The sequence below is a fragment of the Tamandua tetradactyla genome, chromosome 18 (assembly GCF_023851605.1).
Source record: "Tamandua tetradactyla isolate mTamTet1 chromosome 18, mTamTet1.pri, whole genome shotgun sequence".
In the NCBI taxonomy this organism is placed as follows: domain Eukaryota; kingdom Metazoa; phylum Chordata; class Mammalia; order Pilosa; family Myrmecophagidae; genus Tamandua; species Tamandua tetradactyla.
The window spans coordinates 51717172-51844136 of NC_135344.1; the positions used below are offsets into that span (position 1 = coordinate 51717172).

At 37.5% G+C, this 126965-nt stretch overlaps 2 protein-coding genes across 2 annotated transcripts; both read right to left on the reverse strand.

Annotated features, from left to right (window-relative positions):
- Positions 1-13848: 13848 nt before the first annotated feature.
- Positions 13849-72089, reverse strand: DSG2 (desmoglein 2). The gene is given in 16 exon segments (XM_077135716.1): positions 13849-17129; positions 17132-17327; positions 18933-19265; positions 20334-20455; positions 22488-22715; positions 26434-26661; positions 26953-27095; positions 29681-29946; positions 35772-35957; positions 36094-36231; positions 38211-38377; positions 39180-39324; positions 39453-39614; positions 42807-42941; positions 43804-43839; positions 72012-72089. Coding segments are annotated over 16 exon segments (3393 nt in total). The 5' UTR covers positions 72066-72089; the 3' UTR covers positions 13849-16275.
- A 12496-nt stretch (positions 72090-84585) lies between these two features.
- DSG3 (desmoglein 3) lies at positions 84586-119472 on the reverse strand. Its single transcript, XM_077135718.1, has 17 exons — positions 119335-119472; positions 116934-117131; positions 107542-107577; positions 106878-107009; positions 105709-105864; positions 105106-105250; positions 104286-104452; positions 103213-103341; positions 102764-102949; positions 100250-100521; positions 99487-99626; positions 98148-98375; positions 96262-96522; positions 91880-92019; positions 91510-91573; positions 89919-90166; positions 84586-87967 (listed from the first exon to the last, which is right to left on the reverse strand). The coding sequence occupies exons 2-17, from the start codon at positions 116979-116981 to the stop codon at positions 87365-87367; spliced, it is 2955 nt and encodes a 984-aa protein (XP_076991833.1). The 5' UTR covers positions 116982-117131; positions 119335-119472; the 3' UTR covers positions 84586-87364.
- Between the last annotated feature and the right edge of the window lie 7493 nt (positions 119473-126965).

Consider the following 126965-nt stretch of genomic DNA (forward strand, 5'->3'; position numbering starts at 1 on the left):
TGTGCTGGATCATCCATAGTCAGCTTGATTATGTTAGGAACTAGGATTTTGAGTCCCCTTATGTCTGTGACTCTGAGTTAGAGTTGATCAAAAGAGACACTTGCATGAGATTTGAGAGGAAGAAGTGAAGCTGTGGCCACGCTTCTTTGAGGCTCTTTGCACACCACATGGGCAGACAGATGAGCAGTGCCCAGAGGGTCCCAGCCTGTCCGGCCTCCATTCATCTTCGTGTCCAGCTCTTCTTTCAGATGAGTCCGGGTGACCCCAGCCCACCAGCGGACACCCGGCGGTGGGCCACAGGAGCAGCGTGCCCGTGGCCCCCACGACAGACTCCCCCCTGCTGTGCCACCTTAGCGGTGGGACAGTGCTGGGCTTCCCGGATTCCCCAGCAAGCTCTGATCAGTCCACCCAGCCAGGGCTTGCCTGGGCAGTGAGTTTTCTCTGACACTTACTTCTCCTTCCAGCTTTTTGCTTCTCCTGGTTCCTCTCTCAATTGAGTCGGGTTTAATTCCAGTGCTAAATCTCCACTTTCCTGAGTACAACCTGACTGATACATACCGCTACTCGAATGTCCACAAATGGGCCTTTGTTTATTTTCTACAACTGACATTTGGAGTCCCTATTGCTGCCAAAAGGGGTATGGGAAGCTATTTAAACTTGCCAATGGAAGGAAACTGTTTCTTTTGGTTTAAATAATCCTTTTGGGGTTAACTTAAGCTATTTTGTGTCTCTTTTTTGCCTCTTTTTTTCTTTTAGTGCGCCTGAGTGCAGGGGGATGGGCACCCATACTTGTGGTGGGACGGCTGTCACCAGCCACGGATCTCTTCTCTATGTAGCTGGGCTGTCCCCAGACCCTCAGCTGCTGTCCCTTGAGCTGTGGCTAAGCCCACTCGGTCCTTTGGGCCAATAGGCTGGTACCTGCCACCCGTGCAAACCCAAGGTTCCTGGCATTTGCCTGCAATGACAGCATTGTTACCCCAATCTCCGGCCTCCCTCTTCCTCTGACCCTCGGTCCTCTGCCCACTCGTCCTCTCTGCATCTCTTCGTCCCCCACCGGGGCTCCGGGCATCCTGAGCCACATGCTGGCGCTGTGGGGGAGGCAGGGTGCTGTCTCAGAACCCCTGAGGGGCTGTCTACAAGCTTCGGGGGAACCGTTGAGAGAGGAGAAAAAGGTTTTCTAGAAGTCTCCAGAAGGTTGAAGAGCAGATGTAACTGGAATGGAGCTGAGCACTGGGTGAGTGGGGATGTGAGGTAGAGATTTCTGAGGTGGAACACTTCCAGGTGAAGACAGAGACAAGGTTATGCACTGGGAGTGGGGAGTGGAAATGGAGAACATAGAAAAGTCTCATGATCAGTCTTACCCAACAAGTGTGCTCGGGAGAGGGGTCCAGGAGAGCAGCCAGAAAGTCCCAGGACTTGGGAAAAAGCCGAAGGAAGCTTAGGAGAGTGGAACAATTGTGAACTTTGTAAGCCAACCTCCTCCAGTTTAAGCCCTGGCTCTAAGGGCGAAGGCAGATCCTTTCTTCGAGGAAGATGCTCTCCCTGCCTTTGGGGAGATTTCTAAAATCCAGATAATATATGCATTTATTGTACTCATTCCCATTTTTGGCCTTTTTGTTTTCTTATTAAACCAAAGATACATCTTTTAGTTTATGGTAATTTAACCCAGGAATGTATTTTTTATTTCCATTCCATGAAAGTGCAAGACAGAGTTTGTGTTCCTTTTTTTTTTAAAATTTTTTATTAATTAAAAAAAAATTACAAGAAAGAAACACAAACATTCCCAACACATGCTTATTCCACTCTATACATATACTCAGCAATTCACAATATCATCATGATCATGATCATTTCCCAGAACATTAGCATCAATTCAGAAAAAGAAATAAAAAGACAACAGAAAAATAAAACGAAAACAGAAAAAAAAATTTTACATACCATAACCCTTACTCCTCCCCTTCATTGATCACTAGCATTTCAAACTAAATTTATTTTAACATTTGTTCCCCCTATTATTTATTTTTATTCCGTATGTTTTACTCGTCTGTCAACAAGGTAGATAAAAGGAGCATCAGACACAAGGTTTTCACAATCACACAGTCACATTGTGAAAGCTATATCATTATACAATCATCTTCAAGAAACATGGCTACTGGAACACAGCTCTACATTTTCAGGCAGTTCCCTCCAGCCTCTCCATTACATCTTGGATAACAAGGTGATATCTACTTAAAGCATAAGAATAACCTCCAGGACAACCTCTCGACTCTGTTTGGAATCTCTCAGCCACTGACACTTTGTCTCATTTCCCTCTGCCCCCTTTTGGTCGAGAAGGTTTTCTCAATCCCTTGACACTGGGTTTCAGTTCATTCTAGGGTTTTTCTCAATCCCTTGATTCCGAATCTCAGCTCATTCCAGGATTTCTGTCCCATGTTGCCAGGAAGGTCCACACCCCTGGGAGTCATGTCCCAGATAGACAGGGGGAGGGTGGTGAGATTGCTTGTTGTGTTGTCTGGAGAGAGAGGCCACATCTGAGCAACAAAAGAGGCTCTCTTGGGGGTGACTCTTAGGCCTAAATTTTAAGTAGACTTGACCTATCCTTTGTGGGGTTAAGTCTCATATGAACAAACCCCAAGACTGGGGGCTCAGCCCATAGCTTTGGTTGTCCACACTGCTAGTGAGAATATCAAGAATTCAACTTGGGGAAGTTGAATTTCTCTCCGTTCTCACCATTTCCCAAAGGGGACTCCAGCAGATGTCTTTAATGAGTGATCTTAAAAATGGAATCTGGAGAAGAGAAAGTTTCAAGTGAATTCATTAGACATGTCTGATAAATAAAAAACTAAGAAAAATCTTAAGAAAGATGATTTGATTCATCCGTTATGGAGGGTATAGGAAGTTATTAGCTTAAAACAGCATGAGAGATTCCAGTGAGGCTTAAGGAAGAACTTCCCAACACAGAAGCTGGGAATCCTGAGAGTGGATAACCAAGGAGGATAGTGCCCCCATCTCCTGCTTTGTTTGATCACGAAGCACCTCCTAATAGTAGGGCAAGCTGGCCTTCCAAGGCCTGTTTCAGCTGTAAATGTGTTTTCCTCACTTACTGCAAAGCACTACTGTTGTTTTCTCCACTAGTGAAAGTTAGCCCTGACAAATTTTTTTTTTGTTAACAGCTCTTTTGTAGACCTAAAAGCGTGTCACAGATGATCTTCATTGTTACGGGCTGGTGTGGGACTGAGAAAGGGCAGAGGCTGAGTCATAGTTCAAGGTCTCCCAAATATTCAGGGACTTAGCGAGCTGGAGGACCCTCCCCACTGCCCCAACCCTCTTCTCCAATCATCCTTGCCTTTCCAGAACCAGATGAATTTATAAACTAAGCAAACAAAGAAAACTTGGTTTGCTCTGAGTTAAAAAAAAAAAAGAACAACTTTGCCTGGCCTTTAAGTTCCCTGTGAGCCTGAGGACTGCATGTGCCTTGTAATAACTCTGATCTTTTGACTAAGGAAAGAATGCTAATCAGCCTGGCTTTGCTAAACTCCATTTGTTACCTGGTTGCTAAGTGATGGGCTTAAGAAGATTAGTTAACCATCGGTGTATGGAAATTTCTACCCCGTGCTTATGTTTGTAAGTAATGATGAAAAATAGTTGAGGGTATTTGAGGGGGGCGAAAAGCCAAACTCTTATGGTTCTTGAGTCTCTCCCCATGACCAAAAATCCAAAGATTGACTATTAGGTTTTCTGAGGTGCCATCACAATGTTTTCAGTGAAGACTTACTGTCTAGGGTGCAGAAAGCACGAGTTTGATAACCTGACCTTTCATTCTGCTAAGCTTCTCTGACCTTCCATTCCCTCCTCCATAAAATGAGGGTAATAGGATCTATTTTTAGGATTGTTGTAAGGATAAAATCAGAGTATGAGAGGTGCCTGGCATAGTGTCTAGCCATACAGGGTAACCACTAAATGTTGAATACTTTTGCTATTATTATTTTATCACCACCATTATCATGTGTCAGATTCTATCCATGACTTTCCTGTAGCTCCATTTCAAATTCTCATAGAAAGAAATTAATTGGACCAGTTATTTACCAGCATCCCATGTGGGCAGATCTCTGGACCAGCTTATCTCTTAGTGGTAGATAGTTGCACTTAGGTAAAGCACCCCTGTGCTACCTAATCAGCTGTGAGTTGTGTGTGTGTAGGGGGAGTATGTATCATACAGAACAGAAAGGAACCTTGGATGTGCTGGAATTTTAAGTGAGGTTTATAGAACCCATGGGCCCTTATAGGGTTCTTATTCAGGGATTTCTCTTAGATTACCAAACTGAGGGCTATGAAGTAGCATAAGAATCACCCAGAATTTAGTGGAAAACAGCTCTTAAAAATACTAGAAGGTAAAATCTGAGATGATGGTATGGTAGCCCATGACAAACTCTGGGGTCTGTCCTGTAGCTACTTGTAGAAGAGTGCTTTGAAAACGACTGCTTTTTTCTTTCTCTGCTTTCTATATATGTTAAATTATACAATGAAAAAAAGTTAAAACACACACACACACACACACACCACACACACTTACCCCTTGACCCAACAATTTCACTCTTAGATATTTGCCTAAGAGAAATGAGGACACATGGTCACAGAAAGATTGGAACATGAATGCTCACAGTAGTTTTATTTGTGATGACACAAAACTACAAACAGACCCAGTGTCCATTGGAAAGAGAATTTGCTATAAGAATAGAGTAGAATATTAATTGCCCACAAAAAGAAATGTGCCACTGCCCCACACAGCAAGGGCAAATCTCAAAAACATTATTCCGAGTCAGAGAAGCCTTTCACAAACAGCGTCTATGAATCCCTTCACACCAAGTTCTAAGAAACCCAAAATAAACAAAACAAGTTTGGAAATTTGTTGCTTCTGGAGGATGGGGGTGGGGCCTGGCCAAGAAGAGACATGAGGGAATTTTCTGGAGTGATGGTAATTTTGACATCTTGAAGGGCTTTGGGTTATGCAGGTGTATATATGTGTCAAAATTAGTAAATGCATACTTTCTAAGTATAAATAAATTCACAGGTCAAAGAAAAATCTTTTGTCAAATGCTGTATTCCCATTTTGTTTAGGGAAATATTTTTCCATAACCAAATCTTGTCTCTGTCGGTTCTGTGACTTTGTTGACACAACATTAAACATTTACTTTACAGCAAGGTAAAAGAACACATGGAAAAATCAATGAAAGTCAGAGAAAGAGTTGATATTTAACTTTCACAGCAGCCACAGTTATCTTCAACTGGCGCTCATCTTCTTTCAGTGTCACCCACTGCCAGACCAACCTCGGCGCCGCAGGCTGAGGCTTCTTTCCAAAACCTGATCACAGCGTGGTCCTGCTGATGGTTTCCATGGCTCTCTAGCGCATGAAGAGTGTAGTTCCACTGCCGTAGCCTGCTCTTCCCAGCCTTCGCTGGGTATCCCATGTCTCCTCTCATCCACATCACCTGCTGGGCCTACAAAAGTCCAACTCCCCAAACCCCGCCACAACTCACCCCTGGCTTCTGCTCCAATTGACCCTTCTGTCTCTCCACCTAATGCTCCATCTTTGTTAGAAGCTCACCTCTCTAAGGAAATCTCTAAGGAAATCTTCTAGATTATCCTTCACCCCAGACTTCACAGAGAATTTAACTCTCCCCAATAAGCTTTGATGCTCTCTTTCGGCCTTTGAGGCCTCATTCATTACAGATTGTCTTGGTCTCAGAGTGACCGGTTTGTAGCTTCCACCTCCACTCACCTGTGAGCTCTGGAGGTCCCTGGGTCTTACTCATTTTTGAATAAACTTAGTCACTAAACAGTGTACTGCCCATAGTGAGAACTCAACAAAAGTTTAACTGAATCTAGTTTTATAGAAAATGTCAACAGCTATTCTTAAAATTGCCCCCTCCGGCCTGAGTGTGCTGTGTCTCAGTCCATTGGTGAGTGTCATTTCCTCCGATAGAGCTGAAGATGAACCTTCAGAAAGATATTCTGTAGTTCACCACTAAGGAAAGGTGTAGGTTTCGCTAGACTTTTCGCTGGGCTTCCTTTACCAGGCAGTACTGAGCATGTCACGCTTTATTAAGGAGTGGCCTAGTTAGTATGGCTTTGTGAGCTTGCATTGCCTCTGAATTTATTGAATTAATTTCCCCCCCTAGCCTTGATACTGACTTTGCCTCTTTGACTGCGTGCATACTGCCATCTTGTGATCAGGGAGCATACAACATATACATAGTCTCCAATGCTCCTGACTCAACGTTTTTTTGACAGTGCCAGGTTTAGATAATGGTGTTTCAGCGAATTTATCTTAATTCCATTTTCCAGAGGATCACCAAGTGGAGAAACATGTGCGTTACTACTAGGGAAACATACCTACAGTTTACTGGTAAGCCAACAACTTGGGTTACATCCAGTAGGGGTATAATTAGAAACATGTGGCACCGAGGGCTCTTTTGGTTACAAGAATGGTGTTGTTAGGGGAAGCAACTGGGCTTTCTAGACAAACATGTTGCAGCTGCACTCTGACTGCCCAGGGGAGTTGCATGCCAGTGCTGATAGAGTCTGCAGACCCTTTGGGAAGCTGAGGTACAGTTCATTTTCAGGCAATCTAGAGGGCCCAGCCTCTCCAGAACATCAGATAGTTCCATCTCCCTACCTCATATTAGTGACAGACCCTTCCAATATAAAAAATTTAGAATGGCCATATCCCAAACACCCCTAAAAGAGGGATGGAAAGATCAAAGGTGATAGTGGAGTTATACAGAGAACATAGGATTTAATAAATGAGTATGGATACTGAATCATTAAATTGATATCTCTTTTAGCCTCCAGTTTCTTAGAGCAGCTAGAAATAAAAAATTAAAATTGTGGAATTGTAACCCATGTTGAACTCTGAAATCTGTTCTATAATTATGACCAGGTCATAAACAAACAGCTCAGTATCTCAGAATTCAGAAATAAGTTACAACTACTGATCATATGTGACTGCCTCAAGAACTTACAATCTAGGACCCTTTCCAAATTCTCCAATTCTCCAAATCGGTGCTGTGTTTTGAGATTTATAGCTTTTTTGTATGTATGTTATTTTCACAAAAAAAAAAAGAAGGAAAAAAAGTCGATTGTGATGATAAAAAAAATATTTAAGCCTCTAGCCTCCAATATTCTGGGGCAGCTAGAAGGAAAAACATGAGAGGCTCTTGTGGTAGCCCATGACAAACTCCGGGATCTGCCCTGAAACTACTTGTTGAAGAGTGCTTTGAAAACTATTGTTTTTTTATTTGTTTGCTTTGTATATATATTATACTATACAATAAAAAAGTAAAAAAAAAGAATAACAATTTCGACTCTGTTCGAAATCTCTCAGCCACTGAAACTTTTATTTTGTCTCATTTCTCTCTTCCTCCTTTTGGTCAAGAAGGCTTTCTCAATCCTTTGATGCAGGGTCCCAGCTCATCCGGGACCCATCTCCTATGTGCCAGGGAGATTTACCTTCCTAGGAGTCATGTCCCACGTAGTGGGGAGGGCAGAGAATTCACCTGCTGAGTTGGCTTAGAGAGACAGACCACATCTGAGCAACAAAAGAGGTTCTCTGGGGGTAACTCTTAGGATTAATTGTAGGTAGGCTTAGCCTATCCTGTGCAGGAATAAAGTTTCATAAGGGTGAACCCAAAGATCAAAGGCTCGACTTATTGATTTGGTTGTCCCCACTGCTTGTGCAAATATCAGAAATTCTCCAAATGGGGAAGTTGAGTATGTCCTCATTTCTCTCCAGTCCCCCAAGGGGACCTTGCAAATACTTCTTTATTCACTGCCCAAATTACTCTGGGATATATTGGCATCAAATTAGCCTGGACAAACCAACAAGATTTCACACCCTATACAAGATTCCATGTACTTATGTTGTTCAACTAAATGACCATACAAGTTAAATTAGGGAATGTACTACCCAAATTATAAATTTTGCACCAAATGAGCATCTCTCCCTTTGGTTTCACACAGAAGTTGGAGTTTTAAAACATGGATGATATCATCTTTTACCATGCATATATTTTGATCTACCCCAGTCCTATCCAGATCAGCTTCATTCATATCTCTAGTCGAAGTCTGATCGCTTTTTCAACTTTTTAAACAGTTCCTGTATAGGGTACCACTGACTTTTAGCTTCAGAGCTCTAACTCTGAGTCTCAGGTGTCACATAAATACCAAAGTTTCTGGGAATGACCAGGTCATAAACAAATAGCTCAGTATCTCAGAATTCAGAAAAAACAGTTACAACTGCTGATTATATGTGACTGCTTCAAGAGCTTACAATCTAGGACCCTTTACAATAGGCCCCAACCTGATAACCCATGTTCTCGAGTCCAGTTCACTGAGTTTTTATATTATAGTTAGTCCATATGATTGAGGCATGATAATATTTGTCATTTTGTTCCTGACATTTCATTCAACTTACTGGCCTTAAGTTTCATGCACCTAGGTGCATGCCTCATAATTTCTTTCCTTCTCGAAGCCGCTCAGTAGTCCATTGTATGTTTACATCATCGTTCCCCCTTCCATTCCTCAGTTGTTATACCTTAGGCCACCTCCATCCATTGTGAATAATAAACACTGCCAACGTAAACAGAAGTGTGCAAATGTCCATTTGTGTCCACACACTCGGTTCCTCCAGGTATATACTAAGCAATGGAATTTCAGGTTAATTTGCTGTTTTCTCTAGCACTTCCAAGTAAATGGTTAATTCCTCAATTTTTGCTCTTTCTTCTTTTTTAATATAGGCATTTAAGGCAATAATTTTCCCTCTTAACACTGCTTTTACTGTACCCCATAAATTTTTTTTCAGAGATCTATTATGTAATGGCCTAGAGTTGGTTGATAGTTTATACACGATTTTCATTTTTTTTTTTTTTACAGAATTGACCAAGGCTAATAACATTTCCAAGTTTGCAATGGTCTTAAAGTTGGTAGCACTTTTTAAAAATCATATAATTAAAATAATTTGATCAGATATTTATTCAGACACATTATTTACCCCTGTTTATTATTGAGTTAAATGTAATTCACTTCTGATATTCTTAGAACATATAAACTCATTTGGGAAAGGAAACTCTAGGGTCAGTGAGCTTAATGATACCTTGGTGTGGCAGTATTATTTTCTTAACACCCAGTTGCTACTTTCAGGGTTACTTTGGAAGTTGAATAATACTTAATGGGCACAGGTAATTGCTTCTTAGACTCTAAAGAGATTCATCAGATTTTATTTAAAAAATAGTGATATACATGGAAATATCCTGCTTGTTTTACATGTGTATGCTAGAATTCTCAATAAACGTTTCTATCAGACGCCCTTTCTCTCTATTCATGAGCTAAAAGAAAATAATGAACTTTATGACATATATTTCAAACAGTTTGTGCATGAGTGTGGTTAAAATAATAAACCGGAAAGATGGCAGCTTAGGGAGTTCTAAGATTTAGGCAGTTCTCTAGGGCAGCTAGTAAATAGCCAGGAATTATTTGGAACAACTGTTGAGTGTACTTTGGAGACCAAATACACATGGTATACCATCCAGGAAAGAGTGAATAAGCAAAATCGATAAATCACAGTGAAGAGCTCTAAATAAATCCTTCCACATTGTGGAGTCTGGTGCCCCTCCCACCCTGGCACAGCAAACTGAGTCAGGAATCACTCCCTGGTGGAACAGAAGCCTAATCTTCTAGGAGCAAGGAGAAGAGGGTAGCTCAATTAGGCACCAATTATGACTTTTTATTAATGAATTTGAACTGTTGGCATCCCATAAATTTTGATATGTTGTATTTTCCTTTTAATTTGTCACAAAATATTTACCGATTTTTCTTCTAACTTCTTCCTTGACCCACTGGTTGTTAAAGAGTGTATTGTTTAGCCTCCATATATTTGTGAATTTTCTGGTTCTCTATCTGATTCCCAACTTCATTGCATTATGATCTGAGAAAGTGTTTTGTATGATTTCAATCTTTTTAAATTTATTGAGACCTGCCTTGTGACGCGGCATATGGTCTATCCTTGGGAATGATCCATGAGCACTTGAGAAAAATGTGTATCCTGCTGCTGTGTAATGTTCTATAAATGTCTGTTAAGTCTAGTCATTTATTGTATTATTCAAATTCTCTGTTTCTTTATTGATCATCTGTGTAGATGTTCTATTCACTGATGAGAGTGGGGAATTGAAGTCTCCAACTACTATGGTAGAGGTGTCTATTTCTCCTTTCAGTGCTGTCAGTGTTTGCCTCATGTACTTTGGAGCACTCTTCTCGGTGCATAAATATTTGATTGTTATGTCTTCTTATTGAATTGGTCATTTTATTAATAGTGTCCTTCTTTGTCTCTTTTAATTGTTTTATGTTTGAAGTCTAACTTATTGGATATTAGTGTAGCTACTCCTGCTCTTTTCTGATTGTTCTTAGCATGAAATTTCTTTTCCCAACCCTTCACTTTCAACCTATTTTTGTCCCTGGGGCTAAAATGAGTCTCCTTCAGACAGCATATAGATGGGTCCTGTTTTTTAATCCATTCTGTTAGTCTGTGTCTTTTGACTGGGAGTTTAATCCAATAGCATTTAGTGTTATTACTGTAAAGGCAGTATTTTCTTCTACCATTTTGTCTTTTGGATTTTATATGTCATATCTAACTTTTTTCTCTTTTTATCTTTACTGATAGTCTTTATTTCACACTCTTCTCCAGACCTCTCTCTCCTGCATTTTCTCTTTTAGAACGTTAAATTCTTCTCTTTTAGAATGTTAAATATATCATACCACTGTCTTCTCACTTCCATGGTTTCTGCTGAGAAATCTACACATAGTCTTATTGGGCTTCCTTTGTATGGATGGATTGCTTTTCTCTTGCTTTCAAAATTCCCTCTTTGTCTTTGACATTTCACAGTCTGATTAGAAAGTGTCTTGGAGTATGCCTATTTGGATCTATTCTGTTTGGGGTACACTGCACTTCTGGATCTGTTATTTTACGTCTTTCATAAGAGATGTGAAATTTTCAATGATAATTTCCTTCATTAGTTTTTCTCCTCCTTTTCCTTTCCCTTCTCCTTCTGAAACATCCACAACATATATATTCATGCACTTCATGTTGCCATTCAACCGTCTGAGAACCTGCTCATATTTTTCCATTCTTTTCCCTGTATTTTCTTTTGTGTGTTGGTTTCAGATTTTCAGTCCTCTAGTTCGCTAATCCTTTCTTTTGCCTCTTCAAATCTATTGTTGTAGGTTTCCATTGTCTTTTTTTTCATTTCTTCTATTGTGCCTTTATTCCCATAAGTCCTGTGATTTGTTTTTTCAAACTTTCGAGCTCTTCTTTGTTTCTACAATGTCTTCTTTATATCCTCCTTCAATTGGTTGATTTGTTTTTGATGAGATTTTTCATGTCTCTGTGAACATCCAGAATTAGTTGTTTTCAATTCCTGTATGTTATTTGAAGTGTTGGTTTGTCCCTTTGATTGGGCCATATCTTCAATTTTCCTAGTATGATTCATTATTTTTTGCTGGTGTCTAGGCATTTGATTTCTTTAGTTTATTCTGGAGGTTGTTTTCACTCTTTTACCTAGGATTTTCTTGCTGGATGGCTTTGTTCTCTATCTGTTCTTTGCCATTTAGTTCAACTTATTCTAGACCTCTAGCACAGGTTCTGTTTAACTGATTGGAATTTTTCAGTTTTGTTTTTCTGTTTCTTGCTCTGCCTATATGGAGCTTTTTTTCTTCTTTTTCTCTTTTAGGAAAGTTTCCTCAGATATTACAGATCCCAGACAGATTTCTCCTGACCTGACAGGCCCACATCTCAGGAGGAAAGAGTTGCCAGCATCAGTTTTCCCTGAATGTGAGACCCAGCAGGTTGTCAGATTTTCACAGCCTCTAGACTGTGCTTTTCCTACCCTGTCCAGCATGTGATGCTTGTCTGCCTGTAACTTCCCACCAGCATAAAGTGATGTGGTGCCTTTAACTTCTTCCTGCCAGGGGTGGTTGAGAGAGAGGTGAGGTTGTAGGAAAGCTTTAATTGTTTCAGTTTCCCAGTCCCTGGGGTCTGAATTCCCTGATGGAGGGATTCCATTTGAGCTGGGCCTCACCTTTCTCTTGGGGAAGATACACTCTTTAGGGGATTAACTCCTTTCACTTGGCTAGTTACTTTGTCTCTAAAACAAGCTTAATTTCATCCTTGCCTGCGCCTGAGAGCCCTTACAGTTCTACCTAAGGAGCTGTTAAGGAGCAGAAAAAAAAGCGCGCACACAAACACAAGTCTTTTCAAAGCCTTGTTTCTTGGGTTTGTTAATCTGGAGCTTAAGCTTGTTCTTGGCTCTGTGTATCCTGGCTCTGAACCCCTTTTCTTGGGGTTCAGCAGTTTTCCAGTATTTTGTGCTGTCCAACAAAAAAAAAACCTTTTTTCTCCCCAACAGCCCTGCCCCTCTCTGCCAGGGCAAAACTCCCAGTATCTTTATTGCTTATTCCAGGTTTATCTGTACTGGGGCTGTATTTTCAGTAGTCAGAATATTTAAATTAATTCTGCAATTGGAGCTTGGTTGAGCTAAGGCCTTGCTGCTAATAAAGTCTGTCTCGGGAAAATATCCTGCATGCCCACTGGGGTGTGAAATATCCTGCATGCCACTCTGCAGCTTGGGGGACTTACAGTTCTGTGTGGGGTCTCAGCCGTTCCACCTGGTCCAGACTGATGTACGTCATGTGTCCAGTCACTGATGTTCCTCCAGCAGTTGTTCTGTACAGTTTCTGGCTCTTTACTAGCTGCTCTGGAGGATTGAAAAATAATTTTTTTAAAAAGACCTGATTATGGTGCAGGTCACACTGAACACTGAAATGTGACTGGTGTGATGACATAATTGTTAAAGTTGTGTATGGGGTAGTGTTCAGTTAGGAAGAAAGAAGATTAAGTATGTTTTAAACATAGAGAATTAAATGTGAAGATTTGGCAGCAAAAATATTGGAAATGCTGGAGAAGCTAAAAAAAAGAACTATCATTACCAACATATCAACAGCTGTGGGACAATGCTACCACCCTGGGGCTAGGAGAGCAGGAGAAAGAGGCAGTCTTATCCAGAGCCCATGAGCCTGCACCTGCCACTGACTCTACTGGAATATCCATCACCAAGCAGGACACACAGGAGACCACACTCTTTCTGACCTGACCACGGGGGCTGCGAGAATTGTACTACTCACCACAGCTGCTGAACAGGTACCCAAGAGCTACACACCCACTCATGCTGCTGCCTAGGGCAGAATGGCTCAGCGTTTACCCACCTTCTTTGCATGCAAGTATCTCCCACTGGCAGGGGAGAAGGGTGGGTGTGGGTTCGAGCACCAACACGTAATATTGGTCAAATAGACCATTTAGAGAGTAATGATCTAAATAATAGAGCTGTTTATTTCACTCAAGCATCTTTGGTATTGTGATTTGAATAGGCTTTTCCTGAACACACAACTTTATTTTTTCAGAAACCACATAATAGCAATGATCGGTGATCTAGAATCAAGAAAAGTGAGAAAAGCCATAGAAGAGCAGGAATTTGACACAAAGTCCATGCATTAAGTTCATTTTCATTACTCTAGAGAAAATTCATTTGACTCGTTTAGAATTTCTTTTCACCATTTAATAAAATAATTACGCTACAACTGGTTATCTGGTTTTCCAAACCATAGCAAATTAGAAGTAGTGGTGATGTCATAAATTGAGGTGTGTATTATGAAAACAGCAAGAAGTGATAAAGGCAGTGAATTTGGGGCCTGTTAAAATGAAATATAACTTAGCTTTATATTAGCAATAAAAAGATATGGGGAAGGGTCACTCTTATGGTCTTTTTATTGAAATTTTTTATCATGATATACATACAAATATAATCTCTCAAGGAACAGATGTAAAAACTACTACAAATCACCCTTGAGGGCACAAAGAACACCATTTATTACATGATTCTGTTATATACAAGAGATAGGCTGGATTTTTCAAGCCTGCCTAAGGAGGAAGTTTAAGACCAAATTTTCTTTCTTCTGAGTACATCTGGATATTTACATGTCACACAGCAGGGATATTCCTGTTGTATATATGGTAAAAAGTAACTGCAAAATATACATTAAAACTAACAAACATATGAAAAACCCCAACCCAATAATTACTACATTGAGTAAAAATTTTTAGACCAAGGAAGAAGCAATGACTCATCTTGGCCACAGACATACGGTGTCTAAAAATATTTGTCCTTTGCAGATACACAGATAGTGGGGGCATATTGTATAAATCCTGTGCACAACACAATTCAAGTTAACAATATTTTTAAAAACATGCTTAAAAAGTTAAAATTTCAAGTTTTATTTCCTTAGCAAAACATCTTAAAAGTCAAGAAATTAAATAGTTTTAAAAATTATGAAATTAATTTTGTTGTGGGAAATATTTATATAACTTATTGCTGACATGCACATATATGTTGAAACACGGTATTATATTTCTAGGAGTAACAAAAATATATTCTAACTAGAAGCCAAAAATCTCAAATAATTTTTAAAAAAGGCAAGGATGTTGTGCAAAATCAGATTATTTGAGATTTTTATAGTATTTAGCACTAGAAGTAAATCACGACTAGCCAGTCAATGACTTTGAGACATAAGAATAAAATCATGATTTCAAACTTGGAATTCTGTAAATTACAGAGTCTTTTGATATTTTTGGTAACTATAGATTAAGGAGGGTATAAAATTCAGTTTAGTTCCACAAATACTTATTTGGCACCTGTTGGGTAGGCTCTGAAGAATTAAGAGTTGTGAATAAAATAAGCATGGTTCCTGCAGCAGTAGAAAAGTACAGTCTGGCGGTTAATTTAGCTGCACTAAAACGTAGCAGTTTAAAAGATAATGAAACCTGAGGGTTTTTTTCATTGTATATTATTACTATAAAGAGTAAAACTATTTTACATTGTGAATTTTGCCTTACACTATTCAACTGAATTTGAAGTATTCATTATTTTCATGACTACTGAGAGACAAGAGGGGATAATGCTATATATATATATATATATATATATATATATATACACACACACACACATATATATTTAAATAAATATATATATATATATGTTTTATTTATTTCTTTATTCGGAGCTTGAAACCATGATTTTATACACTAAATACAGCATTTATTGTGATCTGGTAATAATATAAAGGCAGTAAAAACAATATGAGCAAATGTTGTAGAACTATATTCCTAACAAAGGACACCTAAAAAATTTATGCCTTTTCAACAACTCATTTTACTGATCATTTCTAACTGGAAACACTTTGTACCAGAGTATTATTATCTCATTTTAGCATGATCTGACCCAGCTGTTTTAAAAGAATATTTTTCTTTTTATCTCTCACAAAAGTGAAAGCTTTAAAATATAGACAATATTATTTTTTTATCTTGTATATTGATTTACCTTAGTTTTAACCAGATCAGTTTCATCACACCTTTAATTGGTATTTGGTCTTTTTCAGTTTTTTTTTTAACACTTGATGTATGGACTTAGGCTAACCCTCAGAGCTGGAGAACTAGATCTGAGTCTCAGGTGTCACACAAATACTTAAAATTTCAGAGAACTACCAGGTTATATAAAGAGCAAAGCATATAATGCTATCTTTAAGACCGTGTACATGCACACAAACATGTGCACACACGCAGTCCCATGTGCAGAAAAAAATGTGTATATCTTACCATGTCAGTGTTTCAAAACTCAATCACCCTCAGATTAAAGGGTGACATTCTTAATGGAAACAAAACTAACATGACTGGTAGCTCAGATTCAACGGATGGACAGAGGTATCATTGGATAATGGGTCATTGCTAATTGGCTCAGTGCAGTGTACTACAGAATACAGACCAACAATGTTAAATGCTCATATGGCATGCCGAGAAGTCCAATCACTTTTGTGGGCTGGTCTTTTTGATGGTTGACCAACTGGACACTCTGTGCTAATTTGTACACTCTTGGAAGCCAGGTTACTCTATTTAACTTGCTTTACAGAATAGTGTTTGGCCAGACCTCACTAAAGATGCTGAGGAAACAGCATCAGTAAATCATGGAGAATTTCTCAAACACAATTCTGGAAGCAAAGGCAATGTGGTCCTTCGCATATTGGTGACTGAAAAATTCTAAGCTCAGTTTGCCTGTCTGTATGTCTGAAAGGCTCATGAAAAGCCTGGTATCTTGAAAACACACAAGCAGCAATTCCTAGTTCAACTGTGGCCCAGACTGTGGCTGGCCGATGTTAGCAGAATGCTGGATAGTGCTATGCTGGGTGATTCTGGTGGAAGATGTGGTTATGGCAGAATTTGACCCACCAGAGGCTTCTAAACTGAAATTTGGTAAAGGGCCAGGGACTCCAGCTCCTGAAACAATGGTCTTCCCAGCCGCCACAGAGGTTTCGGCAGGAATTTGGTAACCAGACTGCAGAGTGGAAGCAGGGGTTAGCACTCTGTCTGTCACTGTCACATTCTGTCCTACTGCTACACTGGGCATGGCCAGCCTGGGCTACACTCCCAAGCTGGGGGCAAGGACACGCTCTCTCTCCGTCACCATGACATAATGTGTATCTGGCAGGTGCTGAGCGCCTCTGAGAAGATGAGCTGTGCCCCCGGAAGACTGCGTTACTCTTCCAGTAACCACGTTACTTTCATCGGCATAATGCTCATCTACCAAAGCAGAAGCTGGCGCGTATACCCGCTCTGTCACGATAAGGCCCTGGGGCTGTCTAGGACCCAGGACCATAGTGCTTGGTGGTCTGGTGGGGCCTGTGGCATAGGATGTTTCTGTCACTATATAATTACCAGGAACCAATGGGTCAGGCAGAGGCATAGCTATGCTTTGATCCTGCCTGGAAGATACAGACCGTTCAGTGATTACTTCCTGAGTTAATTTCTCCATATTTACTTCATGCAAGGGTTTTGAAAGTTGAAAGCTATTGCCAGAGGAGTAAGTGTTTTCTGAATTATCCAAAGTTTGCTCACGGATTGAATGTGAACCTGTGTTCATACTTGTGTCTGTGACAGGTTTTTGCCACTGCTCAATTCCTATATTCATATCTATTTTTGATTCAAGCAAACTTCAGCCAGTGTCTTGAATTTAATTCCCAAATCATCTAAGAAGCAGTCTTCTAGCTCCCCTTCAATAAAACTGCAGCAGCCAATGGAACCATGTAGAGATTCAGTTTCTTCCTGAGAATAAACCAGAAGGCAATCTTTTGCTGTGTGACTATCATCGTCTTCAGTGTAAGTGGCCACTTTCTAAAATGGAAATGGAAACAAAAGACAAACGATTAGTGTCACAACTTCATTTACAAACAAGGCTCTATATTCCTGCTGCAAACACATAACCTGAATACAATCATGAGAAAACATCCAAGAAATACACTTTGAGAGTCATATGGCCTGATATTGATATCATGAAAGACAAAGAGAGGCAATGGACACAGTTTCAGATTAAAGAAGACTAAAGTGTCATGACAACTAAATGGAATGCAGGATCCTGGATTGGAAATTCTGGACAGGGGAAAAAAAATTTTTGTAAAAGACATTAGTGGAATGACTGGCTAAGTTGAAATACAAACTTCATCAATGTTAAATTTCTGAATTTCTCTATTGTACTGCAGCAATGTGAGAGAACTTGTATATAAGTGTTTATGAGTGAGAGAGAGAGGAAGAGAGAATGGGAAAGCAAACAGCCAATGTGGCGAATGTTAATTCGTTTATCTGGGAAAAGGGTATACAAAATTTCTACTAATTTTGCAAATTCTCTGATAATTTAGAAATGGTTTCCAATCTAAAAGTTAGCACCCGCACACCTGATATACACACACAACAAAAACTGACTCCAGCAGCCGGATAAGAGAGGAAAAACAATCAAAATGAAACAATCAGGGCACTGGCATAAGGCTTGGCAGTGAGGCAGAAAAAGCTTGATTAAAGGCTCTCCTTGACTCTGACCTTACCAAGGTCATATGTGGAAGGTGGGTGTGGAAGATGGCTGCATGAAAGCAGAGTGCGGGGTAGAAGAGGGCGGAAAACGGGATGCAAATAGTGGCATGCTAGTAATCTGCAATTATTTAGAAGATTAGAGATAGAAATAAATCAGCTTCCTCAATGAAAAAGCCACCCCCTCGCTCCTCTCACTGCCCTTCATGTCCCAACCCTCCAAGTCTGCCCATTTCCATGTGGGGACACACAGGCCTTGTTCCTCAGAAAGGAACCCCGCGGCCCTACGTCCAGGCATAAGCTTTGTGACAGGGTCTAATCACCTTTCCTGCAAATTTCCCCATAATCTTCTGTGAACTGTCTCAAGAGTGAAGATGAAATTTAAACGGACATAGCTGATTGGTCTGTCAGCTAGCATGTTCTGGGACTTTCCCTTCCGGGCCCCGCCCACCTTCGGACCCTGACACGGGGCCTGGCCATGTGACTCGTTTTGGCCAATGAAATGTGAGTGCACAAGGCAGTGCTTTAGCGGCCGGCGCCTGCCTCTGCCACTGCCAAGGCTCTCTGCCCTGTGCTGCCCAGGAAGCAGCGCCCCAGGTACGCGCTGTTCTCTCCGAGGGCTTCTTGGTATGAAGCGAACACGGAACAGAATGGAGCAGAGTGGACTGGCAAAAACATGAAGGTAACTGAGAATTAAGCCTTTGTGAATATTTGGTTTTGGGTCTTCTGCTATCACCGCATAATTTAGCGAACACTGCTTCAGGGGGTCAAATCTCTTTTTTTTCATTATCTTCATTTCTATCATCTACAAGCATTATCTTAAAAAAATAAAGTCCCACGTAGATCCAAGGCAATGATAACCCTGATATACTACATTCACAAACAATTTTTTTTTCATATGTGAAATTCAATTCTTACATTGATGAAATAGCTTCTTAAGAATTCCTCGCTCACTGCTGCAGCAGCTGCTCGAGCTCCGGCCATGTCTCTGGTGGCCCCTGTGGCTCTGGTGGCCCTTAGGGTTTCAATACCTATGAGGGCTCCTGCTGTCCCTGTAACCTGATTCGCCTCAGGCACAAGGCTTCTGTGTTCATCCCATATGCCATCCACCTCAGACATCTCATGCTGCCCTTTGGTAAAGAAAGCAGAGCCACTTCCTTTCATGGTGGTTTCTGTGGTTATCAGACCTCCTATTCCATTTCCTACAGCTGGATTCTCGCCGTGAGCCCCTACCAGAAGTGACGGCGCCACCTATGAGAGCAAAATACAATTGAAAACTGAGTCAGCAGGATGGCGCTTCAGTACGCTTTGAAGAAGGACATGAACTAAGTGGGCTTAGGAAGGGAATGGGCTACTTCCACAAGAGCAAACCAGGAAGACTATTTTGGGTTGGATTACTTCTATTTGATTCTTATGAAGCTCTCCACCCTAACTTCCTGTTTCATAGCTGATTTTAACCCAAAGGGAAAAACCCCAACACTCAAATAATGGTTTCAGCTCATCCACTCAATTAATACTAATGGCATTTCCATTTTCTTCTCAGATCTAATACATTCTTCTATGGACATAGAACTCTTATTTTTAGGTGGATTTAGGCTACCTAAAATAAAGATAATGTTTCCAAGCCTCCCCTTCACTTTTCTCCTATCTGCAGGCTGGAGCGTGGGGATGGTGCTGGAGCACAAGGAAAGCACGGGAATAATGCTCATCCATGGGGGAACGCTGAGAAAGGGGGAACTTAAGACCGTGATTAGAGAAATCATCATGTTGGTCCTGGATTGCCCATGTTTGTGTTTAAGTCACTGTTATTCTGAGTTCTCAGATGCTAAATTCACATCCTATTAGAAATGGCGCTCACAGTGATGACAGACCCAGGTGCGGGTTGCTGCTGGGAAGATAATGAGATATGGCTGTTGTATGGGTAGGTAGGAGGAGATTTTGCAACATTCTTCAAATGTCATAGTCTTCCAGTCTTATGTGTGGAGGGGAATGGAAAAGAGGCTGTAACTGACTGTAGAAGGCTGTCCATTTCATACTGGGACAAAAATTTCTATCCTAAATGCTAGACACTCCACCAAATTCGTCACTCCTTGGCCCTTGTTCCTCATTCTCTGTAACACAGTACCCGTCACAGCAGAGTAGAACCATCTTAACTCTGCCCTGGCAACAAACACAAAAATACGCTGTTTAACAATGGCATGCGAATGAAATCTGTAAAGACTTTCTTTTATTCTCTCATAACTTAAAATGTTAGAAACAGCTCTGAAGGCCCCTTTAAGATTAGTAGTAAAGAGGATAAGTTATGTCTGATAAACCTACCTTGTCTTCGGGTGGTGCCCCTTCATTATTCCAAGGATGCAGCATCTCTATAGTGCCAGTTATGGGGGTAAAGCCTTTGGCGCCTTCTCCGCAGTGGCACATTAGCAGTAAAAGGGGTACAACTGGATAGAAAACAGAATTGAGTATAGCAAAAGTCAGTCCCATCATATTTCTAAATTTACAATGCATAATTTTTGAGTTTGTGTTTCACTTCCTGGAGAGTTCAGTCTTCACTTATTTACTGCTCTATTTTTCTTTTCTTTATTCTTTTCCAACCTCCTTAAGTTTGTTTTGGGAGGGTTACTCCAAAGCCTAAGGGCAGGATGAGAGAATCTTACTTTATCTCAAAGAGTCTGTTCATGGTTACTGAGTGCAATATCAAGGCCGGAATATACAGTATCCAAATCATCAAAACCATGTTCAAGACTTAACTTTTTGTTTTTTAAAAGCCTTTACTTTTTTATTTTATTTTATTTTGCAGGGGCAGGCACTGGGAATCGAACCCGGGTCTCCAGCATAGCAGGCGAGAACTCTCCCTGCTGAGCCACTGTGGACCGCCTGCCCCCCCCTTTTTTTTCCAGGTGCATGGTCCACGAACTGAACCTGGGTCTCCCGCATGGAAGGTGAGCATTCTACCACTGAACAGTAATAAAAGCCTTTGATTTTTAATATGAGGAAATTCACTGAAAAAATACATTTATAAAAAAAATTAGAAGCTCCTGAGGGTAGAAAAATTTAATATAGCCAAATATTTTAGAGCACTGAAACATCTATAATACTTTGCTTTAGACTGTTTTCTAGCGCAAAGCAGGTTCTCTTAGGTCCCAGTTAAACTTTGAATTACCTAAGTATTATTTTACAAAATGATTCTACATTAAAAAAACCCTTAGAACATACGTGGTATTCATCCAGAATTCAATAAAAGTTCAGAGCGCCTCCTTCAATTTTATACAGCCCCAGAAGAAACTGAAGGCTCATGCTGGCCCCTTGATCAGAGCAGGAAAGAAAGAACCACCAGCAAGCAGCCCACCGCAAACAGGCTCTTAGTGCTACACCCATCTGACAGCATCCAGTGATCAACTGACTACCCTCTAGATTATTTGACAGCATGGTAACTATCACTACAGTGAATAATACAAAGATTGAAATCAGCCAGTGGTAATTCACTTCAATACACATTTATCAAGTGCCAAGTGCCATACTAGGTCGTGGGAAATCTGTGATAAGAAGGCAGTGCAAAGAAGCTTGGGGTAGAAGACCTAGTCTGGGCCAGTACCTACTAACTTGGGAAGCTGAGACAAGTCATTTAACATTATATGTCTGTTTTCTTTTCTTTTCTTTTTTTTACATGGGCAGGCACCGGAAATTGAACCCGGGTCCTCTGGCATGGCAGGCAAGCATTCTTGCCTGCTGAGCCACTGTGGCCCGCCCTATGTCTGTTTTCTTATCCATAAAATGGACGTAGTGGTATAAAAGGACATTATAAATCTACTGCTGGCTTTACAAAGCTCCTCCTCTGTTACTGGAATTGCCCCAGAGGTAGTCCTCTGCCCATGCTGAGTAGCTACAGGGAGTGTGGTATTCCACCCAACTCCAGGTTGTATGAAAGGAAAACTGCTGCAAGGGAGGTGGACCAATGGGTGCTGGTGGAGAGGCAAGCCAAGCAGAGGGGAAGCAGAGCCCAGAGAAGCTGAGTGTACAGAGCAGTGATTGACTGGCATAAGGTGAGTTTATAAATCCATCAGCCAGATTTGGGCAAGAAATCGTTACTGCAGCCTACTCTGTGCAAGGCACTGTTGTAGGCGTGGCGAACGCGGCAGTGAAGAACAGCCATGATTTCTGCCATTGCAGAGCTCAGACAATGGGGACACCAACAAGATTTATGCTAAAATGTACATAAAGAACTTGCATGACTTTAGTTACTTAAATCAGGAAATGATACAGTTATACAAAATGAAATTATGAAGAGTCCTACAGGAAGGTTTGGTGAATTTATCAATCATCAATTATTGCTTCCCTCACCCTCAAAACTCACCGTTCAAAGTGTTCTAGTGAAAGAGCAACTATAAGGAGATCAATGTCTAGTGCAGGAACAAATCACCAGTAGCACACTTAAATTAATAACAGCTAAAAAGTGTCTTTTAAAACACTTACGGAGCAAGAGTAGAAGAGCAAACAGCATCAGCGCGATGGCTGCGGGCCCCAGGCCGACACGGGAGTCGTGGAGCGCTGCCACACAGCCACTGCCCTCCAGGCACTCACAGACCGTGAGGCTGAGGATCTGCTTCTCAGAGCAACTGAGGCCCTGACTGTCTGTAATCAGGAAGTGAATTTCACTTCTCCCAGGCTTTTGTTCATTTTGTTGTAGCAGCACACTGTTACCTAGCAGGGCAAAAGGAAAGAAAAATGAGTGATTTCAAAGGAAGGGGTGAGATTAAACTACAGAAATGTCCTTTAATTGTTAATCATCTTCAGCTCCATATAGAAGTTTTACTGTTCTCTGTTGAGTCCACGTTGTGTGCTTGTTAAAATCAGTCTGCAGATTCCAAATTATATGTAGTTTAATAGCAAAGGATCAGTTCTGGACACCTTACTTTTATGATGATTAATTTTAACAAATGCATGTTGTCTGCCAAATGCTAGGGGCTGTGCTAGGCACCACGACCACAGTGACAAACAAGGGGTGAATCTAAGACATTTCTATTGAAGGAATTTTATTTTACCATTTAAAAAAAATTAGGGCAATTTTCAAACAGGCTAGAATAGAGAAAAGTATAATTAACACCCATGGTACCAGTTCCTAAATTTAATAATTTTCAATGATGGGCCAACCTTGTTTCATCTATTTCCCCTTCTTTCTGTCCCTAACTTCATATTTTCAAAGTTTTGGAAAAAACCTACAGAAAAGTTGAAAGAATATTACAATGAATATTGACATAATGCTTTGCCAATTGTTTACATTTTGCACTTTCTTTTTTTGCTGAACCATTTCAAAGTAAGTTGCAGGCATCACGATATTCTTCACCATGTATCTTTTAAGAACAAAGTACATTATCACTCTAAAGAAATTTATTATGGACACAATATTATCTGTTATACAGTTCATATTTAAATTCTCCAATTGTAATAATATCCTTTATATCTGTCCGTTCTTCCTTCTTCCTCCCTCCCTTCCTTTCTCTTCTGATTCTGGATCCAGTCAAGGATTATGCATTCCATTTAGTTGTCACTTTAGCCTCCATTAATCTAAAACAGTTCCATTCTCTCTTGGCATTTTAGAACCTTGATATTTTTATATGCCAGTTATTTTGTAGACTGTCCCACAATTTGACTTTGTCTGATTGCTTCCTCATAGTTGGATTCAGGTCATACTATTTTTTGGCAAGAACATTACATAGGTGGTCTTGTGTGAATGACTTTTTAATCTTATTTTATTAAATGTGACTAATGAGTCTCTTTTCCACATGAATAAAAATAATGACCAGTTTTCACATGATTAAAAATATTCATCAGGTAAAAATAGCTTAACTTTTTTCTGATATATGTATAGAAGTTATTTTAAAATAATTTACTCAGCAAGATATGATGGAGAGCACAAAAATCAAATTAAGTGTATTGGAGGTTTTGTTTTGTTATCTTTCTCCCTTTTTTTTGAAGTATTAAACAGCCCCTTCTCATTTTAAGGTACAAATTTTATGGGAATTTGACCTGCATAATGCGCATGATATTTATTAAATCACCCTCAAAGCTCTGGGGAAGTGAGGAAAAAATCTAACCATTCCTTTAAGTTGGAACTTTCAAGTATGAAGCCAGGAAAACAAGGCCTGGAAAAATGCAACTAAATTTATGACTGGCTCTGAGGGGGGAGATGGTGAAGGGAGGAAAGGTCTGGGGAGGGGCACAAAGGAGTATTCAACCTTATCAGTCATGATAAAAAATAAAAAAGACCTGACACAAAGATTTCAGATTGTTAATATTCTTTAAATTTTAGGTGGTACGATAAGGGTGTTGCTATATTACTCTCTGGAATTTTCTGTATTTTAGAATTTTCCAAATAAAAATAGATAGGAGCTATTTGTTATCAGGACAGCTGGAGAAAAAGCCTGGATTACAGAACTCTCTCTCTCTCTAAATTGCCTCGATCTATAATCTTGGTGACTTCCTAGTATAACACGCCAATATGTGTATACTTAGTAGTTATGCTCTTAAGACAATGAAAAAATTCAAGAACTAACTAATTTCAAACTTATTAATCTTTAAAGAGAAAACCCATTTATATATCCGAAAAGGCAGCAGAGCATAAAGGTGGACATCAGAGACTCCTGAGCCAGACTGCTTGGGTTCAAATCCTAGTTCCAGCCCTTACTTTCATGTAAGGACCTTGGGAAAGTTAGTAAAACTCTGTGCTTTCATTTCCTCATTGTAAAATGCTGGCAACAGCAGTACCAAACTTCAAGGGCTGTTGATATTAATAAAGTACTTAGAACAGTAATTAGTATATCTTAAACATCATGTGCTTGCTAGATGAAATAAATATGTTCTTGGAATTACAGTAAGTTCAAAGGCGATTGGAGTTCAATGCAAAACACATATACCTATCTTAGCCAAAGAAAGACAAGCTCCAATCAAGCATTCAGGTTGAGTGGGAGTCTCAGACTTATGTGAGCACATAATTAGATACTGTGAAGGAGGAAACCGCCTGTGACTTAATTATCATAAAATGGGGAAGTAAGCTGCATTCCCTGTATGTGGGCCACCCCAGGGCTCATATCAGGTGAACCCTTGATCTTAAGTAACCTCAAATAATAAGGATGTAACAGTCATCCCTAGTGGGAAGGCATGTTTTACCAGGGCATAGCTGTCTTCTTAAAGTGAGTACATAAACCCTGGGAGGGTAAATAAGTACAGGTCTATTTAAGCAAATTAAAGACACAGTTTTAATATTTTTTGGTTGGAAGAAATCTATTTGTATTTGTTACTTTATATACTTTTTTAATAATACTTTTTCTGAAAATTAGCTCTGCTAATGTGAGAGATCTGTAACTCCAATTAAAAATGTGTCATTGTGTAACTGACTTAGACTTGTAGTTTTAGGCTGAAGTGTCCTTGTATTGTGTAGTGTTGGAACACTGAAGATAATTTCAGGTTTATCGCATCTAAAAATTTAACTTATTAGAATTTGAGACTCAAGGGTTTTAATTGCTAAGTCAGATAACTGCAATACCTAGAAGGAAACCAAATATACTAAATAAATTTATGAATGCAGTATGAAATACTGAAGATGTTTAATTTGTAAATTGGAGCAAATGTTATTCAATGCCTCTTAAAATGACTGTAAAATCTGCTACACTAAAATAAAATAAACCTGTAAATTAAAAAAAACAGGTTTTGAATTTGAAACTTTATTGAAATAAACACTATTTCTTTATTAAAAAAGGAGTCTGCTGGATAGACTTTTCTGCATACATAAATTACCCTGAAGGGCACCCAAAACCTCACATCGACAAGAATTAGTTTGGCATGGGGAATCAGACAAACTCTTTTTAAGTACTGTCTCCCCACCTCCCAACTTTATGACTTTGACAAGTTACTTACCTCTGGTTAAGCCATGGTTTCCTCTGCTGTAATTAAGGAGTAATATTGTGGGGTAAGGATTAAATGAGATAATGCATGTGAAGGGCTAGCAGAGCAGCTTGCACATAGCAAGTGCTCAATAAATGTTATTAATGAAATTATTATTGCCATACTTTGGGATCTTTAGGAGGCATCCACTATGATTGCTGTGCTTAGAAAGGCAAGTTAATTCTCAGCTTCAGGGGAAAAAACAACTACTTCAAGAGCTATTGGGGAATCTTCAGCTACCTTCCAAACATTAGATATTTTTCTTCTCTTGCTCAGGTTACTTCACATGGTTTTTATAATAAAGATACAAAAAACAATACTGTGGCTGTAGGTTCAGTACCTCATTTTTATAATCTCCCTTTAAAAGCTGCACTGGAAATATAACTTATGAGAAAAAACACCGTCTATATAATAAAGATGTTAGGTATCTATACTGACTAATATTTAGATTTTAATGTAGTCCAATGATTTTGCTTACTTTCTTCATGTAGTATCTTCCATTTTTTTACCATTCCAGGTGGTTCGTCGATGACAGAGAACTTGAAGGGCTCACTGTATTGGTGCCCATCCCGGTCTTCGGCGGTGACGTTCACATACTGTGCATCCTGGCAGATCTGCTGCACTGGGTTCACCAGGGTGGGGCAGTTATCATTGATGTCTTTGACCATGATAACAATTGTGCCAGTGATGGTTTTCCTGGGATAGTCTGAAAAATAAGAGCGGGAAAAATGGTCTGGCCTTATCGCCGACAATGGATGTTGTCTGAATTTTCTGGCCAACTTGGAAAGGAGAAGGTACTAACAAATTAGGCACCTTATGTCTTAGCTATGTTTTCATATTCAGACCAAGTAAACTCTTCTACTCTACTAAAAAGTTAGAAATGTAAAAGGTTTATCCATTGGAGAGATCTGTTTTTTATAACAGATCAAAACAAAGATCTCAGTTTCTAGAAAATAAAAAGCTAACTATATACAGTCAAGAAAAGTATCCAACTTACCTTCTGATATAGCCACAATCTTTGCAGTATAGGTACCATTTTGGACATATCTGGATTCAAAATCAGGAATTTTTACAAGTTTAATTTCAGATGTGACAGAATCCACAGAGATCCAATTGTCTATGTCTTCCAGTTTTGTATATCTGTTATAAAATAAGCATGCAATTATTTTGGTATCTGGATAGATTATGAATCTTTAGCATACTTAAGACCTACAACTCTTTCAAGGTTCATTTTTGCCTCTTCATACAAGTTGCTCTTATTGTAAGTACTGCTCTGAGTGGTTTTTAATTCTTCAAGCCATCCTAAAAGTCCTTCATCTTTCTTGCACATCACACTACTCTGGAGATTTCTATTACTGAAACACACTTCACATTTATGTAGAAAGGATCAACCTTCTCCTACTAACCCAGCAGGTTTGTAAGTCGCTCTGCCAACTGTCCTATAGCTTTCAAACTGGTTTTCCTTAAATTTGGGGTAGATCTTTGGAGAATAACTTATTTACACAATAGGAACTAGTGTAATGGGTGGTTCTCTATCCTGTTGTTTTATTGGTTATCAGTATTTTTAAAAAACAACTTAAAAATCACAGATTGCCTTACATGTAAATATTCTGAAATTCTGGGATACTTTTGATAATTATTGGCAATGGGTTTCTTTCATAAAAAATTGGTTAGGAGAAAACAATGCTGATAAAGTGATTTCTGAGTTTCTTTCTACAAAGCATGGAATGAAACAGCTATGAGATGGCAAGGAAAACACTCATATTATGGTTTCAAAAGGTATATGATTTAATACTGAGTCCCAAACATAAGCAAATATAAAACAAATGTATGTATATATGTGCTTATAGTAATAGTTACATACAGTTTATAAAAATTCCAATTAAACATTGAAATTAATCACTTCTGCATTTTAATATTTTTAACAGTAAATGATAAGATAATTGGATTTTCACAAGCATTTCTGAATTTCATGTCTGGGATACCACATTCAAAATTACAATAAAGTCAGCATCTTAGCAATAAAGATCACATTTCACAATGGAAATATTTCATGTGATCCCATTTAAGGAATCTTCTATTTTTCTCTGTTGTAAATATTAAGCACCATTCAAAGTAAGATGGCAGCTCACATGTTACATCAAATATCCATTAAGAACTGATGGATAGGGATAATCAGTACAAGAGTAAATTATGCCAAAGTTAAGGGAATGATTCTCCTGCTGTCCTTATCAGCATTTCAAAATAGCAACCACTAATTAGCTTTACCTAATCACAATGGGAAATAAATTTGGTTGTACCTCACATTTCTTATCTGTAAAATAATAGGCTTGAATTTGATCTTTAAGATCCTTCTTTATTATAAAGTTGTATAATTGTAAGCTAAAACATAAAACAAAACATTCTGAGGAATAAAGAAACATAATTTATTATTCTTCCAGGCAGAAGACATAATCTTTTGATATATGAATAGTCCCCAATAAAAATAGGAGCTAAAAATGAAATAGTTAAGTGAGGAACATAAATTTCAATAGACTGCCATAATATTGTTGGAGGATAATTAATCAGAACAAAAAGCCTCTGAGCGGACGGCAGTGAGAAATGATTACGTGGAAAGTTTATCCTCAGTTTTGGAGATTCAGTTAAGGGATGTCTTGTTAGGTAGAACTGAAAATAAAAACTAGACAGCCTAACTCAAGAGAAGCAGAACTGGCTTCTGTAGGTAGGGTGGGGCAAAAGGGGTCAACAAGACACAGCGGAGACTGTTAATAGTATTTTGGAACAAAGTTATGATTCTATTGGTTGATTACTTCCAATAAATAAGAGCTTACTGAAGAGCTTCCTCCACATTCCCGTTCTTGCTGGAGTAGGCAGGCACTTAAATGCAATGTTCTATGAACCCTGGGGGTGGAAGGACCCAGGCTCAAGGGCAATCAACAGAGCAGCTCTGGGACCCACAGCAGGAAGACATCCTTTACTGTCCACCTGGAATAACTAACTACAGGTCCATACCTAACAGCTCTGGAGAGAATCGTCTCTTCAAGGTAAGGCTCTGAAATCTAAGAAGTAAATTTAGTTTGAAAATTTAAAAGTACCATGGAAATTAAAGGTGTTAACTATCGATTATTATACCCAAGTGTCAAAATGGCTCCATAGGCACAAGCCAGTCCTTTCCAGGACAGTGGGAGCACCTAGTAGATACTCAATAAATATATTCTGAATAAAACAGTGAAAAATCACCATGATCAAGACAAAGATTAACACAGATTAATCAGTCCCCAAATCAAAAAGTATAGTTTAAATGAAGATTAATACCTAAAATCTACATGCAAATGAAACTGGTTTCCCCATATTAAAATACACTATGGGGATATTATAATAAAATAAACTACTTCTTTTAACCAAACATTGCGACGTGGAATCTGCAGCACATTTTATTGCTTTCTTGCTCTTCTATATTCTTTCAGGAAATAAGGCAGATTTCATGAAGTTTCTTTCTTAACTTTTCCTTTCTTGCCTTTTTTAACCAGAATAGCTTCTGAGGTTAGCAACTTGTCACACAAAACAATTTGGGAAGGGCAGTCTAGTGAAAATTCCTACTCTAAAGACCTTCAAGGAATTACAATGTTGGGATGCAGAGAAACAAAGTGTTCAAATTTCACTTTGAAAATAGGCATTTAAAATAATTAAAAATGAGGAAATACATTCATAACTATCTCTCTTACTTTACACGAGTCAGTTGTCCAGTGTCTTCGTCAAAAACTTGGAATTTTCCAATTATTTTGCTTTGGCTTGATATATCTAGGTTCTCATTAACGTGAGCTGAGATTGTACTGTTTTTAAAACGAATGCCTTCTTTTACATTTTGTACCTTTACTTTGATGGGTATGGATTTAGGCTTATATTTATTCTTAACTGACTTGTGAAAAGCTGCTTTATTAGTGACAACAATACTGAGGTCAAGACTCTTCATTTCTTCATAATCTACTTCCTAGAAAGGCAAAATCAAAGGGATTTTAAAGGAGAAATCAATTAGAACAAGCAGAGAACCCATACACACACATACCTATATGGTTTTATCATCAGATATACCAATTTAACACATGGGAAATACAGCAGCATTCAGCACTCCAACATTCACACTGACACCAAGCAATTAAAAAGTCTTTGTCATTTTTTGTGTATTCATAAAGGTTAAGGATGTTTACTAAGCATCCCAATTTTTAAGGGGTCAAAACCCTTCAAAAATATGTATTTTTATCTTTAATAAGCTGAAGTTTTTATTTTTTTAAGGGAAAAATACATTAATGAACACTCAGTATAAGCTAATATTCTTTAAAATGTGGTCCATGGGTTCTAGTGAAAAGAGTTATATAAGTACTGGTAGCCCTTCCCAACACTGCCTGTTCTATCTCCTTAACATAGAGTCAAAATTTAAATTAGTATATTGAAAACTGAGAGCTCCTGGAGTAAAGAAAACCATTTAATTTAGTTAAACTAAGGGATTTTCAAATTTGTTTAAGCAAAGAATTTGCTCTGCCCTACTCTATTTAGCACAGTGTCTGCTAGTATTTTTTTGCTCTTAACGGTGTTACAGATTAACATTCCTCCAAATACTGTTGTGGATTGTAGCTATCTATAATGTACATTTAATATAATCTGTCCATCCCTTTACATATTTATGTTCCATTTTCTCATTTTTAAATAAACACCATAGTATTCTACTGTTTAGATATACTTAATTAGTTTTTCTATTACGAGCTATTTAGGCTATTGGCGATTTTTAAATATAATCAACACTGCTCTGAATATTTTTATACAAATTATTTTTTCTCTTTTGAACTACTTCCTATTATAAAAAGAATTACCTACTGTGCTGGTTTGAAATTGTTATGTACCCCAGAAAAAGCCATGTTCTTTCAATCCTAATCCACATTTGTGAGGGCACCCATGTTCTTTAATCCTGGTTATTATTGTAGGGTGGGATCATTTGATTAGGTTGTTTGCATGGAGATGTGACACAACCAACAGTGGGTGTGACCTTTAGATTAGATGGAGATGCTATTATGCCCATTCAAGTGTCTTTTTTTTTTTTCTTTTTTGGCATGGGCAGTCTCCGGGAATCAAAACTGGGTCTCTAGCTTGGCAGGCGAGAATTCCTGCCACTGAGCCACCATTGGACTGTCTCCATTCAAGTGTCTTAATTAGTTTACTGGAGTCCTTAAAAGAGCTGACACAGGGGAAGATTTTTAGAGGAAGTGCAGACACAGGCATTTGGAAATGCTTGGAGTGCTTACAGAGAGCGAAGATGCCTAGACACAGACATTTGAAGATGTAGAGCCCAGCAGACATGGCCAAACTGCCTTCCCATGAGATACTAAGCAAGCCAGAACCAGAGTTTTGTCCTGGAGAAGCGAAGTGAAGGTCCACAAATGCTTAGAGAGGAAGTCACTGGAATAAGCAGCACAAAGCAACACAACTGGGAGCAGGACCAGCAGACGCCAACCATGTGCCTTTCCAAATGACAAACACTGGCCTTTCTTCAAGGTATCTTTCTCTGGATGCCTTAGTTTGGACATTTTTATGATCTGAGAACTGTACACTTGTAACTTAAAAAATCCCCTTTAAAAAAGCTATTCCATTTCTGGTATACTGCATTCTGGCAGCTTTAGCAAACTAAAACACCTACCCAGAGTATATTTCGTTCCTGTTGCATTTTATTTCTAGTGTCCGAGTGTGGTGATATCCCAGAAAAACATGTCCTTAAACTTAATTTATTCCTGTGGATGTGAACCCATTTTAAGTAGGACCTTCTGATGAGGTTACTTCACTTGAGGTATGGCTCAACTCAATCAGGGTGGGTCTAAATATTATTACTGGAGTTCTTTATAAGGAGAATGAAATTCAGACAGATAGGAAGCCACAGAGGGAGCAGACAGAAGCTGAACATCAATGGAACCTGGAAGAGAAGGGAGAGGCCAGGAGAGGCTGCCATGTGCATTGCCACGTGACAGAGACGCCCAGGACCAAGAGCCAATGCCAGTCTCTGGGAAGAAAGCATTGCCTTGATTTGGATTTCTATTAACCTCATAACTGTGAGCTTTTAATAAATTCCCAAGGCTTAAGCCAACCCACTGCATGTTTTTTGCTCTGTCAACCAGACAACTAAAACACCCAGGTTCTCATTTTAGAACCCCATTATAATTTTGGCTCATTTCTTTAGTATAGCTTCAAATATATTAAATATGCTTACATATTTAATGTAAGCTGTTCATGAATGTTTTTTCTTTTTTTGATGATTTATTATAATTTCATTTTCCTTTCTGTGGGGTTCAGGATGGATAATGACTTTTGTTCCCCTTTTTATGTGATGGCTATAACAGCATAAATGGACATTAACTTTGTGATTGTAAAGTCTTTCTGAAAGTTACTTTTGTTTTTAAGTTCCTCTTGCAATTAACATAGCTTGTTTCAATGGCATCACATATGCCGCATATGAAATAAAATCTTTCAGCCCTGTTAGTAGCATTCAAGGACCATGAAAGTAACAAGCCAATGTAAAAATGAGCTAGGTAATGCAACCATAAAAAACGTTTTTCTGGGTGCTTCTTATAAATAGCTGTAATACACCCAAGGGAATGGAAAAATTTTCAGCATCACTATCAACGTATGTATGTACTCATACCTTCATTTTCTACAACTCTGTCAACATATTTTATTCTTTCATTTATGCTATTTTCAATAGCATTGACAATTTTAAAGTTATTTGTTAATTGCAAGTAAAGATGTGGATTTTTCCCACGTGATTTACTATGTTGATTTCCACATTAAAAAATACCTGTTCATTATCTTTGACAGCTTTATTAAGGTATAATTTACATGCAATAAAATCCACTCATTTGGTGTGAAGCATAACGATTTTAAGTAAATTTATAGTTTTGCAACTATCATTACATTCCTGTTTTAGAATACTTCCATCACCCCAAGAAAGCTTCCTCATGCCTGCTTGCAGTATATCCTAACTCACAACCCTAGCCTCAGGTAACCACTGCTCTACTTTCTATCTTTATAGTTTTGCCTTCTCTAGGAATTTCATATAAATGGAGTCATTAATATCCCATGCAATATTTTCTGTTTGGCTTCTTTTACTTAGCATAATTTTTTTTTGCTAAGCAGGCAGGAAATTTCTTGAGAACACATGTGAAAAGACATGTGGGCACACTCGCAAAGAAGATAAGAAAGGCGAGAAACCTTAGTATAATACTTTTGAGTTCATCCATGTTGTAGCATGTGTCAGTACTTCATCCTTTTTTGTTGTTAAGTAGTATTCCATTATATGGATATATCACATTTTGCTTATTAACCTTTTTTTTTTTTAACATGGGCAGGCACCGGGAATTGAACCCAGGTCCTCTGGCATGGCAGGCAATCATTCTTGCCTGCTGAGCCACCGTGGCCCGCCCTGTTTATTAACTTTTGATGGACATTTGAGGTCTTACTAGTTGGTCTATTATGAATAATGCTGCTATGAACATTTGTATATATGCTTTTGTACAGACATATGCTCTTATTTTTCACTGGTGGATACCTAGGAGCAAAATTGTTGGTTCATAGGGTAACTATTCTATATTTAACTTTAAAAAAAAATTGTGAAACAGACTGTACCATTTTACATTCCCACCAGCAACATATATATATGGGTTCCAAATATGCTATATTTTTTCCAGTACTTGATGTCAATCTTTTTGATTAGAGCTATTCGAGTGGGTATTCAGCGGTATTCCATAGTGGGTTTAATTTGCATTTTCTTTAATGACTAATGATGTTGAGCTTCATTTTCATGTGCATATTGGTCACCTGTATATCTTCTTTGGGTGGCATGTCTATTAAAATCTTTTGTCTATTTTTGAAATTTGGTCGTCTAACTTCCTTTTATGGAATCTGATTATTGCCCTTATAATTTGAAAGCATTTCTTGAATTTAGATAATTTTCTTAATCTGTTGCTTTCATGGTAATTCTAATTTTATTAAATTTTGTCTGTGTCCCTCTTGGTAGAAATGACTATATCCCTTTTTTGTGGAACTGTAACATAAAGAGATACTTCTATTCCTAGTACCTTTATCATTCATCACCACAATTGCTTCTCCTTATGTGTTACTGCCTTTTGTATCTAAACTCCCAATATGTTTGCACCTATATGTGATGACTAAAAATTATGCTTATTTTTATATAAACAAATCTATTTTGTCTCTGATGAGATTATCCATTTATTCAATCATCATAAATGGTCTTCCTTTAAACATGAGGTAATGTTATTCTATTTTCCTCTGCTTTTGAAAAGGTAGTTTAAATGCATGCAGAAGTCTATCACTAAATGATGTCCATAATTATTACCATGAAACCCCAAGTTAATTCTCAATTCTATTTTACATTTATATCATTATTTCTTTTTTCATCATTACTTTATCAAGTCTGTTGTATATTAAATTTTTGTAAAAATTTGAAAACTTCTGGAATAAATTTTTGTCTGATTCTGACTTAATGAAATAGTATTTTGAAAGCTATTGCTTTGCATTTTATTTAAGATATGCTAAGGTAATTCTACTATATGCCGTTTAAAAATACATCAGATTCTTCCTTACTTATTCTATGAAATTATAATCCATCTTGTGCATTTTGTTTTAAAAATTCTTGACAGCTGTGTGATGATATTGTGAGCTACTGATTGTATACTTTGGATGGACTATATGTATGTGAAGATATCTCCATAAAAATATTAAAAAAATAAAATTAAAAAATTTCTGTGAGGTTATGAGTCTTGAATATTTAAGACCCTATGCTTAATAAGTCTAATTCAATTTTTCCTTAGTTCAATTCAATTAAGCACAAGATGTAAAACACTGCAATTCAAAATATGACCCTAAGACTACTTATATTAGAATCAATTATGAAGTTTGTTAAAAAGGCAAGTTCCTGAGCCCCTACAAATCAGGCTTTTGGCTGCGGGGCCCAGGAATCTGCATTTTGGGGATGTACCCTAGTAGATAATTGTTAGGCACTTGTAAGTATCAGGACAATTGGATTAGAGCTTTATCAAGTTATCACAACTTTTATTTTTAATTAGTAAGGGTGGTCTACTGTTAAGTGGAGCAAATATGAGGCATTAAGGGGTCAGGGACATGTAGTAGAGGCAAGAGGTCATGATGTAGGAGTGCTAGGGTCAGGAATGGGTTGCGTTGTCTTGCCACTATTAGAGGCTTCCGATTAGGACCATCTTAAAAATGACTTCACTAAAGAAAGAAGGGATGATTTCTGCAAGTGTGGCCATAATATGAGAGGGATCATCTTGGTGAATCTAAATGAATAGGTTGTTGCTGTGGAAAGAGTATGGGTCTTGGAATGAGGCAAACCCAAGTTAGAATTGCAGTGTGAAGACTTACTAACTGACCACAGGACTTGAGCAGAACAGGATGGTCCCATCTCAAATAATTGTGGGGCCAGTTAATTACGTAAAGGACTTGTAAAATTTCAAACTCAAAAAACATTAGTTTCTTCCCCTGTACCAACTTCTTCCATGCCAGTTTTTTTTTTTTTTTTTTAAAGGAAAGACAGAGAGAAGGAAGGAAGGATAGAAGGAAGGAAGGAAGGAAGAAAGGGAAACATTTTCTTGTTTTATTGTATTCTGTTTCTCCGTATTTGTTACATGGGCTGGGGCCGGGAATCGAACCGAGGTCCTCCGGCATAGCAGGCAAGCACTTTGCCCGCTGAGCCACCGCGGCCCGCCCCCATGCCAGTTTTGAACTCCAAATACTTACCTTAATTAAGGTCATAATCCCTTCATTAGTTTTAGCATCAGTTTCTATATGGAAATAACCTCCTTCATTTCCTGATACAAATGTAAAATTTGCTAACCAATTATCAGAGCCTATTTCGTCTGCATCAGACACCTTTATACGCATAACTTCTACATTGGCTTGATTTTCTTGAACCATTCCTTCATACTGCAAAACATGAATACAGGAATTTTTAAAAATTTGTCCTCTTCATGTATACTTTAATATAATACAAGTTTAAGTGATGTATTTTTAGTTAGGACTAAAATATGAATAGGTACATTTATTATAAAATAATAGTTACCGTTTCTTTTTCCACTTCAGGTATATTGTCATTGACATCTAAAATATGAATCTGAACTTGAGCTTGTTTTACTGGTTTATCTGTAACTTGTCCATTGCCGTCTCTTGCTTCTACTGTCAAAGTATAGCTGCTGTGTTCCTATAGAGGAATGAAAAATATCCAAATGGGGTGAAAATGAGTCTCTCTGAAACTTATCTTTCTGGTTTTAGCTCATATTATCAGCAAGGGAATGGGCCGCGGTATATTTCAGTCACAAATAAGTTTCATCTGCTGCTATTCATGTGATGATACTATTTATTTGCAGTGAGAGCTTTTAAAGAAGGGCAGAATAGGCCTTGAAGAGTTGTTGACAACTGAATTCTTAGGTATGTCATTGGTGATATAAGAAGACGATACCTTTAAAAAGTCTGTGGACATTAAAAAAAAAACTGAAAGAAAAGAGTCTCTGGACCAAGGAGTACTCCTGAAAATGTAGTTTATTATACGCCAGAAGTGATGGTGGGATTTTACGAACTGGTTCTTTCTGTCTTACTCTTTAGCCTCAGCTAAAAGTGAAGCTGGGAAAACCCAGTCTCCAAGAAAATCTGCCCAATGAAGGCAAAACTTGTTAAACTTTGCCCAGACATCCTGAGAGACATAGTCCTTAAAGCATGACTGTGTCCTAGAGAATGAAAGTTCGGAAGCCACTCAAAAGGAAACTCTTCCCTTCCACATGCTCCCTTAGCTAGTGCTCTGTTCAACACAGCTGGAGCTGGGCAACCAGCGGCAAGCACGGGGAGCCTCGTGTGGGGCCGAGCACTCAGCTAAAGTTAGGGGAGCCGAGGCCCTGGAGTCACGCTGCCTGGGTTCCAATTCTGGCACTGTCACTCTTGAGTTGTATGACGAGCACACACTTAATCCCTATGACCCTCACTTTCCTTATTTGTCAAATGCGGATAATAATTGGATCTGCCTCATAGGGTTCCTATGTGGATTAAATGTGTTCATCCATGAAAAGGGCTTAGAAAAATACCTAGTACACGTAAGTGCTCAGGTATAGCTGTTATTATGAGCTAAACTTTTCACACTTCAGGGACAGCAGCTTTTTAAAAAAATCACATGAATTCCAAATAATTTTTCCATTCATTTTTAAGTGAAAAGGTGTAGAGAAGAAATTTGGGACTTATAATATTTTTTAATCTTATAAAGACCCCAATAGGAAGTTCTTCACATCATTAACATTTTGTCCATGTACACTGTTAAAATCTTTATGTATGTAGCATCTTTATCTTTTATCTCCCCTTTTCATCTAAAATTTTATTTTGATTTACATTTGAGAGAATGTCTGGAGTCTTTCTAGAAATCTACTCAATTTCTCCTCCAACTTTGGATTTACAATAATTCTTTTACAAGTATTTTCTTTTTTTTTTTTTTTTTGCATGGCCAGGCACCAGGAATCGAACCCGGGTCTCTGGCATGGCAGGCGAGAATTCTGCCACTGAACCCCTGAGGCCCGCCCTGCAAGTATTTTTATTATCTTAACTAGGACTCCTATTATGAACACTCCCCCCACTTTTGTATATGTATTAGCAGTGGAGGAGACCCCTAATATTTCATTATAGAAACACGAATTGAAGAACGCTGCTTTAGCATTCTCTAGCAAACAGAATTCTGACTGGAGAGGCCTTTGAACAGTGCTATCCATATGTAATTTCAAGTTTCTCAGTAGCCACATTACAAGAAATAAAAAGAAATGGGTGATATTAATTTTAAAGAATTTTTAAAATTTAACTCACTGTAAAATATCATTTCAACAAGTGAGCAACATAAAAATTAATGAGCTGTTTTTCTTTCTTTTTTTCATAGTATGCTTTCCAAATCTGGCATGTGTTTTACACTTACAGTGTATGCCTCTCAATTTGGTCCAGCTACATTTCAAGTGCTCAAAAGCCATGTGTGGCTAAATGACTACCGTGTGGGACCTCACAGCCCTAAAGAGGGATTATTTTAAGTGTTTTCCTAGGAATGAGGATTTCAGAATAAAGCAGAAAGATTAGAAAGGAAATAAAATAGAGAGGAGAAACAGGAAACTAAAGTGGAGAGCTTCAAAGGCAGGTGACATAAAAATATTACTTTACCTCTCTGTCCAAGGTCATATGTGTCGTATAAATCTCTCCTGTCTCTTTGTTTAGGTAGAACACTGGAGGATAAGCAGGCTCCTGAGGTACGATTCTATAGGAAATTTTAGAATTCAGAGTATTGGGCTCATCTGCATCGGTTGCATTGATTTTCATCACAAATGTTTCTGATATTAGAAATAAATGGGTTCAAAATGCAACTCAACTTTAAGAATACATACAAATATTATTTTATTTATAATTTCAGCTTGTCCAAAAAGGATTTCAGGTGCTTACCAAAATCACTTACAATTTAAGAAGATAAAAAAAAATTAACTAGATCAGTGCGAATGGAAGATGAAGACAAAATTGAGATTAGTGCATGAATCTGAAGGATGAAGTCCTAAAACCTGCTATAAGAGGACTGCAAAGTTGTTTATAATCTTTCTAGTACAAAGAAAGAAGCATGGGCAGCTACATGAGTCTGATATTTACCAAAACACAAATAAATCAGGAGAAGTATAAATACTCTTTAGATTATGAGCAAAAGAAATCTCTTTTGTGAGTCTTCACAAAAAGCATGCCATTGAACAAACTGACAATGAACCTTACAGTAAAAATAAAATAATTCAGAAGTCAGCAAACTACAGCCACTTGGCCAAATCTGGCCAGCAAACTGTTTTTGCCCATTTATTTATGCATTGTCTGTGACTGCTTTCCTACTATTGGGCAGAGTAGTTGAGTAGATGCTATAGAGAATTTACCTGTCATATCAAGCAACCATATCTATTCTAGGGGAAAGAAGATGCCAAATAAAGTCTTTTGAACTTACGACAAGGAAAGCAGTTTTAAACCTGAAGCAATAGGTTGATTATTATGTCTCTTGTGCGCAATACTCAGCTTCTATTAAGATATGAGATTTGTTGTTCAGACACACAATGGGAATAAAATGACCTTGGATGTTCATTCATAAAAATAACAGAATCTTACGTTCTGCACTCAACTCTTCAACAGACCCAACAAAGACATCCTGTGTGAACACTGGCTCATTGTCGTTGACATCAAGAACTTTAATTCGTAATTCTAATGGTCTTTCCAGGTTGTTTCCTTTTTCATCCAAAGCATAACCTTTTAGCTGAAATCAGGACATACATAAGAAAAGATTAAAGCTAAGATTACTGCCATAATATCAAAGCATAATGAATCATAATTGTTACCAAAGAAAATCTGTAAACTGATTAATGCAAAGAGTGTTCTTTTTACCAGAAAATCTGGTGTTTCTTCTCGATCAAGAATGCTGGTCACATTCAATTCTCCGGTGTCTTTATTGAAGTCAAACACACCAAAAGGTGGCTCCGTGATCCCTTTTCCAGTGTATTTGTATGTGACTTTTAGTCTTCTTTCTTCTGCAATATCAGAATGTATCTAACATAAAAATAACAAACACCTCAATTTAAACCCTCTGTAACCTATATGTAAATATTTTTAATGGAAAATTTGCTCCTGAAGTCGTCTTACTGCTAATAGGAGAAGGAGCCCAGCACGAGCACTCAAGAGCAAAGGTGCTGGTATCAGAGGACCTGTTCTACTCCTGCCTTGACCCCACACTTGTGATGTGACGCTGGCATAGTTACTTATCTCTGTGCCTTGGTTTTCTTATGAGTAAAATGGAGAGGATCATAGCAACTACTTCTTAAGGTAACTGTGAAAATTAAGATATAGTTGGGGTACCTCTAGGAGGGAGGGGCAGATACCTTAGATATAGTAAAAATCATCCTCATAAATCCATTTTATTGCCTGGAAAGTACAAATAAGGTATCCTTCCATAGAAGGATTAAAATACTCAAGTGCTTTCCTTCCTTGGAAAGCTTCAGCAGTTTAATAATGCTTCTACGGTGGCTCAGCAGGTAAGAATGCTTGCCTGCCATGCCCAAGGACCCGGGTTCGTTTTCCGGTGCCTGCCCATGTTAAAAAAAAAAAAAAAAAAAAAAAAATAATGCTTCTAACTTGTGGATTTTTCTGTGGGTATCATCTTAATTGTCTATAAACAATTTATCCACAGCTCTAATTCTTCATTAGTGAATGTTTCTCTGTGGTTCCCTATTAGTTGCTCAATTTCTTCCTTTGTTTATCAATGAAGCCATCACCTTCTGCCCCAACCTAGCCAGTTCTTTGTTCTGAAATGTCAGGCTCACCACACATTCTTTCTGCAGTTTCCCACCCTGCACTGTGGGTAGGGGGCTGCTGCTGAGAATAACCAAGGGAACAGCACGTGGGGCCTCCAACCTCCTGCTACACCAGCTGTGCTGCTGGGGGGGAATGGCAAACCTGAGGCAGTCCCATGATTACTTTCCACTGAACTTCTGTCTGTCTGTCTGTGCTTCAGGCTCCTTTTTGTGCCAAGTGCTTACACACACACACACACACACACACACACATATGTGTATATGTATGTGTATTTACAGGTATATATATAGCATATTTATAAAGACTACTATAACTTTTTTATGTATTGGTGATAGGCACTATATAATCTCACTTACATTAAAAAAAAACCTGTGCTTTGTCTATACACATTATAAAAGTTGCTTTGTCTATACACATTAAGCAGGTAAGAGTACATAAGTATATACATACAATTGCATTTTAAAAGGACTGGTAGATACTAAACTGTTGATGGTATTACCTTTAGGTAGAGAATCTAAAAAGCTGGGGAAATTTAAAAAGATCTTTTGCTTTTCATGTAAATTTTACTCTCAACAATTTATGTCAATAAAATTAGTAAGAAAAACAGCTAACATTTATTAAGCCACAAAGAATCAATGTATTTTAAGGAAACTTAAGAAAGATTCAGATATACCAATTCTGATATCTCAAAAAATGGAACAAAATAAAACAGAAAAGCTTTTTTGCATGTATTCATACATTAAGTAAAACCATACTTAGGTATCAGGATTTTAGAAGGCTTTCAAGAAACTAATATTAAAAAAATGTTGCTAGAAAAAAAAATATTCTCTATTGCATAGCCATTACTTCCTTTAAAGGAGCTCTATATATATGATGTTTATAAGATTGGAAAGCTAAAGTTAAAACTTAGACGTGAACATTTATTCATTTACACAGCTGCTTATCGAGTACCTATTGCATGCTGGCATCATTCAGGCTCAGGGGATGCAGCTGTGACTCTGAGGGCCACGCCCCTGTCCTCACGGAGCTTACACTCTACTAAGGAAGAGACACACTAAGCAGACAATGTCCATCATAACATTCGGTAGTGGAATGTGCTATAAACTGTACTGAAACAGAGTAAGGGCATAGAGTGAAACGGTGGTGAGGGACTTATTTTAGAAGAAGGGGACCCTGGGGCAGAAACCTGATGATACGAGGAAGCAACTGTCAATTAATTATCCGGGCTAGAAGATTTCAGGCCCAGGGAACAGAAAGGGCAAAGAGTGGCAGGCTGGAATGAGCTTGGTAAGTGTGGTCAGTTTTGGGGACATAGCAGAGTAGGGGATGGGCAGTGATAGGAGCTGAGGTCAGAGGTGAGGCCAGGGTTATGAAACTGTGTAGGCCCTTGTAGGACAGGATAAGGAGTTTATTTTTCCACTGCAGTGGGAAGTTATTGAAAGGATGTCACTCAAGGGGGTGAATATGCTTTTATTTGTCTTTTCAAAAAATCACTATGGCTCCTTTCCGGAGAACGGACAGTGATAGGGTGGGGGTGGGGGTTGGCAAGAGTGAAAGTAGGGAGACCAGGGTAGAGGTTTTTGGTAATGCAAATCAGAGATGACAATGATTTGGACTAGAGGGTAGCAGTGGGGTTGCGGAGAAGTGGGCAGATGTGGAATGTATTTTGGGGGGTATTGTTGGTATTTGCTGAGTTTTTGCCTTGAAAAACTGGACAGAACTACATTGCCATTTACTAAAATAGGCAGAACATATGGAGAACAGATTTAGGGGACAAGTCAAGAGTTCATGTTTGTACATGTTAAGTTTCAGATGCATATTAGTAGTTTCACTATATAATTTATTATAAAAATGGGTGTGCGTGTAGGGGGGTGGAGCTATTAATCATGAAGCCAGGACACCAGAAATAAAGCAGGACTATCTCAGACAAGCCAGATGTATGGTCACCTGCATAACAGACATTCATTTCTTTTCATTTTGAAAACTATTTCTTATGATACCATTCTCTCGTATTGTAACACTCTCAGTGTTAATAAAAGATTAAACCAGTGACAGATCCCTTAATTCTCTGTTAGATCAAAAGCCAAAGGCATACAGATTTTCTCCAATGATGCTGCATCTTCCAGAACAGGGAAGAGGACCTTCTTTTTTTTCCACATGGGCAGGCTCCAGGAATCGAACCCAGGTCTCTGGCATGGCAGGTGAGAACTCTGCCACTGAGCCACCGTGGCACCGCCCTAGGAAGAGGATCTTAGAGTTGGCATTCTCTGCTAAAAATTAAGCTCTGTTAATCTTCAAATGCATACCGAAAATCTAAAAATTCAGTAAGTACAATAAATATTTTTTCTTAAATTTTAAAAGTGAACATAAAAGTCCTTTAACTATACTGTAATCGTATGCATCTAGTTCATGTTGCTTTTTTTGACAAACCTTGGCAATCGGATTCTTTCTGGACAGATCCTCTCCCTCCCGAAGAGCCACAGGGGCCGTGATCCAGGCCCGCTTTTGCCGGACCAAGTGAGTATGTTTAGGAAGCAACTTATTTTCATTTCCTGTGTTTAAGGCCTAAAACATTAAAATATTTCAAACAAACAAAAAGGAATCAAAATACTGTAGGATATCCTGTAATTTACTAAAACTTTGAAAAACTTATGCAAATTTTTAGGTATAAGTTTTTAAATTTTTAACAGGCTTTATTTTCAAAGAGGAAATGTATAGAGTCTAGCAAACTCTATAGGCATTCAAAGTTGTAAAGCAGTACAGTTTTGTTTTAAACAGTAAGAAAATATTTCCCAGAGTGAAGAACTGAAAAGGTGAAAGAGTAATTTAGTGATCTTACAAAAGTGGCAAATTACTTTTTTGCACTAACAAGATAAAATTTCATTTTTCTGTGGTGGTTTATCATTTAAAATACTATTATTTAACAGAATTATGTTTATTATAGATATAAATAAACATACAGCTATAAAATTCATTTTAAAAATCTTTGACATCAAAGTTTATAACGTAAAAATGTAAAAACCTTTCTACCTTTTCATTCATACTTCAGAGAGTAGTCAATGTTAACACTTTTATGACTATCTTTTAGGGTCTTGTTAGGATCACACAGTTGCAAATACATACACACATGTATAAAAGTTTTTTCCCTTACAGAAATGGAATTACCCCATATATCTCATTCTGCCTCTTGAGTTTTCATTCAACACTTTATTACAGACTTTTTCCATGTAGCACACATCACTATTCTCTTATCAATGGACATTTCGATTATCAAAACTGCTGCACTGAACCTCCCTGGATGTATGTTTCTGCGTACTTGGAATGAGAGGGACTGCGCATTTTTAATCTGGTGAGGCACATCTACATTGTCCTCCATGAAATTAACCCTCTGAGTCCAAAAGGTAGAAATAATCCTTTGGTTCCTTACCTCTAAATGAAGTCCACTTCCAGAGTTAAAGCAGATCTGTAAAATAAAATAATTTATTTGATATTTAATACATTTTATCACTCAATTCAGTTTAAATAGATTGTTCATGAATACCCTACCATTTAGGGTGTTACAGACATTAAAATAAAAAAAGGTTCACCATCATTACTATTCTGCTTTTGTCAAAAGGAAACAAACTTTCATTTCCCTCCTCGCCTCCAGGCAACCACTAGTACCTCAGGGAAGAGTTTATATTTTCCTTGACAGGCACTTCCTGCTCCAGAAAACTCAGAAAACTAGTACCTTTCAAAAAACAAAAACCCTCCTCTTGATACAGCAGTAATCCCCTTACTCATTTCTCCTCACCCTGTGTTCATTTATTGTTTACAGGTACCCACTTCCCTTTCCTCAAGGCTTGTAGTATGAGCTGCACCTCCCCAGCTCACTCCCACTTCCCCAGGGTCCCACCAGCAACACTGCCCATCTTCTGACTTCCCCATTTTCTCAACCTCCTCAATCCAGAGCTCTTTGATCCTGTACAAGCATCGTCCCACTGTGCACTTCATTGTCACATACAACTGTTCCATATGCAGCTGCCTTTACTCTGAAATCTGCCTAGTAAACTCCTACCCTGTTTTCTCACCTTGGCTGAATTTTCTTTATAGTTCATTAATTTCCTAGCTTCACTTTTCTCCTGGCTTAATCTCAACCTGTGTTGTCTAATACAGTAACCTCTAATCAGAAGTGACTATTCAGATCTAAATTTAAATGACTTAAAATTAAAGATTAGTTTCTCAGATGCAGTAGCCCATTTCAAATGCTCAAAAGCCACATGTGGCTGCTGCCTACCATTTGGGGCAGTGCAGATATAGAACATTTTTCTATCATTGCAGATGATTTTATTCAACAGTATTGGTGGACGGTTGCCATACAGTATAAAGATGTTGTCAATGACAGCCAGGAATTCCTTATTCTCTTGACTCTCTGATGTTTCTGCCCTACCTTTCCCCAACTCTGAACATCCAACAGCTTTTCTCTGTGAATCTGACCCTGGACTGACACTGCTAGAGAAAGCCACAGTGGCTGAATGGATCCATCACAAACCCATGCTCTTCAACTGCTGCTCTATCTCGAGGTGTGTGGGCTCCTTTCTAGGGTGACCATATGTTTACGTTTGCTCAGGATGACACTTGCTGTGCAGGCAGGCATTCCATCCCTTCATTCTCATAAGTGTGCTCATTCAGAGCATAAACTATTCAGCCAACTTTTCTTTTTCTCTCTTATTGTGTCCCTATCACAGGCATTCCAAACTTCAGAGTCACCCCCCAACCACCACAAACCACATCTATCTACTCACTCTTAGATGATCCCACATTTCATTTGAGCAAAACTGTGTCTTCAATGATCCTCTCCTTCCCTTCTTTCTCCAATGAAGAGATGTACTGATTTCTTTCTAATTGAACCATTATCTATGTTCTCTTTCCCAATTATTCTATTTGTTCTCTCACATTTAATTTCTCAAGGGCCTTGTTCCCTCGATTAACATGTTTCTTGCCCTTTCATCTTCATTCCCCAATGGCTAACCACACATGTTTAGGTCTTCCCTGTCCTAAAACAAACACACAACCCCCTTGTTTCTGCTAACATTCAAACTACTGCTCCATGTCCCTCTTGTACTTTAATTCCAAACAGAAATGATTGTTTATATTTACTGCTTTCACATCCCCACTCTGGAGGCTGGACCCCAGAAGAATATGTTCTTAAATTTAATCCATTCCTGTGGGTGTGAACTCATTGCAAACAGGACCTTTTGATGGGGCTACTTTAGTTAAGGTGTGGTCCATCTCAATCAGGAGGGTCTTAATCCTTTTACTGGATCATGAGCAAATGAAGTGTGCATGTGTGTATATATGGAGAGAGAGAGAGAGAAGTCAGAGGGAGCAGCAAGAAGCTGATCATCAAGGGAACCTGGAAGAAAAGGGAGAGACCAGGAGACACCACCATTTTTCTTGCCATGTGACAAGAATAAATAGCAGTATTTGCTCCTATTGCAAATGCTAAAAAGTGTGGAAATGGCTCTGGAATTGGGTAATGGGTAGAGGGTGGAAGAACTGCGAGGTGCTTGATAGAAAAGGCCTAGATCTGTTGGTAGAAATATGGATGATGAAGATACTGCTGATGGGGACTTAAAACGATGAATGCAGTATTGGAAACTGGAGGAGAGGCATCCCTTGTTTTCAAGTGGCAAGGTACTTGGCGAAATTGAGTTCTGATGTTGGATGGAAGGCAGAACTTGAGAGTCATGAACTTGGATATTTAGCTGAGGAGATTTTGAAGGTAACTATGGTAAGTACGGCCTGGTTTTTCTTGCAGTTTATAGTAAAATGTGAGAGGAAAGAGATAAGCTGAGAGTTGAACTCCTGGGCACAAAGAAACTAGAAAATGATGGTTTGGAAAATTCTGAGCTTCTGGGAAGCAAGTTCCTGGAGAATAGTACTTTATGTGAGGGTTTAACTGAACATGGAACCAGTCAGCCAATTCAGGGGAAGTCAGGACAGGGAATGCAGTTACACAGGCAGGATCTATGGAAAGGCCTTCCATGTAAAGTATTGGGCTCCTGTGAACTACATGCAAAGTCAACAATTTTTGGGGTGTGAAATTTATATTAACAGAATGCCTCCCAGCCTGGCCTTAAAGGGGCAGAAGAGGGACAAACTGAAAGAACGACTTCAAGGGCAGAACCATGGAAGCCTATGTCTGGACCAAAGAGATCTCCAGGGTCCAAGAGAGCGGCCCATCTATGTGTGTGGAAAGGGCAAGCCCGCCCCTGCGCTGTGAGGGGGTGGGCCTTCCACCCTGTTGAACAGGAAGAATGCGTCCACTCCACAGCTCAGAGATGGGGGACCTGCACCCTGGGGTTTGTGGAAAGCCTGACCACTATCCCGATGTTCACAGAGGGGAAAGCCTTTACCCCAGTGTTTGGGGAGAGCAAGTTACATAAGCACTTGAAAAGAGTGGAAATGCTGCTCAATCAGGCTCAAAGGACAAAACACTGATCTAAGGATGACGCCCAGTCCTTGAAATCCAGAATAAAAGTCCAGCTTATTCTGCTGGGTTTCAGAATTGTTTAAGACCCATGACCCTTGTTTTCCTTCCAATTTCTCCCTCTGGAATGGAAAGGTTTATCCTATGCCTGCTCTTTCTTTGTACATTGGAGACAGATAATATGTTTTCTAGATTTTACAGGTTCACAGACAGAAGGGAACTGTGTCCCTGGACAGATCACATCCATAATCAATTTTGATGAGACTTTGTACTAAGCATTGTTTCTGAAAAGATTTAAGTCATTCGGGATATTGTGATAGAATGAATGTATTTTGCATGTAAAAAGAATTTGCCTTTTTGGGGTCCAGAAGGTGGAGTATGATGGTTTGAAGCTATATGTACCCCCAAAAAACATGTTCTCAAGCCTAATCAGTTTCTGTGGGTGTGACTTCATTTATTTTAAGTAGGATCTTTTGATGAGGTTACTTCAGTTAAGGTGTGACCCACCTCAATCAGAATGGGTCTTAATTCTAATACTGGGAACATTTATAAGCAGAATGAGATTTAGAGAGAGTGAAAGAAAAGCCAGAGGCTGAACATCAATGGATCCTGGAAGAAAAGGAGAGACCAGGAGATGCTGCCATTTTTCTTGCCATGTGACAAGCTAAGGATCAAAGACCACTAGCAGTCAGTCCCAGAATGCCAATCTTTGGGAAGAAGGCATCATCTTGATGACACCTTGATTTGGATTTTTTTTCCAGCCTCAAACAGTAAGCAGATAAACTGTCATTGTTTAACCCAACCTAATTCATGGCATTTAGTTGGGCAGCCTAGGAAACTTCAAAACACTCACCACCTGCCATTTATGCATTAATTCCTTGTAATCTGTTTTCCATTTGGAAATTTTCTCAGACTTGCTTGCCTTTATCTGCATTTCAGTCCCCCTAAAATTTCAGTCTATTTCAGTTTTTCCACATTCCTGTGGAAGTTTCCACAAGGTCTGCTTTATCTGTGGATCTGTCATCTTCTTTTTTTCCCCTCCTCTCCTTTGTCAATACATGTTCTTGTCTTTACTCTTTCAAATAAAAACTCAAGGATAGTGGATTTTCATCCTCTACTACAAGACTTTCAGGGGACAGATGAACATCCATCAACAATTTTCCATTTTATGGACAGATATATTATTTCCTCATTCTGTTAGATTTTACCCAATCAAGATGATCTGAGATGCCAAAGTTGTGGTCCACAGATTTAGGCAGTTTCAAGGGTGGCATGCTTTGAAAAGCAAGTGAAATCACCGGATATATATTACTTTTTCTCTGCATGCCTTGTTAGTAAGAACTAAAAGGAAACATAAGTGACTGGGTCCAGGATTCCTATTAGGGAACATTTTTTTTTTTTTAACATGGGCAGACACCGGGAGTTGAACCCGGGTCCTCTGGCATGGCAGACAAGCGTTCTTGCCTGCTGAGCCACCGTGGCCCACCCAGGGAACATTCTTAAAATTTAATATAGTACTTGTCCAGATCCCTAACCACCAGTCTCTTCCCTTTGGTACAATCAAAATATTGAGGGATTGACTAGATTGTATATTTACAACTTTTATTCTTCCCTAGAATCTTATGATCTTAGCAAAACGTATAAAAAATTATGTGTTCTTTTAATTAAATATTATCATTCTGGCCAAATACCATATATCTCACTGGTATATAAATAAAAGGGGATAATTTATAGTCCTCAAGTGAAACTTTTCATAAGAATATTTTCATTGGAATTTACGTTCTAAATGCTATCTGCTAACAAAGGCAGAAAATCACATGGTTACGAAACAAGGCTTTTCAAACTTTAATGTACATTTCATCCCTGGGGATCTAAAATGAAGATTCCAATTTATTGGTCTGGAGTTCAGCCTTTCACTTTGCATTTCTACCAAGCTCTCATATGATGCTCAAGTAGTGGCTTCTCAGACCACACTAAGTAGTAAGGCTGTATGAAGAGTGTGATGTGGAATATCAATTGTTAGTTTAGGTATAAAGTAAACAAGACCTGCCTTATTCATTATTACCCCAGTAAGTCAGCAAAAGAAGCTTTGTCACTTTTGATGGCTAATATCATGAACACAGAACCTCTTATATTTTATCTCACTGATGTATTCATTTTTAATATTTTATTTAAAAATGTGAACATACACAAAGGTGGAATGAATGTTACAAGGAAACACCCATGTAGCCAACACCCAGTTTCAACAACTGGCTAGCATACGCTTTTTTTTTTTTTAAATTTTAAACTATTTATTTTGAAAGAGTTTAAAATTTATAGTACAGTTACAAAATTAATACACACCCCAAACAGAGAATGCCAACATACATCTTGTGGTCATTTGAAATTGTATGTACCCTAAAAACACATGTTCTAAAATTTAATTCATTTCCACTGTAAGCAGGACCTTTTGATGAGGTTATTTCAATTAAGGTGTGCTCCACCTCAATCAGGATGGGTCTTAACCCTATTAATGAAGTCTTTTATAAGAGAATGAAATCCAGCAGAAAAAAAGAAAGCCATGAAAGCAAGTAGCCGAAATCAATCGATGAAAGCTAGAAGAGTAAGGAGAGACGAAAAATAGCACCCATGTGCCTTACCATGTGACAGAGGAGCCAAGGATTGCTAGCAGCCAGTCTTTGTTGCCTTGATTTGGACATTTTCCTGGCCTCAAAACCATGAGTGAATAAATTCTCACTATTTAACCTGACCCACTCCACTGTATTTGTTTTAAGTGGCCTAAGAAACTAAAACACCCCTACATATCTCCTAGATATTCAGATCCACCAATTTTAACATTTTGCCACATCTGCCGTATAACTCTATCTATCCATCAATCTATCAATCCATCTAACCATCTATTTATCGATCCATTTTCTGAGTGTGGGTTGTATATATCACGGTCCTTGAACACTTAATACTGCCATGCACATTTCCTAAGAACAAGGATATTCACTACAACCTTAAGTGCAGTTATCATGTTTAAGAAATTTAACACTGATATAAAGCTTATGATCTAAATTCCAGTTTTTTCATCTATCCTAATAATGTCCCTTTCTAAAAATATATTCTTGACAAATCTTCATACACATACATTCCATACATGATGTACAATCAATGGCTCAATATCATCACATAGTTGTGTATTCATCACCACAATTACTTTTCAGAATATTTTCATCACTCCAGAAAAAGAAATAAAGACAAAAATCTCATACATACCATACCCTCACCCCTCCCTCTCACTGACTACTAATATTTCCATCTACCTAATTTTTTTTTACCCCTTATCCCCCCATTGTTTATTTCTTTTTATCCATACTATTTTTACTCATCTGTTCATACCCTGACTAAAAGGAGCATCAGGCACAAGGTTTTTTCACAATCACACAGTCACATTGTAAAAGTCACATCTTTATACAATTGTCTTCAAGAATCAAGGCTACTGGAACACAGCTTAACAGTTCAGGTACCTCCCTCCAGCCACTCCAATATACCATAAATTAAAAAGGGATATCTATATAATGCATAAGAATAACCCTCCAGGATAACCTCTTGACTCTGTCTGAAATCTCAGTTATTGAAACTTTATTTTGTCTCATTTCTTTCATCCCCCTGTAGGTTAAGAAGGCTTTCTCAATCCCTTGATGCCGGGTCCTGGCCCATCCCAGAAGTTCTGTCCCGTATTGCCAGGGAGACTTATAACCCTGGGAGTCATGTCCCATGTAGGGGGAGGACAGAGAGTTCATCTGCCAAGTGGATTTAGAGAGAAGGCCACATCTGAGCAACAAAAGAGGTTCTCTGGGGGGTGACTGTTAGGCCTAATTCTAAGTAGGTTTAGCCTATCCTTTGCAGGAATAAGCTTCATAGGGACGAATACCAAGATCAAGGGCTCGGCCTATTGATTTGGTTGTCACCACTGCTTGTGAGAACATCAGAAATTCTCCAAATGGGGAAGTTGAATATTTCCTCCTTTCTCCCCAGTCCTCAAAGGGAACTTTGCAAATACTTCTTTATTCACTGTCCAAATTACTCTGGGATACATTGGGGAAACACACTAACCTGGACAAACCAATAAAATCTCAAACCCTATTCAAGATTCCAGGTATTTATGGTGTTCAATTAAGCTAGCCATACAAGTTAAATTAGGTAATACACATCCAAAATATAAATTTTGCACCAATTATACATCTCTCCCTTTGGTCTCACACAGAAGTTGAAGTCTTAAAATATGGATGATATCATTCTTTACCCTGTATTTTGATTTATGATACTTCTGTCTATTAGCTTCATTCATATTCCTACTCTAAATCTGATCACTTCTTCAACTTTTTAAACAGTTCCTATATGGGGTGCTGCTGATTTTCATAGCTTCACTCAACATAATGTCCTCGAGGTTCATCCACGTTGTGGATACTTTGACTTTATTCTGTCTTATAACTGTGTAATATTCCGTTGTATGCATGTACAACAGCTTGCTTATCCACTCATCTATTGATGGACATTTGGGCTGCTTCCATCTCTTGGAAATTGTAAATAATACTGCTATAAGCATTGGTGAGTATATGTCTGTTTGTGTCTTTGTCCTCTGAATACATACCTATTCAGAGGTATCATATGGCAATTCTATACTTAGCTTTCTAAGTATAGAATTAGAAATTAGCTTTCTGAGAAACCGCCAAACTGCCTTCCAGATCAGTAGTACCATTTTACATTTCCATCATCAGTGGATAAGCATGCTTCTTTTTCCATATCCTTTTCGGCAACTGTCACTTTGTTTTTTTGATAATGGCTATACTAGTGGGTGTGAAATGAAATCTCATTGTGGTTTTGATTTGCATTTCCCTAATAACCAGTGAAGTTGAACATCTTTTCATGTGCCTTTTAGCCATTTGTATATCCTTTTCTGAGAAGTGTCTGTTCATGTCTTTTGCCTATCTTTTAATTAGGTTGTGTGTCTTTTTACTGTTATGTTGAAGAATTTCTTTATATATTCTGGCTACTAAGCCCTTATCTGATATGTGGTTTCCAACTATTGTTTCCCATTGCATAGGGTACCTTTTTACTTTCTTGACAAATTTCTCTGATGCACAAAAGTGTTTAATTTTGAGGAGTTCCTATTTATCTATTTCTTTTTTCAATACTTGTGCTTTTGGTGTAATATTTAAGAAACCGCTTTCTATTACAGGATTTATAAGATATTTCCCTACATTGGCTTCTTAAAGTTTTATGGCCTTAGCTCTAATGTTTAGGTTTTGATCCATTTTGAGTTAATTTTTGTATAGGGTGTGAGATATAGATCCTCTTTCATTCTTTTGCATATGGATATCCAGTTTTCCAACCACTATTTATTGAAGAGGCTGCTCTGTCCCAGGTGGGCTGGCTTGACTGCCTTATCAAAGATCAATTCTCCATAGATAAGTGGGTCTATTTCTGAACACTCTATACAATTTCATTGGTCAGTATGCCAGTGCCATGCTGTTTAGAACACTGCAGCTTCATAATATGCTTTAAAGTCAGCTAGTGTGAGACCATCAACTTCATTTTTCTTTCTCAAGATATTTTTATAATCTTGAGCACCCTGCCCTTCCAAATAAATTTGGCTAGTTTTTTCTATCTCTGCAGTGTAAGTTTTTGGCATTTAGTTGGGTATTGCAATGAATCTATAAATTAATTTAGGTAGAAATGATATCTTAACTATATTTAGTCTTCCAATCCATGAGCACAGTTTGCCCTGACATTTATTTAGGTCTTCCATGATTTCGTCTGGCAAATTCTTATAGTTTTCTGTGTATCATTACAGTTTTCTTATACTTTTCTTTTGTATCATTAGTTAAATTTATATCTAAATATTTGATTCTTCTGGTTGCTATTATGAATAGGAATCTTTTTTTGATTTCCTCCTCAGATTGTCATTACTAGTGTACAGAAACATTACTGATTTTGGGGTACTGATGTTGTACCCTGTCACTTTGCTGTACTCATTTATTGGCTCTAGGAGTTTTGCTGTAGTTTTTTGGGGGGATTTTCGACATACAGTATCATGTCATCTGCAAACAGTGAGAGTTTTACTTCTTTCTTTCCAATTTATATACCTTTTATGTCTTTTTCTTGTCTAACTGCTCTGGCTAGAACTATCTGCACAATGTTGAATAACAGAGGTGATAGTGGGCATCCTTGTCTTGTTCCTGATCTTAGAGGAAAGGCTTTCATCCTTTCCCCAATAAGGATGATGTTAGCTTTGGGTTTTATCATTTTGAGGAAGTTTCCTTTTATTCCTATCCTTTGAAGTGTTTTCATGAAGAAAGGATATTGGATTTTGTCAAATGCCTTTTCTGCATTAATTGAGATAATTGTGGTTTTCTGTCTTGATGTGTCAATATAGTGCATTACATTAATTGATTTTCTCATGTTGAATCATCTTTGCACACCTGGAATAAATCCTACTTGGTCATGGTGGTTACATCTTTTAATGTGCAGCTGGATTTGATCTGTAAGTATTTTGTTGAGGATTTTTGCATCAATATTCCTTAGAGAGAGTGGTCTGTAAATTTTTTTCTTACATTATCTTTGTCTGCCTTTGGTAGTACGGTGATGTTGGCATCACAGAATGAGTTAGGTAGCTTTCTCTCCTCTTGAATTGTTTTGAAGAGTTTGAGCAGGATTGATACTTATTCTTTCTTGAATGCTTGGTTGAATTCACATGTGAAGCCATCTGGTCCTGGACTTTTCTTTTTTTGGATTTACTGATGACTGATTCACTCTCTTGTGATTTTGTGTGTTGAGGTCATCTATTTTTTTCTTGAGTCAATGTTGGTTGTTCATGCCATTCTTGGAAGTTTCCTATTTCATCTACATTGTCTAGTTTATTACCATATAGTTGCTCATAATACTCTCTCATTATCTCCTTTATTTCTGAATGGTCAGTGGTTATGTCTTCTGTTCCATTTCTGATTTTATTTATTTGCATCCTCTCTTATTTTTTTTGTCAACCTATCTAAGGGTTCATCATTTTATTGATTTCCTCAAAGAACAAACTTCTGGTTTTGTTGATTTTCTTGATTGTTTTCATGTTCCCAATTTCATTTATTTCTGCTCTAATCTTTTCTTCTGTTTGCTTTGGGGTTTGTTTGATGTTCTTTCTCTAATTCTTCTAAGTGAACAGTTAATACCTTGATTTTTGCTCTTTCTTCTTTTTTAACACAGGCATTTAAGCAATAAACTTCCCTCTTAACACTGCCTTTGCTGAATCCCATAAATTTTGACATGTTGTATTTTCATTTTAATTTGTCTCAAGATTTTTACTGATTTCTCTTGTAATTTCTTCCTTGACCCACTGGTTGTTTAAGAATGTGTTGTTTAGCCTTTACAGTAATAGCATGAAATATTGATGGATTAATCTCCCCAATCAAAAGATACAGGCTGGCAGAACTGATTAAAAAACAGGATCCATCTATATGGTGTCTACAGGAGACTCGTTTTAAACCCAAGGATAAAAACAGGTTGAAAACGAAAGGTTGGGAAAGATATTTCATGCAAACAAGAATCAGAAAAGAACAGGAGTAGCTATACTAAAATCCAACAAATTACACTTCAAATGTAAAATAATTAAAAAAGACAAAGAAGGACACTGTGTATTAATAAAAGGAACAATTCATCAAGAAGAAATAACAATCATCAATATTATGCACAAAGCCAGAGTGCTCCAAAGTACATGAAACAAACACTGACAATACAGAAGGGAGAAATAGACATCTCTATCATAATAGGTGGAGACTTCAATTTCCTACTCTCATCAGTGCATAGAACATCTAGACAGAGGATCAATAAAGAAACAGAGAATTTGAATAACAGAATAAATGTGCTAGACTTAACAGACATTTACAGCACATTACACCCTACAACAGCAGGATACACATTTTTTCTCAAGTGCTTATGGATCATTCTGAAGGACAGACCATATGCTGGGTCACAAATCAAGTTTCAATAAATTAAAAAAGACTGAACTCATACAAAACACTTTCTTGGGTCATAGTGGAATGAAGTTGGAAATCAATAACAGGCAGAGGTCCCTGGATCAGATAAGTCCTGAAATGCAGAGGGGCCATCCTCTCCAGAACATCAACTAGTTCCATCCCACTATCCTATACTATCAACAGTCATTTCTAACATGAAAAAGGTAGAATAGTCATAGCCCAAATATATTAAAGAGTGGGAGAAAGATCAAAGGTGATGGTGGAGTCATATAGAGTAGATAGGGTTTAACAAATGAGGATGATTGCAGAATCATTATATTGATAATTCTTTTAGTCTCCAGTATCTTAGAAAAGATGGAAGTAGAAACCTAAAATTGTGGAATTGTATCCCATATGAACCTCTGAAATCTGTTCTACAATTAATTGTTGCGACGTGCTTTGAAATTGATTGCTTTTTCACATACATGTTCTTTTTCACAAGGAAAAAAATTCTAGCTTCCAGTGTTTTCGAGCAGCTAGAAGGAAAAATCCAAAATAGTGGAATGGTAACCCTAATGAACTCTTTTGTTTGGGGTACACTGCACTTCTTGGATCTGTAATTTTGTCTTTCATAAGAGATGGGAAATTTTCAGTGATTATTTCTTCCATTAGTCCTTTTCCTCCTATACCCTTCTCTTCTTCCTTTAGAACACCCACAATATGTATATTCATGCACTTCATGTTGTCATTCAACTCCCTGAGACCCTGCACACATTTTTCCATTCTTTTCCCTATATTTTCTTTTGTGTGTTGGATTTCAGATGCCCAGTTATCTAGTTCTCTGATTCTTTCTTCTGCCTCTTCAAATCTATTGTTGTAGGCTTCCATTTTTTTTTCATCTCTTCTATCATGCCTTTCATTCCCATAAATTCTGTGATTTGTTTTTTCAAACTTTTGAGTTCTTTTAGTTTGCCACTGTCTTCTTTATATCCTCCCTTGACTCACTGATTTGATTTTTGATGAGATTCTGCATGTCTGTTCAAACATCCTGTATTAGTTGCTTCAACTCCCGTATCTCATTTAAATGTTGGTTTGCTCCTTTGGGCCATATCTTTGACTTTCCTAATATGACTCATTTTTTTACTGGCATCTAGGCATTTGATTTCCCTAATTAGTTTATTCCAAAGGTTGTTTTCACTCTTTTGCCAAGGATTTTCTTGCTGGATGGCTTTGTACTCTATCCGTTCTTTGACATTTAGTTTAACTTATACTAAAACTCAAGCACAGGCTCTGTTTAACTGATTAGAATTTTTTCAGTTCTTATTTTCTGTTTCTTTCCCTGCCTATATGGAACTTTTTTAGGAGGATCTCTTCAGATATTACAGACCCTGATCAGATTTTCCCATACCAGACAGGCCCATGTCTCAGGAGGAAAGAGTAGCCAGCATCAGTTTTCCCTGAGGGTGAGACCCAGCCAGTTGTTAGATTTTCCTGTAAAGCCTCTAGACTCTGTGCTTTTCCCCATCTTGCTTAGCCTGTGGTGCTTGTCTGCTTGTGGATTCCCACTAGTTTAAAGTGATGTGGTGCCTTTAACTTCATTAGACTCTTCCTGCCAGAGGTGTGGTTGAGAGAGGGATGAGGGAGTAGGTAGGCTTTGATTACTTTTGTTTTCCAGCTCCTGGGGCCTGAATTCCTTGAAGGATTCCACTTGAATGGAATCAAATGGAACCCGTTTTCTTGGGGAAGACATGCCCTTTAGGGAATTAACCCCGTTCACCTGACTAGTTACTTTGTCTCTCAGAAATGCCTTAGTTCTGCCCTTGCCAGCGGCAGTGCTGGAGTCTGAGAGTGCTTGCAGTTCTAACTAATGAGCTGTTAAGGAGTAGGAAAAAAGTACAGCCTTTTCAGAGTGGGACCTCCACTCCTCCGGTTCGTCAATGAAGAACTTAAGTTGGTACATGGCTCTGTGTATCTCCAGGCTCTATGTGCCCCCTTTACTTGGAGTTCAGCCTTTTCCAGTATTTTGTGCTGTCCAACTCAAAAAGCCTGGTTTTGGTTTTATTCTTTTTTTTTCCCTTCAGCCCTGCCCCCTCTCAGCTGGGGTAAAAACTACTAGTTTCTTTAGTGCTCATTTCAGGTTTATCTGTGTTGGGGGTCTATTTTCAGTAGTCAGAATTTGTCAATTAATTCTGCAATTGGAACACGATTGAACTCAGCCCTCACTACTAGTACAACCTTTTTCCTCTCCCCTTGGGGAAGCAGCCTGCCATGCCCGTGGGGAAGAGGTGCCAGCCTCCGCAGCTTGGGGGACTTACAGTTCTGTGTGGGGTCTCAGCTGTTCCACTTGGTCCAGACTGGTGTACACTGTGCGTCCAGTAACTGATGTAGTTCCAGCAGTTGTTCTTTAGCGGTCCTGGCTATTTCCTAGCTGCTCTGGAGGACAAACTGAATTCCACCCTTCACTATGCTGCCATTTGCCCCACCTGTGTTTCAAAAATATCCTTTTGAGCTTCTCTCCTCCCTTGTTAGATCCAGTCCAGGTTCGGGGACCTTTTGTTGTCATCACTTCTTTAGGTGCTCTTCTTTTCCCCCACTGTGAAAACATAAACTTTCCCATCTTCCAAACTGATCATTCAGTAGCACTAGTCACACATACTTACTATGTTATAGTATCCTCAACACCTTCCATTATAAAACTTTCCCATCTCTCCAAATGGAAACCCTACAACCACTTTGCATTAATTCCCAGATCCCCCCTACCCCCTGCCACTGACACTGTGTACTCTGGTTTCTGCCTCTATGAACTTGCATATTCTCCATTATTTTCTTTATATTTGTCATGGGTTTTAAATTTAACATCCCAAATCTATTGGTTGCTGATATCAACTTAACTTCACAGTACACACATACTACATCCCTGTACCCCTCTGTTCCCTCACCTTTATGTAGTTCTTGTCACAAAGTCCATGTTTATATACGGTGAGTCCAAAACCAGTGATCTATCGTCACGTTTTATGCATTTGCCTTTTAGGTCCTGTAGGAAGTAAAACGTGGAGTTATGAACTAAAAATACAATTGTACAGGCATTTGTATTTACTATGCTGTTACCCTCACTGGAGATCTTTAATTCTTCATGCAGCTTTGATCTACTGTCTATTGTTCTTTCCTTTAGCTTGCAGAACTCTCTTTAGCATCTCTTGTGGGTCCATCTAGTGGTGATGAACTCTCTCAGCTTTTGTTTCTCTTGGATTGTCTTAATCTCATTTTCATTTCTGGAAGACAATTTTGCCACACATAGAATTCTTGGTTGGCAGTGTTTTTGCTTTCAGCACTTTAAATATGTCATCCCACTGCCTTCTTTCCTCCATGGTTTCTGATGAGAAGTCGACACAACTTTTGAGACACTCTTTTGCTGCTTCAGAATTCTCTTTTTATTTTTGCCATTTGACAGTTTAATTATAAAATGTCTTAGTGTTTATCCTATTTGGAGTTTGTTGAGTAGTCTTGGACACGTACATTCATGTCTTTCATTAAATTGGGGACTTTTTCAGCCATGATTTCATTTAATATTCTCTCTTCCCCTTTCTCTGTTACTTTTCCTTCTGGGACTCCCATGATGCATATACGTGAATTCTTGATGGTGTCCCACAAGTTCTTTAGGCTCTGTTTACTTTTCTTTTTTCTTTCTTCCTTCTGCTCTTCAGATTGGATGATTTCAATAGTCTTATCTTCAAATTCTCTGATTCTTTCTTCTGCCAGCTTCAATATGCTGGCAAACCCCTCTAGATACTTTTTAATTTGTTCCTGTGGCCTTCAGCATGGTTTGCTTCTTTTGAATAATTTTTTATCTCTATTAACATTCTTTTTGTGTTTGTTTATTGTTTCCTTGGTTTCCTCTAGCTCTTTGTCCATATTTTTGTTTAGCTCTTTGCGAATATTTAGGACCTTTTAAAAATGTCTTTTCCTGGTATGTTCTAGGTCTGGTCCTCCTCATTGGTGGTTTCTAAATGCTTTGATTTTCTTCTTTTCTTGAGTTGCCACTTCTTGTTTCTTTGTATGTTTTGTAATCTTTCATTGAAACCTGGTAATTGATATTTTGATGATGTATTGTCACTGGAATTTAGATCTGAGACTTCTGTTCTTTAAGCTTATATCTAGGTAGTGTGTTATGACAGAATTGTCTTTGATTGCTAAGAGCTAACAACAATTTTTTAAAAAAGGAAAAATAGGAAACATCTCTCTCAGTCTTTGTTGACTGACCTACGCAAGAGCTCTTCTTCAGAGCTTATCCACACAGTGCCTTTACAGACTAGCTTGGGGGACCTCTCAGAGCCTTCTTGCACATGCATCTCGTCTTGGATATGTGTGTGTAGCACTAGGAATTCCTCCGTTTAAGCAGTTCTGATTATCACCTCCTTCCTAGGAAACAGTTTCCTCAGGGTCATGGGCACAGCACTGTAATGTTGCCCAAACAGCAATCCCTTGCCCCAGACAGCATGACTTGACTCCTCTCCCGTAACATTCTGCAGGAGACTTCTCTGAGTTGCCTTCCACACACCCAGGGATTCACACTGGGAGTGCTCACTGACTTTCCATTGAGCTGCTGAGGTAGCCAGGCAGTATAAATGGAATGAGCTGACAGTGTTTTCTGCCATCCCCTTTCACTTTGCTTTTAATAGCTTCAGCTCTGTACGTTTGAGTGACCTCTTCTGGGGATGTTGCAGAAAAACATATGACATTTATCCCAACCATGAAAGGTATTTCTTTTTTTTCTCTCAAGGACCTTGGTGACAGAAAAATGTCCTCTGTAACATGCCTTTATGACCCAAGTGGAAAAGCTTTATTTCCTTCTATTCAAAGTTGAAGTACAATTTTTAGATGAACTAGAAAAACCCTACAAAAGCTTTCCCAACCTGCCAAAATCTTTTTCCTACCAATGGATCCAGTGCATCTTGTAAAAACTGGCCTTACCAGAAAGTGGCAAGAAAAACAAATTGGCAGAAGCATGAGGAAAGGTCAAACATCACTGCAAAAATACAATCTATCAATGTACTCTTTGTTTTCAAGGTCGGCGCCCTCAGAAAATACTTCCTGTTCTGAAGTCACCCTGATGAACTTAAGCAGAATCTAGGACTCATGAGTCACTGGACAATAGTGCTTCCATGTTGAGAGGTTCTCTATCTGAAGACTTGCATCTGAAATAGATGATTTTGAAACTTTTTTTCATTGGTTCTATGATTCTACGCAGAGGTGACCCATTAACAGTTAACTTATCAGACTAATAAATGTTTTGTTACAGATGATATATAGAGAGACACAAAGCAGTTTAAACTATTGTTTCAACTTTGAGGCATTATAATGGCTTTTTCTTTCCATTTAGCCAAAGATTACTTTATTGGGAAGGTGCATGGTGTGGTCAATGGACGATTTTCAGGACAACTCAAATAGAGATAATCTAGTGCCTGCCCATCATTGTCCTTCAAACCCATGCCCGCTGAGGAACAATCACTGTTACATCTGTGTAATAGTTCCCTTTCTTACTCTTCCAATCGGGTAGACTATTAAAATACTCTGTGTTTCTTCCTACTACTCTATAGAAGGCAAAAATCAGAAATTGCCCTGAGCAGTCTAGGTTTACCCCTGATCCATTCTTAAACTGTTTCCAGCTTTGGCTGAAATAGTCTTAAGGAAATACAATGAGATAAAATAAAGGCAATGGATACACTTGTTTTTATCCTCAGATCACATACCTTGATTTTCTATCTGTATAGACAAAAGAACCGAAATTTGGTCATCAGTAACCTCTGTAGCCACACAATCAGAAAGGATTATCTTAAGAAGGTCCTGACTGGACAATCTCAGTAGTAGCAGAAACATAAACATTCAGAATAGTTCAAATGACCCACGCAGTAAGTGTGGACCAATGATTTTAGTGAGCTAATTTGATAAATTTGACATGGGTCAGATTTATGTTGGAATTTCACCCACAGTATTCTTTTCTCTTAATCTTACCTTGGTGTTGGTGGGGGGGTAGTGCAGGGAAGGGAGTCTTATAAAATGTTCTTATGTTAGGGCTGAATATCATACAAAATACCAATTTAAAAATCCACCTTATAAATATACCCATCCATAGGCACTGTCCAAAGTCCCACCCAATTCCTAGGGCAGCATCATTCAATAACTGATTTAAATATATAACTGCCTTCGGTTTCACAGTTGTTAAATTAAAAAAAAAATAATGAAGAAAAGCAATATTTGGCACTTAATTTGAACTTGGAATTTTAAAATTTACATGATAAATATTTATGTATTCCAGAATAAGGTATCATTTATCATAAATAATCTTTTGCCTGTCTGATGTTTGGGCTAATCTTAATTTACGAAATATGAAGTTAGCTTCACAGAAATTTTCTTTGGAAAAAGTTTATTGACTTAAAAGCAGTTTAAAATATGGATTCAGCAATGCTGTGCTATACTTCAGTTGTTATGCCATGTGGCAAATTGTTATTTCATTGTGTAGTAATGGGCAGCTCCCATTTCTGCCTTAGTACAAACAAATAAACTGACGGCCTAGGAAAGTCAATATCATTTTTTTCAGTTTCTAGCTCCCTGACCCCTAAAACATTTTTTTTTTTGGCATAGGCAGGCACTAGGAATCAAACCTGGGTCTCCGGCATGGCAGGTGAGAACTCTGCTTGCACAGTGGCCCACCCCCTAAAACAGTTTTTAAAAAACAGACTTACTAATAATTATTTTAAAGTAGGCTTTCAGATATTTAATTCCAATTATGTTTTAATAGGGATGTCAACAATAGTTCTTTAATTTGAGTGTGCATGAGAATCACCTGGAGGGCTTATTAGTCTAAAACAAGGCTGCTGGGCCCCACCTCCAGAGTTTCTGATTTAGAAGGGCTGGGGTGTGGCCTGATAATCTGCATTACTAACAATGTCCCAGGTGTGGATGATGCTGTTGGTTGTTAACTACACTTTTGAGAACCACTGTAAAATCACAGAACTAGCAGGGTGGATGGAAAGAGAAAAAGACAGCCTTGGTAATCCAAACACTTGGACAATGAGCCCCTTAATTACAAAGAGAGGTGTGAAAAGATGTATTTCAAGTCAGGAAATCCAATGTTTGTGAGTTATTCCCATTACAAGAAGATTTTCCAATTTTTAAGTAATAAACATAAACTTATAATTGAACCCAGATCTCTGGCATAGCAGGTGAAAACTCTGCCATGGAGCCACTGCTGCCCACCCATAATAGGTTTACTTTAAATTGCGTTTTCCCCTGGTTTACACTGCTTATTCTAGCTTATTGACTCTGAACTTTTTGGGGGGGGGGGGGAGTGTAGTATTTTTTATCATTTTATTCTATGTGTTTTCTGTATCTGCCACAAATCCTTTTGGAGTCAGGTAAAACAGAATAAAATGTGTATAATACATTTCACATAATCTGAAGACAAAAATTAAGGGCTGTCCCATTTTTTTTTTTTTTTGCTGCAATGTATTCCTGAAAATTACACTAAAGAATAGTATGAAAATCAAACAGATTTATCACCCAGAATTTTTTTTTTCAGGAAATAGGTTTTTATTCACCTATGGCCATAGGCTCAGCTGAGTAGCCTCTGAAAGTCTGAGCCGCGAACAGGGGTCGTTACGGGGTTTTAAGGGAAGGGCTTGGCTATGTACCAATGTACAGAAGGGGTGGGGTCTCTACAGGAATTTTTTTATCCTGCCTACGTCAGTTTTAAAACGTTCCTAGTGAGGAAGACTTCTCAAAGCGGAAATGGCCTGAGGAAACAGGGGCCTGCCTGTGGTGAGAGGAAATAGCTTGGGCAAATGGGGGCTGCCTGCTACGTTCCCCCCTTTGATGCCTGCCCACACTAGCGGACAATAGCAACACCTATATCTCGTTCTTTTTTTTTGTTGCAAGTGTTGGTATGTCCCGATCTGAGCTGGGAGTCGGAAACAAGGTAGTCAGGCAGGGTTTAGGCCCCTGCAAAGTTGGGGATGGGTTGTGAAGATCTGTGCTCCATCTCTGTTGGCCCCAAGTTTTCTCCTGATGGTCCCTTTGCGACTGTACCTGTCTTAGATTGTTCCTTCCCTGAGGACTGTTACCCGTCTTCGGCTAACCAGCCATCCTCCGGAGCCAAGCAGGGTGATGTGAGGTGTGCAAGTGAGGGAGGGGCGATGCGTCCGGAGAGGGTCCGATCTGTCTCCTCGACAGCCTAAGCCCCCTGGCCTCCACGCTCAGCACCTGCCTTGTCACCCCAGAATTTTAAGAAAACCAACAATGTCCCTTTTCACCATTAGATGGCACTGGGCTGACAGTAAGGTAAACTTCAGGAACAATCAGAAATTGACGAACAATTGGTGCCAATGGCCCTTGTGAGAAACAGGAATTTTTAATTGGCCTCAAATTATAGTAGTAGCTTTTTGAAAAAATTTATTTAAAATACTTATGTTTATTTATCATTTTTTTATATTTTATTATTTATTTATTGTTTTATATATTTATTTGTTGCAGTATTGCTTGAAATAGCAGAAATTAGAAATATTCAGGATGTCCAATACTAGGAGTATTTTTAAAGTGTAGAATATACAAAATATTTAATTAAACATGCTTTCTTTACCCTGGGAGCAAATATACTCTAAATTATATATAATTTATAATAATATTTACCTGTTACATAGTGCATATTTACCTGTTACATGCTGTTGATTTATGAAATGTGGCATACTTCTATTTTAAATATAAAATATTATTATATGAATTAAATCACACGATACTATAATCATATACAATGTATGAAACTGTGCCGAACTAAGTTTGAGTGAAATGCACCTGGAGATTGGAAGAAGGTGATTGACAGGGCTTTGAGATTTTTTTCAGAGAGTTCATGGAAACTTCCTTAAGAAAGTGATGCATGAGGGGAGGTCCTCAAAGATGCATGCACAAACAGATTGCTGGGGTGGAGATGATTCTTCCGGTGTGATGAGAAGCACAAGCAAGGATTTCTTTAGGAAGGAGCACGGTAAGTATATGGTGATGAGACAAGTAGTGTGGCTTTAACTCTGACAATGATAGGGCTCATGGAGGTAAGAGAACCACACAGAGTTCCTTAATCAGGATAGCAGTTCAGTTTATATTGTTAAAACAACGTAAAAGTTCTGATCGATCTTAATAAGGAAGGAAACATCATCTATTTAATGTTAGAACACATTCCTTCTGGTTGAGGTCATGAAATATGGTTTGCCAGATGATATACGAAGAACTGAAGAGAATTATTAGGAGTTTACTGTGGCATCCAAGATACAGACAGGTACAGCAGAGATTCCACTATGAGGTCTTGGATATGGAAATATGCTGATATATCCTAAAAGAATGTGGTAGAATAATAAGCAAGGATTGGTGATTGATTGACCATGAATAGTGATGGAGCAGGAGGCCACAAGGAGGAAACTAAAGTGTTGGTTTTCCAACTTAAATGGGTGGAGACCCATTACATAAGATCGACTTAGAGGTAGTAAAACAGTGCTGAATTTGCTTTTGTAAATGATAACTTTCACAGTTAAGACCCCTATTCACAAGGAAATTAATTATCAGTGATACAAACAGATATTTTACATGGAAATTCATTATAGCAGCATTTTGATGAAACATATATGAATATTTGAAATACAAATAACATTCATTTTAGCAAATTTACACCACAGAAAAACATGCAGCCAAACAATTCAGATAGTTACAAATAATTTACTAATATGGGAAGTTGCTTAAATACATATAAAAACTTAAAAAAAACTTAGGCATATATATATATGCATATTCAATTCAGTTGGTAAAAATATGTATATCAAAATATTGTCAAGATTTAGGAAATAGCCAGTAAAAAATATTTTCCTTTTTTATAATGTTGCTTGTATTTTCCTTTCAGAATTTTATTCAAATACTGTCTCTATTAATTATCAAAATAAGATAGCATATTCTTTGACATTCACACTGACTTCTTTTGCTCCTTATGTTTGAGTAGTAGCTTTCTAAATGTAACCTTAAAAATGTAAGCAAGCTGTGAATTTGAGCTTTTGGCCTCATGGAGGAGTAATATATAATGTAAAGTCTGCACTGAAATAGGAATAAGCTTTCCTCTGTCGCCCCACACTTGAAGGCACTATGCCAAGGTATCACAGAGGCTATAAATCCTAAAGGAAGTAGTAAATAACTGAGCTAAGGAACTAATGAAGTTCTCCAGACCCCTGTTAGCTGTTACCCAAGATGATTATCTTTCTTTGTCTTTAATGTGTATAAAAGCGAACTGAAAAATCACTATGGGGAACAGACCCTCCTTCCAGTGTAAATTAAACCTTTTTTTTCCTTCCTCAGCCCAACTGGTGTGTCCCTACATTTAAGCTGTGTTGAGCAATGAATCCAGATTTTGGGGGGTGGGGGGTGGGCTTCACCTACAAAATAAGTGGACTGGCAAAATTGAAAACAAAACCAAGGGCTTTATAAAGTTGTACAAATGCTTTTTCAGGACTATATATGTAAATTAGGGATATCTTCATATACATTTCTTACTTGTTTTCTTTTCTAGAATGATTCTAATTGGTAATGAAACTAAACTGATCTTCTGTTTACAGACTTTCAGACCCTGTGGGCAACTAGCAGAAAAAAGCTGTAAGAGGAAGTCATGGCGATGCCTTTGGATGGACAAAGCATTTGGAATCAGGTACACTTGGGTTCTATCCAGCTTTGCCTGTTATCAACATTTCATTAAACCCAGTGACTGGCACACAGTTCTCATTTACATCCTCCTGCCCCCTGTAATGGGCAGTTTGAACACTGCTGTAGAACACTGGCATACAGTAGAAGCACAGTTAGTGATTAAAATAAAGAATGCAAGATAATGCAGAGTGGAATAGAGAGCAAGAATGGAATTAAAAGGTAAGAGTGGTTAAACAAGCTGTGGTATATATACACAATGGAATATTACGCTGCTGTAAAACAGAATAAAGTCATGAAGCATGTAACAATGTAGATGGACCTTGAGGACATTATGCTGACTGAGATTAACCAGAAACAAAAGGACATTTACTGTATGGTCTCACTGATGTGAACTAACATTAGTGAATGAACTTGGAGAATTTCAGTTAAGAACAGAGGTCATAAGAAGATAGAAATATGGTAGATAGTGGGTAACTGGAGCTGAAGGGATACAGATAGTGCAACAGGACTGATTATAAAAATTCAGAAAAGGACAGCACAATACTACCTGACTATAGCACAATAATGTAAGTACACTGATTGAACCTGAATGTGAGAATGATAGAGGGAGAAGGGCTGGGGGCACATATGAAACCAGAAGGAAAGATAGATGATAAAGACTGTGATGGTGTAATCTAGGAATGCCTAGAGCGTACAATGATAGTTACTAAACGTACAAATTAAAAAATGTTTTTTGTATGAGGAAGAACAAAGAAATGTCAATACTGCAGGGTGTTGAAAATAGCTGGTAATCCATATTTTAAACCTTTAACTTATGTGTGAGACTAAAACAAAACATGTTTATTTGGTACAAAATTTATATTTTGACTATTGCATTTTCTAATATAACTTATGTGGACCGCTAAATTGAGCACCATAAGTATATGGACCCTTGAGTAGGGCATGAGATTTTCTAGGTTTGTCCAGAGTGATGCCCCGATAAATCCCAAAGTAGGAAAAAAAAAAAAAAAAAAAGGTAAGGGGAAAGGACCTTGAATAGGAGATCATTCATTCATTCAGGCATCCATTTTTAGTATTTATTATTGGCACATGCCAGTTAACAAGCTAGGTACTGAGGATGCAAAGATGAATGAAAACAATCCCTTCTCTAAGGTTGCTAAATCTAGATAGAGAAATCGGTGGAGAATGAGGAAACTGAAAATATTCTAAGTGGATGAAGGGAGCAGAGATCACTTACATGGCTTCTAGTCCTCTTTTTTGAACCACTCTCCTCCTTCTTTACTCTCTAGTCAGCCAGGCTGTAACAGCTTGACTAATCAAAGTAATTCACATGAAAGTATAATTTTGACAAAAGACATAGACAGTGTCTGGGCCAGAGTAGGTGCCTAATAACATTTGTTTAAATGCATGAATGTCTCAAGGCTAAATCAACCCTGGATATATATGCATTTTAAAAAGAAAACCTAGGTAAGTAAGATGAATCCCTAATCAGAACCTCTCACTATTTGTCTATCACTCTTTCTTCATGGAGATGCTACTGGCATTTCAGAGAAGACACTTCTTCATGGGAGCCGAATTCATTCCTCTTGAGGTTTCTGCAGACTGCAGGACGTTTAGCATCTCTAGACTTCAGGTACTAAGCACCAGTAGCATCACCAGGCATGTGACAACCAAAATGCCCCCACTCCCATTTCTTCGAGAACCCTAGCTCTCAAATCCAGCCTTTGTTCCCGGTAGGCTGCACCCTCCTTCCACTGTTCCACACACCGGAATTCTCTACCTGTCTTTGCTTGCAACATTCCAAATCCTGAAATATAAACATATTTTTTTCTGGGAACCTAATTCAACCCAACACATGCCTCCCCTCCCCTCTTTTCTCCCCCCCACCCCTTCTTATTTAAAGCCGATAAAACTGTACCCAGGGAAATTCCTGTCTCTTTCTTCTTGACCCTTTCCTGGCCATCTTAACCAAAAAGCACCTTTTCATGATTTGAACTTTCCTTAAAATCACTCATCTGGCAATGAGCCCTTTGTGTTTTCCCTTGTTAGCAAGAAGGCTGCAGACTTGTCTTCCTACACATTTTTACACCTCGCATTCTGTGTTTCAGCCACAGTGAACATTTTTAGTTATTCCAAGGAACCATGCACCCTTGTGTTCAGGTCTTTGCATATGCTCTTCCCTCTGCCTAAAAAATTCATCTCCCTCCTCCTCTTACTATTACCGCTCTAATTTATGTTTGCCCTCAAATCATGGCTGGAATGCCTAGTGCTGGGCTAGTTGCTCCTTCTATAAGCCCCCATGGTACCGTTCGCTCTTTATCACTGCTCTTCTCACACTAGTATCCATTTGGATGTTAACCATATACTTGTCTGTACCATTTGCTAGATTATAAGTACTATGATGAAGGCAGAATATGTCCAGTGTTTTTCTTGGTCCCCTCAGTGGTCAGCATGCTTCGCATCAAGCAGGAATTCAATAAACAGTGACCAGATGTGGCTAGTTTTTTTTTGTTGGCACTTCTCATCTTATCATTAGACTGTGATATACATAAATCCTGGTGTTCCAGTTTCCTTCACTTTAGTCACCAACCTTTGCCTATGATAAAAGCTCACTGTTAATAATTTTAAGTGAATGAAATAAACATTGTACTGTCAGTGGATGCAGTATTCTTTTGACACTTAAGGTAAAACTGAGAAGACAATCTTTCATCATACATACACTACATGTTTGGAAAATGTTATCAAAGCTCTTGAGATTTCTGGCACAGCGAGAGAGAAAAAAGTGATTAGGAAGTGCGCAAATAGATGTACAATTTTCTGATTTTCACTACAATTTGGCAGTTTTCTAAAATACCAAAACTTACTAAATATATACTTCCCCCATAAGTACTTATATACTTCATCTATGAATAAACTACCACACAAAAGTTAGACCAGTAATTCTCACACCTGGCTGATAATTAGATCAACTGGGAAGTTTCTATTAATACAAATTTCTGGACCTTGGTTTTGGAGATTTTATTTCAGTAAATTTAGCTCATCAGGCAATTCTAATGATTAGGCAGGATTTAGATCATATGAATATGCTCAGTACTTTTTTTTTTTTAAGTGCTTTTCCCTAAGTTTATAATCAAAGGAGATTTCTTTTAAGTGTTACCATTTTCCCATTACCTACTACTTTTCAGAAACAAAAACAAATACAAAATCATGCATTTCTAAAATCCCTAGATAGGAAAATCAAATATCCTTAAGGGTTTCGATATTTACCATCTAAAACATTAAATATAAATTTGATTTACTGCTAATCTATAGGTGGCTGAACCTACTAAATATTAAGTACCTACTTAATACAACTTTAAAATAATACAAGTTTACTGGCATTGAATGCTTAAAAATATTTTGTTTTTAAAGAAAATACTTAGTCAAAGACAAAACAGGCAAGTATCAGGAAATCCTTTTCCAAATGCCCTTTTCAGCAGTCTGGTGAAGCCCAGGTACACTTTCTCAGAATAATGATTTTACGTTTATAAAACAAAATGTACCAGATTATAAATGAAGCCAATTATACCGAAATAGTTATCAGAATTAAACACACACACACACACACACAAATTTGTGATGCTACAGTGTTACTTCTTTAACATATTAAATAGTAAAATCTAGTAGAAAACCTATTAGGGATGAGAACTAATGGCATTCTGAGATCACTGCAACTGCAATATGTGAAAATGTCTGTAAATTCTACTGGTGACAAAGTTACAAGTACTGCTAATACTATTATGGTGTCTTCCCTAATCTCATAATTTCAAGAAATGCTAAATTTCAGTTAGAGGTTAGTGAATACATATGTCCTTTATTCCTATGTATCTCTAAGGACCCCCTGAATTCAATCTATGGATGCGTTGGAAGTCCAAGGATCCCATATTAAGGACCCTTGAAGAGGAAAGATACTCTACATTTATCCCAAAAGTCTCTTTTTCCCATTTTGATAGATTCAGCCTAAATGACTGTGCCATGGCTATGTGGGTTGGCACTGGACATTCCTTGTGTCCACCTCCTGGTGTGTCACCCTCTAAAAAACCACCTATCTTAGATGGACTTGCAGCTACAGTTCTGATTGTGATTGAGGCTCAGTATTTACATGAGATTTGAAAGAAGGAAGTGAAGTAAGCCCCTGTGTCTGCAACTTTTTTGTTGGCAAGCACAGATGCGGATTTTTTTTTTCCCTGAGGCCAGCCACTAGATTCATGGATGCCAAGAAGCATTTTGTCATTTTGTTAGTATGCATCCTTGCAGGTGTGGCATAGTTCAGGAGCTGGCAATAAAAGCAGCATTCTGATGAACTGTGGAAGTGGAGACGTGGTTCCTCATCATTGGAGAGGCAGCAGCCCCCTGGGAGGCTGGTTCTGCTATACGGCTTTGAAATCACTACTGAAAGCTCAAACTGGAGGCTGTTTCCTCAACCTTTCCTATACCTATACTATCAACATTAATGCCCTCAAACAAATTTCTTCCTGCTTTAACTAGTTAGAGTAAATTCTGTAATCCGCAATTGAACTCTGGTCCAGACAGACTGCAATTCATATTTCCTTTTATAATTGACCTGTTTCCTAAGGAACAGTTGTGTGTTGCTCTATTCTTTACCAGAAGCTAAACTTCCAACCACAAACACATTGTGGGGCAAAATGCTGAATTCATTGGACAACTGTAAACATATTTCATTTCATATCACAAAAAGTATTATAGAAAATACATTGAATACTCCAAGAATTCTGCTCCTGTTCAGTCGGCTTTAATTACTTTTTAAAGGAGCAGTCTCTGATTGCCCAATAAAGGTAAACATACCAAACTGCTAATGTGAAAAATATGCCTATATGACTTATATATTTCTCTGTGAATGTGAATGAATGGGCTTGGTTGTTATACCATTTAAGGATGAAAGGTAATTTCTTCTCTAATATGGAAGGAGTTTAATATTTAACCCTCAAAGTAAGCCAGCAGCTAGGTTACTTGGCATTATCCTCAGAAAGCACTGAAGTTAGGGATTAGAAGCTTCGTTATTCTGAAGCTGAAGCCCAAAATTATGTCATAAGAAAAGTTTTATTACAACATGAAATTGGATGGAAAATTACCTCAATGACACAGACAAAATGAAATGGATAAATGGAGCATGAAGATGGACTGGTATTACAAAGGTCTGGAGGGCTTAATTTTAATATTATTCCAAGTGAGCGTTCACTGAAATCCCCAGATTAAACTTTTATTTTTACTGTTTTCTAATATATCTGTATTTATTCCCCCACCCCCACCGACCTCTCAACTGAGGGATAAAGAAGGTAATTTCTGGAAGTTAGAACTTTTAATAGGGTGAATGTACTTGGATTTTTCATTTTAACCAGTAATTAAGAAAACAGTCTATGATTTTTATTCTAATTTCCTGAATATATATTTGTGAAGTCTTTAGAAGGTGGATCCACTCCTTTTCAGCTGATTAACTCTCACTTCATCAAAACCCATTCAGCAAACCCCTATAAACCAGATACATTCTTAATTAGGTGCAATCCATTTAACACTCAGAACAGCAAACATGCTTTAAAATCCAATTTTAGAACAGAAACCAAGTATGCTTAGGAACCTTAAATGGTGACACTGAACTTTGAATCCCATTTTCTTTAAGAGCAACCTCTGAAAAACCCATTTGATTGTGTGCTCTACACTTCGAAATTCCGTTAACCTATTAAACGAAAAAAAACAAAACAAAACCTAGGACTATGACATATATTCATTATCTTTAATACCATGACATTGTTTCAAAACACTGGCTTTGTGAACTTTAAAACTACCTGTACATGGGTGATTTTAACATTAATGCAGTTTTAACAAAAAGTTCAACTTTGTAAAATACTTTTTTTGCAGTCTAAGAATACATGTACTTTATTATTACTATTTTTTTTCAACTTTTTTTGCAGTCTAAGAATACATGTACTTTATTATTATTATTATTATTTCAGTTCATTAATGGGTAACAGTGGTTAGAGAACTTGGGGAATCTCTAGAACTCTCCTCGACGAAATCGGAGGAAGGCACGGATGTTACTCCCCATTGCCTCCATGTTTCCAGTCCAAGAGACTCTAAAGCCCCCGATCTCCAGGAAAGGCTTACTACAATCACAGCTCAGGCTCAGAGAACAGAGCCGAGACCTGGGTGTGGAAGGAAGAAAACTGAACTTCAGGTAAGCGCCAACGCTCCTCGGAACCGGCTTTCTGAAGCCTTAGGGTCCGATCTCGCCGCAGCCTGCCTCGCCCTTTCCCATCCTCCGGCACAAAGGAGGGACGACGGGCTGGCGGGGTAAGCAGGCGGCGGAACTGGAAAGTTGGGGCGCGCGCCGGGCACCCGCCAGTGCCTCCGGGCCCCAGGCTGGGCCCGTGGCGCGGTACTTACCAGGAGAAGCAGGAGCGCGCCCGGTTGCCCAGCGCCCCGCCGGCTTCGCGCCATCGCGCCTCGCGTCGCCTCGGCCGCGCCCTCGCCTCCGGCCGCTCGCACCGTTCGGCGTCGCCGCTCCCCGGCGTCCCGCGACACGCGCTCGAGCCTTGCCGGCGCCCCCGCCGTTCCCGGCCAAGCGGGCCGCCTCCCCCGCGGGGTCCCCGTTGCCTGAGCCTGAGGCGCGGCTCCAGTCGTGGTGGCCGCGAGAAAATGGAGCCCGAGACCCGCGCGGAGGTGGGGAACTGCGGAGGTGGGAGGCGCAGGGTGGACTCCCGCCCCCGCCGCACACGCACCTGGGACCGTGACGTCCTTCTGTGGAGGACTTGGGCGGGGAGGCCCCGCCCCGCCGTGCTGTCCTCCAGGCCCCTTGGAGAGTGGCCGGTCGGAGGGAGCCGCGGGCCACCCCCTGGGCTCGGCCTGGGCAGCTAGGGCCGCAGGGCGCCAGCGCAGGGACAGACCTTGCTCTCAGAGCGGGGCCCTGCGGGTGTCCTGTGATTGTCCCCGGCTGTGCGGCGGAAAGGTCCGGCGCGTTCGCGTTGGGGAGGGAAAGCAGGTGGTGCGAAGCGGTCAGACGCGGGGCCCGAAGCTGGGGTTTTGCAGTCACAGAGCGGAGCTCTGCAGTGAGCAGGATTTCAGCCCTCCACACAGGCCTTCTCACCTCTTCCCCGCCCCAGTCTGTCTGTCCCAAGAAGAAACAAGAATTAAAGATGCCCTAAACGGACAGTTCTTTTGAGGGCGAGACACTATTTGGAGAAATATCTAAGCGCGTTAAGGGGCAAATATACTCTTTGATATGATATATATCTATTCTCTTAGAGAGTGCCTTCAAAAGTAAAAAGCCTATCTCCTAGGTGACTACAGTCTGACTTGGCAGCCTCTCTGTCACATGGAGTTAATAGCACCACATAGGTCTGTTGTGAGGATTAAATTAGAAAATGTATGTGAAGTATTCTGCAGTGTCTAACTCAAAAGGATTCAAGAAATGGTAGTTGTTATAATGTATAACAATGATTTTTATAAAAAAGTTAAAAATGTTAAGTTGAATGCTGCTTGAAAAACCAGTTGAGTATGGGTTTTGTTTTGGTTTGCTAATTCTGCAGGAATGCAATATACCAGAGATGGGTTGGCTTTTATAAAGGGAATTTAAAAAGTGATGTTTATAGTTCTGAGGCCAAAATGTCCAACTAAAGCATCCAGAGAAAGATACCTTGACTCAAGAAGAGCACATCTAGGAATGCGTGTGGCAGGTGTCTGCTGGTCCTTGTTCCCGGTTCCATTGCTTCCAGCTTTTGATGCCAGTGGTTTCCTCTCTAAGCATCTATGGATCTTTTTTTTTTTTTTTTTTTATTAATTAAAAAAAGAATTAACAAAACAATTAGAAATCATTCCAATCTACATGTACAATCAGTAATTCTTAATAACATCACATAGTTGCATATTCATCATTTCTTAGTACATTTGCATCGATTTAGAAAAAGAAATAAAAAGACAACAGAATAAGAATTAAAACAATAATAGAAAGAAAAAAAACAAAAAAAACAAAAACAAAAAACCTATACCTCACATGCAGCTTCATTCAGTGTTTTAACATAATTGCATTACAATTGGGTAGTATTGTGCTGTCCATTTCTGAGTTTTTATATCCAGTCCCGTTGTACAGTCTGTATCCCTTCATCTCCAATTATCCCTTCTCTCTTTTTTTTAATTAACGGAAAAAAAGAAATTAACCCAACATTTAGAGATCATACCATTCTACACATGCAATCATTAATTCTTAACATCATCACATAGATGCATGATCATCATTTCTTAGTACATTTGCATTGGTTTAGAAGAACTAGCAACATAACCGAAAAAGATATAGAATGTTAATATAGAGAAAAAAATAAAAGTAATAATAGTAAAATCAAAACAAAACAACACAAAACAAAACAAAAACCTATAGCTCAGATGCAGCTTCATTCAGTGTTTTAACATGATTACTTTACAATTAGGTATTATTGTGCTGTCCATTTTTGAGTTTTTGTATCTAGTCCTGTTGCACAGTCTGTATCCCTTCACCTTCAATTACCCATTGTCTTACCCTGTTTCTAACTCCTGCTGAACTCTGTTACCAATGACATATTTCAAGTTTATTCTCGAATGTCCGTTCACATCAGTGGGACCATACAGTATTTGTCCTTTAGTTTTTGGCTGGATTCACTCAGCATAATATTCTCTAGGTCCATCCATGTTATTACATGGTTCATAAGTTTATCTTGTCTTAAGGCTGCATAATATTCCATCGTATGTATATACCACAGTTTGTTTAGCCACTCTTCTGTTGATGGAGATTTTGGCTGTTTCCATCTCTTTGCAATTGTAAATAATGCTGCTATAAACATTGGTGTGCAAATGTCCGTTTGTGTCTTTGCCCTTAAGTCCTTTGAGTAGATACCTAGCAATGGTATTGCTGGGTCGTATGGCAGTTCTATATTCAGCTTTTTGAGGAACCGCCAAACTGCCTTCCACAGTGGTTGCACCCTTTGACATTCCCACCAACAGTGGATAAGTGTGCCTCTTTCTCTGCATCCTCTCCAGCACTTGTCATTTTCTGTTTTGTTGATAATGGCCATTCTGGTGGGTGTGAGATGATATCTCATTGTGGTTTTGATTTGCATTTCTCTAATGGCCAGGGACATTGAGCATCTCTTCATGTGCCTCTTGGCCATATGGATCTTAACTTAGCTCCTCTGGGGTACAACTCTGGGTTCTGGCGTGCTTAGCATCTCATGGCTCTCATGGGAAGGCACATAGTGATGTCTGCTGGGTTCTGCATCTCCAAATGTCTATGACTAGGCTGCACTCTCTCTGTCAGCACTCTAAGCATCTCCACATGGCTGCGTCTCTGAAGCAGCTGTATGCTGGAACTTCTGCATTACCAAACATCTATGTTAGTTCTGAAGCAAATGTTCTCCAAGTATCTGCACCTGAGATTTTTCCAAAATGTTTCTCCTTTCAGAAGACTCTAGTAAAACAATCAAGACCCACCTTGAATGGGTGGAGTTACATCTCCAGCTAATCAAAAGCCACAGCCACAGTGAGCCTGCCAATCTCCATGGAAACAATCTAATCAAAGGTTTCCTCCCTACAATGTTGAATCAGAATTAAAGGATATGGCTTTTCTGCGGTACACAACACTTTCAAATCAGCACAGAGGTCTTCACGCTAGAAACAGTACCAGATTAGGAAAGTTCTAAGAAAAGTAACTTGATACTGAAATAGATGAAGAGTTTATAAGTATAAAGATTTGATTTGAAACCAGAAAGATAAATTTGGTATTAAATTTGGCCAAAATAGCATAGTTTTTATTAAAAGTGCCTCCGTCTTTCTCCTCAAGTGCCCCTCTCCTACCTTTCTCTTTAATTCTAATCTTCCCAGTTTTCTTTCTTTACCAGCCCCCAATGAGCCCGCCAGTTCCTGAGCTGGAAGAACCACATTCTCTTCTATATGTTTAGGGCTTAATTACCGAGTAATTAAGTGCTGTTCTTTAAGTGCTGCTTGTTAAGTTCATAGAGGACTAAGCTTCTAGGACGAGTGTCTGCTTAGCACACCACTCAGTTCCCAGTGTTTAGAACAGTGTTCTAAATCATGGGAGACCTTCAACAAATATTGGTTATATTGCTGTCTTCAGAAAAGAAGTAATGCCGTCTAGTTTCTACTTCTTTCTCTCGAGGTATTGGTAGGTCGTAGCACACCTTTGTGATAATTCTCATACATCATCGTGCTGGGAAAACTCCTAATTAAACAAGGCAGGTTCTACCAAAACAGTTGAACAAATCATCTCAGTAAACTATATCTCAGCCCTGACTAAAATTAATGCTCTTGCAGTGAATCCTGTAGACAAGTATTTATGCCTCATTATCCAGACTTGGGTTTTTACTTAGTGATGAAGATAATTGTAGCTTCCAGAATGAGAAATAACTAATGCATGTTTTATTTCTGTCAGATTATTCAAACTCTCCTGGGACACTTGACAGTTTCACCACAGCATTCCTCTATAAGATGTTTATACCAATGTATTCTCAGAAGGTATCAATACATGCACTATCCAGTGCAATACTATGTCATTCTTGAATTAATTCTACATAAAAAATTCTAAAGCTCTTGACTCATTGAGTTGCAGGGGCTTGTCACGAGTCAGATAACACAACTATTCCTCTAGCTCCTGAACTCTCTTTTACACTGGAATGAAAGAAAGCTCTATTTCATAAATCTCTGTGCACAAAAAACAACTGTGCACTAATGATTGCTTTAAAATAACCCTAAGTGTTAATAAGATGTGAAAGATTTGATTTACAGGGTTTCCCCCTTATGTTAGTTAAGTAGAATGGTAAATGTATTTTTCTGAAGGCACTTATAATTTATCAGTTCAAAACATACTTCCTGCAAATTATTAGTGTTAACATCTAGTTATATGTTTCCCTGAGTTATGTTTCGTAGAATGCCTTGCTTCACACATACACCCAGGTGAGAAAATCCTCATGGTGACTAGCTCATTAGAGACTATTCTGTCTCTGTTGTACCTTTTACAACATAAAAATTTTTTGCATATGTGTATGTAGGAACAGGAGGTTTACTCACGGAACTTTGGTTCATGAAAGGAATGTGAACACAGGACAAAGTATGAAATAGGCCAACAGGGAATTCAGAAACAAAAACTTTTGGGTATGTAAATTTTTTGAATTTGAGGTAGTGAAGGAATATCCTATTAGAAAAGTCTAGTAAGAAGTTAGAAATAAGGAGAACACAGCTGCAGGTAGATTTGGCAGGTAGAAATTGTCTAAATTTCTTCCTATCTCTCTGATCTTTCATTATTGGTTTCTTACCCCCTGCCTTAACTCAGTGTGTGCCAGACTTGTTAACTTAGTCACTCTGGCAGGCACCCTGAGAGTCATCCTCAATTCTGCTTTTTCCGTGCTGCCCATATCGGTGAACTACTTCTCCCTCCATTCTCTGTGACCCTATTCAAATGATTCATACAAGCAGCATAACAGCAATCACATTGTGGTTTATGGCATTTTCTCCATGTCTGTTATTCTACCCACTCCTCTCTCTCAAGACTGTTGATCCCTTGAGAGCAGAGGTCATATCATATTCATTATCATATCTTATCCATATCATATTCATTATGGGCGCAGCACATACAAGATGATCTACAAACATTTGTTGAACCAAGCCCACATACTAAAAGGAACTTATTATAAGTGAAAAAGGAGTGTTGTAGGGGATAGTGCTTGGAATATCCATTATGAGTGAATTAATAGTGGTCCTGGTCAGAAAATGTGTGTGTGTGTGTGTGTGTAAGCACCCACATGTTACACACATGCATATGTGTATACACATGGGTATGTCCTTCCCACCCCCTGCCCCCGCAACCTTGCAGCCCAGGAGAAAGACAAGGAAAACAGGTAATAGATATGCATAACGGTTGCCGAGTGGCTTGGCTATGTTAAGAGATCTAAGTGTCCAGGGTGTACCTGGGGTTGAGTGTAGCCAAGAGGAAGATCAACAGAGTAAAGTTGGAGGAATTTGTTCTCAGTTGAGAACAGAGAGCTCACTAAGGATTGACCTTTCCCTTAATCCTGGAAAAGGAACTACGGTCTTATGCCAAAGAAGCCAAGACATGAGCAGCATCATGGAGACTGGGAGTCAGGACCTTGAGATTTTAATGGGCTCTCCAGATAGGTGGACCAACAGCTAACCCTGCCTTAGGCAGTGTGAGTGGAGCATTGGTAGGTTTGCAGAGGGAGTGGAGAATGCCTCCAGTAACAGGGTGGAAAAAGCTTTGAGGCCCTTCTGAGCTAGATCTGACAGAGTAATAATCAAAACCAAGCCCTATAGCCTAGTTCAGAGAAGCCAGCACAACCTTAATGACCAGTCACTGTGCTTTGGAAGCAGAAACAGCCAGCCCTGAGTGCCCCAGACTCAGACACCAACACCCAAAAGAGAGAGAGCCACAGTGAGTGAATCACTGTGTGTAACTGAGCTGCGCCCTTGTGAGTCAGTCTGTGAGGACTGACCGCCTGAATTCAAAATCCATGAGCAACAGACTTTAACGAAACTGCTAACAATGTTCATGGGGAAGAGAAGAATCTAGGGAAGATAAAACAGCTGCAAAAGTGGATTTGGAGCAGTGGAAAAAACAAAATTGCCTATTTTGGGGTCTAAGTCGAGAACTGAACACATCTTAAAAGAATTCGTTTTTTAAAATGTCACGCTAGTTTTAAAATGTGATTACCGTATAAAAATACTGGGTTGAGGCAAATGAAAAGCAGGCAACTGTGTGGGAGACCTCAGGAAGCCCTGATGGCCCATCAGAACGCCTCTCCTGCCTACTCACTAATGCCTGGAATCCTTTAGCTTAAAGCTGCCTTCGCTGTTAAATGCATATTACTGGGAGAATAATATGTTAACCTCTTATCAGTTATTTACATCTTGGTATGACACCACAAACATCGTCTGGGCTCCACCTTAGAGCCTTTGCACTTTCTGTTCTCTTTCCCTAGACTTTCATCTCTAGGCATTTACAAGGTTAACTTCTTCCCCATTTTTTTTTTTTCCCTTTCAAACGTTACCTTCTCAGTGAGGTCTTTTCTCACCACCCATTTTGAAACTGAAATTAGCCCCCCTCCCAAAGCTCCCTTTCCCCCTTTCCTACTTTATTTTTCTTTTTTGGTACATCACAACCTAATAGACTATGTATTCACTTGTTTATTTTCCATTGCTGTTCACTAGGGTGTAAACTTCGTGAGGGCACCTCGCCTGGTGCCTGACACATCGGAGGCATTCAATAAATAGTTGAACGTGTGAATGAATAAGGGAATACATTTTCAAGGTTATTTTGAAAAGCAGGTTTTTGCTGTTGTTGTTTTTTCCTTTTGTGGAAAATGTGGGTAAGGGAGAAAAGAACAGGGAGACAGCAGATTTCTGGAAGCATGTGAGGAGATGTCATCATACTGAGGTGGGAGTGCGGTGGGAAGGCTTGGTTCACAATGACAAATTTCTCCTACCCCCAGCTTTATCTAGGATGGGTCTTGCTAAGACCAGGTGAACAGGGTAAAGTTTGGAGGGAGTTCAGAGGCCCGTTGAGACCCTTTCTGCAGTCTTTCTCTCCTTAAAGATTCCCTTTCTTTCAGCAGGAATGAAGTGAGAAAACACCAATAATTTAGTAAAGTCCCTTTCCCCCTGGAGACAAACAGAGCAAGCATTCATTGCAGGAATGTTCAGTTTATCTATCCCACTACATTTTCTGATTTCATGATAAATCAATGCCTTTGATTTCACCCTAGTATTTGTTTATGGGAATTCTTGGAAAGATAAGGGAGATAGTGGCTTTTAAAGACAGGAGCACTGGACCAACAGCATTACTGGGCTGCGATTCATCTTCAGTAAGTCAGGGCTCATAGGGTTTTAATGGGCAGGCAGAGGAATGTTTACTGAGAGTGTCAGAACAGAAACTATCACACTGACCGAAAGTGACTAATGAGCCTAGGGAGATATGCAGAAAAAGACCTCAAAATACATAAAAATAAAACACCAACCCTGTTCTCTCAGCAGCTATTTCATTAATTTGTGCATAGACAAGGGACACCCTTATGTATAATAATAAAGTAAAATATGAATGCTGCACTAACTCTGGAAAACAGATCTGGAAGTAAAACGTTGGATTTAAAGATCTTTTCAAATCTACCTAAAATACGAGAATGGGGATTTATTGGTTAATAAACACAGTTTCTGTGTGGACTCGTGAAGACGTCTTGGTAATGGACGGTAGTTGGTAGCGTGACATTGTGAGTGTGGATTCCATGGGAAAAAACGCTCGAGGATGGTTAAGATGGGAAATTCTGTGTTCAATGTATCGACAGTATACATAGACAATAAAGATGAATCAGGTTTTTTTAAAAAGACCTAAATCTATCAAGAATGATGATTATGAACACTTCATTAGAGAGAGATGCAGAATCTTAAAAATAAATAACAGTTTCTATTTTAAAGGAAGAACAAAGATCCAACAAAATTAAATCACCAAATTAATTTACTTTCAAACTTAGTTTTTGGTGATGTCTTTTAATTTTGGTACTATAAGAGCCAATGTAGTAATTTGTTAATAAAATTCTGGAGTATGTGAATGATTTACTTTAAAAATGATTAGAGAACATTTAAGATTATTTTACAGTGATGCTACTACCTCCATCCAAGTGGAGAAAGGGGGTAGCATTCCAGCAAAGAAGGCAGAAAGAGGCTCAGTAGAAGATTGCCCAGGGGATGGCATATGTCATCTGTCCCAAGCATCAAGCAGAAAAATTATTGGGAATCATTGCTTTGGAGGACAGACTTGTATAAGCTGTGCTAACTAAAAGTTATAATATTGATATTCTTGAATTAATTCCCAAGATAGATATGATTAGTGGAAAATTACTTCTATGTAGGACATTTACTCTGTAACAGAAGTAATTGAAAGCCTCATAATATGATAAATAATCATAATTTAATCACATTAGTCACTTCTATGCCCAGGAAATTGGAGAGTTGAAGCAGTCCTTTAGATATTGTAGAAGTAGAGATCTATAACTTTGTCTGTTGTCTGAGCATTTCAGGAAAATGCTCGTTTTTTAATGTTCTGTTTTTTGTAGCAGACTCAGCTTGAGTTTCATCATTTCAAATTCCCCACTTAAAGTCGAGGCTTTATTTGAACTATGTTCAAACATTAAATCAGTTAAGCAAAAGTTTGATACAAAGAAGGTAACAGGAAAATATTGCTCTAGATAATTTAGATTTGGTGATCCCAGAATGCCCTGTTTATCTGAGGGTATTCTGATTAAAACATTTTTTTTCCATAGTGAACATTACTATAGGTCTTTAAAGTTAACCTCTTGTTTTGCTAGGCAATTATGTGTCAATTTACCATAACATCTTTTTTTTTTTTAGATAGAGTTCTCTTAATTGAACTTCTACTGACAGAGAACCACAATAATATCATACCTTTGGAGAGAGTCATACCCATTTCATGCAGAATCAGGTACAATAAAGGTAGGTCAATCAACAAAGACTTCTTGTGACTGAGTCTCCTGCAGGTATGAAAGAAGAAGAAAGCATATCATTGTATTTCTTTCTTAACTTTAGGATTGGAACGTTCATCTGAAGTAATGAATAGACTTGACGACAAGTCAACAAGTTAAGCAAAACCATGTTACCCTGAAGATGTAAAGTAAAATCCTTGTGAAAGTTCTTGTCAAGAACGGCTCTGTGGATTATACAAGGGGCTCGGTGGGTTTTTGTGGAATTTTCATTAATTCGGAGCTTAAATCCACAGATTATAGTTTATTCTTCATACCTTGAATTTTCACTTTAGAACTATGAATAACTCATCCAAAAAAGAAACAAGCACTCTCCCCAGCCCTAAAACAAAACAAAACAAAAAACAAAGAAGTTCAGAGTACAATTTTGGCTTGACTTTCAGGAATAACAAGCTGGTGGGACCTTTATAGAGCATTTATTTACTTTGATTTCATGGAAATGAGGTGTATTAGGTCAACTGGCCAGAAAGCCAGACCGGAATCACAGGGATGGTCCTGCATGGATGGATACCAAATATTGATTTGGGGGGCATGGGAAAGTGCCCACCCACAGAACACTCAAATTCCTGATTATAGCCAAGTGATAAATGAAGTTTTACTTTGTTTCCTGAGTCAGCAGACATTCTAAGTATTTAAGACACATCTTCCTTAGAGGAGTAACAAAATGTTTTCTGTCATTTGTATCTTATCCTGACAATTTGTCAAACAAATTTAAAACAACTAGTTATGGTCAGGATTTTAGAGGAAGCAGGAGGTAGTGAAATAGGAAAATGTTGAGCATATTGTGCCCTATAAATAAGGAAAAAACATGGAAAGGTAAAGAAAAATTTTACTTCCTCCCATTTTATGTTAGGCCAATTAGCTTTTGTGATAAAACTCTTTTTCACTAAGTCAGCAACTGGGCACCATAAATCACATAGAAATTAATGGAAAAATATGATTACTTTTTAATGCAGTTAATAACTATTAATAGAATAGTGTATATTGCCTTGGAGGTAGAGTTACTAATAATGCTAATTTTCAATTAAATTTTTATCTTGCAAAGTTAGTCCACTGCCCTTATCTATTAGTGGTAATACATAATTCTTAAGGAAATACATAATTCTTAAGGAAAAATCCTCTCAAGTGCCCATTGTCATGTTGCCAGCACAGTGCAATATTACAGATAAAATTTTCACCATCCCGGCACATTTAAATTAGTGTACCCTAAATAAAATGATTCAAAGTCCTCCATTTTGAAGCCCGTATTACTTTTCCAAGGAAATGCAATTAGAAAACTGTAATCATTTGGTGATTTTTATCAGTTTGTCTATACAAGTTAACTCTACGTGGATTACTTCATCTTTATTTGCCTATGTAGTTACAGAAATTTCCCATGCAGAGTAGATTAGATAGGACAAGCCTTGTGGCTAAGTCAAAAGATAAGTGAAAAAGAAATTGTACAGTCACAGTTTGGAGTATCAGAAAGAGAGTTAACCTAGTGAATTCATAGCTCTGCCATTGATCAACAACTTACCTCTTAGCCTTAGTTTGAGCATTTGCAAAAAGAAGGCTTTGGATCAGATAATACAAAGGTTTTATAATTCTAGAATTACAGTACTTTGTATGCCAGCACTCAATTTTTTTGAGTTGAGTACATTTTGAAGATTTAAAATATAATAATAAAAACAATGAAAGGAGCCAATTTTCATGAGCACTTACTGCATGCCAAAGGTAGTCTTGTAGCTTCTTTACAGAAACTCCAGGAGAAGGACTGTTATTATCTCCATAATAATAGTCCAGAGAGGTACAGAGAGAATAAATAATTTGCCCTAAGACGCATAGCTAGTAAGTAGAGAAGCTAGGATTTGAACTCAAGTAGTCTGACTCCAAAGCTTGACCTCTTTACTGTGAGCGTAAATATACAATTAAAAAGCACAACAAAATAAAAACCTTTTTAGGCTTAACTTTTGTCAACTATTAAAATATAATATACTATTATTTTTTATAGTATGGGGATGAGATTTTAAAATTTTGTTAAGTCTTCCAGTAATAATTTTGGTTTTTGGAAACCTTTAGTAGGTTTTCTTTGCCTGTCTCATCATATCCTATTATATTCATGAACATCTCCTGACTTGTCCTTAACAAAATAGCATGCCACATCTTATTCTACCTGCTCTGGTAATTGTGTTAATTTTGCGCTTTTTATATCATTCTTTTGAGTTTAAACTACATGTCTATTGTGTCTAGATTTCATTTTTGCTTTGCACCCATTAAAAAATATATAAATTTATGAAAAAAAAAAAAATAAAGACACTAACCAGAGAATGGCTGATATCCTGGCCATGCATGAAATCTCAGTGTATCTGGATCAGGCAAAACAGACGTTCTTTCAATGTTCATCATGGCAAATATGTCAGTCCTGGCACCTGGAATTTAAATGATTGTTTGTCTTCTTTCTTGTCTATTATTCCTCTTACATAAAATTATCTAAGACTATGTATTGAACAGCTGTTAAACAGTATAATCTCTAAATCCAAATTATTCTTTGTATACCCAGTAAAGGAATTGAGAAGATGCTGAATTGTCCAGAAATAGAAGGAAAGATCTTTAACTTTTACTTGTTTCTTAATTATTAGTTGCATTGAAGCTAGTCATAGAATGTGTTCCTTTTACTCTCACTTAATTTTTGAAAGTCCCCAGAATAAGGCAAATTGATTTTGCTCTGTTTGTTCCTTGCACTTTCTATGAATGGAAGCGGTTGGTAATATTTTGGAACATACCAGTATGACTTTCCTTTACCTGATTGATTTGGAAATTCAGATTATGCCATCCACTGGGCTTCCATACCCAGCATCCTCTCTAATCTGGCTTCCACATTCATGCCTTAGGACCAGGTCTCATCATCCACCTTCAAGGAGGAGGAGGTCAGCCAGATATGAATCCAAAATACCGAAGGAACTTGTTCTATGAAATTCTTTTAAAGGGAAAGATAAAGGCGCAGGTATTTAGGGAGTGATGGGGCATTGTACATTTCTTTCATCACATTAGGTGAGAAACATTACCTTCTCTTCACTCCAGTTTTTCTCTCTGATTCATCTTAGAATGTCAAAACTTTTGCCTGAGAGATCATTCCAAATTACCAAACAAACAAAACACGATTAAAGCTTCCAGTTAGCGAAGTCTTTCTGCTCTGATCTCATCCAGCTCCCACTGCAGGAACTGTCTCCACCTGAAGACATCCTGAGGTCCCAGATAATTCTTTCCTATCTGTGAGGAGAAAACATACCACCTTGGATAAAATGTAAAATGCTGAAGAAAAATAGATATATAAGTAACTGTCTTACATCGTATTTCTCAATAACTGTTAATTATAGAGGGTAAATTCAGTTGTTACCAAATAGTTAAGGAAATATTCATACATTTGTTGTCAAATGATTTTATTATGACAAGGTTACACTGTTACAATTTTGCTATATATTTATAATTGAAAATATATACATCAAGTAAAGCTACATTAAAACTTTTTTTCTGATTATCACAATTTTTATTTTTGGTGAAAAAATAGATTGGTTTTTACTTTGAATTTAATTTTACATGGCAAACCAATGTTAAGTCCTCCTAGATAAGACTGATATTTTTTATTTAAAAATACTTAATTGAAAATTTTCATTTATGTAACCTCTACCACTGTGGTATGATTTCATTTACAGTTTGACAATGCAGTAAAATTCCTGTTTCATGATAAGTTGGATTTTAAGCTGCAAAAATAAAAATCTTTTGAAGATCCGGCATATACCCTTGAACTTTAAAGAAGGGCTATTAGTACTATTATTATTAACTTAATCCTCATGTATAAATAGAGATAGCAAATCAATCGTATGCTCTAGACCTTGGACTGAGCTTCTGCTGAGAAGCAAGAGGCACCAGCATTGATAGCAACGGCAATTTCCTCAGTTCTCATCAGGTTTATCCACCAGGGTCTGTTCCTCTCACCTCCACAGAGGCACCTTGAGGGCTCTGCTGTGGAAGGACAGACTGCCTGCTCTTTCTCAGGCTCTCCTAGCACATGCCTTTTTGGTAGTCATGGTGTCAGGAAGAAGGAAGAACACTAGGGGTAGGGGAATTTAGGAGGTCTCATTCCCCCAGGTATACTGAGGTTTGCACCATTCTAGGTTTAAATACAAACATATAATTTCTTTGCATTCCATTTGAAAAAACAAATATAGGTTTTGAATACTGCAAAAAACAAGAAAGAAAAATTAAAATTCTATACTTTATGTACATTGAGAGAAAATGGAGCTGGACAATGGCCTTGTAAAGACTCAGCCAAAGCAATAATCCTTTAAGCAGGTGGGACAGGTGCTCTATGGGCAAAAGGGTGAACATGCTGAATGATCAAGAATGACTTGAAGAACTGCATTATATCATTGCAACAAGCATGAAATGATATGTTCTAACCTTAACTAAACAAACATTGCTACATTCGAGAATTAAATTGCCATAGCTGTTTCATTTAGAAGTGGTAAGGCTTAAAAAAAAAATAGAGGTTACTTGGCAGTAGAATTGACAATGCCTTCCTGACCAAAAGGGGGAAGATAAATGTAACAAAATAAGGTATCAGTGGCTAAGAGAGTTCAAACAGAGTGGAGAGGCTATTCTGGAGGATGCTCTCATGCAAGCTTCAGCTAGATATTGCTAATTGCCACTTTTTGCCAAACCCCAACCAGCATCATTCCTGTTAACCCTAAAGAACACCCGGGGCTCTATATGAGATCCTACAAAAGTTGCACACACTAAATTTACTTTTCAGAAACCTAAAATCTTCAGATACCTCCTAGGCCAGAATAAGTCCTGAAACCCAAAGGTGCTAGTTTCTTCCAGAATATCAACCAGTTCGATCCTCCATCCAATATTGCCAACACCCCTTTTCTGCATGGAAAGGTTAGAACGGGCATAATTCAAATATCCCTAAAGATTGGGATAAGGGTCAAAGGAGAAAGAGGGGTTATAATAGAGAAGTTAGGATTTAACAAGTGAGTATGACTACTGAATCATTATATTGATATTTCTTCTTAGTCTCTAGTGTCTTGGAGCAGCTAGAAGGAAAAACCTGAAATTGTGGAATGGTAACCCATACAAACTTTGAAATTTGTTCTGTAACTACTTGTTAAAATTTACTTTGAAATTTATTGTTTTTTTGTATATATTTCACAATAAAAAAATAGAGGTTATAGATAATCTCTCTCCCATTGCCCTTTTGACCAGAAGATTATTTCCTGATTTCACTCTTTTCCTGAGGTGCTGCTTATAATACATATTCACAAATATTACAATACACTATTCTGGTTAGAGGCCCTTTTAGTTGTGAAAAAAGCCAAGTTTTGATTTCCTACAAGGTCTGTAGACACTGTTAACATAATAATCATCACTATATGTCATATGTAAGTGACATTTTCCCAATGACATTTAGAGAATGAGAAGTGTGTAAGAGAGAGGTCAGTTGTAAAATATTTTCTTTAGATAGATCCTTTCAAGATGATTACAAAAAAACACAAAATATTATTTACAACATATAAAACTTTCCTAAATTTTCTATGATGCTTCTTTTTCAAAATTATCTTATTGTGAGATTATGAAGAATATAGATATAGCAATGTAGATGCATAAACCCATAGCACTTAATTTGAGCAAAAGAAGCACTTACATTCTCCCAGCACCAAGAAGATGGAAAAAAGAAAAAAACCTCAACTGCAAATGCTTCCCTTTCCCCAAGCAAATCAAAATGCATTAACTAATATTTCATGATTCTGACATCGTTATGATAGAGGAAAAGGTGACAGAGACAAGAATTGGGGCTCTCGACTCCAAGTGTTGAATACACTAAACCATATTGCATTTTAAAGTGATAAAGATTTTCCTTTTGCACTGCAAAAACAGATGTTTAAAATGTTTAATATATTCTCCTGTCCTAGATGATTCTAAGAGTTTTTGAAAAATATTACGATTTACTGCAATTTGAATAGTATTCGAGAATTAATAGGGACAGCAACCCAGTTTTAGGATATGAGCTAGAAAATTTAAATGATAACTATGATCAGTTAATGAGAGTAGCTAATAAGTGCCAAATTAGAACAATACTGTGAGCTTTGCTATGCTATTTTGTAGCAACCATTTAAGATTTAGGCAGCATGTTTTTCCAGGTCATGCTGGTCATATCAAACGGGAGCAAGGATCTTCTGTACAGATCACTGTATGTGACCCTTGTAACTCCATTGGACCTTGTAGGTTGCCAGGACAAATTACTCTTTCTGTCACTATTACATTTGGTAAAAGAGTTGGATCAAAGCCTGCAGTGGAAGATTGCACAAAGGAACCAGAAGTCGAGTAAGTCTCCGCTACCAAATAGTTATCACAGTGCAGAGGGCCAGGCATGGAAGTGGCTGGCTGGAGGACAGACCCAGAAGCAGACAGAGCAGAAGCTCCTTGACTATCTTGCAAAGTCTGGCACCTAACAGTTCCTGCCTGCTGGACTTCTACACAATGGCCAGAGGATTCAATCCCAGAACCACTGTCTTTGGTGGGTAGCTGAGATTGTTTGGCTTCGTCATCAACACCTAAGCTTATCTCTGCAAGCTTTTTAAATTTGGGGCCTAAGGAGTCCAAGAAGGTGTCATCCAGTTCATCGGCAATAAAACTGCAACAACCCAGAGATCCCACAGGAGAACTTGGAGCATCCATTCCTTCATTGTCATAGATCAGCAGACAGTCATTTGCTTCCTGGTTGTCATCTTTCTCTGCACAGGCAAATGCTTTCTAAAGATGGAGGAAAATGGGAAAAATGCATTTTAGAAAGACTCATTTGAAGAATAGAATACTGTTCCTAGAACTCAAGGTTTGACCATAAATGCACAAATTAAGTAATCCATAGAAGTAAAGGAATACTCTTTATACCAGCTGTCAAGAAGTTATCAGGTGTTTGGACCAGTGTGGCTAAACTCCCTCAAGATTGAGTCTATGTTGAACTGTTATTTAATAGCCTTCATTCTTAAAGGTGATGGAATAACTACAGAGCTTTTAAAGTGTGACTGTATGACTGTGAAAACCTTGTGACTGACACTCCCTTTATCCAGTGTATGGACAGATGAGTAGGAAAATAAATAAATAAATAATAAGGGGAAAGGGGCATGGGATGTTTTGGGTGTTCTTTTTACTTTTATTTTTTTTTGAGTAATGAAAATGTTTAAAAATCAGTTGCGATAACTATGTGATGATATTGTGAATTACTGATTATATATGTAGAACAGAATGATTGTATGTTAAGAATGTGCTTCTTTCTTGTCATATTTTTTAATTTAAAAATTAATAAAAAAATTAAAAAATACTGATAAGAAATAAATAATAAGGGGGACAAAAGTAAAATAAATTGGGTAGATGAAAATACTAGTGGTCAGTGAGAGAGAGGGGTAAGGGGTATGGTATGTATGAGTTTTTTTCTTTTTTCTTTTTATTTCTTTTTTCTGGAGTGATGCAAATGTTCTAAAAAATGATCATGGTAACTATGTGATGATATTGTGAGCCACTGATTGTACACCATGTATGGAATGTATGTGTGTGAAGATTTCTCAACAAAATATTAAACAAACAAAAAACAACAAAAAAAAATCAGTTGCAATGATAAATGCACAACTATATGATGATATTGTGAACTACTGATTGTACAATTTGGATGATTATATAGTATGTAAATATATAATATATCTCAATAAAATTACGTTAAAAAAAGATTGAGTCTAGCTTAGGCTCATGTTTTAGTTTGCAATTTTGAAAGCATTTACCTGAATTTATGTCTACTAATAGCAAGGGGTTATTCACAGGACTGAGTGTAAGTTCTCTGGGTTTGCTTGAATTAATGTATGCCTGGATTTGGGGTGGCGAGGTAACCCACCGTGCACTGTCTGAGACAGCTCTTAACCAGATGGGGCCTTTTCCTGGTCTCCACAAACATTGTGGGAGACTCCTCTGTACTAGGGTCCACCTTACACCTTGGAATATTCCAAGAGTCTTAATCTCAAACAAGCCAGTCCCTTCTCAAACACAGTGACTACTTTCATTAGCTCTGACACCGGGACAGACCCTGGCATGCAATAGTTCTACGTAGATGTGACATCCATTCTAACCATGCCTCTTAGCTTGCTAATCTTTGGTTACCAAACAAAAGACGAGCAATCCACATCCCAAAGTCTTCTCTGTTCTTGCACCCTTGTCATTTCTCTGTTCTGTACTTCCTGACACTTCGTTCTTCTCATCACTGAATTTCAATCTCTTTCCTTCTTGTTCCTATGTGTTTTGGGGTCATTTATTCAGTGGTACTTTAACTTTTGGGGGGCATGGACGCTTTTGAAAATGTGAAGAATGCTTTCAGAAAATTATATGCTCACATATTCAGACAATCTTTATTGTATAGGAAATACAACATGAACTGTGCTCTGCTTTGTATTTTAAAAAAGTTGTTTTTCCAATTGGAGGGATGAGGTACCTCTTGCTATATTCTCTCACTTTGTGGCTGTCTACCCATTCTCCCTTTGACAAATGACATAATTTTGGCACACCTTTGGTTATTAGTATTATTAGGGCAGGAAGAAAACGTATTTTTTCCTTACATTTAAACAAACTGTAGAAAAAAACTGTAAAATTGTATAGTTAAATAAAAAAGATCTTTAATGTAAATAAGTTAATGGCACATAAAAGTTTTCTGCCAAATTACCTGAGAAAAGTAGGACTCCAGGAAATTCACGTTGATTGCTCCCTCTGCATAGTCCCTGTTGGTTCCTCCAGTGGAATGCCTCGTTCTCATTGTCCCGGACTGTCCGGCAGAGCAGGTGCCAAGGCCAGCAGCTGCTCCAAATCCTGCAGCGGTCCCAGATCCCGTAGCTGCCCCAAGCCTGGTAGTCAGTTCTATTCCTGAAGCTCCTTCTGCCACTGTCCCTCCTGCGTATGTATTTGTACAGACTTCTAAAAACAGGAGAGAAAATTCCCGAACATTTCATGCTGTGATTTACTGTATTTTTGGACTAGTCTTTGATAGTTAGGTAAAGCAACTAAGTGGGAGAAATGTAAATTATGTGAGTAGGAGTGATAAGAAGATCCTACAGTCTGTGATATGCAGTAACAGACGTGGGGATAGTGGTAGAAAAGTAAGTTCTTTAATTAATTAATTAATATTAAGTAAGAGTTCAAAGGAAATAGATTTGCAGTGACAAGAATCAGAAATGGAAAAATTAAAACAGAAAATATTTGACAAACAACTGTGGAAGGCTGTTTTCCATGACTGTTTTGTCTTCATGAAAAAGGGAAATTATAATTAAGCAGTCATATTGATTCATTGAAGAAGTAGAGAGGAAACAGCTCTAATATAATCATGGAAATTAGCAAATGCTAATTTGGTGGTTTGGTACTTAAAGAAAATTTGATGAATTATGACTGTTCTGCCTGTTACATTGTACTTTCACAGAAAGCTATTTTTATAAAGAATCCTGAATATATTTCTCTATAACTTAGTGCTGTATAATTATAATGGGAGAAGCAGGTGAGGATATGGTAGCTGACAAAGGGAGGTAGTTACATATTTGGGGAGAAGTCATGTAAATGTTTGCAGGTTGGACATGAAGAAGCAATTTATTGGTGAGTATAAAATTAAGAAAAATCTTAGTAATAGGCATCAGCTCTTATTGTTCCTCTAGCTTACACTTAGTTATGACATGGAGCTAATATGAATAAGACAGTCACTTCGTAAAAGCAAAGAAATAAACAAATTCACCTGTCTGGCAAAATGAGTGATCCCATCCTATTGTGACTGAACACAAAATTAGTTATTGGACCTAAATCAGATTACTATTACTCTGGGGAAGAAAAAAAGGGAAACAGGTTTAAAGATGTTCCCACATGAACTTTAATATGACCAAATATTAAGAATAGATACGGTTGAATGGTGGCTATGTATATGTTTGTCATATTTTCCTTTATATTTTTTATATGTCTAAAATCTTTCCTGATTAAGAAATGATAATTTATTGCCTGAGAGCCATACTTCAGTTTATTAAAGTTTGGAAAAGTTTAATAACTTCAGATTTTTAAAATGGTGGTATTAGGGGGTTGATGAACTCTTTGAAGCCAGAGATATGACAAGGAGTTGAGTAATGTGCTTATTTTAAACCAGGGTTTCCTATTTCAATAGTAACATTTCCTACCACATGCACACACATGCACATTACTGAGAAAACACTTTCGAGCATTCTTTTGAATACTTCTTATTTAAGCCATTATCACTTTCAAAAATAAATTTGATGTTCACTTACCAGAATTTTCCATGAATTCGGCTCCATTAGCTGTTATAAGTGGCACAGAAATATTTGTGATTTCCTGAAAACCATGTTGAAAAATAAATATGCTTAAAAGTGAACCAGATTCCATTGCAATATAGTGATTTGTGGCTTTTTGAAAATGGCATTAAAAGAAACCCAAATTCTTGCAGGAGTACCCACTTTTATGGTTTGACATCTGAAGAGCTCAACTCCCAAACGGCTCTATCTGTTTCAGCACTGACTCTCAAATCGATGGTCAAGAAGTCTATTTTTTAATTATTCCACTGACCCTTTTCCTATCTCAATATAAATTGATTTTTTCTCTATATGTTTGAGATCAATGTTTTACACACTGGACACCCACCTTGTCTTCAGGCTGGGCTCCTTCGATTCCCCACTGATGAAGTGTTCCTTCGGAACCATCAGGGACTGGGATGAATCCACTTGCAATGCCCCCTAGAGGGCCTGCCCCACAGCCCCAGGTCAGCAGCAGGAGGGGAGCCACTAATAAGCAAAACAAAATGAAACAAAACTTCAGCACATTTGAATCCCTTGGGAACTGTTTGACATGACAGTTGTCCAAGATGTTACCAAGATAATGCAATATGTTAAGTAATTATGGAAAGTTCCTAATAGAAGCCAAAATGAGTTTTTACATAAATTGGTAACCACACTAAAATTTCATATAATTATGACACTGAAGGAGACAGATCTGATCACTCATTTTATATGTACACTGTTGTCTTAAAATAGGCACCGTTTGAGGAATGGGAAAATAAACATGGCAGTTTGGATCTTCACTCCTTCTCTTCAGTATATTTTGTGACCGTTACATTTGTTTGTACATGTTGAGGCTATGTTGGGTGAATACACAGGTGGGTTCCCAACATTTTAGGTGGGCATGACAATGGTTTAGAATCTGGTCTCTATTCCTTAGTAAACAGTAATTAACCAGCAATAGCAGTTACTTTTGTTTGGCTGCCTGTTTTTCTTTTTCTTTTATGTATTTATTTTTGTGTGTGTGAAGGAGTCCAAGCAGTAATACAAACCTAAATGCTTTGATATGTTTTGAGTAAACTCTGACTTCTGAACTGGATAGCAGCCTTTCTATAAAACTCTCTCAGCAAATGGAGTGATCATTTAATAAATGACCATTACTGTACTCTTAATTGCAATTTAACAACCTTTAGGTTGGAGGGGCTTCCTGCCTGTGTAATCATTCCTTCTGTGCATATCAGTCCCATGTTGGCAGTAGAGATTAATGTCATACTCATGCTGATGGACCAAGAGAGAAATATTCTTTCTTGAAAGTAGGTGTTTTCTATGCTCTCTCATCAGTGCCACGGCCAACCCCCTGGCCTCCCAGGTTGCCTGTATCCTAATGTTTGAACTCTGTCCACTTTGAGGCAGCTGGATGTAGGAGTTTAAGAACACAGGCTCTGGAGTCAGAGTTTTAGGGTTTGAGTTTTGGCTCCACCACTCACTAGCTGTATGACATTGGGAAGTTATGTAATGTCTTTGCCTCAGTTAATTCATCCATAAAATGGAATAAATAATATCTATATCACAGGCTTGTGGGAGGATTGAATGAGTTAATATAGCACTGAATGCCATGATGGTTTGCTGGCAGTATTAGGATGGACTTCATCAGTTATGCAAATTAGGTCAGTTCTCTCTCTCTCTCTCTCTCTCTCTCTCTTTATACACACACACACACACACACACACACACACACACACACACACATGAAAAAATAGGCCAGGTGTATACAATAAAATAGATTGGGCATAATTAATATAGTTTCTCAAAATTTAATATAATATTCATATAAGCGATACTTCTTCAGGCTGTCTTTATTTAATACCTTCCTCACATCTATGATTTATTAAGTGTGTGGAAAAGGTTGAACATTGTGAGTTGACAAAGTAGTTTTGAAGGATGATGAATGTACACCTGGATGGTCAATATTTTTAGATGGGCATAATAATCTTTTAGAAATCTTGTCTGTAACATTGTATGGTTTCTATATGTTTCCAGAGAAAATTTTTAAAAATGTTGTGTGTATTTCTATAGACTGAAATGGTATGTTGTGTTGTGCAAATGGTGTTTTTGCAAACCATAAGATCAAATGAAGTAGTTATTATTTTGGAAATAGCACAGTATATTTCCTCTGACTGCCATCCTTTTCATAATACCTAATATGTCGTAGCCACGCATATTTGGACATGCCACACAATTCAGAACCCAACATTTCAAAATCAAACTCAAACCTGAGCTTCCTCTGATGTTTTCAGTTTTGGTTAATGGCTGCAGCTACCACTGACTGCCAGGCATAGAAACCTTAGTTTCCTTTGGACTTATTTTCCATTCTTCCTATCCATCCTTGGGCACCTGTGCTTTCCTTTCCTCTCTCACATCAATCTCTAAATCTGCCCTCCATCATATCTCCTGTTCTATTACAATAACCTCCTAACTATTCTTTCCTTCTAATTTAAAATACACATTGCTCCCAGAGTTCTTTCTAAAATGTGAATACAATCGTGCTAGTCTTTTATTCAGATACCTTCAGTAACTCCCCTTTCTCATAGCTCATAGTCCAAACACCATGCTGTGTATGTATAGCTCTTTTAAATTAGTCCCAGCACACTTTCCATCATCTTCATTTTCTGCAGTTTACCCATGCATTAGTCTCCCAAAGCTGCATGATTCCTAAAACATGACAAGCATTTTCTGGTCCTTGGCTCATACTGGCACCCTTCCCTCCTTTTGTGCTTATTTCCTACTCATTCAATTTGACCATTCCCCTATTCTGTGAAGCTTTCTCTAATATCCCCTCTTATTTTGTATTTTCTACTATTATAGCTTTATAACTGTTTTCATGTAGTTATACATGTATAGGTCTATGAATTGCATGAAAATCAGAATAGCATTTTATTTTTTTCAGTTAGAATCTAGCCTGCGTAGACTCACATATAGGTACTTGAAAAATCTTTGTTGTTGTAGTTGGCTAACAAGATAGCAGAAAATTTAAACTCTATGTTTGTTGATTTCAGCTATTAAATAGAGTGATATATGATTACTTCAGGATAGTAAATGCCTCCGGGGAAGGAGAAAGAGAAAGATATGGTATGTGTGTGGGAAGCCACAGCCTGTATCTATAATTTTTTCTTTCTTTTTAAACCTGATACAGAAAATATAGCAAACATTAAGATCTTTTAAGCCTGAGTGATGATTATATGTATGCTTGTCTATAATATTATCTACTTTTCTGAGGTTTTAAAATACTTAAAAAATATTTCATAAATTAAAAAAAATTGAGGGTGGAGTGGACTTGGTCATCATTAAAATTCATTTTAATTTGAAAAGTCTTATGATTCTGTAATAAAATTAGGGAAGTGACTGTGAATTTATCAAAGATTTCTCACTTATGCATGTATTTGTCACAATACAAAATAAGAGTTCTATTTTACTGTATGACATTCAAAGTCTGATTTGGTTCACAAGACTTTGATTCAAATGCAATTTTTCAGAAATCTGTCTATTGAATAAAATAGTTTTTGCTTGTATTGGGAAATTACATGTGTGTAGTCTTCTTTAATGTGTTCAATGAAACTTTATCCTATTCAGTGTGAAACCCCCAAAGAGGGTGCATTTTTCGTGTGGGAAAGTTTTAAAGAAATGCTGGATTAAACAATAACTTCTCAGAGTTTGATTTGTTAATGAACATTATAAAGCTTGAAGCCTGTAATATTCTATACATTTTCCCTAAATTTATTTGATGAGTAACCTCTTCATTTTAGCACTTCATGAGACTTGAAGATCAATAAAATACTTAAGAAAGAGCTTTACTATGGGATAAAGTCATTATCTGGACTGGGAACATTCTTGGCTGTACATAGAGAGTGTTAATGAATTATTTTTTTTCTCCTCCTGATTCTCTTGTGCTTTTTTTTAATTGTGAAAAATAACATATATACAAAAAAGCAATAAATTTCAAAGCATACCACAATAATTCGTTGTAGAACAGATTTCAGAGTTTGGTAGGGGTTATGGTTCCACAATTTTAAGTTTTTCCTTCTAGCTGCTCTAAGACACTGAAGACTAAAAGAAATATCAATATAATGATTCAGCAGTCATAATCACTTATTAAATTCTGTCTTCTCTGCTATAGCTCCATCTTCTCATCTGATCTTTCGCCCAATCTTTAGAGGTATTTGGACTATGCCCAATCTAACTTTTTCATGTTGGAAAGGACTGTTGATAATATGGGATAGGAAGATGGAACTAGTTGATGTTCTGGAGAGGCTGGCCCCTCTGGGTTTCAGGACTTATCTGGCCTAGGAACCCATTTGGAGGTTGTAGGTTTCTGGAAAGTAATCATAGTTCTTGTGTTGTGGGTTTTTTTTTTTTTTTCATGGGCAGGCACCAGGAATCAAACCCAGGTCCCCGGTATGGCAGGTGAAGATTCTGCCACTGAGCCACCATTGCACCCCCTTTGTGCTGTTTTTTAAACATCTGGAATATATGACTTGATTTGCTGTGCTACCGATATAGATTGTTAGTAGGTGACAACTTAAACGTTTCACATTCTTCCTGAAAATGCCATTTTCCTTTAGCTTTGCCTATCAAACCATGAGAGTGTATGGATCTTTATGCTTTTGGCAATGATTGCTGGCAGCATGAAGACCTCTGACCACGATTTTCATGAATGAAAACTTCAACATAATGAAATAACAGTGCACTCACGCAGAAGCATCAGAAGACCAAGGATGATAAGGCCGATGGCAGCAGGTCCCAGTTCCCATGATGACAGCGTCTCGTATATGGGCTCATGGTCTGTGCTGGTGTCAGAAGTCCTGCAGATGTCCCTGTCATCACACTGGCAGACTTCCAGAGTCAAGCTCTCTGGGGTCTCGCATTGTCTGGACTGTCTGTCCGTAACGAGGAGGGGAATTCTGTATTCCCCAGGAGCAATCTGCTCCTGGCCTCTTAGCAGTGCTGAGGTAGCTGGAGAAAAACAATCATAGAAATCAATGGGTGGCTTTAGCTCTTAAAACATTTTTGTTGACAGTGCTAGAGTTGCCCTAGAGATCACTGTAACAAATAACGGGAATGAAAGAAGAGTAAAATTTGGGCATTTATGAGGTTACAAAGGGTTTACGTTTGATAAGTCTGTCTGCCCCTACCTCCTTGGCCTTATCTCTGTCCAAAATGGGCTCATTATTCTCCACAGTGCTTTTCTGACCAAAGAAGATGGGAGACGGGCATCTTTTAAATATCAGGCCCCCTCTCTTGAGACTTAGCCACTCTCCTGTATGTCTGGATTAGTCTCTGAACTCCTGCCGTGGCTTTCTCTTGTGTCCGCTTCACGCCATGTTTTTGTGCCTCAGTTACCAAGACTGAGAGTCTGCTCTGCTGCTGCTACTTCTATAGCTCCTGGCAGTCATTATCCAGAGAGCCTGGAGCCCACTGTGCAGGATTCCTTTGTGGTGATGGCCTGCACCCTATCTCATCCTGCACATCCACTGCTTTCTATTCACCATTGCTACTTTCCCCCTTTCTAAGTAGGATCCCAGCGGCAGCTCTAGTAAGCTGCAGTGCTGTGTTGCTTGAAGCGTTCTTTAGCTCACGAGCCCTTTTTCATATTGTGCCTGGCCTGCCCGGGCAAGGCAGTGTAGCTTTGTCCAGCCTCTGGGAGAAGGTGTGTCAAGTGCCAAGTCCTGGCTCTCTCTGATGTTTCTTTAAGCAACCTCTTTGGTTATGTATCTGGTAAACCCAGTTGGAGCCAAATGCTACATGCATAATTAAGAGATTAGGTCCCCACACAGGATAGGTAAGACCCAAGGGAAGAAGGCCGTGGAGGATAAGATCCTTTTGGTCCTCTGGCAGCGGCTGATGCTTATGACTGGAAGGCACCGTAGATCATATGATTGAAAGAAAGCAAGACTGGTTCAGCAAAGGACCAAAGAAAAGTGAATTAGTTGACAAGGGATTTGGAGAAGCAGCCTGATGGTCATTATAAAATCTAGAAAGGGAAATTCGTAGTTAGTCTAATGTTTGCTTCTTTGAGACTGCTGGAAAACATAGGGAATATAAAATTAGCATGATAAAGATGAGGGAAAAAAGAAGGATGGATTAGCTTTTCTGTACTGGGCAATGAGTTTATGAATTCGAGTTCACCATGGTCTCTCAAGATCGGTGACTAATGGCAGACTAAGTACCACATACAGGCCTTGATCTGGCAGCCTTTTCCATTGCTTCATATCTGCTCAGTGCTGCCCATTTTGGAGAAGTTTATATATTTAGAAATCTAGACAGCTCTTTAATAAAATAGATGTTTAGCTCTGATCTTTTTTGATGTGCTGTGTAGGTAGAAGTAAACACATTAAAATATAAAAAATATTTAAAAAAAAACAGATTCCACATGGAAAACTGAAAATAGTAAATGGTGTTAATGTGTATCATATTTTTTTTCCCCTCTGTAGTGAGCAGAGATCCAAAAGGTTAGGACCACGTCTTAGTTGCAAAGAATTTTTTCAATTATGCTTGGAAAGGACCTGCTCCCAAATGAGCTGTTGTCCTTCTGGAAACCTAAAGAAGTGACTTTTATTTATGGAAGCAACTTTACTTACCATTTAGTTCTGTGATTCTCCACAAAACTGGCAACTTGAGCGGTTGTTCCTCCAGCAAAAATGTGTAAGGGCCAGAATATCTATCGTTGTCCCGTGCTCTAGCTGAGACAACAACTGAAGGTGATGAACTACAAATTGTTTCCTTTTCAAGGACAATTTTCGGACAATTTTCATTAAAATCTGGTACTTCAACAGATACAGTGCCTGTGGAAGTTTTACCGGTGTTTTCTGTGAAAATGACATTTTAGAGTTAAGTAGATGTAGAAGACAAGTTATAAGAAGCAAAATAAATCTTTTAAATTTCTCTCATGGTAGCCAAGTAACTTCTCTACTACTTCTCTGGTAGTGACCAAGTTAGTGTGTCTTCTCATGAAAAATTATATTTAATATTCTCAGAAGTAAGAGTTGCCATCCTACAACTAATTTGGTAAAAAGCAAATTTAAATATGCCAAATTGGCTGGTATCTCTAATGAGTGGTGCTGGCTATTAATTTAATATGCTTGAAGCCAAGTCCTATAAGATGATGAATTATTCACTGATTAAAAATCAAATCAACACACAAAAATAATAGCTTTTTGAAATGTGTCCTATTGTGTAAGTCCAACACTGTATGAAAGACTTTTCCTCTAAAGCTTGAGCCCACATATTTGGAATAAATGATTATCTGTTTTTACTATACAAATAAAAATTTATGGAAAGAAATTTAAGAATACTGATGATATTATAAAAAACAATAAAATAAAACCTTCTCAGTGAATGGAATTATGAGTAATTTCTGTTGTTTCCCTTAGTGTTCTTTGCTCTAATCCCAGGTGGTATGCTTTCCTGGTGTTTTTTGTTTGTTTTCATTTGTTGTTAAAATAATTTCATACCTAGGGAAACATATGCATTCAATGACTATTATATATATACTTTAAAAACATTCTAGAAAAGGAGATTTTATTGTACAATGATAAAAGCAAATGAGGTCTTTATAACTAACTCACAGAGGCACCTCACATTTGAGTTGAGCTTCTCTAATGGGCTTTCTATATGAATCTTTATCTATCCTCTCAAATCCAGGAATTTCTGTGTGTCTAAAAATTCCTGCCATAACCATAGGAAACCATCGGATCAGAATACAAAATTCACTAGTACTACATATTCCACTGACAAGCTGGAATGCTCAATCTTCTATTCAGGATTCCATTGCCTTAGATTTGAGATCCAAGGCCCCTAAGATAACTTTCCTACCTAAAGATAAAGGTTATATATTAAATAGTCATAACCATCTGTTTATGAAGAAATACCAACTGGAGTAACATTTTTTTCTAAAATAAATGAAAATATTTCTCTTACCATCTATGGCCAGAACCTCAGCTGTGATTGTCTTGTTAACTATGAAAGCAAAATCTCGATCTATGTTTTTGTTGAATTTGATTTGTGCAGTTTTTGAATCTATGATTAGAAAACCGCCACTGTTATGTCCCATGGCATATCTGTCATACATAGAAAACAGTAAGAAATTGTTTATGTTACACATTGAATGGAAACGACTCATTTTATTTTTAATACATTTATATTTAATATGACATTGAAATATGCTTTTATAGGACTAGAAAATCAACATATTAGCCTGAATGAGCAGTATTTCAGAATCCTTAAGTATGTGTTAGTCCGAGTTTTCAACTTTCTTCTTTCTGCAATAGAATAAAATAATAACTGTGCCCTTGACCTTTATAAAGGTGTTCTTAAATGTTAGGCTTATGTGTCTCAGCATGTTGCAGTTCTGTCTACTTGAAATTTGTTCTTTTGGTTAAACATTCTCCTTTTTTAAGACTCAACTGGAAGTTTCTGTGAAACTTTTTCTTGTTTTTTCTAGACAGGCTAAGGCACTCTTCTCTTAGTTACTATTTCAGTTTGTGTTTAGGTTATCTTTGCTTGTAGCACTGCATATTCTAATGGTTTAGCTACATGTGTCTTCTTGAATTATCCAATTCCTTATCTTGGCCACTTTTGTGTTTCTTTGTATTTTTGATATATAATAAATTCTGTGTTATTTTGTAATAGTCTATAGCTTAAAACTACAACAAGGAACAATAAGAGGTAAAAATAGTCCTACCTGACATTCGAGGCAGCTTTGCCAGTGTCTTCATCGATGGCTTGATATGTTCCCAGGATATAATTGGCCAATTTTTTACTACTTATGCCTTTCTGTACAGTAAATGTCTTAGAAGAGGGACGAAATGCAATTCCTTCTTTCACATTTATTACCTGAATTGTGACTGGAGTTGACTGGATTCGATATTGAGAGATAATTGATTGGTGAAATTCAGCTTTGTTTTTGACAGCGATACCAAGTTGCACATTTTGTAGTTGCTCATAATCTAAAGCCTAGAGTAAAAATAAAATTAGAAGGAAAGAAGTGTTACAAAAGTAAGAGCCGGCAAACCCAGAACAAGACAAGTAAATTCTATGCCAGATTCTATAAATGTATTTCTATATAGAAAACAGTTTCAGAAATCATAGTAATGTTGAGGCAGAAAGCTTTAGGATTTTTACCTCATGAGATCTCATTTTGGTAATGGATTCTTACAAAATAGCATACCTCTTCTAGACTAACAAAATATGATGATAGTCTCTTTAGGCTTGTGGTACAGTGGAAAAAATCCCATATTTGCTGTCATAATATTCTGTGAATTCTGGTTCTACCACCCAGTAGCTATGTGGGCACAGTATTTAATTTCTATGATTTTCAAATTTCTACTTCTGGAAAGAAACTTATCTCATCAGGTTGTTATAAGAACTGAATAAATTAAGGCCCATAATATATTCCTAGACATGGCAGATACAGTTTCTTTCACAGAATTTTCATGGAATACATGTGCGATAATGTCTTACCTGATTCCTTGAGCATTACTAGGTGCTCAAGCAAACAATCTTAATAACCTTGGTTGGTAAATGGGCATCTACAAAGCAGCAGGTTGTGACCCAACAACTCTTTGTGGAACACTGTTCAAATGGTCTTGCATGATAACCAGTGATTTGACCTTCTAAGTGTGGTGACCAAAAACTAAGGCCTGAGAGATCCCAGCTTAGCTTTTCCCATTGACTAGTAAACTTTTTGAGGGTATTAATATAAGAAAATGCTCATTCTGACTACCCTGTGTATCATTACAAATATTTCAAGCAAGAGATCTAGATTTTGGTTTTAAGTTTGCAGTAACTAGCTTTGTGTACTCAAGCATTTCCCAGTGGAAAGGAAAAGAAAGATGTGTAACCAGGTAATTATGATACAAATCTGAGGAGGGTGAACTTTATCTTAAAGGCAGGCTGGAGATTATGAACCTGGCTGCATATTAGAGTTCACCGAGGAGTCTTCATGAATGGCTGATGCCTGGGCTTTACCGCAGACCAGCTGAATGATTAGTTCATACACTCCCGCTCTCTAAGAGAGATTGCAAGTGATTCGAATGGGCAGTCAGGATGGAGTACCACTTTCACAGCCAATGGAGAACTAGGAAAGGTTTTAAAGAGGAGGGTAAGTGGTCCTAAATGGTTTTAAGAAAACAGTTGTGGACTGATGACAATGAGGAGAACACACTGAGATTGGAGATAGGGTCACCCTTTATGAATTGTTACAGGCATCTAGGAGAGAGGAGGCAAGGCTGGGCTAAAGCACAAGCAGTAAGAAGGAAGAAGAGGCTCAGGCTCTGAGGACAATTTCTAGGGCAGAATTGACTGGCTATGAGGAAATGTCAGGATTCAAGGATAAGGCCTAGATTTCTAGCTTGAAAAATTGAATGACACCAATATGTGAGATAGGACTTCATAACAACCCTTGCAAGTGAGGAGGGCTGTTGCCTCCTCTCTGAAAAGTAGAGTAATAAAGAACTCCCTGTATGACTCCCAGCTATCCACTGGTTGAGGGAACATGATAGGTCTGTCACTGAATTGAACTCAAGGAATTAAAGAAAGAAGTTCCCATACAGTCCAATGTCCTATGCCAAGGAATATTCCCAAATAATTGTTATTTCTTCTAATCTATAATATATCAAGGAGGAAATATCATAAATTACTAATTATGGGGAATCTGCTATAGCCAAGCATGCTAAATGGAAGGTTTACTCAATTATTTATTTTTTATCCTGTAGATTTAGTTTATAAACTCACACTTTCTAGGAAAAGTTGCATTGTTTTCCTCTTATGACTATAGCTAATCCATTTAAAATGGATTGACAAACTCACAAGTCACAAATTCTATCTCTCCTTAACTTCAATCAAATTGTAGAGAGTGAATGAGTTTCAATCAAGAAATGTGTTTTATTTTCTTGGGCTTAAAGTAAGCACATTTATGAACATATATTTGTAAATATATATAAAGTATGCGTGCTTGTATTTATCATAGAAAGTATGGGTGCTTGGAAGGTAATATACCAACATGTTTAAGAGCACATCTTTAAATAATAGTGCTATCTGGTGATTGAAAATATTCCACCTACTTTTATATGTTTTCCAAGTGTCCTTAATAAAGTGGTAATATTATTATTAAACAAATAAAATTTATTTTGTAGAAATTATAACTTTAGCTTTATACAATTTTTTTTTTAACCACTGAAGGGAAATCCAACCATACCTTAACCACTTTCAGGATGCCGTCATTAGTTCTGGGATCAGTTTGTATTTCAAACCAATTCCCATCATTTCCAGAGGTGAAGAAATAGACTGCAAGCCAATTTTCTGTGAACTCTTCATCCCAATCTATTACTTGAAATCGAAGTAATTCAGAATTTAGAGTATTTTCCTCAATATGTGCTGAATACTAGAAAAGAGAGAAGCAGAATTTAAGCTTCAATGTCAAATGTCACCTTAAAGGATGGTACTTCTTATAAGTAACATCAATCATTACTTCTCAAATTATGTATTGTATCCTTTCTGGTTGCTGCTGCTTTCTTACCGAAGAGTTTATTTTTTAAAAATGCAGAGAATTTAAATAAAAACCAACAGTCAGGCAAATATTGAATTAGGATGACAAAGTATTAAATTAAATATATAAAAATTATTTTCTGGAAGCGAAAGTAGTACCTGAGATTCTCTGAACACTGGGAAATTATCATTGACATCCTTTACTTTAATCCTACATTCACACTGAGTTGATAGTCCTTCTCCATCTTGGTCTGCAACCCTCACAACCAGATGATAACTGCTAACTTGCTAAATTTGGAGAAAAGAAAGAAAAACAATCAATCTCTGGTGCCAAGAATATTTGATTCTTCCAGGTAAGGAGGTGAGAATATTTAATCTTGTTGGAGGTGAGAATATTCAATCTCATTGGAGGTGAGAATATTCAATCTCACTGGAGGTGAGAATATTCAATCTTGTTGGAGGTGAGAATATTCAATCTCATTGTTCATTCTCTGGAAGGATCATATGCACTTCTTGTTGTTCATCCTCAGAAGTATAGAGGAGGTTTGTAGGGAGCTCCAAATGGTTGGGTGGACTTAATTGGCCAGAATAGGTTTCCTCTTTTGTGATCTTCTAATGGCAAGGCAGTATATTTGGAGCAAGTCTGGACAAGGTATATTGTGAGATCCTAATCTGAGGGAAGCTCATTTATAAACTCTCCTATTAGTCTATTCTGAAAGTCATTTGTACAAAAGTAAGTCTGACAGGGTAGCGTGATGGAGATGGTGGGTTGTGGTAGGATGGTAGGAGAGAGGGAGGAAGGGGATTCATTAGGGTCTTGGAAGAAGGGACAAAATTGAAATGAGAAGTCAAGGAGAAAAATGTGACATCAGAGAAAACTTGAGGTTGTTTCTTGGTAGAGATTTCTCCCTTTATCCAAGAAATTTTCTTTTCTTTCATCTATAAGGAACTAGTCACAGTTCAATCTTTCCAGTGCCTTCTTTTCCTTTCCCACTTTAACTCCCACTGATACCCCAATACTTGTTTGCTGTTTAGGGAACAATTGATTGTGCAGGTCCCAGATATGTCCCCCATGGCACCAGAATGCAAATATTTTCCTTAGATTGGCCAAGTTGAATACTAGGAACCTTTTTTCCTTTCTCCTTTTTATTCTAGGTAAATTGGGTCACCTCTCATGGCTTTCTTACAATCACAGCCTTTATTATTGAATGTTCCCAAGTGTCTTGCTTTACCTCTCGATCAAGAGAATTGGTCAAAGTGCGAATTTCCCCAGTGTGTCTACTTAGAAGAAACATGGGTGAGCCTGCAGGTTCCTGAGAGACGATTTTGAAGGCAATTTTAGAGTTCAAATGATTTGGTTCATCTGCATCTGTGGCGTTTAGTATCATGATCAGTGTATCTAGGAAAACAAGTTCATTAAAGAAAAAGGAAAGGTGGATACTATGTTCACATATTTACACAATTTCAAATTAATCCTTGATTTTTTAAGATCTTAAAGCTATCTGTATGCTCAAAAAAAAAAAAATCACGTGTCCCTTGCAATATGTGTTTCTGTCTCCATCAACCAGGTACCGTGTGCTGCCCTCCACAGGGAGCTAGCTTACTTTAAGGCTTGAGTGTGTTGAGATTAAGACTATTTTCTGTCTTTATTACTTCCCTTGACGGTCTTATAATTTTCCCCTTCTCCAAAATTATCCAAGGTAATGTGGGTGTGTCTCTGTTCCTTGTAACCTAAAAAGCCCAGTTGGTGCATCCAGGCTATGTAAGGCTGCATCTTTAGTTTTGCGTCTCCTTGATACTCAAGTGACTTGTACAAACAGAATAAAATACTACTGATGTGATAATAGGACTATAACCTAGAAATACAATGGTCGTGGATTGTTAGCTCCGCTACAAATTTTAGAAAGAAAGTTCCCTCGTTACCTTAATGAATTTCTGCAAAACTACTGATGAAACCAGGAGAATAAATTAGTTCAGTAAAATGACATGCTATGGTGATACTTGTATTTGAAAAATAAGCCTCAGAAATTGTAGATAATGCAAAAGACTTACTTGAAGCACTATTTTCTTCAATTTCACCCGTGAACACGCTTTGTGAAAATACTGGAGGATTATCATTGACATCTAAAATTTTGACTGTTAGTATAAGTGGTTTCTCTACATCTTGACCTAGGGCATTCAGAGCGTGACAGGTGATCTAGTAAAAGAGGGGAAAATGTTAATTATTATCCTTCCAACTTAGTTTGCCTACTATGACCACTAGGAAATAGGGCCTCTGCTGACATATACAGAACTTTTGTGCAAAGAAAAATAATTTTTCCCCAAAGAGTTGACAAAAATGGAAAAGATTATTTTGGCAGAATAATTGGGCAAGTGACCCTTCTTCCAGGCTGATACTGTCTCCTGTCAGGGGGAAACTTTTGGCAAATTGAGTCCTGGATCTAGCGTTTATTCAGGCACCCTCTGGGTATTTCTTTAGGTGCCCAAGTCTAGGTGGGACTCTTTGTAGAGGGACTATTATTGTTATTCGTTGGTGGATAGATTCCTGCTAAATTTAAAGTATTAATCTCACCTCCAAATTAGCCAAGAGTGTTGCCTTCTAAAGCCATGGGGCACAGGGAAAAGGGTAGCCTGAGGTTGAGGACACAAACTTACCAAGAAGCTTGGGGTTTCCTCACGATCAACTATGGCTGTTATGTTAATTTCTCCAGTGTTGCGGTCAACAACAAAGATTCCAAAAGGAGGCTGATCAATTCCCATCCCAGAAATTCGGTAGGTGATTTTCTGGGTTGCTTGGAAGTCTGATGTAATCTGTAGCCAAAAATACCCCATATGTTATAGGATCCTCGCTCAGGCCAGTACCTCCCCTTCCTCTTCTCCACTTCCACATTCTTAAGTCATGTGCTCATTTTGATCCATCTCTCGGACACTGCTGACCTTTACTTTTTGCCTTGTTAGATACAAAATAAAGTCAAATTGCATGGCAGTGAACCAATGTGCATGTTAATTATTTTGGCTTTAGAACATTTTTTCAGATTGTGGTCACTGTGATGATGTTAGAAGATCGAGAGAAAGGCAAGAGCACTTACTATTGACAAGGATACTTCTGAATGCTCCCTTGTCTGACAACATTAAAAAAATGTGATGCTTCCTTTACTTTAAAAAGGAGGAAATGGAGAAAAAAAAGGGAGAGTGATTACATTGTACTTAAAAAAAAATATGTATTACAATGAGTTGCTTTTTATTATTATAATTTTAAAGTTTTTAATATGGAAAATCTTATACATATATAAAAGTAGAGAGAATAGTGTAATGAATGTATTATATCCCATCTCTCAGCTTCAGCAATTATCAAAACATGCCAGTCTTGTTTTATCTTTACTTCCAATAGTTTCTCTAACTGTCTTACATTTCTTTCACTTTGTTTATTCAAATCTAGGCCTGAATAAGGTTTATTTTATTTATTTATTTATTTATTTTTTTTACATGGGCAGGCACCAGGAATCGAACCCGGGTCCTCTGGCATGGCAGGCAAGCATTCTTGCCTGCTGAGCCACCGTGGCCTGCCCTGAATAAGGTTTATATATTGAAATCTGTTGATATATCTTAGTTCTTTTTTTGTAACTCTGCAAGTTACAGTTCCTCCAGTTTTCCTCTCACTTGTATTATTGTTGTTGTTGTTATTATACTTTATTGTTGAAGATACTAGGTCATTTGTGCTATAGACCTCCTCTGCATTATGCTGATTGAATTGCCTTATTAAGTAATTTACACCTAGTACACTTATTCTAAAAACTCACACCACACCTGCTGATATGACTTACTGTGGCTATTGGGTTTCTTTTTGAGTTGTCTTCTCTTTCTCTGCAGGGTTTTGCAAACTTCACCCATTCACGTTTATACCTTCTTTTGACTTCTTGCACCTCTGTCTCTTCTTGTCCATGTTGTCCTTTTGTCTTATGTAAAAAGGGATTCCATTTAATTATGCATATAGTTGGCAAGTTCACCTCTGAATATTGGTTATAGGCATATAGATTGTGAAACCCCCTATGTCTCAAGATATCTAAGACTGTTAGACATCAACTTTGCTCTACCTAACACTTTGTTAAGTGAAGAGGAAATATTAAATATCTGAAAAGGTTTATAAATTTATACAATTCTTGGTATTAGCATTAATCATATTTTATGTTTCCTTTATATACTCCACAATATCTAACTGTTCTGGGCACATGGGATTTGATTAATAAAAACATCTTGATTGGTTGAAGGTGAAAAGAAAGAAACTGCATGAGATAAATTACAAAAATGACACATATATTACTGGCTTTTATATATTGCTGAGTTAGATACTAGAATTTTAATTTTATATTTTTATAGCTATGTTATCAAGTAATTTTAAACAGTAAGTATTTATTTTTCTTAAGCACAATTTTCATTTTTTAACCTAAACCATTACTTGTAATTACAAAAATTTTGTTCATACTTTACCTGTATTTTCAATTCTCCGTGAACCAATACGACTACCTGCAAACATTTAAATAAAGTCAAATTAAATGTGAATTATTTAAATAAGTAAATACACAAAGCTATTAATTCTGATGATCACATTCTGTTGTTCTTGTACTTCATTTTTATTTCAAAAGAGGTACATTTAGAAAAGCAGTACTGAAAGGGTTAAGTCTTACCAGCGTAAAGAAAAAGTGAAACATATTCATTCAGTCTCTCTACAAGATTTTAATGATATAAAGAAGAATTTACTGTACTTGCAAATCTATGTCTAACAGCCGGTTGCAGCATCTGGATATTTCTTATCTGGCTGTTCCATAAAGAATTCTCAGCCTCTCTGGAAGCCATTGCTTTGGAAAACAGTGGCGAGCATCATTGTGGTAAGTTTCAGAAAGCACTGAAGAGGATTATTAAAAACTATTGCCAATCCAACTGCCTTGTATAAAGGCCACCAAAGGCATACCTGCAAATCACAATATCTAAAGATTATGCTGCCAATTCTGTACTATTTAACTGCAATTACAGGTAAGTCATTTCCTTTGGCTGTATAAAAGTAGAGAGAATGGAATGGACCTTGGTTAAGAGAATGGAACATAAAGATGGGGTATGCTATTCCAATCACAAAGACTGTTTGCTGTGGGTCATGGATCTGGTGATCTCTGCCTTAATATTTGAATTTAAATATTGAGCTTAATCTTCATAGTGAGATGGAAAAATCAAATGAGAATAAAATGAAATAAGGCAGGCTAAGGTCTTCTTGGGATGTTATCTGTACCATTTTCCATCTGTTTTCTACCTGGAATGCACTCTTCTTTCCCTCTACCTGTTTAAATATTACTCATCTTTAAGATGAAATCAAGTTCCAACAACATCCATAAAATTGTCTTTACTTATGTCCCTTTTCTGAGTTTGTCCCATACATATTTTGAACCATGCAGTTTAGCCCATAATGGTTTACCCTAATTTCTTATTTAATTATGTGCATTGTTCTGTTAAGCCAAGAGGTCTGTCAACTTTTCAAATCAGTACTTCTCGGTTATTACTTCTTTCTTGCTACTCTCACAGTACCTGTCCCAGGGATGTTTAATGATTGGGTGCTGATCCATTGGTTATGTGATCTGAAGAGTTTCTGGTAGGAAAAAGTATTGCGAAAAAGAAATCAGAAGGGACAGTTAGAAGAGTGATAATCTTAGCTAATATTTATGGTGTGGTTTCTATGTGTTAGTTGCTGTTTGCAGCGCTTTATACTTATTACCTCATTTAAAGCAACAGCCACCTGAAGGGGTTCTATTGCTATAATTCCTATTTTATGGATGAAGAAATGGAGACACAGAGAGAATGAGCATTTTGCCTGAGCGAACAGCCTGAGTATAAACATTTGCAGCCTGTGTCCAGAGTGTGAACATCATCAGTATCGTAGATTCTAACCAAGGTTGGCCTAAATAGAGACAAAAAACTTGTGGTGGAGAGAAAGCTATATAATGGTCAGTTTAGATTTCAACCTGGCAACAGGTGATGGCTGCTTCTGAAACCATGTGTCTTTATTACATTGTTTATTTTTGAAGGTTATAATAAATCAGCAAATCCAATACTAAACCAAAAGCGTGACTACACCACACACAGGATACCAAAACCCATCCATTCTAAAGACTTTATTTGAAACCCTTATTTCAAAGGACTTGCGTTCATGTTGGCATGAAAGAGAACCTTACATCTGGTCATAACAGGTTTCAAAATGTTTTCACAGCTTTGCTGGTCTTTATAAGCAATCCATGAGTTAGTGGGGAAGAAAAGACCAGGGCTATGTAGAAATTGTATTACTCCTTCCCTAGTTCATAAGAACAGCTCATGCCCACGTGAGACCAGACATAGTCCAGGCACGCTCCTTTTTACCGGAAAACTGGAAAGAGTCATCCAGAAAATATGAATCATGTTTCTACAAGCCCCATCGGGAATGATTTTTCCAAAAGACGTTCAGGCACAGTTTCTATTTCCCTGGGAAGCAAAGGAAGGACAGAAACCTTAACTATGGAGAATTAATATTATAGATAGCTGTTTCATGTTGATTTTCTTTTTCATAAAGCTGGAACCCTTAGAGAAGTTATTTGGTCTAAATCTTTACTCTTTTCCATCCTATCTTTTAAAACCAGATCATGAAGACTATTCCCTATTTTTAAGGAAAAGAGCAAAAATGTGATATTTTTGTGTGCTTCTAGGAATTCGGACAAGTTGATGAGAGATACTTCTGAATATTGCAATGCTTTCTAGGAATTTTTAAAAAGTAGCCACAGCCTTATGCTATTTAAAACCATATTCTTAAAAAATATTTATTTTAGTTAATCAATACTCATATAACGACTGCTTAATTGTTTTAGTTCGTTTTCTAATATAATTATTTTGAATGTTTAATAAACATTTACACAGTTTCTGTCAATTTAAATCACCTAAGTTACACCTAAGAGACACCTAAGTTGTCTCTTTGGGTGACTTGGATAGAAATACCAAATTGGATAAAGCTTCCCTTATTTTAAGAATTTTGATATTTTTCTTTCTCCTTATTTCCTGATTACTTTGATAATTATGATTATATGGTTTTTAAACCATTGATATGCTACTCTGATATACCTTGATATTAGGGATTAGATAGGGATTAGAAACATTTCACAAAAAACGAATAGCATATGGAAGTAATTTGATAAATCCCATCCCCTATGTTGGCTAATAAAATATATATATAGTGTATCATTATCATTATTACTGAATATAGTAGATACAACAATAAATATATTTCAAGGATAAGAATGACTAGATTTTTTTTTTTTTTGCATGGGTAGGCACCAGGAATCAAACTCCAGTCTCCAGAATGGCAGGTGAGAACTCTGCATGCTAGGAGCCATGGGGCCCACCCAGGATGACTAGATTTTTTTTTTTTTTTTTTTTTTTTGCCTGGGACTCAAACCTGGTTCTCAGGCATGGCAGGCAAGAACTCTGCCTGTTGAGCCACCCTGGCCCGCTCCCAGGATGACTAGATTTAAAAAATCCATTTGTAATAACTCCTATTCAACTTAGTTTGGCCAAGATTTACTTAGAGTTACCTTAAACTTTTGTGTGGGGAGGGACCACTAGACTATGGATTAAATCCTGGGAGCTGGTCCCACCTGATCCTAGGGCGTGACCATGTTTCTCCTCGTTACAATGGGAATAAGAGTGGATCTCATCCATTACCCTTTGGGAAATTTGTAGAATGAATCAGGTAATTAAAAAAATCATTGTATATTTTAGATATAGTTTTGCATTTATTATTATTTTTGAAAAACAACATGAAATATATATAGGTTTGTGGTATTATTGCCACAATTACTTAGGTACAATAATTGCTAATGTGTCAGATCATAGAGGACATTCAATATCTGTTTGATGAATAAATTACTTATATACAATTCAGAAGAACTGAGTAATTTATCTTTCACTACATCTCATAACTTTCTCTAGATATTGAATTTTAAAATTTAAAATACCCCCAACACATTCTAATAAACTTTGCATTAATCAAGACAAATTGCTCAATTTAATCTAACTGAGATATGTTTAATTGCCTGGAGATTACTCTTTAATTTGGGACAGTTGCTGAAAAGCAATCAATTTTAAGAGTAAACATAATTAATTTAGAAAATTAAATCTTGTATCGTGGTAGGTAGAGATGCTAAGGAAAACAAATATCCTTGGACAATCTCAAATGATCATTTTAAATGCTGCGTAGGATGCAGTAAAGTGTAGTAATACAACGTTGGACAATGGATCCTGAATTCTTGAATTTAAATCCTGAATTTAAATCATGCACACCAGCTATGTGACTTGGGATATTTACCTAATCTTTCCATTTCCTCTTCTATAACAACAGAATGATAATTCTATTTACCTTATAGATTTGGTGTGACAATTAAATGAATTAATAAAGGGAAAGAAAGTAGATGAGTCCTAGCCTATAGTAACTGCTTAATAAATGTTAATCACTTCTGTCACCAAACTTAAAAAAAAATGGTAAAAAAAATAATTTGACTGATTTGAAGTGCTCTCTTGTTATTATTCACTGTCAAGACAAATAAGAACATTCTTTTTTTTGAGCTCTAAAAAGATCAAGAAACAGTGTTCCACTATACAATTATGTAAATTGTTTAATGCACAACCTCAGGGGGCGCTGTTCACATTGTAGTTTATGTGAATGGCACCTTCTGGCATTGGGCAGCTGTAGAGCAGCCCTGCAAAAAATAAGCATATGTTAGATTAAATTATTCATGGTATAATTACCTATACCATATACAAGAAATTGCTTATATAATTTCCTTGTGATGGACTTTCCAAAACATGCCCTTACCTTAGGCTATCAGATCTCCTTTTTAAACTGGAAAGTAAGAGCCAAAGACCAAGAGGTTTATGACAAACCCCAAGGACGTTGAGTGTTGTAGGCCCAGATGAAAACAGGACCAGGTATTAAGTAAGTAGATGTGCCAGTTGGTAGAAGCAGCTAAATCTTTCTTGAACTTCTGCCCAACTTAGGCAGGGCTGAGTAGAAGCATTGGGCAATGTTATTCTGATTTTAGAATCTTAATTTTTGGGGGATTTTTAGGACGGAAATTTATTTTCATGTATTTACTTAGCTTTGGAAACTGGATTGTTTCATCAGAAGAAAAGATACTGCAAGCATTTTCTTTCTATTGAAAATTTGGGCCATTTTAGCCTAAAGTTCTGAAAATTTATAATATGGACATTCTATAGTGAAAGATTGAAGACATATTCACTATATTTAGAACACATTGTAAGTCAGAACTCCTTATTTGGAACTTCTCTGTTTTTTTTCCCACCAGCAGCAAAAAATTCTTTAAAAAATTATGTTTAAAAAATCTTTGGATTTCAAACATATCTAGCTTTGTCTTGTGATGAATGAATTTGTGCATATAGTAACATGAACTTAAATAGCTTTTGATTAGATGCTTATAGGTGCGATATATGGCAAACTGTGTTTCAGATATTGTGTACTATAAAATACTAAATGATTGTCTCATTTAAAGATGAACTTTTTTTAAAAGGTTAAATCTCTGAAGGTATGTATTTTTCAACCACAAATCCTTTTCCCCAAAATTTCTATTGTGTGAAAAAGTATCTAACAAGCACAGCAAACTGATAAATATTGTCCCCCATCCTTTTTTCAATGATAGGCCAGTGTTTCTATGCTTGTACCTCCCAAACAATTAATCACCTAGAAGTCTAGATAAAGGAAATTTTAAGTCAAGCTCCACATTTGAAAACATGCTATTTTCCCACAATTACCAATCTATTATTGAAAATTAAAGATTTTATTATTTCTGGTCAACCTAAAAATGTAGCTCTGCTTTCTGCTATACTTTTTAGTTCTGATATACCTTTTTTTGTCTTCGTGGGCAGGCACCAGAAATTGAACCCAGGTCTCTGGCATGGCAGGCAAGAATTTTGCCTGCTGAGCCACCATGGCCCATGCCTGATATACTTTTTAGTTCAAGAAAAATATGGCCCACCCCTGGTACACATTTTAGTTCAAGAAAATATAGGTATTTCTTGATTGATTGACATTAGTGTTGGTGGTAATTTAAATAGTAAGGCAGAATGCTAAGAAAGTATCAAGAATCATTATTACTAAAATATTACAAATGATAAGAATCAGAGTCTTACAAAGAACTTTATATGTCTCAAAGCACTTTGTTGAACACAGTGATGCTTTGTTCTCACTATGGCTGTTTTAGTTAGACCGGGTGGGTGTAACTATTTTACTTGACGTCTAGGGAAATAAGATCTGGAATGAGTCACAGGTAGAGCCATAGGTTTAGGTTTATGACTTTGAGATTATATCACGCCTCTCTCACAACCCTTGTATGGTCATAAGGTGGTGGTATTACTTTAAATCTTCCAAACACATCTTCCAACTTTCAGTCCCCCACCCTTTGAAACAAAAGTTGTGCATCCCTACTTGGATGATGCTTTTGCAAACATTGCTTTTTTTCCCCCATTGCCACATTGTTTCAAAGCTCTGGGTGGCTCCCCTCTTCTAAAAGGAATCCATTCTCTTTTCAAGCTGCTCTTTTCAGTCTGACTGTCCTCTGTCTGTCCAAAGTTATGTCCAGATTCTCCAACCAAAATTGTCATTCTGGCCAAACCGGTATGTTCCTTGTCCCTAGGCACATCCCTAGTGCCGTCTGTCTTTGCTTATGCTGGTCTGACAACCCAAAATACTTCCCGCTGGCCCCATATTTATCAAAAGCCCGGTCAGGGCGGGCCATGGTGGCTCAGCAGGCAGAGTTCTCGTCTGCCATGTCGGAGACCTGGGTTCGTTTCCTGGTGCCTGCCCAAGCAAAAAAAAAAGAAAAACACTTCAAATTTCACATAGTCTTTGGAATGTTTTTTTGCCTACCTTAATCCTGACTGAAGCTGCTTTCCACTGATAGTAGCACTGTCCAGCAGAAATATAATGATAACTGCAAATGTAAGCTGTGCATGTAATTTTAAATCTTCTAGTACCCACATTAAACTTTTTTTAAAGGTGAAATTAATATTAAGAATATATTTTATTTAACCCAGTATATCCAAAATCCTGTCATTTCAGAATGTAGTCAATATAAAAATTATTAATGAAATGTTTTATATATTTTTTCATACTAAGTCTTCAAAATCTGTTATGTATTTTACACTTAACAGTGCATCTGAATCTAGACCAATCATTAAAGTGGTCAAAAGTGGTTACCATATTGGGCATAGCCTGTCTAGACCACTCATGCTTAACAATTATCTAAGTGGTTATATATTAAATATTTAAATATTTATATATTTAAATATTTTTATTGATAAAACCTATATAAACATATAAACATTCTTAACACACAAACATTGTATACAATTAATGGTTCACAATATTATCACATAGTTGTGTATTCATCATGATGATCATTTCTTGAACATTTGTATCACTCTAGAAAAAGATAAAAAAGAAAAAAAAACTTTATAAATACCATAACCCCTTATCCCTCCCTCTTATTAACCACTAGTATTTCCATCTACCCAATTTATTTTAACCTTTGTGCCCCCTATTATTTGTTTATTTTTTACTCATCTGTCCATACCCTAGATACAAGGATCGTCAGACACAAGGTTTTCATAATCCCACCATCACATTGTAAAAGTTATATCATTATCCAATCATCTTCAAGAAACAAAGCTACTGGAACACAAATCTACAGCTTCAGGCACATCCCTCCAGCCATTCCAATATATCATAAACTAAAAAGGGATTTCTATATAATGCATAAGAGTAACCTCCAGGATAACCTCTCGACTCTGCTTGAAAACTCTCAGCCACTGACTTGATTTTTTCTCATTTCCCTCTTCCCCCTTTTGGTCAAGAAGGTTTTCTCAATCCCTTGATGCCAGGTTCTGACACATCCTGGGATTTCTGTCCCATGTTGCCAGGGAGGTTTATACCCTTGGGAGTCATATCCCAGATAGGGTGGGGGGAGAGCAGTGAGTTAACTTGCTGTGTCAGCTTAAAGCGAGAGGCCACATCTGAGCAACAAAGGAGATTCTCTGGGGGTGACTTTTAGGCCTAATTTTCAGTAGGTTTAGCCTATCCTTTGCAGTAATAAATTTTGTAGGGGCAAACCCCAAGATTGAGGGCTTGACCTATTGATTTGGTCTATCCCCACTGCTTGTGAGAATATCAGAAATTCTCCAAATGGAGAAGTTGAATATTTTCCCCCTTTTCCCCATTCTCCATAAGAAGTTATATTTTGTTTAAAATTACATGTGGGTGTGTGTATGTGTGTGTTTGAAATTTCTTGTAGGGAGGAAGAATGTTTTATATTTAATCATTTCCTTAATGACTACCATTATGGGGTGCTGTGGGGGTTTTATAGAGAGGCATAATTCAATCATGTATTTATTCTTAATTGATTGCCCACTATAACATAGATAGCACAGAAGGTGTTGGAGATACTAAATTGAATTAAACAGCCCTCAGTAAGAATCTGATAATTCTTCTAGAATCAGAGGGGCATTTGAGTGGCCTCTATATAGAAGCAGAAGAGCTTGGAACAGCAATTCTACGTCCTTATAGCAATCTTAATCTAACACCCCTGCCATGTAACCCCTAGTTTTCCAGGCTTACTCATTGGCTTGGGCTTTTAATTATCAGACTACTTACAATTTAGTCCAGAAATGACCATCTGGAAAAGCAGGCAAGTCATGCAATAGTTCATATATCTCTCTACAACATTCTTAGGTCTAATAAATTCATTAGACACCAAAAATAAATGATATTGCCATAATAGAAACAGAATTTTAGGAAGGGCTAGTAATACTTTTCTGGTTGAACATTGCCTTGAGAGCTGACTAAGAAGCTCATTAACTCACAGGCAACCCATTCTAATTTTAAATAACTTATAATTTTTAGAAAGTTCATTCTTGAGATCTATTCTGATGTACCTTCTTGAAGTCCAATTATCTCAATTATTGGATAAGAAAAAAGATTAAATGATAAGTAGGTCAATCCAGTTTATATTAACAAAATGGAAAGTATTAGGAATTATTTTATATTCATTTTTTGGTATATTTTGTACTATATTTATACATTGCTGTTAGCATAATATTGTGACTTTTTTTCACACAAACAAAACCGTTAAGGAACAAACTAATCTGTAACTCCAAGCTAGTGCTTTGCTCTTCAGATTCCACTTTTCTTTTAGATAGTATTATACAAAACTTTCTCAATCAATACAAATATAATTATTTTATTGCATGTCTTTTCTTTTTAAAGGCTGCACATATGGCTAAACATAATATTGTTTTCTTAAAAGCCCATTTAACTTCTCTATAGTCAAACATTGCTTTGATTTTAATTCAGCCTTCTTTGAATATTTCAAAAACATGTCAGGAATCAAGACCAGGCATGTAGAATTAATTGTATGTAACGTCGGAAAACAGAAGTGCTTTTCTTTTATGCATTTTAGCCTGTGTCAGACAAGAAACAAAGTAGTATTACTTTGAAGAAAATGAAGATGTTTGGAAAATATAAACTGAGATTAAGATTACTTAATTCAGAAATGAAAGAAGTGCTATATGGTGACTTTCAGATTCATTTCTCTCTGGGTTTATTATTTTTTTCTAAGTAAATTAACATTAAAATTAAAACACCAAAAGGAAAAAATTGGTATTCTTTACAATTTCATTTTAAAATGTTCATTTTCACTGTGTGCTTTTTAGAATTTACACTCAGGATTCAGCAATCAAACATAATATTCTTCCAAAAGGAAAGAAATAGGGAAAGTTTGCAATTAGAAGAAAGCAGGACTTACTGTTAAAATGGCCAGAACCCCGGTGGTTCTGAAAGGGAGCCAATTCATTGTCTTTGATTTCCTGGGTGAAGAAATCCAAGTGAGCTGCTGGTTCAGTCCTCTCAACACTGAAGATGATGTCTAAGAAAAGCCCTCCGCAGTGTCTCTCCCCTCTTTCTCGGGAGTCTACAGAGAGTCTGTTATGCGGTTCTCTCCACCCTAAACCAAGAGAGGCTTACATCACTTTTGCTCCCAGGTAAAAACTTAGACACACCTCAATTCTTAATGCAATGAAATCCTTTGTTGGAAGCTGAGAGAAAAGTTCACAGGCGAAAGACAAGTTTTAATAGGAAGGTGAATAATACATCCAGCTGAATAATAAATTAATCATGATGTACAAGTGGGAAGGTAAGCCCTGATCACACTGAAAAAGAATCTAGTTGGCTTCTTCTCATGGTTCAATTAAAACTGAAAAGCAAAAAAAAATAAACAAAAATCCCACCAAAGCCTAATTTGTGGCAGAGTGTTTATTTTCAGCATGAACATTGTGTGGATAGATGTAAAGTTAAACAAAACATTGGTTTTAAGCAATGGTACAATTTATTGAAAGAAATGACAAATCTAAAGGTGAAAAACATCACCTTAAGCAGTTATTGCAGATTTTGAATAAAAATAATTAGAAAAAAATGAGAGAAAACAGTTGTATGGTGCTTTGGATATGTGAAATATATAAATAATGTACCACAAAATGAGATTTCTGATAAACTGAGCTATCTTTCTGATTTTATTTCTTTTTATCTACAACTTTTTAAAAGATAGGCATTTTCCTCAGAGCAGCTCACTTCTACACTCCCCAACATTTGGACTCTGTAAATCAAGTGAGGGAATAGGGGAAGAGCTAGCAACACCGTTTCAGCTAGTTTGGATGTAAAGCTAGGGTTCAAAACATGGTTAAAAGTTCCAGAATATGCAGAGAAAGCTTTGCTAGGAGAACAATTTTGTCTTTGGAAGTGTTTATGCATCAGAATTTGGAAGCTTTTTAGTTTCAGGGAAACCATTTAATCCCAGAGTATTCTGGCAGGAAAGAAAATCCCAGATTATTCTGGCAGCAGTTTAGGGTTGAAAGACAGCTTTCAGGTGGAAGTCTGATTTTGTCATAAAGTTTCTGTAAATAAAGTTTTATTGGAACATGGCTAGGTCCATATGTTTAAGTATTGTCCATCAGTGGCTGCTGGACAAGTTGAACAGAGTTGAGTAGTTGGTCAGAGGCTATTTGGACTGCAAAGTCAAAAATATTTACCATCTGATTCCTTACAGACAATTTGCTGACCCCAGATGTTGTACACCATTTATCTTATGTAGTATTTGTGACAAATATGATAGATGTTGAATTGAACAGAGAAATAATTAGTGACTCATTTAACTCTGATTCCATTTGGAAATAAAATTTGTAAAGATCAGGTCAGACCTTATTTGTAGAATTCACCTAAAATCCAACCATGGGTATTCTATAAACTTTTCGATCAGAATCAGGAAGTGAACTACTACTGAATCCTTCCCATTATGGTAAGATGGAGGCCTCAGGTGAAGACTCTTCTGAACTGAGAAGCAGTTCCTCTGTGACTAGCCTTGTTAACAAATACAAGGGGGAAGAAGCTTTATGAATTTATCAGTGATTTCTATAATGCTGAACTCAGAGACTGAAATGCTGGTTACCTTTTTGAATTGCACCTGAATTTGGTTACAGTGCTGAGAGATTAGGGTTTTTATGTATATAAACTTAGGTTTTTTTTTTTAGTATTATACACATGTATGGATAAAGAGTAAAAGGACCCACTGTAATGTTCTAGAATGTATTTGAATGAGGGGATTATGGGTGTATTTTCTTTATTATACTTTATATATTTTCTCATTTATTTTTGTAATGGGAATACATTACTTTAATGAATAGACAAGGAACTTATTGCAAAATTACTTGATGAAGGCAGGCCTTTATGAGTATCATGCTAACCTTTGGGGCAGGGAAAAGAGGAGAAATGGAATTTCAATTCTTTTCTATCATGTATTTAATATCTTGCAATTCTTCACAGTATTATTGTATTAAAGGCAAAGGTGACTTGAAATATGATAGCAGTGAATTATGTTATTGCTGGGTATACCAATAAATTGCATTGGTTACTACATTCTAGATGTAGCTTATCTTGTTCTAAGTTGCCTTTAGTAAAATTCCAGTTCTTTGACAATTTTAATTACCTAGGACTTAAAAAATATTAATTCTCATTCCATTTTTTCTTTCCCTGAGCATAAACTAAGTATATAACTGTTATTTCACTTTTACATTTGAAGTATTACCAAAGGATTCTTGGTAGAATGGAATGTAAAGGGTTTGGACTACTCTTTATAGGAGAGTGATACACTTTACCTGGTCAGTTTCAGGCTGTCTCCATCTAACTGCTCCCATCAAGAATTGTTGAAAGGGGTGACAAATCACATCATGCACTCCATAGGCAGACAGTACTTTCCAATCTTCTTTTCATACATTCTTCACAAGAGCTTTAAGCCAACGCTCCCTTTTCTTTGGGAGGCCGGGACCTGAGAGAGGTGATAAAGCACCCTGGTATTTACACCGTGGCAGATGGGTAATCTGGACGTTACTGCGCTGGGGATTGCATTTGCATAGTACCTTCTGGAATTAGCAGTGCTTTTACTTCCTCTTTTCAGTTTTGTTCCCGAAACATAAAAAGAAGGGAGGTTTTCCAGTGGTTTCTGGTGAGTGGTTGTGTCATTACTCTCTGGATAATGACTTTGGAAACCTAAGCCCAACCTGAAACTGGCTCTGATTCAAGAGGCTGAGATGAAAATAAAGAGCATACCAGTAATAATGATGATGATTACAAGGTAGTCTCGTTGTAAGTATATATTGTGCTTCAGTTGATGAACCATTTTGAAAAGAAAAAGAATAAACTGTCACAGATTTAAACAGCTAAAGAAAGTGAACTGTGTCATATTAAGGCATAGGGTGTAAGAATGAATATTTGTTCAAATGGGCACACTGTCAGAGGTTTCTGTGAAGTTTCTAATGCTTTATCGCAGTTCTATTATCTGTCAAGTAGAGAATGCTAATGAACCTGTGCAGGAGCTTGCAGGGTCTCCCGCCTGGGGTCTGCCTCTCGGCGATGGGGGAAATCGGGCTGGTCGCCATCCGGCCGAGAATCCCGGGTCTCGAAGGTCTGGAGGGCCCGAGAACAAATGAGGACTCGTGGGAACTGGAGCAGCTGGCGAGGCGAGCGCACCAGAACGTTTATTAGAGGAAGTACAGAGCTTTATATAGTGGCGAGGCGGAAATGGGGGGGGCCAGGGGAGGCGCGCTGCGTGATTGGTGAGGAGGCTAAGGGTGGCAGTGAGGGATTGGGTGAGGTGAGAGCAGAAAGGTCCAATGGAATGGCTTGAATATGTTGCTAGGCAGAGAGCTAGAGGAACGGGCCGAAATTACATCCCGCAAACCTGCACCTTCATTGGCTTTTGTTTGTTTTAACTGGAAACATGTATGCAATGTATCTTAAATGTCAGGAGTTACTACTTTCCGGTATTCAATTACTCTTGCATGTTCATCACTTTATGAATTAATATATTAGTTCCATAAGTCATGCATTAACAAAATTATACATACATCATGAAGGTTGAACTTGGGTTGCAAAAGTAGTGATCTATCACTTTTTTTTAATCTAAGGTACTGGAAATTATACACTTATCCCATAAGGGTCATCACCCGAGGCATCCAGAAATGTCAGAGAATATAATTGTGCATCTACTGAGAAAACTCCATGCTTGAATAATTACTGAAAATGGAGCTGGTCACCCAATTTCATTATTTTCTTTTAAATGATATGCACCATGTTTCACTGTAATTTTGTGATTCTTGTAATTATTAGTATGAAGAAATCTGTGGAAATTTTATCACATATTGGTAACTTTTTTACCACAGAAAGGTAAACATGGGTGAATGTACATTTCAAAAAATTCTTTATGCTTTGAATCATGGTCAACCTCCATTTTTTCTAATTTAATCTGATTGGCCAGTTGCTTATTTGTGGGCATATTTCTGTAAGGTGATGAATAATTGTGAATGAGGAATTTTAAAAACAATTTTTGGTTTCACCTCTACAGTGTTTCTTCTAGCAAAAGCTTTTCTTTGCATGGGTTCTTGTGATTTGTTGGGGGTAAAATTGATAAGTTCTTGTTGGTTCCACTTACAAAATATCTTTGAATCCATTTAGGTCCCCACTCTGTGTTATCTCATGAGCCAGCATCCTCACTTCTCTCACGCAGCCTGTACAATAGTTGTAATTGAGATGCTACTCCTTTCTTCCCTCTCACTCCACCCACCCCTGTCAGGGTAGCTTCAGTGCTATTTTAAAAAGGATTGTCATTTCCAGTGTACTTGAAACAGAATCTTAAACTGCTTGGCATGCCCTAGAGGGAACTCCTTACTTTCTTCTCCAGCCTCGTCGCACACTCCTTCCCTCCGACATGCACCTTCTTTTTTTTCTGCAAAAGCTCTAAGCTCTTTTCTTTCAGATCTTCACTCAGTTTCTCTCTCTCCTGGCTGGTTTCTTCACAGTCATCCTTGGTAGTTTGTGTGACTTTCGCAGAAAGGTCTTTCCTTCTTACTCCTTACATTCGAGCACCCTCACCCTCATCTCCATTTTTTTTTTTTAATCACTCATCCCCATTTGTTTCCTCTATACCTTTGTTTCCTTGGTATCATGTATGATTTTTTATTTCTTAGTTGGATTCCTTATGTTGGCTTTCTCCTTCAGTGGACAGTGAGCTGTATCAAGAAGGAATCATGTCTGTTTCATGTACTTGCATGTTCTCAGGACTTTTCAAAGTGAAAAAACTGAGTGTATCTTTAAAAAAGCATATGCAAGTATATCTGCTGGACCAAAGGGCACATGCATTTAAAATTTTAATCATTGTCTTTCAAAAATTCTATATGAATTTACATCCTTGCCAATAGTGTAAGGAAGTGCCTGTTCCTCAAATGCATGAAGTTTGTTATAGGTCATTTTTTTTTGGCTTCTTTTTTTTAATTGAGAAAATAAGCCTCACAATAAAAATATTTTAGCCTTACTAAGAGATTTAAATTTTGATTTAAATGCTAATATTTCATTAGATAATAATAATAAATTAAAATCAGGTTAATTATAAGATTAATAATAAGATTATAAGAAAATAAGGTTGAAATAAGGTTCTGAGTTTATCAATCTAAGAAACTAGATCTAGAATAGAGTAAGTCTTGTCTGCATTAGTTAGATCCAGGGGACCTGGCGTTCTTACTGGAATGAATAACATCCTTGACTTTTCACCAGTTCAAGGCTAGGATGATACGAAAAGATGTGAAGCCAAGTGGAAGCTGAAATACTATTTTAACCATACTCTCAGGTTATTGTCATGATACCTTTATATGCACATTAAAAAAAAATCTTCCTTTGGATGACAAAAAAAAACACATTTCACAAAAAATCCTCAAATATTTAACAATTTTGTGGGAGCCATGAATTCTGCATTTCTAGTAATTACATGATATCAGTATTATTATTGGTAATTCCCAAGGAGGAAAATATTTCTTTTGATTTTTTTTTTTTTTTTGTAGGTTGCATGCCTACCCACCTCTCCACCCATGGGAAAAAATAACATGGGGAATGCTTCACTGGCTTCTTGAACCACATGCTATGAGGCGTGTCAGTCAATGGAAATGGATGGCCTGTGTGGTATCAAGTAACACCTGTGCTCCTAGCTATGCCACAAAGCTAATCTGTAGAAAGTTGGAGTCTGAAAACAGTATAGAACATTAATAAAAAATTATCTCCAAGGATTTCAGGAAAGACAGTAGTTTAGAATTACCAGCTCTAGTGTGGTGAGGAAGAAGGATGCTTCTAAATATGAGCAGCAAGTCATTCTTTATTCTTCAGGGTCATTGCAGTTCTCTATCAAAGACTCATGGATTATTGGCTTTTTACCTAAGGCAACATAACCGATCCTTTTGTGATTAGTAAGTTACCAGTGAGTTTGACAGACCTGTAAAACTTGCACAACTTATTGTTCTTTACATTTTCGTATTGGTTTCTTAACCAGGAAGTACAAAACCTCTTGAAAAGATTAGTTAGAATGAGCAGAAATTTTATGTGTATTTGGTTATTTCTGTTCTCAGGGGCAGATTTGATTTCATATGGCTCTGTTCTGTATTCACATAGTACCTAGGAAAGCGCTGAACTTTCAGTTCAAAACATGAACAGGCTTTTTCCCACAGTTTAGAATATGTTTAATTGACCTTCCTTTGATGAAGCACCATTATTCCATTTACTGACATTGAGAAGATTAAAGTCCATTATTTTTCTAAATTGTTAATAAATCCATGTCTTACATAAAAATGTTGTTTATCCTTTAGAATTTTTCTGGTATTTTTCACATTAACTTATGATGAGCATCATTTCAAGTGACTTTCCTTCAATACAGCCTCTCAAGGTTCCTAAAGGTTCATTTTGCCTGAATGCTAGGTGCCTTTCTCAGCAATGGGAATCCATCCTCTTTTATCCAAGGCAGACAGGGCTGCATTACACTCCTGGAAGGGTATACCTAAGGAAAGATTAAAGGTAAGAGAGATTCCGAGAGTCAGTTTGGGTTTCATTTTTGATGTGTTGGGCAGAAGGCCGATTTTGCAGGTGTTTGTGCACGTTGATCAGTTGTGCAACATGGTGACAACGCTAATTCTTCAGTTATCCAGTGTGAAGTTAGGATTAACAGATTCTCAAAACACCTTTTTATTCCTTTAGACTTTGCAGTGATACAATTGATACAAATTTGAGTTGGCCAGTCTTCATTTGAAGAAAGTGTCTGAAATTTTATCTCCATTTACCAAGTTTCACTAGGCTGAAGTAACTTGATATTCAATTGGTCTACTGAAGTTTTCTATTTCTTGGGTAAATTGTGATATTTTATATTTTGCTAGGATATTATTCATTTCTTCTCGTGTCTCCAAATTTATCATTACATATTAGCATATAGGGTTTCTCCTAGAAATTTTAAGGTGGATATTTGTAGAATAAATATAACAAGCAGTAAGTTTTCTTTGCCCTCGTGATAAAGGTCTGAAACTGAAATGAGAGAAAGAATCCATTTACAATCTTGGTTAAAGCTGTACAATATTTGGAGGTAATTTTCTTAAGGATGCACAGAAGAATATTAATGAAAGTCATAAAACAGGATCTGAAAAGTAGAAAGACATTATGATGTTCTTGGATGAAATTATTATTATTTTAAAATGTCAATTTCTTAAAAAACAATGCAATTCTCAGTCGTAACATTTTGCAGTGTTAATGCAGTTCCTAGTCGTAACATTTTGTCTGAATGGGGTTGGAAGTAGGGAGGCTCTTATGTCCAGATGGAAGAACAAAAGCCAATCAAAGAATGATTAAGAAGAATATCAAAGGGTCCTTTTCTTACCATATGTCGGAATTTACTCTAGTGGTGCTATTATCCAAAAAACAGCTATTAGATACAACTTTTGCCTCTGGACTCATGCTTTTATGAGTATGTGGGGTAATTCAGCTATAGTAATACTGCTGCCTTTCCTCCCTATCCCTCATTAGCTCCTGATTATGGATGGATAATGACTCTTCTGATTTGTGAATTTAAGAGAAAACATTAAGGATGCTTGTACAGCCCCAAACCACCACCCTTCCTCTCAGTGTCTCTTTTGGGGTCATCCTGTTGATGTTTCTTTCTGAGTATAATCCTACAGAGTCAGACTCCATCCCTTGGTTGTGGGTGTTAAGGGGGTTGTAAGTGTGATTAAGTGTGATTCTGGGATGACTATTAGGATTCTCAGTGTGACTGTCTGTCTCAATCTCATCATCTGCCTCTATTATTTTGTAGATAATAAAGCTGATACTCTAATTTTATTTTTTGGTCTGCCTCTTATACCTTATTTCTCAACTGCTTCCAATCTGAAGAAGTGAAAAAGGTTGGATGCAACACACTAAGGAATGTGGTATTGACATAGGAATAAACAAATTGGCTAGAGGAACAGAATAGAGAATATAGAAACAGAATATTCTACAGTCAATAAAAAGAATGCTTGGAGTTATACCACTTGATTTAAATGACTTAGACATATTTCCACAGAGGTCCTATTGAGTGATAAGATGAGGATATTGAAAACTGCATATAATCTTGTCATCTGTATCTACATATCTCTATCTCATTTCTAAATCTACGTCTATTCCTATATCATCTCTATATATCTATATCAATACTTGTATCTATATCATCATCTATATCTACATCTGTATTTGAACATGAGAAACATAGAAAGCATAAATAATAGGCTGTTAGGTGAGTGATCATACTATAAAATACTACTACTGTATATTGAGGAGAGAGAAGGAATAATTAAGTTGAAATGGAAATATTAAAAAAAAAGGTTTCACTGATATTTTTCCACAGTATGTATCATTACATCACATTTATATCAAGTTAAATATATATGTGTATAAGGAATAAAAATGAGAACATAATACTTTGGGTAATTATATGTTAAATATTTTATCCTTTCAAAGCATTGATTATTAAGAAAAGAGGGATTTACTATTTGATGATTGAAAACATTTAGAAAAAGATGTACTTGGCTAGAGATGTGAAAATATAAATATACTTATTATTTTGCAGTTTTTCTAGTAATGAAAATAACAGAAAAATGCTGAACTACTGAATTCCCTTGAGTCATGTTTTAGCCCCTGAAAAAAAACAAGTGGTCTGGAAACATGAATAAACCTTTTCTGTGCTGCTGAAAGATACCAGTGTGGTTACCAATTGTGCATTTTTTGGGGGGTATGACTGGTAGAAAGGTGTACTCGTATTGAGGGAAATAGGGGATAAATTTAAGGAAGAGCATTGTTTTTATTAACAGTTGGGGATGAAGACCCAAAGAGCGTCTCTCGTTATTTTGAAAATAACATTCATAGTTTTGAAGATAAGGGGAGAAAATTGCTGTTCTAGCAATGGTTATCAAGAGAAAAAGTCATTGTTAAGTGTACTCGTCTTCTCTATCAATTTCTAAAGGCTTAAAAGATTTTAAAAGTGATCTCTGTTGTCCCAGTGGGAAAGCCTGAGCAGTTTGTGTGGGAGAGAGCTGTCTACATTGCCAACTCCCACGGGACTCTCTTGGGAAGATTCTAGTTAACCATTGGCCAGCATCACTCTCCAAGGGATTGAATCCAAAAGGCTGAGAAGAACAGGTAGTGGGGCCTTCCGGCATTGGCTTCATGTGGGTGACAGCATCAGAAATTTAGATGGTCTTCTTGAAATAGTGCAAAAAAAAAAAAAAAATACAGGAAACAATATACAGCCCAAGAGAGTGAGTGCTCTTCTCCAGGATTAGTCTACAGACTTGGAGAGAGTAGGCACACAAGGCCTTTTACATAGCATTTGGTGTCTGGCTTACCACTTGGCACAGTAGACTCTCAACAACTATTTGTGGAATAGGTGGGAGAATGTATGATTGGATGAGGGGATAGAGATGAAGGTAGCCGGATTGTGATTCTTAGATGGGTCCCAGATTGAGCAGAAAAGCCAAATGAATGCTGGGAACAAGAGGTGGAGCAGAAGGTCCATCCAGGGGTTGCTGATACCTAGTAGGGGTGCTGCCTAGGGAGACTCATTTAATACCTGAGCCCACTTCCATTTCAGGCAGGAAAGGGAGCTGCTTTTTACTGAGTACCTTCCATGCACTTAAATGTGATGCTAAGTATCTTCTTTACATCATTTATTTAATTCCTCTAAATGCACTGCCAGAAAGATGTTATTAACTCCACTTTACAGACAAGGCAACCAAGACTCAGAAATGATGCATACATTTGTTTAAGATCACCATGCTGATAAGTAGTGTAGGGAGGATTTGAAACTAATCTATCTGACTTCAAGTTTATGTCCTTCCCATAACGTCAGTGACTACAAAATAAAGGACATACCCTTGTGAGGGGGCACTTCATT

Coding starts and splice junctions, on each gene's coding strand:
- DSG3 (XM_077135718.1), bottom strand. CDS start 116,981: ATGAATTGGCTCCCTTTCAGAACCACCGGGGTTCTGGCCATTTTAACA. Junction 107,578..116,933: donor GGGTTCTGGCCATTTTAACA/GTAAGTCCTGCT, acceptor AAATGTTTGCAG/GTAGTCGTATTGGTTCACGG. Junction 105,251..105,708: donor AGGAAACCCCAAGCTTCTTG/GTAAGTTTGTGT, acceptor CTCTTTTACTAG/ATCACCTGTCACGCTCTGAA.